We start from the raw sequence: 144,179 nt of genomic DNA on the forward strand, positions 1-144,179 counted from the left end.
TATGCCACAGCATGGATTCGAACACGCGACCAACCGCATCCAGGGGCGAGCGTTTTTTTTTTTTTTTTTTTTATTATCAAAATGTTTTCACACAGATTAAACAAACACTCACATTGCATAACCAATCCCCCAAAAAGAAGAGGACCCCAATGCATTTAATACAAAGTATACATCACAGTCCTATCTTGTCTTTCACTTCCCCGACATTCCTAATACACCATTCTTTTACATTTATTCCCCTTTCACAGGTCATCATTCCTTATTTTTCAAAATTATACTTAAGCTTTCCATCATTCACTTCTATCAGTGTACAACCATCAACATGCTCTTTCATGAACATCTCATTATCTTTGTACACATATAACATTCCAACAACCCTCATTATATTCCTCTTCATAATTCCCCACACTCCATCAACTCTCCCCTCATAGTGTGCTACATTCCTTCTTATTTTCACCGCATATCTTGCCTGGCTTAAACATAGATTTAACATATCAACATTGCACCCATCCCTTCTCCCACACAACCCAAACAACCACAATTCTTTCCACTCTAGACATTTTAACACCCCTTCATCCCAGCACCTGCATATCAATTATTTTATTTTCCCAAAGAACCCCCTTAATTCCCCACACTCAAAAAACTCATGCATACAATTCTCCACTCCCACCTTACACACATCACATTCTCTCTTAACCTCTTTGTCAAACATACTTATTATTAAATTGTTGAACACCCTGTTGTGCCTTAAACAGAAATCAAAGTGCTCGCCCTTCACACTATTCCCTTTCACTCTCAGATTCACCCACATCTTTTTCACATCCATTCCCCCCATCACCTTTTCCCATACCTTTTCTGATGCTGGTCTCCTTGCATCCCCCTTCCCAAGGATTTTGTATATCCTTTTCGTGCTAAGGTCTCCCAGCTTCACCCCTTCACCCACATATAGCGCTACCTCACTTTCGCCCCCTCCCACCTTCTTGCTCTCCACCATCCTCCTCCATTCCACCGGCATCCCCTCTTTGATGCTCTCCATCATGCCTTCCGCTGTCCTTCCCCCCATTAACAGATCCTTTTCCCTTGTCCCATCAACAATAACTTGAGCCCTCATGAACCCCGGAACATACTCATAGACTAGGTCTCTTATTACCCTAAATCCAGCCCTCCACATTGGTAAATTAAATAATACTTCCCCCTCTTTCATTATCCTATAGTTTTGGAATATGGGTTGTTTCCATACCTGCTGCGCATTCTCACATTCATACTTCACATTCCCCAAGAACTCTCCCCACGCATTCATCACCTCCCTTTGAAAATCATTCATTCCATTCATCCACCCTTTCTTAAAGCGCATAAATATCCCACTGTCCCCACACCCCCCTCCTTTATTTATACTGTCTCTCAAAAATTCTTTCCACACATGCTTATTTCCCTTATTTAGATATTTTATCATCGTTTTAACCCTCATTGCTTTCATCTTCCTTTCCACATTTATTAGTTTTAGCCCCCCATCTTTATAGTCATTCTCTAGAACCTCCCTAGCTATCCTCACTCCCTTCCCCTCCCACATGAACTCACTCACTATTTTATTTACCTCTTTTATTACTCTGTCTGGCACCTCCATTACACTCATTACATAAACTAGCTTGCTCATGATGAGACCATTTACTACTATAACTTTCCCCCTCAGTTTTAATCTCCTCAGTTTCCAGAAGCTTAGGGTCTTTTTTAAACTACTCACCACTCCCTCATATTGCACATCCCTCCCCTCTCTGTCCTTTAAACCCACATTAATACCCAGTACCCTAATATATTCCTTATTCTCTTTTAAACCTAACTCCTCTCTCCCTACATCACCCTTTCCCAGCACCATGTACTCTGACTTTTCCATATTAATTGTAGCCCCTGAAGCTCTTCCATATATCTCCACACTCTCTAAGACCCCTCTTACACTTTCCATGTCTCTTACGGTGATTGTAGTATCATCCGCATATTGGAATACTACACTTATCCCTCCCCCCGGCACCATCACCCCCTTTACCCTCTCATTCTGTTGTAGCAAAGCCGCAAGGGGCTCCGCTGATAATGCATAGAGCATCGCCGATAGAGGGCATCCCTGCCGGACGGATCTCCCTAACTTAAATACATTTGTGATGATCCCATTAACCTTAATGCAACTCATGGCTTTCCTATATATTCTCCTTATCCACCCAACAAACCCCCTCCCAAACCCTGCTTTTACCAAAACCCTGAATAAATAAACGTGATTAACCCTATCGAACGCCTTGTTCAGATCTAAGCTTACCAACACCCCTCCTTCTCCACCCTTCATATGATTTACCGTGTCCCTAATACTACAAACTGTGTCACATATATCCCTTCCAGGAATACTATATGCCTGGGTGCTCCCCACCACCGCACCAATAACCCTCTTCATTCTATTGGATAACACCCGTGCTATAATCTTATAATCCCCATTCAACATACTTAACGGCCTATAGTTCCCTAATTTATCCCTACTACCCTTTTTGTACAATATGCTAATCACCCCTGTTGATAATCCGTCCGGCAGTTCATCCTTCTCTTCGAAGCTCTTAAACAACTCCTTCAACATTGGGACTAGCACAGCCTTAAATTCCATGTAGAACTCTGCAGTTAGGCCATCTAGTCCCGGGCTTTTATGTTTGCCCATGCCATCTATTGCTGCCTCTATTTCCTCTTTTCCTATCTCCCCTTCGCACAACTCTCTTCCTTCTTCTGTCAACACCGCCCTCATGCTCCCCAGAGTCTTTTCCAGGCTCTCTTTTTCATTAACTTCCTCCTGGAAGAGCTCTCTATAAAACTCTTCCACCCTCTTAACTATCCCTACTAAGTCTTTAATAATCTCACCCCCCTTACCCTCTATCTGCCTAATCTGATTGTTCCCCTGCTTCCTATTCTCCATCCCTAAGAAAAAACCTGTACATTTTTCCCCTTCAACTAAATATCTTGCCCTACTCCTGACTATTGCCCCCATACACCTCTCTCTTTCCACTATCCCTAACTCATCCCTAAGACTATTGTAGACCCCTAAATCTCTCCCTACCTCTCCCTCTATCTTCTCTGCTTCTTTATTTAGTTCCTCTTTTAACCTCTCCTCCCTCTCTCTCCCTCTTTTATTTCTTCCACAACTGAACTTTATGCTCATTTTTTTTATTTCTCTTTTTAGGCCCTCCCACCAGTCTCCTTCATCCTCACCATCCATTTTCTCTTGCTTCCTTAACCATTCATTCATCATTTTTTTGTATTTCTCATCCTTAAGCAGAGCAGTGTTTAGGCACCACACCCCTCCCCCTCTTCCCTTACATCCATCATCCAGCTTAAAGCCAAGGATAACATGATCACTCAAGCTTGTCGTTGTATGTTTAAATGTCCCCACCTTCCCACCTATCCTTCCCTTGCACAGCACCAAGTCTATCCTACTCTGCTTCAACACACCCCCCACCACCTGTTTTCTAGTATATACCCTCTCATCCAAATTCCTTTCTCTCCACACATCTCTTAAGCCATTCTCCCTCATCAGTTTCTCCAATGCACCTCGTGAGGAGTCATTTCTATAACTCATCCCACCCGCCACATCAATCCTTCCACACCTCACATTGAAATCACCCACCACCACACAATTTCCCCCACACTTCCCATCCAGACCCTCAAAAAAACTCTTTCTTTCTTTCTCCTCATTAGGCGCATGAATATTCATCAGTCTATACATTTCCCCCATATAACCAAACTCTGCAATAATCATCATTCCTTTTCCATCATCCTCCACCTTTTTCACACTTTCCACTTTTCCCATTCTAAACAATATTGCCACCCCTCTTGCATTCAAACCACCATTATTGAAAAATACCCTCCCCATTCATCCCATTATCACATCACCCACACTTTCATTGTCCCAGTGTGTCTCCTGTAGTCATATGACATCAGCTGTACATAGCAGTAAAGCCCTGTCCCTTCTGTCCTTTGTTTTTAGCCCCCGGCCATTAAATGTACATATCGTCACCATTGCATGTAAAGTTTGAAAAAAAATGTCTGTTCCCACTTGTCCTTCTTTTTCAGGCCACAGCCGTTGAAAGAAACAATCTTCACCATTGTTATTTAAAGGGGATTAGCGTTGGAGTATTCCAAAAGTTCTCCTTCAGCTCACCTTTCGCTGTCCAGTTCATCTCCACCGACTCCTTTCACATTCTTCTCCACTTGTGAACGCGTTTTCACTTTCCCTCTCACGGGTATTCCTGATGGTTTTGAGTCACCTCCTCCGACCCTCGATCCCTCTCTCCCAGGCGTCATCGGACTCCTACTCCGTCCCCTGGTTCTCGGAACCTCGACCCGCTCCTCGATCTCCTGCTCTCCCACCGTCACCTCTACGATTTCGTCATCATCCTCCAGGAGCAACGTAATCTCATCTTCCACTCTCTGCTCCCCCACCTTCTCCGCTTCTTCTCTCTCCTCCACCACCATCACCGCTTCTTCTCTCTCCACCACCGCCGTCACCCCCTCCTTCTCCACACCTTCGCCGTTCGGACTTTTCTTTCTCTCCGTCTTTGTTTTCTTCTTTTTCCCCTTCTCTTTCCCCACTGTCTGTGTCCCCTCATTTCCCTCCTCCGCTACCCCCCCATGTTGTCTTTTCTTCCCTCCTTCCTTCTGTTCCCCCCCTATTCCTTTCTGCCCCACCGCCACCACCACTACCTTCTCTCCCTCTATCACCTCCTCAGCCCCCTCATCCTCCCCCCCCCCCCTCTTCTTTATCCACCTCTTCCACCTCCTGCTCCGCTTCCTCCTCCACATCGTGCCTCTCTCTCTCCCCCTCCTTTTCAGGCCTGGCCTGTTCTCTCCTTCCCACCCTCTCTTCCCCAGCACAATCCCTCGCAAAATGCCCAACACCCCCACACCTGTAACATTTTATCTCCGGACACTCCCTAAAAATGTGCCCCGCCCTTAGAAAGTTTCTGCACACCGCCACCTGTCTGTCATGTATGACCCTTACGTATTCTGCCCCCCCCTCCACTCTAAATTGTGTCGAGTACGGCAGCGATGTTACCTTCTCATTAAGAGAAACTTTGAGGAAGCGTGTCCCGTCCGCTATCCTCATCCCCTCCCTGGTGTTCTTTACATATCTTCTTTTGATGAGCGAAACCGCCTTAACCCCCCACTCAAACAGCCTCCTCAGGATCTGGTCATCCTCGATATATATCGGCATGTACATAAAGGACACCATGACCTCCATAGCTGTTAACTCCTCTGCCTTTATGACCACCCCCTTCACCCTCAGCCCCTCCAGCAATCTCTTCTTTCCCTCCACATATCTCATTGTCACCTCATACCTCTCCCCCTTCAGCCTGCATCCCAACACTTCCCCACACTCATCCTGTATTTCACACAGCATGTCCAACATTGTAATCTTTCCCAGGCCCCCCTCCACCGTCACCGCCAGTGTCAGATCCGCCCGGTAACTAATGTCCTCATTCCCTTCTCCCACCCTTTCCCCCCTCTCTTTTACTTGGCTACTGCCCTGTTTCAAACTGTTTCTCTCTTTTTCTCCGTCCGTTTTCTTTCTTTGTCCAGGCCCCTCCTCTTTCCTTCCGTCGTCTCCATTCACGAACTTTTGTCCTTCTCCCGTGTTCTCCCGGCTTTCATCCTCTTCTGTTCTTCTCTGCGCACTCTCCTGTGCATTTTCTGACCCTCCGCTTGTCTTTAGAGCCTCGCCGCTCTTCCCTGCGCGTTCCTTAATACCTCCGCTGCTATTCCTCGCGCCCTCTTCCGGGTTCTGTTCTGCTCCGCAATGTCCTCCTCCCAGTCTCTTTGAAGCCGTTGTTGTGCTTGTTCCGGATTGAGACGCACCCGTCTCCTCTTCTCTCTCCATAATTCCCTTCTTTCCAGCCTTTCCTTTCATTAGTCCGGCTTTTTCCGCCTCTCTTTCCTCCCGGCTCCTCTCATCCAGCTTCCTCTCCAGCAGCAGCTTCGCTTTCTCCTCTTCATTCCTTATATTTCCCATCATGCAGGCCGCCTCTCTTACATCCTTTCCTTGTGTAGAGCCCTCAGTATCCGTCTGCATTGTCGGTTTTCCTCCCGTTTCTCCAGCATGTTCCGCTGCATTCAGCTCGGCTTCTTCCGCTTTCTTCGCCGCCCCCCGCATTCCAGACATTCCAGACATTCCAGGATTCACGTCCTTATTCTCCGTTCTTTTCTCCATTTTCTCCACAACGCACCTTCAATGTTTGTCCCCCCAGACAGCTGAGCTGTTTGGGGGGGGTTTTGCCGGAAAAGATCGCGATTAAAACGCTTGTTTTAATCACTTTGTCCCGTTTCCTCAGCAAACAATTGACCTGCTTCCTCCAGCACTCTCGCTGCGTTCGCGCTGTTGCTCCTCGTATTTTCTCCTCTGATGTTCACAAAACACGGTTTGAAAGTATCCCCCCCGACAGCAGAGCTGTTTGGGGGGCTGTTTGTCCAAAAATAAAGTGCACAAACCGTCTTATTTGCTCCACTTTGTCCAAATTCGTCCCAAACTTTTGCGTCCACACATACACTGCTCACTCTCAATGCGCTCCTAGCGGGCGTGATCAGAGCGTTAACGCAGTGAGCCACTGAACCTGAGTACTCAAACATGCCTGCTTGTGCAGCTTAGACACTCTGAATTCACTAAATGTACAACTTTTTCTCCATCAAAATGAACAAATGAGACATGAAATAACATCTACAGATCAAGAGGAAGCGAATGAAAGTGGTCCCAGCCTCGTAGCTGTGAACAGCTGTGATCGCAGGAAAATGCTGTTTCAAAGATTTCTCAGTAGCCTATATCTCCGGGACATTTCCCTAGCTTTACCACCGTCACAATTGACAAACAAGACATGAAATAACATCAACAGATCAAGACGAAGCGAATGGAAGTACCCCCGGAGTCATAGCATGTGTAAATCGAGACGAAAGATCTCTCTCTCCCCCGCCTGCTTGCGAGGGGGAGGGGCAGTTTACACACACACGCAGCTGCTGCATGCAGCAACGCACACACAGGGAGGAGATGGCAGAGAGAACGCACTCCCCTGAAAACTCCCCTTGAATTCCTCCAGACTCAGAAAATGTAAAAGTTCACTTTTTGGAGATCCATAGAAAAAGGGTGAAAAGGAATTTTGTTTTGCCACAGCATGGATTCGAACACGCGACCAACCGCATCCAGGGGAGAGCGTTAACGCAGTGAGCCACTGGACCTGAGTACTCAAACTTGCCTACTTGTGCAGCTTAGACACTCTGAATTCACTAAATGTACAACTTTTTCTCCATCAAAATGAACAAATGAGACATGAAATAACATCTACAGATCAAGAGGAAGCGAATGAAAGTGGTCCCAGCCTCGTAGCTGTGAACAGCTGTGATCGCAGGAAAATGCTGTTTCAAAGATTTCTCAGTAGCCTATATCTCCGGGACATTTCCCTGGCTTTACCACCGTCACAATGGACAAACGAGACATGAAATAACATAAACAGATCAAGACGAAGCAAATGGAAGTACCCCCGGAGTCATAGCATGTGTAAATCGAGACGAAAGATCTCTCTCTCCCCCGCCTGCTTGCGAGGGGGAGGGGCAGTTTACACACACACGCAGCTGCTGCATGCAGCAACGCACACACAGGGAGGAGATGGCAGAGAGAACGCACTCCCCTGAAAACTCCCCTTGAATTCCTCCAGACTCAGAAAATGTAAAAGTTCACTTTTTGGAGATCCATAGAAAAAGGGTGAAAATGAAAAAAAGTATGCCACAGCATGGATTCGAACACGAGACCAACCGCATCCAGGGGCGAGCGTTAACGCAGTGAGCCACTGGACCTGAGTACTCAAACATGCCTGCTTGTGCATCTTAGACACTCTGAATTCACTAAATGTACAACTTTTTCTCAATCAAAATGAACAAATGAGACATGAAATAACATCTACAGATCAAGACGAAGCGAATGGAAGCGGTCCCAGCCTCGTAGCTGTGAACAGCTGTGATTGCAGGAAAATGCTGTTACAAAGATTTCTCAGTATATCTCCGGGACTTTTCCCTGGCTTTACCACCGTCACAATGGACAAACGAGACATGAAATAACATCAACAGATCAAGACGAAGCGAATGGAAGTACCCCCGGAGTCATAGCATGTGTAAATCGAGACGACAGATCTCTCTCTCCCCCGCCTGCTTGCGAGGGGGAGGGGCAGTTTACACACACACGCAGCTGCTGCATGCAGCAACGCACACACAGGGAGGAGATGGCAGAGAGAACGCACTCCCCTGAAAACTCCCCTTGAATTCCTCCAGACTCAGAACATGTAAAAGTTCACTTTTTGGAGATCCATAGAAAAAGGGTGAAAATGAAAAAAAGTATGCCACAGCATGGATTTGAACATGCGACCAACCGCATCCAGGGGCGAGCGTTAACGCAGTGAGCCACTGGACCTGAGTACTCAAACATGCCTGCTTGTGCAGCTTAGACACTCTGAATTCACTAAATGTACAACTTTTTCTCCATCACAATGAACAAATGAGACATGAAATAACATCTACAGATCAAGACGAAGCGAATGGAAGCGGTCCCAGCCTCGTAGCTGTGAACAGCTGTGATCGCAGGAAAATGCTGTTATAAAGATTTATCAGTATATCTCCGGGATATTTCCCTGGCTTTACCACCGTCCAAATGGACAAACGAGACATGAAATAACATCAACAGATCAAGACGAAGCGAATGGAAATACCCCCGGAGTCATAGCATGTGTAAATCGAGACGAAAGATCTCTCTCTCCCCCGCCTGCTTGCGAAGGGGAGGGGCAGTTTACACACACACGCAGCTGCTGCATGCAGCAACGCACACACAGGGAGGAGATGGCAGAGAGAACGCACTCCCCTGAAAACTCCCCTTGAATTCCTCCAGACTCAGAAAATGTAAAAGTTCACTTTTTGGAGATCCATAGAAAAAGGGTGAAAATGAAAAAAAGTATGCCACAGCATGAATTCGAACACGAGACCAACCGCATCCAGGGGCGAGCGTTAACGCAGTGAGCCACTGGACCTGAGTACTCAAACATGCCTGCTTGTGCAGCTTAGACACTCTGAATTCACTAAATGTACAACTTTTTCTCCATCAAAATGAACAAATTAGACATGAAATAACATCTACAGATCAAGACGAAGCGAATGGAAGTGGTCCCAGCCTCGTAGCTGTGAACAGCTGTGATCGCAGGAAAATTCTGTTTCAAAGATTTCTCAGTAGCCTATATCTCCGGGACATTTCCCTGACTTTACCACCGTCACAATGGACAAACGAGACATGAAATAACATCAACAGATCAAGACGAAGCGAATGGAAGTACCCCCGGAGTCATAGCATTTGTAAATCGAGACGAAAGATCTCTCTCTCCCCCGCCTGCTTGCGAGGGGGAGGGGCAGTTTACACACACACGCAGCTGCTGCATGCAGCAACGCACACACAGGGAGGAGATGGCAGAGGGAACGCACTTCCCTGAAAACTCCCCTTGAATTCCTCCAGACTCAGAAAATGTAAAAGTTCACTATTTGGAGATCCATAGAAAAAAGGGTGAAAATGATTTTTTTTTTCCCACAGCATGGATTCGAACACGCGACCAACCGCATCCAGGGGCGAGCGTTAACGCAGTGAGCCACTGGACCTGAGTACTGTAACATGCCTGCTTGTTCAGCTTAGACACTCTGAATTCACTAAATGTACAACTTTTTCTCCATCAAAATGAACAAATGAGACATGAAATAACATCTACAGATCAAGACGAAGTGAATGGAAGCGGTCCCAGCCTCGTAGCTGTGAACAGCTGTGATCGCAGGAAAATGCTGTTACAAAGATTTCTCAGTATATCTCCGGGACATTTCCCTGGCTTTACCACCGTCACAATGGTCAAACGAGACATGAAATAACATCAACAGATCAAGACGAAGCGAATGGAAGTACCCCCGGAGTCATAGCATGTGTAAATCGAGACGAAAGATCTCTCTCTCCCCCGCCTGCTTGCGAGGGGGAGGGGCAGTTTACACACACACGCAGCTGCTGCATGCAGCAACGCACACACAGGGAGGAGATGGCAGAGAGAACGCACTCCCCTGAAAACTCCCCTTGAATTCCTCCAGACTCAGAAAATGTAAAAGTTCACTTTTTGGAGATCCATAGAAAAAGGGTGAAAATGAAAAAAAGTATGCCACAGCATGGATTCGAACACGCGACCAACCGCATCCAGGGGCCAGCGTTAACGCAGTGAGCCACTGGATCTGAGTACTCAAACATGACTGCTTATGCAGCTTAGACACTCTGAATTCACTAAATGTACAACTTTTTCTCCATCAAAATGAACAAATGAGATATGAAATAACATCTACAGATCAAGACGAAGCGAATGGAAGCGGTCCCAGCCTCGTAGCTGTGAACAGCTGTGATCGCAGGAAAATGCTGTTACAAAGATTTCTCAGTATATCTCCGGGATATTTCCCTGGCTTTACCACCGTCCAAATGGACAAACGAGACATTAAATAACATCAACAGATCAAGACGAAGCGAATGGAAGTACCCCCGGAGTCATAGCATGTGTAAATCGAGACGAAAGATCTCTCTCTCCCCCGCCTGCTTGCGAGGGGGAGGGGCAGTTTACACACACACGCAGCTGCTGCATGCAGCAACGCACACACAGGGAGGAGATGGCAGAGAGAACGCACTCCCCTGAAAACTCCCCTTGAATTCCTCCAGACTCAGAAAATGTAAAAGTTCACTTTTTGGAGAGCCATAGAAAAAGGGTGAAAATGATTTTTTTTTTGCCACAGCATGGATTTGAACACGCGACCAACCGCATCCAGGGGCGAGCGTTAACGCAGTGAGCCACTGGACCTGAGTACTCAAACATGCCTACTTGTGCAGCTTAGAAACTCTGAATTCACTAAATGTACAACTTTTTCTCCATCAAAATGAACAAATGAGACATGAAATAACATCTACAGATCAAGACGAAGCGAATGGAAGTTGTCCCAGCCTCGTAGCTGTGAACAGCTGTGATCGCAGGAAAATGCTGTTTCAAAGATTTCTCAGTAGCCTATATCTCCGGGACTTTTCCCTGGCTTTACCACCGTCACAATGGACAAACGAGACATGAAATAAAATCAACAGATCAAGACGAAGCGAATGGAAGTACCCCCGGAGTCATAGCATGTGTAAATCGAGACGAAAGATCTCTCTCTCCCCCGCCTGCTTGCGAGGGGGAGGGGCAGTTTAAACACACACGCAGCTGCTGCATGCAGCAACGCACACACAGGGAGGAGATGGCAGAGAGAACGCACTCCCCTGAAAACTCCCCTTGAATTCCTCCAGACTCAGAAAATGTAAAAGTTCACTTGTTGGAGATCCATAGAAAAAGGGTGAAAATATTATTTTTTCGCCACAGCATGGATTCGAACACGCGACCAACCGCATCCAGGGGCGAGCGTTAACGCAGTGAGCCACTGGACCTGAGTACTCAAACATGTGTGCTTGTGCAGCTTAGACACTCTGAATTCACTAAATGTACAACTTTTTCTCCATCAAAATGAACAAATGAGACATGAAATAACATCTACAGATCAAGACGAAGCGAATGGAAGCGGTCCCAGCCTCGTAGCTGTGAACAGCTGTGATCGCAGGAAAATGCTGTTACAAAGATTTCTCAGTATATCTCCGGGACTTTTCCCTGGCTTTACCACCGTCACAATGGACAAACGAGACATGAAATAACATCAACAGATCAAGACGAAGCGAATGGAAGTACCCCCGGAGTCATAGCATGTGTAAATCGAGACGAAAGATCTCTCTCTCCCCCGCCTGCTTGCGAGGGGGAGGGGCAGTTTACACACACACGCAGCTGCTGCATGCAGCAACGCACACACAGGGAGGAGATGGCAGAGAGAACGCACTCCCCTGAAAACTTCCCTTGAATTCCTCCAGACTCAGAACATGTAAAAGTTCACTTTTTGGAGATCCATAGAAAAAGGGTGAAAATGAAAAAAAGTATGCCACAGCATGGATTTGAACATGCGACCAACCGCATCCAGGGGCGAGCGTTAACGCAGTGAGCCACTGGACCTGAGTACTCAAACATGCCTGCTTGTGCAGCTTAGACACTCTGAATTCACTAAATGTACAACTTTTTCTCCATCACAATGAACAAATGAGACATGAAATAACATCTACAGATCAAGACGAAGCGAATGGAAGCGGTCCCAGCCTCGTAGCTGTGAACAGCTGTGATCGCAGGAAAATGCTGTTATAAAGATTTATCAGTATATCTCCGGGATATTTCCCTGGCTTTACCACCGTCCAAATGGACAAACGAGACATGAAATAACATCAACAGATCAAGACGAAGCGAATGGAAATACCCCCGGAGTCATAGCATGTGTAAATCGAGACGAAAGATCTCTCTCTCCCCCGCCTGCTTGCGAAGGGGAGGGGCAGTTTACACACACACGCAGCTGCTGCATGCAGCAACGCACACACAGGGAGGAGATGGCAGAGAGAACGCACTCCCCTGAAAACTCCCCTTGAATTCCTCCAGACTCAGAAAATGTAAAAGTTCACTTTTTGGAGATCCATAGAAAAAGGGTGAAAATGAAAAAAAGTATGCCACAGCATGAATTCGAACACGAGACCAACCGCATCCAGGGGCGAGCGTTAACGCAGTGAGCCACTGGACCTGAGTACTCAAACATGCCTGCTTGTGCAGCTTAGACACTCTGAATTCACTAAATGTACAACTTTTTCTCCATCAAAATGAACAAATGAGACATGAAATAACATCTACAGATCAAGACGAAGCGAATGGAAGTGGTCCCAGCCTCGTAGCTGTGAACAGCTGTGATCGCAGGAAAATTCTGTTTCAAAGATTTCTCAGTAGCCTATATCTCCGGGACATTTCCCTGACTTTACCACCGTCACAATGGACAAACGAGACATGAAATAACATCAACAGATCAAGACGAAGCGAATGGAAGTACCCCCGGAGTCATAGCATTTGTAAATCGAGACGAAAGATCTCTCTCTCCCCCGCCTGCTTGCGAGGGGGAGGGGCAGTTTACACACACACGCAGCTGCTGCATGCAGCAACGCACACACAGGGAGGAGATGGCAGAGGGAACGCACTTCCCTGAAAACTCCCCTTGAATTCCTCCAGACTCAGAAAATGTAAAAGTTCACTATTTGGAGATCCATAGAAAAAAGGGTGAAAATGATTTTTTTTTTCCCACAGCATGGATTCGAACACGCGACCAACCGCATCCAGGGGCGAGCGTTAACGCAGTGAGCCACTGGACCTGAGTACTGTAACATGCCTGCTTGTTCAGCTTAGACACTCTGAATTCACTAAATGTACAACTTTTTCTCCATCAAAATGAACAAATGAGACATGAAATAACATCTACAGATCAAGACGAAGCGAATAGAAGCGGTCCCAGCCTCGTAGCTGTGAACAGCTGTGATCGCAGGACAATGCTGTTACAAAGATTTATCAGTATATCTCCGGGACATTTCCCTGGCTTTACCACCGTCACAATGGACAAACGAGACATGAAATAACATCAACAGATCAAGACGAAGCGAATGGAAGTACCCACGGAGTCATAGCATGTGTAAATCGAGACGAAAGATCTCTCTCTCCCCCGCCTGCTTGCGAGGGGGAGGGGCAGTTTACACACACACGCAGCTGCTGCATGCAGCAACGCACACACAGGGAGGAGATGGCAGAGAGAACGCACTCCCCTGAAAACTCCCCTTGAATTCCTCCAGACTCAGAAAATGTAAAAGTTCACTTTTTGGAGATCCATAGAAAAAGGGTAAAAATGAAAAAAAGTATGCCACAGCATGGATTCGAACACGCGACCAACCGCATCCAGGGGCGAGCGTTAACGCAGTGAGCCACTGGACCTGAGTACTCAAACATGCCTGCTTGTGCAGCTTAGACACTCTGAATTCACTAAATGTACAACTTTTTCTCCATCAAAATGAACAAATGAGACATGAAATAACATCTACAGATCAAGACGAAGCGAATGGAAGCGGTCCCAGCCTCGTAGCTGTGAACAGCTGTGATCGCAGGAAAATGCTGTTATAAAGATTTATCAGTATATCTCCGGGATATTTCCCTGGCTTTACCACCGTCCAAATGGACAAACGAGACATGAAATAACATCAACAGATCAAGACGAAGCGAATGGAAATACCCCCGGAGTCATAGCATGTGTAAATCGAGACGAAAGATCTCTCTCTCCCCCGCCTGCTTGCGAAGGGGAGGGGCAGTTTACACACACACGCAGCTGCTGCATGCAGCAACGCACACACAGGGAGGAGATGGCAGAGAGAACGCACTCCCCTGAAAACTCCCCTTGAATTCCTCCAGACTCAGAAAATGTAAAAGTTCACTTTTTGGAGATCCATAGAAAAAGGGTGAAAATGAAAAAAAGTATGCCACAGCATGAATTCGAACACGAGACCAACCGCATCCAGGGGCGAGCGTTAACGCAGTGAGCCACTGGACCTGAGTACTCAAACATGCCTGCTTGTGCAGCTTAGACACTCTGAATTCACTAAATGTACAACTTTTTCTCCATCAAAATGAACAAATGAGACATGAAATAACATCTACAGATCAAGACGAAGCGAATGGAAGTGGTCCCAGCCTCGTAGCTGTGAACAGCTGTGATCGCAGGAAAATTCTGTTTCAAAGATTTCTCAGTAGCCTATATCTCCGGGACATTTCCCTGACTTTACCACCGTCACAATGGACAAACGAGACATGAAATAACATCAACAGATCAAGACGAAGCGAATGGAAGTACCCCCGGAGTCATAGCATGTGTAAATCGAGACGAAAGATCTCTCTCTCCCCCGCCTGCTTGCGAGGGGGAGGGGCAGTTTACACACACACGCAGCTGCTGCATGCAGCAACGCACACACAGGGAGGAGATGGCAGAGAGAACGCACTCCCCTGAAAACTCCCCTTGAATTCCTCCAGACTCAGAAAATGTAAAAGTTCACTTTTTGGAGATCCATAGAAAAAGGGTGAAAATGATTTTTTTTTTGCCACAGCATGGATTCGAACACGCGACCAACCGCATCCGGGGGCGAGCGTTAACGCAGTGAGCCACTGGACCTGAGTACTCAAACATGCCTGCTTGTGCAGCTTAGACACTCTGAATTCACTAAATGTACAACTTTTTCTCCATCAAAATGAACAAATGAGACATGAAATAACATCTACAGATCAAGACGAAGCGAATGGAAGCGGTCCCAGCCTCGTAGCTGTGAACAGCTGTGATCGCAGGAAAATGCTGTTACAAAGATTTATCAGTATATCTCCGGGATATTTCCCTGGCTTTACCACCGTCACAATGGACAAACGAGACATGAAATAACATAAACAGATCAAGACGAAGCGAATGGAAGTACCCCCGGAGTCATAGCATGTGTAAATCGAGACGAAAGATCTCTCTCTCCCCCGCCTGCTTGCGAGGGGGAGGGGCAGTTTACACACACACGCAGCTGCTGCATGCAGCAACGCACACACAGGGAGGAGATGGCAGAGAGAACGCACTCCCCTGAAAACTCCCCTTGAATTCCTCCAGACTCAGAAAATGTAAAAGTTCACTTTTTGGAGATCCATAGAAAAAGGGTAAAAATGAAAAAAAGTATGCCACAGCATGGATTCGAACACGCGACCAACCGCATCCAGGGGCGAGCGTTAACGCAGTGAGCCACTGGACCTGAGTACTCAAACATGCCTGCTTGTGCAGCTTAGACACTCTGAATTCACTAAATGTACAACTTTTTCTCCATCAAAATGAACAAATGAGACATGAAATAACATCTACAGATCAAGACGAAGCGAATGGAAGCGGTCCCAGCCTCGTAGCTGTGAACAGCTGTGATCGCAGGAAAATGCTGTTATAAAGATTTATCAGTATATCTCCGGGATATTTCCCTGGCTTTACCACCGTCCAAATGGACAAACGAGACATAAAATAACATCAACAGATCAAGACGAAGCGAATGGAAATACCCCCGGAGTCATAGCATATGTAAATCGAGACGAAAGATCTCTCTCTCCCCCGCCTGCTTGCGAGGGGGAGGGGCAGTTTACACACACACGCAGCTGCTGCATGCAGCAACGCACACACAGGGAGGAGATGGCAGAGAGAACGCACTCCCCTGAAAACTCCCCTTGAATTCCTCCAGACTCAGAAAATGTAAAAGTTCACTTTTTGGAGATCCATAGAAAAAGGGTGAAAATGAAAAAAAGTATGCCACAGCATGGATTCGAACACGAGACCAACCGCATCCAGGGGCGAGCGTTAACGCAGTGAGCCACTGGACCTGAGTACTCAAACATGCCTGCTTGTGCAGCTTAGACACTCTGAATTCACTAAATGTACAACTTTTTCTCCATCAAAATGAACAAATGAGACATGAAATAACATCTACAGATCCAGACGAAGCGAATGGAAGCGGTCCCAGCCTCGTAGCTGTGAACAGCTGTGATTGCAGGAAAATGCTGTTACAAAGATTTCTCAGTATATCTCCGGGACTTTTCCCTGGCTTTACCACCGTCACAATGGACAAACGAGACATGAAATAACATCAACAGATCAAGACGAAGCGAATGGTAGTACCCCCGGAGTCATAGCATGTGTAAATCGAGACGAAATATCTCTCTCTCCCCCGCCTGCTTGCGAGGGGGAGGGGCAGTTTACACACACACGCAGCTGCTCCATGCAGCAACGCACACACAGGGAGGAGATGGCAGAGAGAACGCACTCCCCTGAAAACTCCCCTTGAATTCCTCCAGACTCAGAAAATGTAAAAGTTCACTTTTTGGAGATCCATAGAAAAAGGGTGAACATTAATTTTGTTTTGCCACAGCATGGATTCGAACACACGACCAACCGCATACAGGGGCGAGCGTTAACGCAGTGAGCCACTGGACCTGAGTACTCAAACATGCCTGCTTGTGCATCTTAGACACTCTGAATTCACTAAATGTACAACTTTTTCTCAATCAAAATGAACAAATGAGACATGAAATAACATCTACAGATCCAGACGAAGCGAATGGAAGCGGTCCCAGCCTCGTAGCTGTGAACAGCTGTGATCGCAGGAAAATGCTGTTTCAAAGATTTCTCAGTAGCCTATATCTCCGGGACTTTTCCCTGGCTTTACCACCGTCACAATGGACAAACGAGACATGAAATAAAATCAACAGATCAAGACGAAGCGAATGGAAGTACCCCCGGAGTCATAGCATGTGTAAATCGAGACGAAAGATCTCTCTCTCCCCCGCCTGCTTGCGAGGGGGAGGGGCAGTTTAAACACACACGCAGCTGCTGCATGCAGCAACGCACACACAGGGAGGAGAAGGCAGAGAGAACGCACTCCCCTGAAAACTCCCCTTGAATTCCTCCAGACTCAGAAAATGTAAAAGTTCACTTGTTGGAGATCCATAGAAAAAGGGTGAAAATATAATTTTTTCGCCACAGCATGGATTCGAACACGCGACCAACCGCATCCAGGGGCGAGCGTTAACGCAGTGAGCCACTGGACCCGAGTACTCAAACATGTCTGCTTGTGCAGCTTAGACACTCTGAATTCACTAAATGTACAACTTTTTCTCCATCAAAATGAACAAATGAGACATGAAATAACATCTACAGATCAAGACGAAGCGAATGGAAGCGGTCCCAGCCTCGTAGCTGTGAACAGCTGTGATCGCAGGAAAATGCTGTTACAAAGATTTCTCAGTATATCTCCGGGACTTTTCCCTGGCTTTACCACCGTCACAATGGACAAACGAGACATGAAATAACATCAACAGATCAAGACGAAGCGAATGGAAGTACCCCCGGAGTCATAGCATGTGTAAATCGAGACGAAAGATCTCTCTCTCCCCCGCCTGCTTGCGAGGGGGAGGGGCAGTTTACACACACACGCAGCTGCTGCATGCAGCAACGCACACACAGGGAGGAGATGGCAGAGAGAACGCACTCCCCTGAAAACTTCCCTTGAATTCCTCCAGACTCAGAACATGTAAAAGTTCACTTTTTGGAGATCCATAGAAAAAGGGTGAAAATGAAAAAAAGAATGCCACAGCATGGATTTGAACATGCGACCAACCGCATCCAGGGGCGAGCGTTAACGCAGTGAGCCACTGGACCTGAGTACTCAAACATGCCTGCTTGTGCAGCTTAGACACTCTGAATTCACTAAATGTACAACTTTTTCTCCATCAAAATGAACAAATGAGACATGAAATAACATCTACAGATCAAGACGAAGCGAATAGAAGTGGTCCCAGCCTCGTAGCTGTGAACAGCTGTGATCGCAGGAAAATGCTGTTCCAAAGATTTCTCAGTATATCTCCGGGACATTTCCCTGGCTTAACCACCGTCACAATGGACAAACGAGACATGAAATAACATCAACAGATCAAGACGAAGCGAATGGAAGTACCCCCGGAGTCATAGCATGTGTAAATCGAGACGAAAGATCTCTCTCTCCCCCGCCTGCTTGCGAGGGGGAGGGGCAGTTTACACACACACGCAGCTGCTGCATGCAGCAACGCACACACAGGGAGGAGATGGCAGAGAGAACGCACTCCCCTGAAAACTCCCCTTGAATTCCTCCAGACTCAGAAAATGTAAAAGTTCACTTTTTGGAGATCCATAGAAAAAGGGTGAAAATGATTTTTTTTTTGCCACAGCATGGATTCGAACACGCGACCAACCGCATCCAGGGGCGAGCGTTAACGCAGTGAGCCACTGGACCTGAGTACTCAAACATGCCTGCTTGTGCAGCTTAGACACTCTGAATTCACTAAATGTACAACTTTTTCTCCATCAAAATGAACAAATGAGACATGAAATAACATCTACAGATCAAGACGAAGTGAATGGAAGCGGTCCCAGCCTCGTAGCTGTGAACAGCTGTGATCGCAGGAAAATGCTGTTACAAAGATTTATCAGTATATCTCCGGGATATTTCCCTGGCTTTACCACTGTCACAATGGACAAACGAGACATGAAATAACATAAACAGATCAAGACGAAGCGAATGGAAGTACCCCCGGAGTCATAGCATGTGTAAATCGAGACGAAAGATCTCTCTCTCCCCCGCCTGCTTGCGAGGGGGAGGGGCAGTTTACACACACACGCAGCTGCTGCATGCAGCAACGCACACACAGGGAGGAGATGGCAGAGAGAACGCACTCCCCTGAAAACTCCCCTTGAATTCCTCCAGACTCAGAAAATGTAAAAGTTCACTTTTTGGAGATCCATAGAAAAAGGGTGAAAATGATTTTTTTTTTTTTGCCACAGCATGGATTCGAACACGAGACCAACCGCATCCAGGGGAGAGCGTTAACGCAGTGAGCCACTGGACCTGAGTACTCAAACATGCCTACTTGTGCAGCTTAGACACTCTGAATTCACTAAATGTACAACTTTTTCTCCATCAAAATGAACAAATGAGACATGAATTAACATCTACAGATCAAGACGAAGCGAATAGAAGTGGTCCCAGCCTCGTAGCTGTGAACAGCTGTGATCGCAGGAAAATGCTGTTCCAAAGATTTCTCAGTATATCTCCGGGACATTTCCCTGGCTTAACCACCGTCACAATGGACAAACGAGACATGAAATAACATCAACAGATCAAGACGAAGCGAATGGAAGTACCCCCGGAGTCATAGCATGTGTAAATCGAGACGAAAGATCTCTCTCTCCCCCGCCTGCTTGCGAGGGGGAGGGGCAGTTTACACACACACGCAGCTGCTGCATGCAGCAACGCACACACAGGGAGGAGATGGCAGAGAGAACGCACTCCCCTGAAAACTCCCCTTGAATTCCTCCAGACTCAGAAAATGTAAAAGTTCACTTTTTGGAGATCCATAGAAAAAGGGTGAAAATGAAAAAAAGCATGCCACAGCATGGATTCGAACACGCGACCAACCGCATCCAGGGGCGAGCGTTAACGCAGTGAGCCACTGGACCTGAGTACTCAAACATGCCTGCTTGTGCAGCTTAGACACTCTGAATTCACTAAATGTACAACTTTTTCTCCATCAAAATGAACAAATGAGACATGAAATAACATCTACAGATCAAGACGAAGCGAATAGAAGCGGTCCCAGCCTCGTAGCTGTGAACAGCTGTGATCGCAGGAAAATGCTGTTCCAAAGATTTCTCAGTATATCTCCGGGACATTTCCCTGGCTTTACCACCGTCACAATGGACAAACGAGACATGAAATAACATCAACAGATCAAGACGAAGCGAATGGAAGTACCCCCGGAGTCATAGCATGTGTAAATCGAGACGACAGATCTCTCTCTCCCCCGCCTGCTTGCGAGGGGGAGGGGCAGTTTACACACACACGCAGCTGCTGCATGCAGCAACGCACACACAGGGAGGAGATGGCAGAGAGAACGCACTCCCCTGAAAACTCCCCTTGAATTCCTCCAGACTCAGAAAATGTAAAAGTTCACTTTTTGGAGATCCATAGAAAAAGGGTAAAAATGAAAAAAAGTATGCCACAGCATGGATTCGAACACGCGACCAACCGCATCCAGGGGCGAGCGTTAACGCAGTGAGCCACTGGACCTGAGTACTCAAACATGCCTGCTTGTGCAGCTTAGACACTCTGAATTCACTAAATGTACAACTTTTTCTCCATCAAAATGAACAAATGAGACATGAAATAACATCTACAGATCAAGACGAAGCGAATGGAAGCGGTCCCAGCCTCGTAGCTGTGAACAGCTGTGATCGCAGGAAAATGCTGTTATAAAGATTTATCAGTATATCTCCGGGATATTTCCCTGGCTTTACCACCGTCCAAATGGACAAACGAGACATGAAATAACATCAACAGATCAAGACGAAGCGAATGGAAGTACCCCCGGAGTCATAGCATGTGTAAATCGAGACGAAAGATCTCTCTCTCCCCCGCCTGCTTGCGAGGGGGAGGGGCAGTTTACACACACACGCAGCTGCTGCATGCAGCAACGCACACACAGGGAGGAGATGGCAGAGAGAACGCACTCCCCTGAAAACTCCCCTTGAATTCCTCCAGACTCAGAAAATGTAAAAGTTCACTTTTTGGAGATCCATAGAAAAAGGGTGAAAATGAATTTTTGTTTGCCACAGTATGGATTCGAACACGCGACCAACCGCATCCAGGGGCGAGCGTTAACGCAGTGAGCCACTGGACCTGAGTACTCAAACATGCCTGCTTGTGCAGATTAGACACTCTGAATTCACTAAATGTACAACTTTTTCTCCATCAACATGAACAAATGAGACATGAAATAACATCTACAGATCAAGACGAAGCGAATGGAAGTGGTCCCAGCCTCGTAGCTGTGAACAGCTGTGATCGCAGGAAAATTATGTTTCAAAGATTTCTCAGTAGTCTATATCTCCGGGACATTTCCCTGACTTTACCACCGTCACAATGGACAAACGAGACATGAAATGACATCAACAGATCAAGACGAAGCGAATGGAAGTACCCCCGGAGTCATAGCATGTGTAAATCGAGACGAAAGATCTCTCTCTCCCCCGCCTGCTTGCGAGGGGGAGGGGCAGTTTACACACACACGCAGCTGCTGCATGCAGCAACGCACACACAGGGAGGAGATGGCAGAGAGAACGCACTCCCCTGAAAACTCCCCTTGAATTCCTCCAGACTCAGAAAATGTAAAAGTTCACTTTTTGGAGATCCATAGAAAAAGGGTGAAAATGATTTTTTTTTTTGCCACAGCATGGATTCGAACACGCGACCAACCGCATCCAGGGGCGAGCGTTAACGCAGTGAGCCACTGGACCTGAGTACTCAAACATGCCTGCTTGTGCAGCTTAGACACTCTGAATTCACTAAATGTACAACTTTTTCTCCATCAAAATGAACAAATGAGACATGAAATAACATCTACAGATCAAGACGAAGCGAATGGAAGTGGTCCCAGCCTCGTAGCTGTGAACAGCTGTGATCGCAGGAAAATGCTGTTACAAAGATTTATCAGTATATCTCCGGGATATTTCCCTGGCTTTACCACCGTCACAATGGACAAACGAGACATGAAATAACATAAACAGATCAAGACGAAGCGAATGGAAGTACCCCCGGAGTCATAGCATGTGTAAATCGAGACGAAAGATCTCTCTCTCCCCCGCCTGCTTGCGAGGGGGAGGGGCAGTTTACACACACACGCAGCTGCTGCATGCAGCAACGCACACACAGGGAGGAGATGGCAGAGAGAACGCACTCCCCTGAAAACTCCCCTTGAATTCCTCCAGACTCAGAAAATGTAAAAGTTCACTTTTTGGAGATCCATAGAAAAAGGGTAAAAATGAAAAAAAGTATGCCACAGCATGGATTCGAACACGCGACCAACCGCATCCAGGGGCGAGCGTTAACGCAGTGAGCCACTGGACCTGAGTACTCAAACATGCCTGCTTGTGCAGCTTAGACACTCTGAATTCACTAAATGTACAACTTTTTCTCCATCAAAATGAACAAATGAGACATGAAATAACATCTACAGATCAAGACGAAGCGAATGGAAGCGGTCCCAGCCTCGTAGCTGTGAACAGCTGTGATCGCAGGAAAATGCTGTTATAAAGATTTATCAGTATATCTCCGGGATATTTCCCTGGCTTTACCACCGTCCAAATGGACAAACGAGACATAAAATAACATCAACAGATCAAGACGAAGCGAATGGAAATACCCCCGGAGTCATAGCATATGTAAATCGAGACGAAAGATCTCTCTCTCCCCCGCCTGCTTGCGAGGGGGAGGGGCAGTTTACACACACACGCAGCTGCTGCATGCAGCAACGCACACACAGGGAGGAGATGGCAGAGAGAACGCACTCCCCTGAAAACTCCCCTTGAATTCCTCCAGACTCAGAAAATGTAAAAGTTCACTTTTTGGAGATCCATAGAAAAAGGGTGAACATTAATTTTGTTTTGCCACAGCATGGATTCGAACACACGACCAACCGCATACAGGGGCGAGCGTTAACGCAGTGAGCCACTGGACCTGAGTACTCAAACATGCCTGCTTGTGCATCTTAGACACTCTGAATTCACTAAATGTACAACTTTTTCTCAATCAAAATGAACAAATGAGACATGAAATAACATCTACAGATCCAGACGAAGCGAATGGAAGCGGTCCCAGCCTCGTAGCTGTGAACAGCTGTGATTGCAGGAAAATGCTGTTACAAAGATTTCTCAGTATATCTCCGGGACTTTTCCCTGGCTTTACCACCGTCACAATGGACAAACGAGACATGAAATAACATCAACAGATCAAGACGAAGCGAATGGAAGTACCCCCGGAGTCATAGCATGTGTAAATCGAGACGAAAGATCTCTCTCTCCCCCGCCTGCTTGCGAGGGGGGGGGGGGGGCAGTTTACACACACACGCAGCTGCTGCATGCAGCAACGCACACACAGGGAGGAGATGGCAGAGAGAACGCACTCCCCTGAAAACTCCCCTTGAATTCCTCCAGACTCAGAAAATGTAAAAGTTCACTTTTTGGAGATCCATAGAAAAAGGGTGAAAATGATTTTTTTTTTGCCACAGCATGGATTCGAACACGCGACCAACCGCATCCAGGGGCGAGCGTTAGCGCAGTGAGCCACTGGACCTGAGTACTCAAACATGCCTGCTTGTGCATCTTAGACACTCTGAATTCACTAAATGTACAACTTTTTCTCCATCAAAATGAACAAATGAGACATGAAATAACATCTACAGATCAAGACGAAGCGAATGGAAGCGGTCCCAGCCTCGTAGCTGTGAACAGCTGTGATCGCAGGAAAATGCTGTTATAAAGATTTATCAGTATATCTCCGGGATATTTCCCTGGCTTTACCACCGTCCAAATGGACAAACGAGACATGAAATAACATCAACAGATCAAGACGAAGCGAATGGAAGTACCCCCGGAGTCATAGCATGTGTAAATCGAGACGAAAGATCTCTCTCTCCCCCGCCTGCTTGCGAGGGGGAGGGGCAGTTTACACACACACGCAGCTGCTGCATGCAGCAACGCACACACAGGGAGGAGATCGCAGAGAGAACGCACTCCCCTGAAAACTCCCCTTGAATTCCTCCAGACTCAGAAAATGTAAAAGTTCACTTTTTGGAGATCCATAGAAAAAGGGTGAAAATGAAAAAAAGTATGCCACAGCATGGATTCGAACACGAGACCAACCGCATCCAGGGGCGAGCGTTAACGCAGTGAGCCACTGGACCTGAGTACTCAAACATGCCTGCTTGTGCAGCTTAGACACTCTGAATTCACTAAATGTACAACTTTTTCTCCATCAAAATGAACAAATGAGACATGAAATAACATCTACAGATCAAGACGAAGCGAATGGAAGCGGTCCCAGCCTCGTAGCTGTGAACAGCTGTGATTGCAGGAAAATGCTGTTACAAAGATTTCTCAGTATATCTCCGGGACGTTTCCCTGGCTTTACCACCGTCACAATGGACAAACGAGACATGAAATAACATCAACAGATCAAGACGAAGCGAATGGAAGTACCCCGGGAGTCATAGCATGTGTAAATCGAGACGAAAGATCTCTCTCTCCCCCGCCTGCTTGCGAGGGGGAGGGGCAGTTTACACACACACGCAGCTGCTGCATGCAGCAACGCACACACAGGGAGGAGATGGCAGAGAGAACGCACTCCCCTGAAAACTCCCCTTGAATTCCTCCAGACTCAGAAAATGTAAAAGTTCACTTTTTGGAGATCCATAGAAAAAGGGTGAAAATGAAAAAAAGTATGCCACAGCATGGATTCGAACACGCGACCAACGGCATCCAGGGGCGAGCGTTAACGCAGTGAGCCACTGGACCTGAGTACTCAAACATGCCTACTTGTGCAGCTTAGACACTCTGAATTCACTAAATGTACAACTTTCTCTCCATCAAAATGAACAAATGAGACATGAAATAACATCTACAGATCAAGACGAAGTGAATGGAAGCGGTCCCAGCCTCGTAGCTGTGAACAGCTGTGATCGCAGGAAAATGCTGTTCCAAAGATTTCTCAGTATATCTCCGGGACTTTTCCCTGGCTTTACCACCGTCACAATGGACAAACGAGACATGAAATAACATCAACAGATCAAGACGAAGCGAATGGAAGTACCCCCGGAGTCATAGCATGTGTACATCGAGACGACAGATCTCTCTCTCCCCCGCCTGCTTGCGAGGGGGAGAGGCAGTTTACACACACACGCAGCTGCTGCATGCAGCAACGCACACACAGGGAGGAGATGGCAGAGAGAACACACTCCCCTGAAAACTCCCCTTGAATTCCTCCAGACTCAGAAAATGTAAAAGTTCACTTTTTGGAGATCCATAGAAAAAGGGTGAAAATGATTTTTTTTTTGCCACAGCATGGATTCGAACACGAGACCAACCGCATCCAGGGGCGAGCGTTAACGCAGTGAGCCACTGGACCTGAGTACTCAAACATGCCTGCTTGTGCAGCTTAGACACTCTGAATTCACTAAATGTACAACTTTTTCTCCATCAAAATGAACAAATGAGACATGAAATAACATCTACAGATCAAGACGAAGCGAATGGAAGCGGTCCCAGCCTCGTAGTTGTGAACAGCTGTGATCGCAGGAAAATGCTGTTACAAAGATTTCTCAGTATATCTCCGGGACTTTTCCCTGGCTTTACCACCATCACAAGTCCAAATGGACAAACGAGACATGAAATAACATCAACAGATCAAGACGAAGCGAATGGAAGTACCCCCGGAGTCATAGCATGTGTAAATCGAGACGACAGATCTCTCTCTCCCCGCCTGCTTGCGAGGGGGAGGGGCAGTTTACACACACACGCAGCTGCTGCATGCAGCAACGCACACACAGGGAGGAGATGGCAGAGAGAACGCACTCCCCTGAAAACTCCCCTTGAATTCCTCCAGACTCAGAAAATGTAAAAGTTCACTTTTTGGAGATCCATAGAAAAAGGGTGAAAATGAAAAAAAGTATGCCACAGCATGGATTTGAACACGCAACCAACCGCATCCAGGGGCGAGCGTTAACGCAGTGAGCCACTGGACCTGAGTACTCAAACATGCCTGCTTGTGCATCTTAGACACTCTGAATTCACTAAATGTACAACTTTTTCTCAATCAAAATGAACAAATGAGACATGAAATAAAATCTACAGATCAAGACGAAGCGAATGGAAGCGGTCCCAGCCTCGTAGCTGTGAACAGCTGTGATTGCAGGAAAATGCTGTTACAAAGATTTCTCAGTATATCTCCGGGACGTTTCCCTGGCTTTACCACCGTCACAATGGACAAACGAGACATGAAATAACATCAACAGATCAAGACGAAGCGAATGGAAGTACCCCCGGAGTCATAGCATGTGTAAATCGAGACGACAGATCTCTCTCTCCCCCGCCTGCTTGCGAGGGGGAGGGGCAGTTTACACACACACGCAGCTGCTGCATGCAGCAACGCACACACAGGGAGGAGATGGCAGAGAGAACGCACTCCCCTGAAAACTCCCCTTGAATTCCTCCAGACTCAGAAAATGTAAAAGTTCACTTTTTGGAGATCCATAGAAAAAGGGTGAAAATGATTTTTTTTTTGCCACAGCATGGATTCGAACACGAGACCAACCGCATCCAGGGGCGAGCGTTAACGCAGTGAGCCACTGGACCTGAGTACTCAAACATGCCTGCTTGTGCAGCTTAGACACTCTGAATTCACTAAATGTACAACTTTTTCTCCATCAAAATGAACAAATGAGACATGAAATAACATCTACAGATCAAGACGAAGCGAATGGAAGCGGTCCCAGCCTCGTAGTTGTGAACAGCTGTGATCGCAGGAAAATGCTGTTATAAAGATTTATCAGTCTATCTCCGGGATATTTCCCTGGCTTTACCACCGTCCAAATGGACAAACGAGACATGAAATAACATCAACAGATCAAGACGAAGCGAATGGAAGTACCCCCGGAGTCATAGCATGTGTAAATCGAGACGAAAGATCTCTCTCTCCCCCGCCTGCTTGTGAGGGGGAGGGGCAGTTTACACACACACGCAGCTGCTGCATGCAGCAACGCACACACAGGGAGGAGATGGCAGAGAGAACGCACTCCCCTGAAAACTCCCCTTGAATTCCTCCAGACTCAGAAAATGTAAAAGTTCACTTTTTGGAGATCCATAGAAAAAGGGTGAAAATGAAAAAAAGTATGCCACAGCATGGATTCGAACACGCGACCAACCGCATCCAGGGGCGAGCGTTAACGCAGTGAGCCACTGGACCTGAGTACTCTAACATGCCTGCTTTTGCAGCTTAGACACTCTGAATTCACTAAATGTACAACTTTTTCTCAATCAAAATGAACAAATGAGACATGAAATAACATCTACAGATCAAGACGAAGCGAATGGAAGCGTTCCCAGCCTCGTAGCTGTGAACAGCTGTGATTGCAGGAAAATGCTGTTACAAAGATTTCTCAGTATATCTCCGGGACGTTTCCCTGGCTTTACCACCGTCACAATGGACAAACGAGACATGAAATAACATCAACAGATCAAGACGAAGCGAATGGAAGTACCCCCGGAGTCATAGCATGTGTAAATCGAGACGAAAGATCTCTCTCTCCCCTGCCTGCTTGCGAGGGGGAGGGGCAGTTTACACACACACGCAGCTGCTGCATGCAGCAACGCACACACAGGGAGGAGATGGCAGAGAGAACGCACTCCCCTGAAAACTCCCCTTGAATTCCTCCAGACTCAGAAAATGTAAAAGTTCACTTTTTGGAGATCCATAGAAAAAGGGTGAAAATGAAAAAAAGTATGCCTCAGCATGGATTCGAACACGAGACCAACCGCATCCAGGGGCGAGCGTTAACGCAGTGAGCCACTGGACCTGAGTACTCAAACATGCCTGCTTGTGCATCTTAGACACTCTGAATTCACTAAATGTACAACTTTTTCTCAATCAAAATGAACAAATGAGACATGAAATAACATATACAGATCAAGACGAAGCGAATGGAAGCGGTCCCAGCCTCGTAGCTGTGAACAGCTGTGATTGCGCGAAAATGCTGTTACAAAGATTTCTCAGTATATCTCCGGGACTTTTCACTGGCTTTACCACCGTCACAATGGACAAACGAGACATGAAATAACATCAACAGATCAAGACGAAGCGAATGGAAGTACCCCCGGAGTCATAGCATGTGTAAATCGAGACGACAGATCTCTCTCTCCCCCGCCCGCTTGCGAGGGGGAGGGGCAGTTTACACACACACGCAGCTGCTGCATGCAGCAACGCACACACAGGGAGGAGATGGCAGAGAGAACGCACTCCCCTGAAAACTCCCCTTGAATTCCTCCAGACTCAGCAAATGTAAAAGTTCACTTTTTGGAGATCCATAGAAAAAGGGTGAAAATTATTTTTTTTTTGCCACAGCATGGATTCGAACACGCGACCAACCGCATCCAGGGGCGAGCGTTAACGCAGTGAGCCACTGGACCTGAGTACTCAAACATGCCTGCTTGTGCAGCTTAGACACTCTGAATTCACTAAATGTACAACTTTTTCTCCATCAAAATGAACAAATGAGACATGAAATAACATCTACAGATCAAGACGAAGCGAATGGAAGCGGTCCCAGCCTCGTAGCTGTGAACAGCTGTGATCGCAGGAAAATGCTGTTCCAAAGATTTCTCAGTATATCTCCGGGACATTTCCCTGGCTTTACCACTGTCACAATGGACAAACGAGACATTAAATAACATCAACAGATCAAGACGAAGCGAATGGAAGTACCCCCGGAGTCATAGCATGTGTAAATCGAGACGAAAGATCTCTCTCTCCCCCGCCTGCTTGCGAGGGGGAGGGGCAGTTTACACACACACGCAGCTGCTGCATGCAGCAACGCACACACAGGGAGGAGATGGCAGAGAAAACGCACTCCCCTGAAAACTCCCCTTGAATTCCTCCAGACTCAGAAAATGTAAAAGTTCACTTTTTGGAGATCCATAGAAAAAGGGTGAAAATGAAAAAAAGTATGCTACAGCATGGATTCAAACACGAGACCAACCGCATCCAGGGGCGAGCGTTAACGCAGTGAGCCACTGGACCTGAGTACTCAAACATGCCTGCTTGTGCATCTTAGACACTCTGAATTCACTAAATGTACAACTTTTTCTCCATCAAAATGAACAAATTATACATGAAATAACATCTACAGATCAAGACGAAGCGAATGGAAGCGGTCCCAGCCTCGTAGCTGTGAACAGCTGTGATCGCAGAAAAATGCTGTTTCAAAGATTTCTCAGTATATCTCCGGGACATTTCCCTGGCTTTACCACCGTCACAATGGACAAACGAGACATGAAATAACATCAACAGATCAAGACGAAGCGAATGGAAGTACCCCCGGAGTCATAGCATGTGTAAATCGAGACGAAAGATCTCTCTCTCCCCCGCCTGCTTGCGAGGGGGAGGGGCAGTTTACACACACACGCAGCTGCTGCATGCAGCAACGCACACACAGGGAGGAGATGGCAGAGAGAACGCACTCCCCTGAAAACTCCCCTTGAATTCCTCCAGACTCAGAAAATGTAAAAGTTCACTTTTTGGAGATCCATAGAAAAAGGGTGAAAATGAAAAAAAGTATGCCACAGCATGGATTCGAACACGAGACCAACCGCATCCAGGGGCGAGCGTTAACGCAGTGAGCCACTGGACCTGAGTACTCAAACATGCCTGCTTGTGCATCTTAGACACTCTGAATTCACTAAATGTACAACTTTTTCTCAATCAAAATGAACAAATGAGACATGAAATAACATATACAGATCAAGACGAAGCGAATGGAAGCGGTCCCAGCCTCGTAGCTGTGAACAGCTGTGATTGCAGGAAAATGCTGTTACAAAGATTTCTCAGTATATCTCCGGGACTTTTCCCTGGCTTTACCACCGTCACAATGGACAAACGAGACATGAAATAACATCAACAGATCAAGACGAAGCGAATGGAAGTACCCCCGGAGTCATAGCATGTGTAAATCGAGACGACAGATCTCTCTCTCCCCCGCCCGCTTGCGAGGGGGAGGGGCAGTTTACACACACACGCAGCTGCTGCATGCAGCAACGCACACACAGGGAGGAGATGGCAGAGAGAACGCACTCCCCTGAAAACTCCCCTTGAATTCCTCCAGACTCAGCAAATGTAAAAGTTCACTTTTTGGAGATCCATAGAAAAAGGGTGAAAATTATTTTTTTTTTGCCACAGCATGGATTCGAACACGCGACCAACCGCATCCAGGGGCGAGCGTTAACGCAGTGAGCCACTGGACCTGAGTACTCAAACATGCCTGCTTGTGCAGCTTAGACACTCTGAATTCACTAAATGTACAACTTTTTCTCCATCAAAATGAACAAATGAGACATGAAATAACATCTACAGATCAAGACGAAGCGAATGGAAGCGGTCCCAGCCTCGTAGCTGTGAACAGCTGTGATCGCAGGAAAATGCTGTTCCAAAGATTTCTCAGTATATCTCCGGGACATTTCCCTGGCTTTACCACTGTCACAATGGACAAACGAGACATTAAATAACATCAACAGATCAAGACGAAGCGAATGGAAGTACCCCCGGAGTCATAGCATGTGTAAATCGAGACGAAAGATCTCTCTCTCCCCCGCCTGCTTGCGAGGGGGAGGGGCAGTTTACACACACACGCAGCTGCTGCATGCAGCAACGCACACACAGGGAGGAGATGGCAGAGAAAACGCACTCCCCTGAAAACTCCCCTTGAATTCCTCCAGACTCAGAAAATGTAAAAGTTCACTTTTTGGAGATCCATAGAAAAAGGGTGAAAATGAAAAAAAGTATGCTACAGCATGGATTCAAACACGAGACCAACCGCATCCAGGGGCGAGCGTTAACGCAGTGAGCCACTGGACCTGAGTACTCAAACATGCCTGCTTGTGCATCTTAGACACTCTGAATTCACTAAATGTACAACTTTTTCTCCATCAAAATGAACAAATTATACATGAAATAACATCTACAGATCAAGACGAAGCGAATGGAAGCGGTCCCAGCCTCGTAGCTGTGAACAGCTGTGATCGCAGAAAAATGCTGTTTCAAAGATTTCTCAGTATATCTCCGGGACATTTCCCTGGCTTTACCACCGTCACAATGGACAAACGAGACATGAAATAACATCAACAGATCAAGACGAAGCGAATGGAAGTACCCCCGGAGTCATAGCATGTGTAAATCGAGACGAAAGATCTCTCTCTCCCCCGCCTGCTTGCGAGGGGGAGGGGCAGTTTACACACACACGCAGCTGCTGCATGCAGCAACGCACACACAGGGAGGAGATGGCAGAGAGAACGCACTCCCCTGAAAACTCCCCTTGAATTCCTCCAGACTCAGAAAATGTAAAAGTTCACTTTTTGGAGATCCATAGAAAAAGGGTGAAAATGAAAAAAAGTATGCCACAGCATGGATTCGAACACGAGACCAACCGCATCCAGGGGCGAGCGTTAACGCAGTGAGCCACTGGACCTGAGTACTCAAACATGCCTGCTTGTGCATCTTAGACACTCTGAATTCACTAAATGTACAACTTTTTCTCAATCAAAATGAACAAATGAGACATGAAATAACATATACAGATCAAGACGAAGCGAATGGAAGCGGTCCCAGCCTCGTAGCTGTGAACAGCTGTGATTGCAGGAAAATGCTGTTACAAAGATTTCTCAGTATATCTCCGGGACTTTTCCCTGGCTTTACCACCGTCACAATGGACAAACGAGACATGAAATAACATCAACAGATCAAGACGAAGCGAATGGAAGTACCCCCGGAGTCATAGCATGTGTAAATCGAGACGACAGATCTCTCTCTCCCCCGCCCGCTTGCGAGGGGGAGGGGCAGTTTACACACACACGCAGCTGCTGCATGCAGCAACGCACACACAGGGAGGAGATGGCAGAGAGAACGCACTCCCCTGAAAACTCCCCTTGAATTCCTCCAGACTCAGCAAATGTAAAAGTTCACTTTTTGGAGATCCATAGAAAAAGGGTGAAAATTATTTTTTTTTTGCCACAGCATGGATTCGAACACGCGACCAACCGCATCCAGGGGCGAGCGTTAACGCAGTGAGCCACTGGACCTGAGTACTCAAACATGCCTGCTTGTGCAGCTTAGACACTCTGAATTCACTAAATGTACAACTTTTTCTCCATCAAAATGAACAAATGAGACATGAAATAACATCTACAGATCAAGACGAAGCGAATGGAAGCGGTCCCAGCCTCGTAGCTGTGAACAGCTGTGATCGCAGGAAAATGCTGTTCCAAAGATTTCTCAGTATATCTCCGGGACATTTCCCTGGCTTTACCACTGTCACAATGGACAAACGAGACATTAAATAACATCAACAGATCAAGACGAAGCGAATGGAAGTACCCCCGGAGTCATAGCATGTGTAAATCGAGACGAAAGATCTCTCTCTCCCCCGCCTGCTTGCGAGGGGGAGGGGCAGTTTACACACACACGCAGCTGCTGCATGCAGCAACGCACACACAGGGAGGAGATGGCAGAGAAAACGCACTCCCCTGAAAACTCCCCTTGAATTCCTCCAGACTCAGAAAATGTAAAAGTTCACTTTTTGGAGATCCATAGAAAAAGGGTGAAAATGAAAAAAAGTATGCTACAGCATGGATTCAAACACGAGACCAACCGCATCCAGGGGCGAGCGTTAACGCAGTGAGCCACTGGACCTGAGTACTCAAACATGCCTGCTTGTGCATCTTAGACACTCTGAATTCACTAAATGTACAACTTTTTCTCCATCAAAATGAACAAATTATACATGAAATAACATCTACAGATCAAGACGAAGCGAATGGAAGCGGTCCCAGCCTCGTAGCTGTGAACAGCTGTGATCGCAGAAAAATGCTGTTTCAAAGATTTCTCAGTATATCTCCGGGACATTTCCCTGGCTTTACCACCGTCACAATGGACAAACGAGACATGAAATAACATCAACAGATCAAGACGAAGCGAATGGAAGTACCCCCGGAGTCATAGCATGTGTAAATCGAGACGAAAGATCTCTCTCTCCCCCGCCTGCTTGCGAGGGGGAGGGGCAGTTTACACACACACGCAGCTGCTGCATGCAGCAACGCACACACAGGGAGGAGATGGCAGAGAGAACGCACTCCCCTGAAAACTCCCCTTGAATTCCTCCAGACTCAGAAAATGTAAAAGTTCACTTTTTGGAGATCCATAGAAAAAGGGTGAAAATGAAAAAAAGTATGCCACAGCATGGATTCGAACACGAGACCAACCGCATCCAGGGGCGAGCGTTAACGCAGTGAGCCACTGGACCTGAGTACTCAAACATGCCTGCTTGTGCATCTTAGACACTCTGAATTCACTAAATGTACAACTTTTTCTCAATCAAAATGAACAAATGAGACATGAAATAACATATACAGATCAAGACGAAGCGAATGGAAGCGGTCCCAGCCTCGTAGCTGTGAACAGCTGTGATTGCAGGAAAATGCTGTTACAAAGATTTCTCAGTATATCTCCGGGACTTTTCCCTGGCTTTACCACCGTCACAATGGACAAACGAGACATGAAATAACATCAACAGATCAAGACGAAGCGAATGGAAGTACCCCCGGAGTCATAGCATGTGTAAATCGAGACGACAGATCTCTCTCTCCCCCGCCTGCTTGCGAGGGGGAGGGGCAGTTTACACACACACGCAGCTGCTGCATGCAGCAACGCACACACAGGGAGGAGATGGCAGAGAGATCGCACTCCCCTGAAAACGCCCCTTGAATTCCTCCAGACTCAGAAAATGTAAAAGTTCACTTTTTGGAGATCCATAGAAAAAGGGTGAACATTTTTTTTTTTTTGCCACAGCATGGATTCGAACACACGACCAACCGCATCCAGGGGCGAGCATTAACGCAGTGAGCCACTGGACCTGAGTACTCAAACATGCCTGCTTGTGCAGCTTAGACACTCTGAATTCACTAAATGTACAACTTTTTCTCCATCAAAATGAACAAATGAGACATGAAATAACATCTACAGATCAAGACGAAGCGAATGGAAGTGGTCCCAGCCTCGTAGCTGTGAACAGCTGTGATCGCAGGAAAATGCTGTTATAAAGATTTATCAGTATATCTCCGGGATATTTCCCTGGCTTTACCACCGTCCAAATGGACAAACGAGACATGAAATAACATCAACAGATCAAGACGAAGCGAATGGAAGTACCCCCGGAGTCATAGCATGTGTAAATCGAGACGAAAGATCTCTCTCTCCCCCGCCTGCTTGCGAGGGGGAGGGGCAGTTTACACACACACGCAGCTGCTGCATGCAGCAACGCACACACAGGGAGGAGATGGCAGAGAGAACGCACTCCCCTGAAAACTCCCCTTGAATTCCTCCAGACTCAGAAAATGTAAAAGTTCACTTTTTGGAGATCCATAGAAAAAAGGGTGAAAATGATTTTTGTTTTGCCACAGCATGGATTCGAACACGCGACCAACCGCATCCAGGGGCGAGCGTTAACGCAGTGAGCCACTGGACCTGAGTACTCAAACATGCCTGCTTGTGCATCTTAGACACTCTGAATTCACTAAATGTACAACTTTTTCTCAATCAAAATGAACAAATGAGACATGAAATAACATCTACAGATCAAGACGAAGCGAATGGAAGCGGTCCCAGCCTCGTAGCTGTGAACAGCTGTGATCGCAGGAAAATGCTGTTATAAAGATTTATCAGTATATCTCCGGGATATTTCCCTGGCTTTACCACCGTCCAAATGGACAAACGAGACATGAAATAACATCAACAGATCAAGACGAAGCGAATGGAAGTACCCCCGGAGTCATAGCATGTGTAAATCGAGACGAAAGATCTCTCTCTCCCCCGCCTGCTTGCGAGGGGGAGGGGCAGTTTACACACACACGCAGCTGCTGCATGCAGCAACGCACACACAGGGAGGAGATGGCAGAGAGAACGCACTCCCCTGAAAACTCCCCTTGAATTCCTCCAGACTCAGAAAATGTAAAAGTTCACTTTTTGGAGATCCATAGAAAAAGGGTAAAAATGAAAAAAAGTATGCCACAGCATGGATTCGAACACGCGACCAACCGCATCCAGGGGCGAGCGTTAACGCAGTGAGCCACTGGACCTGAGTACTCAAACATGCCTGCTTGTGCAGCTTAGACACTCTGAATTCACTAAATGTACAACTTTTTCTCCATCAAAATGAACAAATGAGACATGAAATAACATCTACAGATCAAGACGAAGCGAATGGAAGTACCCCCGGAGTCATAGCATGTGTAAATCGAGACGACAGATCTCTCTCTCCCCCGCCTGCTTGCGAGGGGGAGGGGCAGTTTACACACACACGCAGCTGCTGCATGCAGCAACGCACACACAGGGAGGAGATGGCAGAGAGAACGCACTCCCCTGAAAACTCCCCTTGAATTCCTCCAGACTCAGAAAATGTAAAAGTTCACTTTTTGGAGATCCATAGAAAAAGGGTGAAAATGAAAAAAAGTATGCCACAGCATGGATTCGAACACGCGACCAACCGCATCCAGGGGCGAGCATTAACGCAGTGAGCCACTGGACCTGAGTACTCAAACATGTCTGCTTGTGCAGCTTAGACACTCTGAATTCACTAAATGTACAACTTTTTCTGCATCAAAATGAACAAATGAGACATGACATAACATCTACAGATCAAGACGAAGCGAATAGAAGCAGTCCCAGCCTCGTAGCTGTGAACAGCTGTGATCGCAGGAAAATGCTGTTACAAAGATTTCTCAGTATATCTCCGGGACATTTCCCTGGCTTTACCACCGTCACAATGGACAAACGAGACATGAAATAACATCAACAGATCAAGACGAAGCGAATGGAAGTACCCCCGGAGTCATAGCATGTGTACATCGAGACGAAAGATCTCTCTCTCCCCCGCCTGCTTGCGAGGGGGAGGGGCAGTTTACACACACACGCAGCTGCTGCATGCAGCAACGCACACACAGGGAGGAGATGGCAGAGAGAACGCACTCCCCTGAAAACTCCCCTTGAATTCCTCCAGACTCAGAAAATGTAAAAGTTCACTTTTTGGAGATCCATAGAAAAAGCGTGAAAATGAAAAAAAGTATGCCACAGCATGGATTCGAACACGCGACCAACCGCATCCAGGGGCGAGCGTTAACGCAGTGAGCCACTGGACCTGAGTACTCAAACATGCCTGCTTGTGCATCTTAGACACTCTGAATTCACTAAATGTACAACTTTTTCTCAATCAAAATGAACAAATGAGACATGAAATAACATCAACAGATCAAGACGAAGCGAATGGAAGTACCCCCGGAGTCATAGCATGTGTAAATCGAGACGAAAGATCTCTCTCTCCCCCGCCTGCTTGCGAGGGGGAGGGGCAGTTTACACACACACGCAGCTGCTGCATGCAGCAACGCACACACAGGGAGGAGATGGCAGAGAGAACGCACTCCCCTGAAAACTCCCCTTGAATTCCTCCAGACTCAGAAAATGTAAAAGTTCACTTTTTGGAGATCCATAGAAAAAAGGGTGAAAATGATTTTTGTTTTGCCACAGCATGGATTCGAACACGCGACCAACCGCATCCAGGGGCGAGCGTTAACGCAGTGAGCCACTGGACCTGAGTACTCAAACATGCCTGCTTGTGCAGCTTAGACACTCTGAATTCACTAAATGTACAACTTTTTCTCCATCAAAATGAACAAATGAGACATGAAATAACATCTACAGATCAAGACGAAGCGAATGGAAGTGGTCCCAGCCTCGTAGCTGTGAACAGCTGTGATCGCAGGAAAATGCTGTTATAAAGATTTATCAGTATATCTCCGGGATATTTCCCTGGCTTTACCACCGTCCAAATGGACAAACGAGACATGAAATAACATCAACAGATCAAGACGAAGCGAATGGAAGTACCCCCGGAGTCATAGCATGTGTAAATCGAGACGAAAGATCTCTCTCTCCCCCGCCTGCTTGCGAGGGGGAGGGGCAGTTTACACACACACGCAGCTGCTGCATGCAGCAACGCACACACAGGGAGGAGATGGCAGAGAGAACGCACTCCCCTGAAAACTCCCCTTGAATTCCTCCAGACTCAGAAAATGTAAAAGTTCACTTTTTGGAGATCCATAGAAAAAGCGTGAAAATGAAAAAAAGTATGCCACAGCATGGATTCGAACACGCGACCAACCGCATCCAGGGGCGAGCGTTAACGCAGTGAGCCACTGGACCTGAGTACTCAAACATGCCTGCTTGTGCATCTTAGACACTCTGAATTCACTAAATGTACAACTTTTTCTCAATCAAAATGAACAAATGAGACATGAAATAACATCAACAGATCAAGACGAAGCGAATGGAAGTACCCCCGGAGTCATAGCATGTGTAAATCGAGACGAAAGATCTCTCTCTCCCCCGCCTGCTTGCGAGGGGGAGGGGCAGTTTACACACACACGCAGCTGCTGCATGCAGCAACGCACACACAGGGAGGAGATGGCAGAGAGAACGCACTCCCCTGAAAACTCCCCTTGAATTCCTCCAGACTCAGAAAATGTAAAAGTTCACTTTTTGGAGATCCATAGAAAAAAGGGTGAAAATGATTTTTGTTTTGCCACAGCATGGATTCGAACACGCGACCAACCGCATCCAGGGGCGAGCGTTAACGCAGTGAGCCACTGGACCTGAGTACTCAAACATGCCTGCTTGTGCATCTTAGACACTCTGAATTCACTAAATGTACAACTTTTTCTCAATCAAAATGAACAAATGAGACATGAAATAACATCTACAGATCAAGACGAAGCGAATGGAAGCGGTCCCAGCCTCGTAGCTGTGAACAGCTGTGATCGCAGGAAAATGCTGTTATAAAGATTTATCAGTATATCTCCGGGATATTTCCCTGGCTTTACCACCGTCCAAATGGACAAACGAGACATGAAATAACATCAACAGATCAAGACGAAGCGAATGGAAGTACCCCCGGAGTCATAGCATGTGTAAATCGAGACGAAAGATCTCTCTCTCCCCCGCCTGCTTGCGAGGGGGAGGGGCAGTTTACACACACACGCAGCTGCTGCATGCAGCAACGCACACACAGGGAGGAGATGGCAGAGAGAACGCACTCCCCTGAAAACTCCCCTTGAATTCCTCCAGACTCAGAAAATGTAAAAGTTCACTTTTTGGAGATCCATAGAAAAAGGGTGAAAATGAATTTTGTTTTGCCACAGCATGGATTCGAACACGCGACCAACCGCATCCAGGGGAGAGCGTTAACGCAGTGAGCCACTGGACCTGAGTACTCAAACATGCCTACTTGTGTAGCTTAGACACTCTGAATTCACTAAATGTACAACTTTTTCTCCATCAAAATGAACAAATGAGACATGAAATAACATCTACAGATCAAGACGAAGCGAATGGAAGTGGTCCCAGCCTCGTAGCTGTGAACAGCTGTGATCGCAGGAAAATGCTGTTACAAAGATTTATCAGTATATCTCCGGGATATTTCCCTGGCTTTACCACCGTCACAATGGACAAACGAAACATGAAATAACATAAACAGATCAAGACGAAGCGAATGGAAGTACCCCCGGAGTCATAGCATGTGTAAATCGAGACGAAAGATCTCTCTCTCCCCCGCCTGCTTGCGAGGGGTAGGGGCAGTTTACACACACACGCAGCTGCTGCATGCAGCAACGCACACACAGGGAGGAGATGGCAGAGAGAACGCACTCCCCTGAAAACTCCCCTTGAATTCCTCCAGACTCAGAAAATGTAAAAGTTCACTTTTTGGAGATCCATAGAAAAAGGGTAAAAATGAAAAAAAGTATGCCACAGCATGGATTCGAACACGCGACCAACCGCATCCAGGGGCGAGCGTTAACGCAGTGAGCCACTGGACCTGAGTACTCAAACATGCCTGCTTGTGCAGCTTAGACACTCTGAATTCACTAAATGTACAACTTTTTCTCCATCAAAATGAACAAATGAGACATGAAATAACATCTACAGATCAAGACGAAGCGAATGGAAGTACCCCCGGAGTCATAGCATGTGTAAATCGAGACGACAGATCTCTCTCTCCCCCGCCTGCTTGCGAGGGGGAGGGGCAGTTTACACACACACGCAGCTGCTGCATGCAGCAACGCACACACAGGGAGGAGATGGCAGAGAGAACGCACTCCCCTGAAAACTCCCCTTGAATTCCTCCAGACTCAGAAAATGTAAAAGTTCACTTTTTGGAGATCCATAGAAAAAGGGTGAAAATGAAAAAAAGTATGCCACAGCATGGATTCGAACACGCGACCAACCGCATCCAGGGGCGAGCATTAACGCAGTGAGCCACTGGACCTGAGTACTCAAACATGTCTGCTTGTGCAGCTTAGACACTCTGAATTCACTAAATGTACAACTTTTTCTGCATCAAAATGAACAAATGAGACATGACATAACATCTACAGATCAAGACGAAGCGAATAGAAGCAGTCCCAGCCTCGTAGCTGTGAACAGCTGTGATCGCAGGAAAATGCTGTTACAAAGATTTCTCAGTATATCTCCGGGACATTTCCCTGGCTTTACCACCGTCACAATGGACAAACGAGACATGAAATAACATCAACAGATCAAGACGAAGCGAATGGAAGTACCCCCGGAGTCATAGCATGTGTAAATCGAGACGAAAGATCTCTCTCTCCCCCGCCTGCTTGCGAGGGGGAGGGGCAGTTTACACACAAACGCAGCTGCTGCATGCAGCAACGCACACACAGGGAGGAGATGGCAGAGAGAACGCACTCCCCTGAAAACTCCCCTTGAATTCCTCCAGACTCAGAAAATGTAAAAGTTCACTTTTTGGAGATCCATAGAAAAAGCGTGAAAATGAAAAAAAGTATGCCACAGCATGGATTCGAACACGCGACCAACCGCATCCAGGGGCGAGCGTTAACGCAGTGAGCCACTGGACCTGAGTACTCAAACATGCCTGCTTGTGCATCTTAGACACTCTGAATTCACTAAATGTACAACTTTTTCTCAATCAAAATGAACAAATGAGACATGAAATAACATCAACAGATCAAGACGAAGCGAATGGAAGTACCCCCGGAGTCATAGCATGTGTAAATCGAGACGAAAGATCTCTCTCTCCCCCGCCTGCTTGCGAGGGGGAGGGGCAGTTTACACACACACGCAGCTGCTGCATGCAGCAACGCACACACAGGGAGGAGATGGCAGAGAGAACGCACTCCCCTGAAAACTCCCCTTGAATTCCTCCAGACTCAGAAAATGTAAAAGTTCACTTTTTGGAGATCCATAGAAAAAAGGGTGAAAATGATTTTTGTTTTGCCACAGCATGGATTCGAACACGCGACCAACCGCATCCAGGGGCGAGCGTTAACGCAGTGAGCCACTGGACCTGAGTACTCAAACATGCCTGCTTGTGCATCTTAGACACTCTGAATTCACTAAATGTACAACTTTTTCTCAATCAAAATGAACAAATGAGACATGAAATAACATCTACAGATCAAGACGAAGCGAATGGAAGCGGTCCCAGCCTCGTAGCTGTGAACAGCTGTGATCGCAGGAAAATGCTGTTATAAAGATTTATCAGTATATCTCCGGGATATTTCCCTGGCTTTACCACCGTCCAAATGGACAAACGAGACATGAAATAACATCAACAGATCAAGACGAAGCGAATGGAAGTACCCCCGGAGTCATAGCATGTGTAAATCGAGACGAAAGATCTCTCTCTCCCCCGCCTGCTTGCGAGGGGGAGGGGCAGTTTACACACACACGCAGCTGCTGCATGCAGCAACGCACACACAGGGAGGAGATGGCAGAGAGAACGCACTCCCCTGAAAACTCCCCTTGAATTCCTCCAGACTCAGAAAATGTAAAAGTTCACTTTTTGGAGATCCATAGAAAAAGGGTGAAAATGAATTTTGTTTTGCCACAGCATGGATTCGAACACGCGACCAACCGCATCCAGGGGAGAGCGTTAACGCAGTGAGCCACTGGACCTGAGTACTCAAACATGCCTACTTGTGTAGCTTAGACACTCTGAATTCACTAAATGTACAACTTTTTCTCCATCAAAATGAACAAATGAGACATGAAATAACATCTACAGATCAAGACGAAGCGAATGGAAGTGGTCCCAGCCTCGTAGCTGTGAACAGCTGTGATCGCAGGAAAATGCTGTTACAAAGATTTATCAGTATATCTCCGGGATATTTCCCTGGCTTTACCACCGTCACAATGGACAAACGAGACATGAAATAACATAAACAGATCAAGACGAAGCGAATGGAAGTACCCCCGGAGTCATAGCATGTGTAAATCGAGACGAAAGATCTCTCTCTCCCCCGCCTGCTTGCGAGGGGTAGGGGCAGTTTACACACACACGCAGCTGCTGCATGCAGCAACGCACACACAGGGAGGAGATGGCAGAGAGAACGCACTCCCCTGAAAACTCCCCTTGAATTCCTCCAGACTCAGAAAATGTAAAAGTTCACTTTTTGGAGATCCATAGAAAAAGGGTAAAAATGAAAAAAAGTATGCCACAGCATGGATTCGAACACGCGACCAACCGCATCCAGGGGCGAGCGTTAACGCAGTGAGCCACTGGACCTGAGTACTCAAACATGCCTGCTTGTGCAGCTTAGACACTCTGAATTCACTAAATGTACAACTTTTTCTCCATCAAAATGAACAAATGAGACATGAAATAACATCTACAGATCAAGACGAAGCGAATGGAAGTGGTCCCAGCCTCGTAGCTGTGAACAGCTGTGATCGCAGGAAAATGCTGTTATAAAGATTTATCAGTATATCTCCGGGATATTTCCCTGGCTTTACCACCGTCCAAATGGACAAACGAGACATGAAATAACATCAACAGATCAAGACGAAGCGAATGGAAATACCCCCGGAGTCATAGCATGTGTAAATCGAGACGAAAGATCTCTCTCTCCCCCGCCTGCTTGCGAGGGGGAGGGGCAGTTTACACACACACGCAGCTGCTGCATGCAGCAACGCACACACAGGGAGGAGATGGCAGAGAGAACGCACTCCCCTGTAAACTCCCCTTGAATTCCTCCAGACTCAGAAAATGTAAAAGTTCACTTTTTGGAGATCCATAGAAAAAGGGTGAAAATGATTTTTTTTTTGCCACAGCATGGATTCGAACACGCGACCAACCGCATCCAGGGGCGAGCGTTAACGCAGTGAGCCACTGGACCTGAGTACTCAAACATGCCTGCTTGTGCAGCTTAGACACTCTGAATTCACTAAATGTGCAACTTTTTCTCCATCAAAATGAACAAATGAGACATGAAATAACATCTACAGATCAAGACGAAGCGAATGGAAGTGGTCCCAGCCTCGTAGCTGTGAACAGCTGTGATCGCAGGAAAATGCTGTGACAAAGATTTATCAGTATATCTCCGGGATATTTCCCTGGCTTTACCACCGTCACAATGGACAAACGAGACATGAAATAACATAAACAGATCAAGACGAAGCGAATGGAAGTACCCCCGGAGTCATAGCATGTGTAAATCGAGACGAAAGATCTCTCTCTCCCCCGCCTGCTTGCGAGGGGGAGGGGCAGTTTACACACACACGCAGCTGCTGCATGCAGCAACGCACACACAGGGAGGAGATGGCAGAGAGAACGCACTTCCCTGAAAACTCCCCTTGAATTCCTCCAGACTCAGAAAATGTAAAAGTTCACTTTTTGGAGATCCATAGAAAAAGGGTGAAAATGATTTTTTTTTTGCCACAGCATGGATTCGAACACGCGACCAACCGCATCCAGGGGCGAGCGTTAACGCAGTGAGCCACTGGACCTGAGTACTCAAACATGCCTGCTTGTGCAGCTTAGACACTCTGAATTCACTAAATGTACAACTTTTTCTCCATCAAAATGAACAAATGAGACATGAAATAACATCTACAGATCAAGACGAAGCGAATGGAAGCGGTCCCAGCCTCGTAGCTGTGAACAGCTGTGATCGCAGGAAAATGCTGTTACAAAGATTTATCAGTATATCTCCCGGATATTTCCCTGGCTTTACCACCGTCACAATGGACAAACGAGACATGAAATAACATAAACAGATCAAGACGAAGCGAATGGAAGTACCCCCGGAGTCATAGCATGTGTAAATCGAGACGAAAGATCTCTCTCTCCCCCGCCTGCTTGCGAGGGGTAGGGGCAGTTTACACACACACGCAGCTGCTGCATGCAGCAACGCACACACAGGGAGGAGATGGCAGAGAGAACGCACTCCCCTGAAAACTCCCCTTGAATTCCTCCAGACTCAGAAAATGTAAAAGTTCACTTTTTGGAGATCCATAGAAAAAGGGTAAAAATGAAAAAAAGTATGCCACAGCATGGATTCGAACACGAGACCAACCGCATCCAGGGGCGAGCGTTAACGCAGTGAGCCACTGGACCTGAGTACTCAAACATGCCTGCTTGTGCAGCTTAGACACTCTGAATTCACTAAATGTACAACTTTTTCTCCATCAAAATGAACAAATGAGACATGAAATAACATCTACAGATCAAGACGAAGCGAATGGAAGCGGTCCCAGCCTCGTAGCTGTGAACAGCTGTGATCGCAGGAAAATGCTGTTATAAAGATTTAACAGTATATCTCCGGGATATTTCCCTGGCTTTACCACCGTCCAAATGGACAAACGAGACATGAAATAACATCAACAGATCAAGACGAAGCGAATGGAAGTACCCCCGGAGTCATAGCATGTGTAAATCGAGACGAAAGATCTCTCTCTCCCCCGCCTGCTTGCGAGGGGGAGGGGCAGTTTACACACACACGCAGCTGCTGCATGCAGCAACGCACACACAGGGAGGAGATGGCAGAGAGAACGCACTCCCCTGAAAACTCCCCTTGAATTCCTCAAGACTCAGAAAATGTAAAAGTTCACTTTTTGGAGATCCATAGAAAAAGGGTGAAAATGAAAAAAAGTATGCCACAGCATGGATTCGAACACGCGACCAACCGCATCCAGGGGCGAGCGTTAACGCAGTGAGCCACTGGACCTGAGTACTCAAACATGCCTGCTTGTGCAGCTTAGACACTCTGAATTCACTAAATGTACAACTTTTTCTCCATCAAAATGAACAAATGAGACATGAAATAACATCTACAGATCAAGACGAAGCGAATAGAAGCAGTCCCAGCCTCGTAGCTGTGAACAGCTATGATCGCAGGAAAATGCTGTTACAAAGATTTCTCAGTATATCTCCGGGACATTTCCCTGGCTTTACCACCGTCACAATGGACAAACGAGACATGAAATAACATCAACAGATCAAGACGAAGCGAATGGAATTACCCCCGGAGTCATAGCATGTGTAAATCGAGACGAAAGATCTCTCACTCCCCCGCCTGCTTGCGAGGGGGAGGGGCAGTTTACACACACACGCAGCTGCTGCATGCAGCAACGCACACACAGGGAGGAGATGGCAGAGAGAACGCACTCCCCTGAAAACTCCCCTTGAATTCCTCAAGACTCAGAAAATGTAAAAGTTCACTTTTTGGAGATCCATAGAAAAAGGGTGAAAATGAAAAAAAGTATGCCACAGCATGGATTCGAACACGCGACCAACCGCATCCAGGGGCGAGCGTTAACGCAGTGAGCCACTGGACCTGAGTACTCAAACATGCCTGCTTGTGCACCTTAGACACTCTGAATTCACTAAATGTACAACTTTTTCTCCATCAAAATGAACAAATGAGACATGAAATAACATCTACAGATCAAGACGAAGCGAATGGAAGCAGTCCCAGCCTCGTAGCTGTGAACAGCTGTGATTGCAGGAAAATGCTGTTACAAAGATTTCTCAGTATATCTCCGGGACTTTTCCCTGGCTTTACCACCGTCGCAATGGACAAACGAGACATGAAATAACATCAACAGATCAAGACAAAGCGAATGGAAGTACCCCCGGAGTCATAGCATGTGTAAATCGAGACGACAGATCTCTCTCTCCCCCGCCTGCTTGCGAGGGGGAGGGGCCGTTTACACACACACGCAGCTGCTGCATGCAGCAACGCACACACAGGGAGGAGATGGCAGAGAGAACGCACTCCCCTCAAAACTCCCCTTGAATTCCTCCAGACTCAGAAAATGTAAAAGTTCACTTTTTGGAGATCCATAGAAAAAGGGTGAAAATGATTTTTTTTTTGCCACAGCATGGATTCGAACACGCGACCAACCGCATCCAGGGGCGAGCGTTAACGCAGTGAGCCACTGGACCTGAGTACTCAAACATGCCTGATTGTGCAGCTTAGACACTCTGAATTCACTAAATGTACAACTTTTTCTCAATCAAAATGAACAAATGAGACATGAAATAACATCTACAGATCAAGACGAAGCGAATGGAAGCGGTCCCAGCCTCGTAGCTGTGAACAGCTGTGATTGCAGGAAAATGCTGTTACAAAGATTTCTCAGTATATCTCCGGGACGTTTCCCTGGCTTTACCACCGTCACAATGGACAAACGAGACATGAAATAACATCAACAGATCAAGACGAAGCGAATGGAAGTACCCCCGGAGTCATAGCATGTGTAAATCGAGACGAAAGATCTCTCTCTCCCCCGCCTGCTTGCGAGGGGGAGGGGCAGTTTACACACACACGCAGCTGCTGCATGCAGCAACGCACACACAGGGAGGAGATGGCAGAGAGAACGCACTCCCCTGAAAACTCCCCTTGAATTCCTCCAGACTCAGAAAATGTAAAAGTTCACTTTTTGGAGATCCATAGAAAAAGGGTGAAAATGAAAAAAAGTATGCCACAGCATGGATTCGAACACGCGACCAACGGCATCCAGGGGCGAGCGTTAACGCAGTGAGCCACTGGACCTGAGTACTCAAACATGCCTACTTGTGCAGCTTAGACACTCTGAATTCACTAAATGTACAACTTTCTCTCCATCAAAATGAACAAATGAGACATGAAATAACATCTACAGATCAAGACGAAGTGAATGGAAGCGGTCCCAGCCTCGTAGCTGTGAACAGCTGTGATCGCAGGAAAATGCTGTTCCAAAGATTTCTCAGTATATCTCCGGGACTTTTCCCTGGCTTTACCACCGTCACAATGGACAAACGAGACATGAAATAACATCAACAGATCAAGACGAAGCGAATGGAAGTACCCCCGGAGTCATAGCATGTGTACATCGAGACGACAGATCTCTCTCTCCCCCGCCTGCTTGCGAGGGGGAGAGGCAGTTTACACACACACGCAGCTGCTGCATGCAGCAACGCACACACAGTGAGGAGATGGCAGAGAGAACGCACTCCCCTGAAAACTCCCCTTGAATTCCTCCAGACTCAGAAAATGTAAAAGTTCACTTTTTGGAGATCCATAGAAAAAGGGTGAAAATGAAAAAAAGTATGCCACAGCATGGATTCGAACACGCGACCAACCGCATCCAGGGGCGAGCGTTAACGCAGTGAGCCACTGGACCTGAGTACTCAAACATGCCTGCTTGTGCATCTTAGACACTCTGAATTCACTAAATGTACAACTTTTTCTCCATCAAAATGAACAAATTATACATGAAATAACATCTACAGATCAAGACGAAGCGAATGGAAGCGGTCCCAGCCTCGTAGCTGTGAACAGCTGTGATCGCAGAAAAATGCTGTTTCAAAGATTTCTCAGTATATCTCCGGGACATTTCCCTGGCTTTACCACCTTCACAATGGACAAACGAGACATGAAATAACATCAACAGATCAAGACGAAGCGAATGGAAGTACCCCCGGAGTCATAGCATGTGTAAATCGAGACGAAAGATCTCTCTCTCCCCCGCCTGCTTGCGAGGGGGAGGGGCAGTTTACACACACACGCAGCTGCTGCATGCAGCAACGCACACACAGGGAGGAGATGGCAGAGAGAACGCACTCCCCTGAAAACTCCCCTTGAATTCCTCCAGACTCAGAAAATGTAAAAGTTCACTTTTTGGAGATCCATAGAAAAAGGGTGAAAATGAAAAAAAGTATGCCACAGCATGGATTCGAACACGAGACCAACCGCATCCAGGGGGCGAGCGTTAACGCAGTGAGCCACTGGACCTGAGTACTCAAACATGCCTGCTTGTGCATCTTAGACACTCTGAATTCACTAAATGTACAACTTTTTCTCAATCAAAATGAACAAATGAGACATGAAATAACATCTACAGATCAAGACGAAGCGAATGGAAGCGGTCCCAGCCTCGTAGCTGTGAACAGCTGTGATTGCAGGAAAATGCTGTTACAAAGATTTCTCAGTATATCTCCGGGACTTTTCCCTGGCTTTACCACCGTCACAATGGACACACGAGACATGAAATAACATCAACAGATCAAGACGAAGCGAATGGAAGTACCCCCGGAGTCATAGCATGTGTAAATCGAGACGACAGATCTCTCTCTCCCCCGCCTGCTTGCGAGGGGGAGGGGCAGTTTACACACACACGCAGCTGCTGCATGCAGCAACCCACACACAGGGAGGAGATGGCAGAGAGAACGCACTCCCCTGAAAACTCCCCTTGAATTCCTCCAGACTCAGAAAATGTAAAAGTTCACTTTTTGGAGATCCATAGAAAAAGGGTGAAAATGAAAAAAAGTATGCCACAGCATGGATTTGAACACGCGACCAACCGCATCCAGGGGCGAGCGTTAACGCAGTGAGCCACTGGACCTGAGTACTCAAACATGCCTGCTTGTGCATCTTAGACACTCTGAATTCACTAAATGTACAACTTTTTCTCAATCAAAATGAACAAATGAGACATGAAATAACATCTACAGATCAAGACGAAGCGAATGGAAGCGGTCCCAGCCTCGTAGCTGTGAACAGCTGTGATTGCAGGAAAATGCTGTTACAAAGATTTCTCAGTATATCTCCGGGACTTTTCCCTGGCTTTACCACCATCACAATGGACACACGAGACATGAAATAACATCAACAGATCAAGACGAAGCGAATGGAAGTACCCCCGGAGTCATAGCATGTGTAAATCGAGACGAAAGATCTCTCTCTCCCCGCCTGCTTGCGAGGGGGAGGGGCAGTTTACACACACACGCAGCTGCTGCATGCAGCAACGCACACACAGGGAGGAGATGGCAGAGAGAACGCACTCCCCTGAAAACTCCCCTTGAATTCCTCCAGACTCAGAAAATGTAAAAGTTCACTTTTTGGAGATCCATAGAAAAAGGGTGAAAATGAAAAAAAGTATGCCACAGCATGGATTTGAACACGCAACCAACCGCATCCAGGGGCGAGCGTTAACGCAGTGAGCCACTGGACCTGAGTACTCAAACATGCCTGCTTGTGCATCTTAGACACTCTGAATTCACTAAATGTACAACTTTTTCTCAATCAAAATGAACAAATGAGACATGAAATAACATCTACAGATCAAGACGAAGCGGTCCCAGCCTCGTAGCTGTGAACAGCTGTGATTGCAGGAAAATGCTGTTACAAAGATTTCTCAGTATATCTCCGGGACTTTTCCCTGGCTTTACCACCGTCGCAATGGACAAACGAGACATGAAATAACATCAACAGATCAAGACAAAGCGAATGGAAGTACCCCCGGAGTCATAGCATGTGTAAATCGAGACGACAGATCTCTCTCTCCCCCGCCTGCTTGCGAGGGGGAGGGGCCGTTTACACACACACGCAGCTGCTGCATGCAGCAACGCACACACAGGGAGGAGATGGCAGAGAGAACGCACTCCCCTGAAAACTCCCCTTGAATTCCTCCAGACTCAGAAAATGTAAAAGTTCACTTTTTGGAGATCCATAGAAAAAGGGTGAAAATGAATTTTGTTTTGCCACAGCATGGATTCGAACACGCGACCAACCGCATCCAGGGGAGAGCGTTAATGCAGTGAGCCACTGGACCTGAGTACTCAAACATGCCTACTTGTGTAGCTTAGACACTCTGAATTCACTAAATGTACAACTTTTTCTCCATCAAAATGAACAAATGAGACATGAAATAACATCTACAGATCAAGACGAAGCGAATGGAAGTGGTCCCAGCCTCGTAGCTGTGAACAGCTGTGATCGCAGGAAAATTCTGTTTCAAAGATTTCTCAGTAGCCTATATCTCCGGGACATTTCCCTGACTTTACCACCGTCAAAATGGACAAACGAGACATGAAATAACATCAACAGATCAAGACGAAGCGAATGGAAGTACCCCCGGAGTCATAGCATGTGTAAATCGAGACGAAAGATCTCTCTCTCCCCCGCCTGCTTGCGAGGGGGAGGGGCAGTTTACACACACACGCAGCTGCTGCATGCAGCAACGCACACACAGGGAGGAGATGGCAGAGAGAACGCACTCCCCTGAAAACTCCCCTTGAATTCCTCCAGACTCAGAAAATGTAAAAGTTCACTTTTTGGAGATCCATAGAAAAAGGGTGAAAATGATTTTTTTTTTGCCACAGCATGGATTCGAACACGCGACCAACCGCATCCAGGGGCGAGCGTTAACGCAGTGAGCCACTGGACCTGAGTACTCAAACATGCCTGCTTGTGCAGCTTAGACACTCTGAATTCACTAAATGTACAACTTTTTCTCCATCAAAATGAACAAATGAGACATGAAATAACATCTACAGATCAAGACGAAGCGAATGGAAGTGGTCCCAGCCTCGTAGCTGTGAACAGCTGTGATCGCAGGAAAATTCTGTTTCAAAGATTTCTCAGTAGCCTATATCTCCGGGACATTTCCCTGACTTTACCACCGTCACAATGGACAAACGAGACATGAAATAACATCTACAGATCAAGACGAAGCGGTCCCAGCCTCGTAGCTGTGAACAGCTGTGATTGCAGGAAAATGCTGTTACAAAGATTTCTCACTATATCTCCGGGACTTTTCCCTGGCTTTACCACCGTCACAATGGACAAACGAGACATGAAATAACATCAACAGATCAAGACGAAGCGAATGGAAGTACCCCCGGAGTCATAGCATGTTTAAATCGAGACGAAAGATCTCTCTCTCCCCCGCCTGCTTGCGAGGGGGAGGGGCAGTTTACACACACACGCAGCTGCTGCATGCAGCAACGCACACACAGGGAGGAGATGGCAGAGAGAACGCACTCCCCTGAAAACTCCCCTTGAATTCCTCCAGACTCAGAAAATGTAAAAGTTCACTTTTTGGAGATCCATAGAAAAAGGGTGAACATGAATTTTGTTTTGCCACAGCATGGATTCAAACACGCGACCAACCGCATCCAGGGGCGAGCGTTAACGCAGTGAGCCACTGGACCTGAGTACTCAAACATGCCTGCTTGTGCATCTTAGACACTCTGAATTCACTAAATGTACAACTTTTTCTCAATCAAAATGAACAAATCAGACATGAAATAACATCTATAGATCAAGACGAAGCGAATAGAAGCAGTCCCAGCCTCGTAGCTGTGAACAGCTGTGATTGCAGGACAATGCTGTTACAAAGATTTCTCAGTATATCTCCGGGACTTTTCCCTGGCTTTACCACCGTCACAATGGACAAACGAGACATGAAATAACATCAACAGATCAAGACGAAGCGAATGGAAGTACCTTCGGAGTCATAGCATGTGTAAATCGAGACGAAAGATCTCTCTCTCCCCCGCCTGCTTGCGAGGGGGAGGGGCAGTTTACACACACACGCAGCTGTTGCATGCAGCAACGCACACACAGGGAGGAGATGGCAGAGAGAACGCACTCCCCTGAAAACTCCCCTTGAATTCCTCCAGACTCAGAAAATGTAAAAGTTCACTTTTTGGAGATCCATAGAAAAAGGGTGAAAATGAAAAAAAGTATGCCACAGCATGGATTCGAACACGCGACCAACCGCATCCAGGGGCGAGCGTTAACGCAGTGAGCCACTGGACCTGAGTACTCAAACATGCCTGCTTGTGCAGCTTAGACACTCTGAATTCACTAAATGTACAACTTTTTCTGCATCAAAATGAACAAATGAGACATGAAATAACATCTACAGATCAAGACGAAGCGAATAGAAGCAGTCCCAGCCTCGTAGCTGTGAACAGCTGTGATCGCAGGAAAATGCTGTTACAAAGATTTCTCAGTATATCTCCGGGACATTTCCCTGGCTTTACCACCGTCACAATGGACAAACGAGACATGAAATAACATCAACAGATCAAGACGAAGCGAATGGAAGTACCCCCGGAGTCATAGCATGTGTAAATCGAGACGAAAGATCTCTCTCTCCCCCGCCTGCTTGCGAGGGGGAGGGGCAGTTTACACACACACGCAGCTGCTGCATGCAGCAACGCACACACAGGGAGGAGATGGCAGAGAGAACGCACTCCCCTGAAAACTCCCCTTGAATTCCTCCAGACTCAGAAAATGTAAAAGTTCACTTTTTGGAGATCCATAGAAAAAGGGTGAAAATGAAAAAAAGTATGCCACAGCATGGATTCGAACACGCGACCAACCGCATCCAGGGGCGAGCGTTAACGCAGTGAGCCACTGGACCTGAGTACTCAAACATGCCTGCTTGTGCATCTTAGACACTCTGAATTCACTAAATGTACAACTTTTTCTCCATCAAAATGAACAAATGAGACATGAAATAACATCAACAGATCAAGACGAAGCGAATGGAAGTACCCCCGGAGTCATAGCATGTGTAAATCGAGACGAAAGATCTCTCTCTCCCCCGCCTGCTTGCGTGGGGGAGGGGCAGTTTACACACACACGCAGCTGCTGCATGCAGCAACGCACACACAGGGAGGAGATGGCAGAGAGAACGCACTCCCCTGAAAACTCCACTTGAATTCCTCCAGACTCAGAAAATGTAAAAGTTCACTTTTTGGAGATCAATAGAAAAAGGGTGAAAATGATTTTCTTTTTGCCACAGCATGGATTCGAACACGCGACCATCCGCATCATGGGGAGAGCTTTAACGCAGGGAGCCACTGGACCTGAGTACTCAAACATGCCTGCTTGTGCAGCTTAGACACTCTGAATTCACTAAATGTACAACTTTTTCTCCATCAAAATGAACAAATGAGACATGAAATAACATCTACAGATCAAGACGAAGCGGTCCCAGCCTCGTAGCTGTGAACAGCTGTGATTGCAGGAAAATGCTGTTACAAAGATTTCTCAGTATATCTCCGGGACTTTTCCCTGGCTTTACCACCGTCACAATGGACAAACGAGACATGAAATAACATCAACAGATCAAGACGAAGCGAATGGAAGTACCCCCGGAGTCATAGCATGTGTAAATCGAGACGACAGATCTCTCTCTCCCCCGCCTGCTTGCGAGGGGGAGGGGCAGTTTACACACACACGCAGCTGCTGCATGCAGCAACGCACACACAGGGAGGAGATGGCAGAGAGAATGCACTCCCCTGAAAACTCCCCTTGAATTCCTCCAGACTCAGAAAATGTAAAAGTTCACTTTTTGGAGATCAATAGAAAAAGGGTGAAAATGATTTTTTTTTTGCCAAAGCATGGATTCGAACACGCGACCATCCGCATCATGGGGAGAGCTTTAACGCAGTGAGCCACTGGACCTGAGTACTCAAACATGCCTGCTTGTGCAGCTTAGACACTCTGAATTCACTAAATGTACAACTTTTTCTCCATCAAAATGAACAAATGAGACATGAAATAACATCTAGAGATCAAGACGAAGCGAATGGAAGCGGTCCCAGCCTCGTAGCTGTGAACAGCTGTGATCGCAGGAAAATGCTGTTAAAAAGATTTATCAGTATATCTCCGGGATATTTCCCTGGCTTTACCACCGTCCAAATGGACAAACGAGACATGAAATAACATCAACATATCAAGACGAAGCGAATGAAAGCGGTCCCAGCCTCGTAGCTGTGAACAGCTGTGATTGCAGGAAAATGCTGTTACAAAGATTTCTCAGAATATCTCCGGGACTTTTCCCTGGCTTTACCACCGTCACAATGGACAAACGAGACATGAAATAACATCAACAGATCAAGACGAAGCGAATGGAAGTACCCCCGGAGTCATAGCATGTGTAAATCGAGACGACAGATCTCTCTCTCCCCCGCCTGCTTGCGAGGGGGAGGGGCAGTTTACACACACACGCAGCTGCTGCATGCAGCAACGCACACACAGGGAGGAGATGGCAGAGAGAACGCACTCCCCTGAAAACTCCCCTTGAATTCCTCCAGACTCAGAAAATGTAAAAGTTCACTTTTTGGAGATCCATAGAAAAAGGGTGAAAATGAAAAAAAGTATGCCACAGCATGGATTCGAACACGCGACCAACCGCATCCAGGGGCGAGCGTTAACGCAGTGAGCCACTGGACCTGAGTACTCAAACATGCCTGCTTGTGCAGCTTAGACACTCTGAATTCACTAAATGTACAACTTTTTCTCCATCAAAAAGAACAAATGAGACATGAAATAACATCTACAGATCAAGACGAAGTGAATGGAAGCGGTCCCAGCCTCGTAGCTGTGAACAGCTGTGATCGCAGGAAAATGCTGTTCCAAAGATTTCTCAGTATATCTCCGGGACTTTTCCCTGGCTTTACCACCGTCACAATGGACAAACGAGACATGAAATAACATCAACAGATCAAGACGAAGCGAATGGAAGTACCCCCGGAGTCATAGCATGTGTAAATCGAGACGACAGATCTCTCTCTCCCCCGCCTGCTTGCGAGGGGGAGGGGCAGTTTACACATACACGCAGCTGCTGCATGCAGCAACGCACACACAGGGAGGAGATGGCAGAGAGAACGCACTCCCCTGAAAACTCCCCTTGAATTCCTCCAGACTCAGAAAATGTAAAAGTTCACTTTTTGGAGATCCATAGAAAAAGGGTGAAAATGAAAAAAAGTATGCCACAGCATGGATTTGAACACGCGACCAACCGCTTCCAGGGGCAAGCGTTAACGCAGTGAGCCACTGGACCTGAGTACTCAAACATGCCCACTTGTGCAGCTTAGACACTCTGAAATCACTAAATGTACAACTTTTTCTCCATCAAAATGAACAAATTATACATGAAATAACATCTACAGATCAAGACGAAGCGAATGGAAGCGGTCCCAGCCTCGTAGCTGTGAACAGCTGTGATCACAGGAAAATGCTGTTTCAAAGATTTCTCAGTATATCTCCGGGACATTTCCCTGGCTTTACCACCGTCACAATGGACAAACGAGACATGAAATAACATCAACAGATCAAGACGAAGCGAATGGAAGTACCCCCGGAGTCATAGCATGTGTAAATCGAGACGAACGATCTCTCTCTCCCCCGCCTGCTTGCGAGGGGGAGGGGCAGTTTACACACACACGCAGCTGCTGCATGCAGCAACGCACACTCAGGGAGGAGATGGCAGAGAGAACGCACTCCTCTGAAAACTCCCCTTGAATTCCTCCAGACTCAGAAAATGTAAAAGTTCACTTTTTGGAGATCCATAGAAAAAGGGTGAAAATGAAAAAAAGTATGCCACAGCATGGATTCGAACACGCGACCAACCGCATCCAGGGGCGAGCGTTAACGCAGTGAGCCACTGGACCTGAGTACTCAAACATGCCTGCTTGTACAGCTTAGACACTCTGAATTCACTAAATGTACAACTTTTTCTCCATCAAAATGAACAAATGAGACATGAAATAACATCTACAGATCAAGACGAAGCGGTCCCAGCCTCGTAGCTGTGAACAGCTGTGATTGCAGGAAAATGCTGTTACAAAGATTTCTCACTATATCTCCGGGACTTTTCCCTGGCTTTACCACCGTCACAATGGACAAACGAGACATGAAATAACATCAACAGATCAAGACGAAGCGAATGGAAGTACCCCCGGAGTCATAGCATGTTTAAATCGAGACGAAAGATCTCTCTCTCCCCCGCCTGCTTGCGAGGGGGAGGGGCAGTTTACACACACACGCAGCTGCTGCATGCAGCAACGCACACACAGGGAGGAGATGGCAGAGAGAACGCACTCCCCTGAAAACTCCCCTTGAATTCCTCCAGACTCAGAAAATGTAAAAGTTCACTTTTTGGAGATCCATAGAAAAAGGGTGAACATGAATTTTGTTTTGCCACAGCATGGATTCAAACACGCGACCAACCGCATCCAGGGGCGAGCGTTAACGCAGTGAGCCACTGGACCTGAGTACTCAAACATGCCTGCTTGTGCATCTTAGACACTCTGAATTCACTAAATGTACAACTTTTTCTCAATCAAAATGAACAAATCAGACATGAAATAACATCTACAGATCAAGACGAAGCGAATAGAAGCAGTCCCAGCCTCGTAGCTGTGAACAGCTGTGATTGCAGGAAAATGCTGTTACAAAGATTTCTCAGTATATCTCCGGGACTTTTCCCTGGCTTTACCACCGTCACAATGGACAAACGAGACATGAAATAACATCAACAGATCAAGACGAAGCGAATGGAAGTACCTTCGGAGTCATAGCATGTGTAAATCGAGACCAAAGATCTCTCTCTCCCCCGCCTGCTTGCGAGGGGGAGGGGCAGTTTACACACACACGCAGCTGTTGCATGCAGCAACGCACACACAGGGAGGAGATGGCAGAGAGAACGCACTCCCCTGAAAACTCCCCTTGAATTCCTCCAGACTCAGAAAATGTAAAAGTTCACTTTTTGGAGATCCATAGAAAAAGGGTGAAAATGAAAAAAAGTATGCCACAGCATGGATTCGAACACGCGACCAACCGCATCCAGGGGCGAGCGTTAACGCAGTGAGTCACTGGACCTGAGTACTCAAACATGCCTGCTTGTGCAGCTTAGACACTCTGAATTCACTAAATGTACAACTTTTTCTGCATCAAAATGAACAAATGAGACATGAAATAACATCTACAGATCAAGACGAAGCGAATAGAAGCAGTCCCAGCCTCGTAGCTGTGAACAGCTGTGATCGCAGGAAAATGCTGTTACAAAGATTTCTCAGTATATCTCCGGGACATTTCCCTGGCTTTACCACCGTCACAATGGACAAACGAGACATGAAATAACATCAACAGATCAAGACGAAGCGAATGGAAGTACCCCCGGAGTCATAGCATGTGTAAATCGAGACGAAAGATCTCTCTCTCCCCCGCCTGCTTGCGAGGGGGAGGGGCAGTTTACACACACACGCAGCTGCTGCATGCAGCAACGCACACACAGGGAGGAGATGGCAGAGAGAACGCACTCCCCTGAAAACTCCCCTTGAATTCCTCCAGACTCAGAAAATGTAAAAGTTCACTTTTTGGAGATCCATAGAAAAAGGGTGAAAATGAAAAAAAGTATGCCACAGCATGGATTCGAACACGCGACCAACCGCATCCAGGGGCGAGCGTTAACGCAGTGAGCCACTGGACCTGAGTACTCAAACATGCCTGCTTGTGCATCTTAGACACTCTGAATTCACTAAATGTACAACTTTTTCTCCATCAAAATGAACAAATGAGACATGAAATAACATCAACAGATCAAGACGAAGCGAATGGAAGTACCCCCGGAGTCATAGCATGTGTAAATCGAGACGAAAGATCTCTCTCTCCCCCGCCTGCTTGCGTGGGGGAGGGGCAGTTTACACACACACGCAGCTGCTGCATGCAGCAACGCACACACAGGGAGGAGATGGCAGAGAGAACGCACTCCCCTGAAAACTCCCCTTGAATTCCTCCAGACTCAGAAAATGTAAAAGTTCACTTTTTGGAGATCAATAGAAAAAGGGTGAAAATGATTTTTTTTTTGCCACAGCATGGATTCGAACACGCGACCATCCGCATCATGGGGAGAGCTTTAACGCAGGGAGCCACTGGACCTGAGTACTCAAACATGCCTGCTTGTGCAGCTTAGACACTCTGAATTCACTAAATGTACAACTTTTTCTCCATCAAAATGAACAAATGAGACATGAAATAACATCTACAGATCAAGACGAAGCGGTCCCAGCCTCGTAGCTGTGAACAGCTGTGATTGCAGGAAAATGCTGTTACAAAGATTTCTCAGTATATCTCCGGGACTTTTCCCTGGCTTTACCACCGTCACAATGGACAAACGAGACATGAAATAACATCAACAGATCAAGACGAAGCGAATGGAAGTACCCCCGGAGTCATAGCATGTGTAAATCGAGACGACAGATCTCTCTCTCCCCCGCCTGCTTGCGAGGGGGAGGGGCAGTTTACACACACACGCAGCTGCTGCATGCAGCAACGCACACACAGGGAGGAGATGGCAGAGAGAACGCACTCCCCTGAAAACTCCCCTTGAATTCCTCCAGACTCAGAAAATGTAAAAGTTCACTTTTTGGAGATCCATAGAAAAAGGGTGAACATGAATTTTGTTTTGCCACAGCATGGATTCAAACACGCGACCAACCGCATCCAGGGGCGAGCGTTAACGCAGTGAGCCACTGGACCTGAGTACTCAAACATGCCTGCTTGTGCAGCTTAGACACTCTGAATTCACTAAATGTACAACTTTTTCTCCATCAAAATGAACAAATGAGACATGAAATAACATCTACAGATCAAGACGAAGCGAATGGAAGCGGTCCCAGCCTCGTAGCTGTGAACAGCTGTGATCGCAGGAAAATGCTGTTATAAAGATTTATCAGTATATCTCCGGGATATTTCCCTGGCTTTACCACCGTCCAAATGGACAAACGAGACATGAAATAACATCAACAGATCAAGACGAAGCGAATGGAAGTACCCCCGGAGTCATAGCATGTGTAAATCGAGACGAAAGATATCTCTCTCTCCCCCGCCTGCTTGCGAGGGGGAGGGGCAGTTTACACACACACGCAGCTGCTGCATGCAGCAACGCACACACAGGGAGGAGATGGCAGAGAGAATGCACTCCCCTGAAAACTCCCCTTGAATTCCTCCAGACTCAGAAAATGTAAAAGTTCACTTTTTGGAGATCAATAGAAAAAGGGTGAAAATGATTTTTTTTTTGCCAAAGCATGGATTCGAACACGCGACCATCCGCATCATGGGGAGAGCTTTAACGCAGTGAGCCACTGGACCTGAGTACTCAAACATGCCTGCTTGTGCAGCTTAGACACTCTGAATTCACTAAATGTACAACTTTTTCTCCATCAAAATGAACAAATGAGACATGAAATAACATCTACAGATCAAGACGAAGCAAATGGAAGCGGTCCCAGCCTCGTAGCTATGAACAGCTGTGATCGCAGGAAAATGCTGTTAAAAAGATTTATCAGTATATCTCCGGGATATTTCCCTGGCTTTACCACCGTCCAAATGGACAAACGAGACATGAAATAACATCAACAGATCAAGAAGAAGCGAATGGAAGCGGTCCCAGCCTCGTAGCTGTGAACAGCTGTGATTGCAGGAAAATGCTGTTACAAAGATTTCTCAGAATATCTCCGGGACTTTTCCCTGGCTTTACCACCGTCACAATGGACAAACGAGACATGAAATAACATCAACAGATCAAGACGAAGCGAATGGAAGTACCCCCGGAGTCATAGCATGTGTAAATCGAGACGACAGATCTCTCTCTCCCCCGCCTGCTTGCGAGGGGGAGGGGCAGTTTACACACACACGCAGCTGCTGCATGCAGCAACGCACACACAGGGAGGAGATGGCAGAGAGAACGCACTCCCCTGAAAACTCCCCTTGAATTCCTCCAGACTCAGAAAATGTAAAAGTTCACTTTTTGGAGATCCATAGAAAAAGGGTGAAAATGAAAAAAAGTATGCCACAGCATGGATTCGAACACGCGACCAACCGCATCCAGGGGCGAGCGTTAACGCAGTGAGCCACTGGACCTGAGTACTCAAACATGCCTGCTTGTGCAGCTTAGACACTCTGAATTCACTAAATGTACAACTTTTTCTCCATCAAAAAGAACAAATGAGACATGAAATAACATCTACAGATCAAGACGAAGTGAATGGAAGCGGTCCCAGCCTCGTAGCTGTGAACAGCTGTGATCGCAGGAAAATGCTGTTCCAAAGATTTCTCAGTATATCTCCGGGACTTTTCCCTGGCTTTACCACCGTCACAATGGACAAACGAGACATGAAATAACATCAACAGATCAAGACGAAGCGAATGGAAGTACCCCCGGAGTCATAGCATGTGTAAATCGAGACGACAGTTCTCTCTCTCCCCCGCCTGCTTGCGAGGGGGAGGGGCAGTTTACACATACACGCAGCTGCTGCATGCAGCAACGCACACACAGGGAGGAGATGGCAGAGAGAACGCACTCCCCTGAAAACTCCCCTTGAATTCCTCCAGACTCAGAAAATGTAAAAGTTCACTTTTTGGAGATCCATAGAAAAAGGGTGAAAATGAAAAAAAGTATGCCACAGCATGGATTTGAACACGCGACCAACCGCTTCCAGGGGCAAGCGTTAACGCAGTGAGCCACTGGACCTGAGTACTCAAACATGCCCACTTGTGCAGCTTAGACACTCTGAAATCACTAAATGTACAACTTTTTCTCCATCAAAATGAACAAATTATACATGAAATAACATCTACAGATCAAGACGAAGCGAATGGAAGCGGTCCCAGCCTCGTAGCTGTGAACAGCTGTGATCACAGGAAAATGCTGTTTCAAAGATTTCTCAGTATATCTCCGGGACATTTCCCTGGCTTTACCACCGTCACAATGGACAAACGAGACATGAAATAACATCAACAGATCAAGACGAAGCGAATGGAAGTACCCCCGGAGTCATAGCATGTGTAAATCGAGACGAACGATCTCTCTCTCCCCCGCCTGCTTGCGAGGGGGAGGGGCAGTTTACACACACACGCAGCTGCTGCATGCAGCAACGCACACACAGGGAGGAGATGGCAGAGAGAACGCACTCCCCTGAAAACTGCCCTTGAATTCCTCCAGACTCAGAAAATGTAAAAGTTCACTTTTTGGAGATCCATAGAAAAAGGGTGAAAATGAAAAAAAGTATGCCACAGCATGGATTCGAACACGCGACCAACCGCATCCAGGGGCGAGCGTTAACGCAGTGAGCCACTGGACCTGAGTACTCAAACATGCCTGCTTGTACAGCTTAGACACTCTGAATTCACTAAATGTACAACTTTTTCTCCATCAAAATGAACAAATGAGACATGAAATAACATCTACAGATCAAGACGAAGCGGTCCCAGCCTCGTAGCTGTGAACAGCTGTGATTGCAGGAAAATGCTGTTACAAAGATTTCTCAGTATATCTCCGGGACTTTTCCCTGGCTTTACCACCGTCACAATGGACAAACGAGACATGAAATAACATCAACAGATCAAGACGAAGCGAATGGAAGTACCTTCGGAGTCATAGCATGTGTAAATCGAGACGAAAGATCTCTCTCTCCCCCGCCTGCTTGCGAGGGGGAGGGGCAGTTTACACACACACGCAGCTGTTGCATGCAGCAACGCACACACAGGGAGGAGATGGCAGAGAGAACGCACTCCCCTGAAAACTCCCCTTGAATTCCTCCAGACTCAGAAAATGTAAAAGTTCACTTTTTGGAGATCCATAGAAAAAGGGTGAAAATGAAAAAAAGTATGCCACAGCATGGATTCGAACACGCGACCAACCGCATCCAGGGGCGAGCGTTAACGCAGTGAGCCACTGGACCTGAGTACTCAAACATGCCTGCTTGTGCAGCTTAGACACTCTGAATTCACTAAATGTACAACTTTTTCTCCATCAAAATGAACAAATTATACATGAAATAACATCTACAGATCAAGACGAAGCGAATGGAAGCGGTCCCAGCCTCGTAGCTTTGAACAGCTGTGATCGCAGGAAAATGCTGTTTCAAAGATTTCTCAGTATATCTCTGGGACATTTCCCTGGCTTTACCACCGTCACAATGGACAAACGAGACATGAAATAACATCAACAGATCAAGACGAAGCGAATGGAAGTACCCCCGGAGTCATAGCATGTGTAAATCGAGACGAAAGATCTCTCTCTCCCCCGCCTGCTTGCGAGGGGGAGGGGCAGTTTACACACACACGCAGCTGCTGCATGCAGCAACGCACACACAGGGAGGAGATGGCAGAGAGAACGCACTCCCCTGAAAACTCCCCTTGAATTCATCCAGACTCAGAAAATGTAAAAGTTCACTGTTTGGAGATCCATAGAAAAAGGGTGAAAATGATTTTTTTTTGCCACAGCATGGATTCAAACACGCGACCAACCGCATCCAGGGGCGAGCGTTAACGCAGTGAGCCACTGGACCTGAGTACTCAAACATGCCTGCTTGTGCAGCTTACACACTCAATTCACTAAATGTACAACTTTTTCTCCATCAAAATGAACAAATGAGACATGAAATAACATCTACAGATCAAGACGAAGCGAATGGAAGCGGTCCCAGCCTCGTAGCTGTGAACAGCTGTGATCGCAGGAAAATGCTGTTATAAAGATTTATCAGTATATCTCCGGGATATTTCCCTGGCTTTACCACCGTCCAAATGGACAAACGAGACATGAAATAACATCAACAGATCAAGACGAAGCGAATGGAAGTACCCCCGGAGTCATAGCATGTGTAAATCGAGACGAAAGATCTCTCTCTCCCCCGCCTGCTTGCGAGGGGGAGGGGCAGTTTACACACACACGCAGCTGCTGCATGCAGCAACGCACACACAGGGAGGAGATGGCAGAGAGAACGCACTCCCCTGAAAACTCCCCTTGAATTCCTCCAGACTCAGAAAATGTAAAAGTTCACTTTTTGGAGATCCATAGAAAAAGGGTGAAAATGAAAAAAAGTATGCCACAGCATGGATTCGAACACGCGACCAACCGCATCCAGGGGCGAGCGTTAACGCAGTGAGCCACTGGACCTGAGTACTCAAACATGCCTGCTTGTGCAGCTTAGACACTCTGAATTCACTAAATGTACAACTTTTTCTCCATCAAAATGAACAAATGAGACATGAAATAACATCTACAGATCAAGACGAAGCGAATGGAAGCGGTCCCAGCCTCGTAGCTGTGAACAGCTGTGATTGCAGGAAAATGCTGTTACAAAGATTTCTCAGTATATCTCCGGGACTTTTCCCTGGCTTTACCACCGTCGCAATGGACAAACGAGACATGAAATAACATCAACAGATCAAGACAAAGCGAATGGAAGTACCCCCGGAGTCATAGCATGTGTAAATCGAGACGACAGATCTCTCTCTCCCCCGCCTGCTTGAGAGGGGGAGGGGCCGTTTACACACACACGCAGCTGCTGCATGCAGCAACGCACACACAGGGAGGAGATGGCAGAGAGAACGCACTTCCCTCAAAACTCCCCTTGAATTCCTCCAGACTCAGAAAATGTAAAAGTTCACTTTTTGGAGATCCATAGAAAAAGGGTGAAAATGAATTTTTTTTTGCCACAGCATGGATTCGAACACGCGACCAACCGCATCCAGGGGCGAGCGTTAACGCAGTGAGCCACTGGACCTGAGTACTCAAACATGCCTGCTTGTACAGCTTAGACACTCTGAATTCACTAAATGTACAACTTTTTCTCCATCAAAATGAACAAATGAGACATGAAATAACATCTACAGATCAAGACGAAGCGGTCCCAGCCTCGTAGCTGTGAACAGCTGTGATTGCAGGAAAATGCTGTTACAAAGATTTCTCAGTATATCTCCGGGACTTTTCCCTGGCTTTACCACCGTCACAATGGACAAACGAGACATGAAATAACATCAACAGATCAAGACGAAGCGAATGGAAGTACCCCCGGAGTCATAGCATGTGTAAATCGAGACGAAAGATCTCTCTCTCCCCCGCCTGCTTGCGAGGGGGAGGGGCAGTTTACACACACACGCAGCTGCTGCATGCAGCAACGCACACACAGGGAGGAGATGGCAGAGATAACGCACTCCCCTGAAAACTCCCCTTGAATTCCTCCAGACTCAGAAAATGTAAAAGTTCACTTTTTGGAGATCCATAGAAAAAGGGTGAACATGAATTTTGTTTTGCCACAGCATGGATTCGAACACGCGACCAACCGCATCCAGGGGCGAGCGTTAACGCAGTGAGCCACTGGACCTGAGTACTCAAACATGCCTGCTTGTGCAGCTTAGACACTCTGAATTCACTAAATGTACAACTTTTTCTCCATCAAAAAGAACAAATGAGACATGAAATAACATCTACAGATCAAGACGAAGTGAATGGAAGCGGTCCCAGCCTCGTAGCTGTGAACAGCTGTGATCGCAGGAAAATGCTGTTCCAAAGATTTCTCAGTATATCTCCGGGACTTTTCCCTGGCTTTACCACCGTCACAATGGACAAACGAGACATGAAATAACATCAACAGATCAAGACGAAGCGAATGGAAGTACCCCCGGAGTCATAGCATGTGTAAATCGAGACGACAGTTCTCTCTCTCCCCCGCCTGCTTGCGAGGGGGAGGGGCAGTTTACACATACACGCAGCTGCTGCATGCAGCAACGCACACACAGGGAGGAGATGGCAGAGAGAACGCACTCCCCTGAAAACTCCCCTTGAATTCCTCCAGACTCAGAAAATGTAAAAGTTCACTTTTTGGAGATCCATAGAAAAAGGGTGAAAATGAAAAAAAGTATGCCACAGCATGGATTTGAACACGCGACCAACCGCTTCCAGGGGCAAGCGTTAACGCAGTGAGCCACTGGACCTGAGTACTCAAACATGCCCACTTGTGCAGCTTAGACACTCTGAAATCACTAAATGTACAACTTTTTCTCCATCAAAATGAACAAATTATACATGAAATAACATCTACAGATCAAGACGAAGCGAATGGAAGCGGTCCCAGCCTCGTAGCTGTGAACAGCTGTGATCACAGGAAAATGCTGTTTCAAAGATTTCTCAGTATATCTCCGGGACATTTCCCTGGCTTTACCACCGTCACAATGGACAAACGAGACATGAAATAACATCAACAGATCAAGACGAAGCGAATGGAAGTACCCCCGGAGTCATAGCATGTGTAAATCGAGACGAACGATCTCTCTCTCCCCCGCCTGCTTGCGAGGGGGAGGGGCAGTTTACACACACACGCAGCTGCTGCATGCAGCAACGCACACACAGGGAGGAGATGGCAGAGAGAACGCACTCCCCTGAAAACTGCCCTTGAATTCCTCCAGACTCAGAAAATGTAAAAGTTCACTTTTTGGAGATCCATAGAAAAAGGGTGAAAATGAAAAAAAGTATGCCACAGCATGGATTCGAACACGCGACCAACCGCATCCAGGGGCGAGCGTTAACGCAGTGAGCCACTGGACCTGAGTACTCAAACATGCCTGCTTGTACAGCTTAGACACTCTGAATTCACTAAATGTACAACTTTTTCTCCATCAAAATGAACAAATGAGACATGAAATAACATCTACAGATCAAGACGAAGCGGTCCCAGCCTCGTAGCTGTGAACAGCTGTGATTGCAGGAAAATGCTGTTACAAAGATTTCTCAGTATATCTCCGGGACTTTTCCCTGGCTTTACCACCGTCGCAATGGACAAACGAGACATGAAATAACATCAACAGATCAAGACAAAGCGAATGGAAGTACCCCCGGAGTCATAGCATGTGTAAATCGAGACGACAGATCTCTCTCTCCCCCGCCTGCTTGAGAGGGGGAGGGGCCGTTTACACACACACGCAGCTGCTGCATGCAGCAACGCACACACAGGGAGGAGATGGCAGAGAGAACGCACTCCCCTCAAAACTCCCCTTGAATTCCTCCAGACTCAGAAAATGTAAAAGTTCACTTTTTGGAGATCCATAGAAAAAGGGTGAAAATGAATTTTTTTTTGCCACAGCATGGATTCGAACACGCGACCAACCGCATCCAGGGGCGAGCGTTAACGCAGTGAGCCACTGGACCTGAGTACTCAAACATGCCTGCTTGTACAGCTTAGACACTCTGAATTCACTAAATGTACAACTTTTTCTCCATCAAAATGAACAAATGAGACATGAAATAACATCTACAGATCAAGACGAAGCGGTCCCAGCCTCGTAGCTGTGAACAGCTGTGATTGCAGGAAAATGCTGTTACAAAGATTTCTCAGTATATCTCCGGGACTTTTCCCTGGCTTTACCACCGTCACAATGGACAAACGAGACATGAAATAACATCAACAGATCAAGACGAAGCGAATGGAAGTACCCCCGGAGTCATAGCATGTGTAAATCGAGACGAAAGATCTCTCTCTCCCCCGCCTGCTTGCGAGGGGGAGGGGCAGTTTACACACACACGCAGCTGCTGCATGCAGCAACGCACACACAGGGAGGAGATGGCAGAGATAACGCACTCCCCTGAAAACTCCCCTTGAATTCCTCCAGACTCAGAAAATGTAAAAGTTCACTTTTTGGAGATCCATAGAAAAAGGGTGAACATGAATTTTGTTTTGCCACAGCATGGATTCGAACACGCGACCAACCGCATCCAGGGGCGAGCGTTAACGCAGTGAGCCACTGGACCTGAGTACTCAAACATGCCTGCTTGTGCAGCTTAGACACTCTGAATTCACTAAATGTACAACTTTTTCTCCATCAAAATGAACAAATGAGACATGAAATAACATCTACAGATCAAGACAAAGCGAATGGAAGCGGTCCCAGCCTCGTAGCTGTGAACAGCTGTGATCGCAGGAAAATGCTGTTCCAAAGATTTCTCAGTATATCTCCGGGACTTTTCCCTGGCTTTACCACCGTCACAATGGACAAACGAGACATGAAATAACATCAACAGATCAAGACGAAGCGAATGGAAGTACCCCCGGAGTCATAGCATGTGTAAATCGAGACGACAGATCTCTCTCTCCCCCGCCTGCTTGCGAGGGGGAGGGGCAGTTTACACACACACGCAGCTGCTGCATGCAGCAACGCACACACAGGGAGGAGATGGCAGAGAGAACGCACTCCCCTGAAAACTCCCCTTGAATTCCTCCAGACTCAGAAAATGTAAAAGTTCACTTTTTGGAGATCCATAGAAAAAGGGTGAAAATGAAAAAAAGTATGCCACAGCATGGATTTGAACACGCGAGCAACCGCATCCAGGGGCGAGCGTTAACGCAGTGAGCCACTGGACCTGAGTACTCAAACATGCCTACTTGTGCAGCTTAGACACTCTGAATTCACTAAATGTACAACTTTTTCTCCATCAAAATGAACAAATTATACATGAAATAACATCTACAGATGAAGACGAAGCGAATGGAAGCGGTCCCAGCCTCGTAGCTGTGAACAGCTGTGATCGCAGGAAAATGCTGTTTCAAAGATTTCTCAGTATATCTCCGGGACATTTCCCTGGCTTTACCACCGTCACAATGGACAAACGAGACATGAAATAACATCAACAGATCAAGACGAAGCGAATGGAAGTACCCCCGGAGTCATAGCATGTGTAAATCGAGACGAAAGATCTCTCTCTCCCCCGCCTGCTTGCGAGGGGGAGGGGCAGTTTACACACACACGCAGCTGCTGCATGCAGCAACGCACACACAGGGAGGAGATGGCAGAGAGAACGCACTCCCCTGAAAACTCCCCTTGAATTCCTCCAGACTCAGAAAATGTAAAAGTTCACTTTTTGGAGATCCATAGAAAAAGGGTGAACATGAATTTTGTTTTGCCACAGCATGGATTCGAACACGCGACCAACCGCATCCAGGGGCGAGCGTTAACGCAGTGAGCCACTGGACCTGAGTACTCAAACATGCCTGCTTGTGCATCTTAGACACTCTGAATTCACTAAATGTACAACTTTTTCTCAATCAAAATGAACAAATGAGACATGAAATAACATCTACAGATCAAGACGAAGCGGTCCCAGCCTCGTAGCTGTGAACAGCTGTGATTGCAGGAAAATGCTGTTACAAAGATTTCTCAGTATATCTCCGGGACTTTTCCCTGGCTTTACCACCGTCACAATGGACAAACGAGACATGAAATAACATCAACAGATCAAGACGAAGCGAATGGAAGTACCCCCGGAGTCATAGCATGTGTAAATCGAGACGAAAGATCTCTCTCTCCCCCGCCTGCTTGCGAGGGGGAGGGGCAGTTTACACACACACACGCAGCTGCTGCATGCAGCAACGCACACACAGGGAGGAGATGGCAGAGATAACGCACTCCCCTGAAAACTCCCCTTGAATTCCTCCAGACTCAGAAAATGTAAAAGTTCACTTTTTGGAGATCCATAGAAAAAGGGTGAACATGAATTTTGTTTTGCCACAGCATGGATTTGAACACGCGACCAACCGCATCCAGGGGCGAGCGTTAACGCAGTGAGCCACTGGACCTGAGTACTCAAACATGCCTGCTTGTGCAGCTTAGACACTCTGAATTCACTAAATGTACAACTTTTTCTCCATCAAAATGAACAAATGAGACATGAAATAACATCTACAGATCAAGACAAAGCGAATGGAAGCGGTCCCAGCCTCGTAGCTGTGAACAGCTGTGATCGCAGGAAAATGCTGTTCCAAAGATTTCTCAGTATATCTCCGGGACTTTTCCCTGGCTTTACCACCGTTACAATGGACAAACGAGACATGAAATAACATCAACAGATCAAGACGAAGCGAATGGAAGTACCCCCGGAGTCATAGCATGTGTAAATCGAGACGACAGATCTCTCTCTCCCCCGCCTGCTTGCGAGGGGGAGGGGCAGTTTACACAGACACGCAGCTGCTGCATGCAGCAACGCACACACAGGGAGGAGATGGCAGAGAGAACGCACTCCCCTGAAAACTCCCCTTGAATTCCTCCAGACTCAGAAAATGTAAAAGTTCACTTTTTGGAGATCCATAGAAAAAGGGTGAAAATGAAAAAAAGTATGCCACAGCATGGATTTGAACACGCGACCAACCGCATCCAGGGGCGAGCGTTAACGCAGTGAGCCACTGGACCTGAGTACTCAAACATGCCTACTTGTGCAGCTTAGACACTCTGAATTCACTAAATGTACAACTTTTTCTGCATCAAAATGAACAAATTATACATGAAATAACATCTACAGATCAAGACGAAGCGAATGGAAGCGGTCCCAGCCTCGTAGCTTTGAACAGCTGTGATCGCAGGAAAATGCTGTTTCAAAGATTTCTCAGTATATCTCTGGGACATTTCCCTGGCTTTACCACCGTCACAATGGACAAACGAGACATGAAATAACATCAACAGATCAAGACGAAGCGAATGGAAGTACCCCCGGAGTCATAGCATGTGTAAATCGAGACGAAAGATCTCTCTCTCCCCCGCCTGCTTGCGAGGGGGAGGGGCAGTTTACACACACACGCAGCTGCTGCATGCAGCAACGCACACACAGGGAGGAGATGGCAGAGAGAACGCACTCCCCTGAAAACTCCCCTTGAATTCCTCCAGACTCAGAAAATGTAAAAGTTCACTTTTTGGAGATCCATAGAAAAAGGGTGAAAATGAAAAAAAGTATGCCACAGCATGGATTCGAACACGCGACCAACCGCATCCAGGGGCGAGCGTTAACGCAGTGAGCCACTGGACCTGAGTACTCAAACATGCCTGCTTGTGCAGCTTAGACACTCTGAATTCACTAAATGTACAACTTTTTCTCCATCAAAATGAACAAATGAGACATGAAATAACATCTACAGATCAAGACGAAGCGAATGGAAGCGGTCCCAGCCTCGTAGCTGTGAACAGCTGTGATTGCAGGAAAATGCTGTTACAAAGATTTCTCAGTATATCTCCGGGACTTTTCCCTGGCTTTATCACCGTCGCAATGGACAAACGAGACATGAAATAACATCAACAGATCAAGACAAAGCGAATGGAAGTACCCCCGGAGTCATAGCATGTGTAAATCGAGACGACAGATCTCTCTCTCCCCCGCCTGCTTGCGAGGGGGAGGGGACGTTTACACACACACGCAGCTGCTGCATGCAGCAACGCACACACAGGGAGGAGATGGCAGAGAGAACGCACTCCCCTCAAAACTCCCCTTGAATTCCTCCAGACTCAGAAAATATAAAAGTTCACTTTTTGGAGATCCATAGAAAAAGGGTGAAAATGAATTTTTTTTTGCCACAGCATGGATTCGAACACGCGACCAACCGCATCCAGGGGCGAGCGTTAACGCAGTGAGCCACTGGACCTGAGTACTCAAACATGCCTACTTGTGCAGCTTAGACACTCTGAATTCACTAAATGTACAACTTTTTCTCCATCAAAATGAACAAATGAGACATGAAATAAGATCTACAGATCAAGACGAAGCGAATGGAAGCGGTCCCAGCCTCGTAGCTGTGAACAGCTGTGATCGCAGGAAAATGCTGTTATAAAGATTTATCAGTATATCTCCGGGATATTTCCCTGGCTTTACCACCATCCAAATGGACAAACGAGACATGAAATAACATCAACAGATCAAGACGAACCGAATGGAAGTACCCCCGGAGTCATAGCATGTGTAAATCGAGACGAAAGATCTCTCTCTCCCCCGCCTGCTTGCGAGGGGGAGGGGCAGTTTACACACACACGCAGCTGCTGCATGCAGCAACGCACACACAGGGAGGAGATGGCAGAGAGAACGCACTCCCCTGAAAACTCCCCTTGAATTCCTCCAGACTCAGAAAATGTAAAAGTTCACTTTTTGGAGATCCATAGAAAAAGGGTGAAAATGAAAAAAAGTATGCCACAGCATGGATTCGAACACGCGACCAACCACATCCAGGGGCGAGCGTTAACGCAGTGAGCCACTGGACCTGAGTACTCAAACATGCCTGCTTGTGCAGTTTAGACACTCTGAATTCACTAAATGTACAACTTGTTCTCCATCAAAATGAACAAATGAGACATGAAATAACATCTACAGATCAAGACGAAGCGAATAGAAGCGGTCCCAGCCTCGTAGCTGTGAACAGCTGTGATCGCAGGAAAATGCTGTTACAAAGATTTCTCAGTATATCTCCGGGACATTTCCCTGGCTTTACCACCGTCACAATGGACAAACGAGACATGAAATAACATCAACAGATCAAGACGAAGCGAATGGAAGTACCCCCGGAGTCATAGCATGTGTAAATCGAGACGAAAGATCTCTCTCTCCCCCGCCTGCTTGCGAGGGGGAGGGGCAGTTTACACACACACGCAGCTGCTGCATGCAGCAACGCACACACAGGGAGGAGATGGCAGAGAGAACGCACTCCCCTGAAAACTCCCCTTGAATTCCTCCAGACTCAGAAAATGTAAAAGTTCACTTTTTGGAGATCCATAGAAAAAGGGTGAAAATGAAAAAAAGTATGCCACAGCATGGATTCGAACACGCGACCAACCGCATCCAGGGGCGAGCGTTAACGCAGTGAGCCACTGGACCTGAGTACTCAAACATGCCTGCTTTTGCATCTTAGACACTCTGAATTCACTAAATGTACAACTTTTTCTCAATCAAAATGAACAAATGAGACATGAAATAACATCTACAGATCAAGACGAAGCGAATAGAAGCAGTCCCAGCCTCGTAGCTGTGAACAGCTGTGATTGCAGGAAAATGCTGTTACAAAGATTTCTCAGTATATCTCCGGGACTTTTCCCTGGCTTTACCACCGTCACAATGGACAAACGAGACACGAAATAACATCAACAGATCAAGACGAAGCGAATGGAAGTACCCTCGGAGTCATAGCATGTGTAAATCGAGACGAAAGATCTCTCTCTCCCCCGCCTGCTTGCGAGGGGGAGGGGCAGTTTACACACACACGCAGCTGTTGCATGCAGCAACGCACACACAGGGAGGAGATGGCAGAGAGAACGCACTCCCCTGAAAACTCCCCTTGAATTCCTCCAGACTCAGAAAAGGTAAAAGTTCACTTTTTGGAGATCCATAGAAAAAGGGTGAAAATGAAAAAAAGTATGCCACAGCATGGATTCGAACACGCGACCAACCGCATCCAGGGGCGAGCGTTAACGCAGTGAGCCACTGGACCTGAGTACTCAAACATGCCTGCTTGTACATCTTAGACACTCTGAATTCACTAAATGTACAACTTTTTCTCCATCAAAATGAACAAATGAGACATGAAATAACATCTACAGATCAAGACGAAGCGAATGGAAGCGGTCCCAGCCTCGTAGCTGTGAACAGCTGTGATCGCAGGAAAATGCTGTTATAAAGATTTATCAGTATATCTCCGGGATATTTCCCTGGCTTTACCACCGTCCAAATGGACAAACGAGACATGAAATAACATCAACAGATCAAGACGAAGCGAATGGAAGTACCCCCGGAGTCATAGCATGTGTAAATCGAGACGAAAGATCTCTCTCTCCCCCGCCTGCTTGCGAGGGGGAGGGGCAGTTTACACACACACGCAGCTGCTGCATGCAGCAACGCACACACAGGGAGGAGATGGCAGAGAGAACGCACTCCCCTGAAAACTCCCCTTGAATTCCTCCAGACTCAGAAAATGTAAAAGTTCACTTTTTGGAGATCCATAGAAAAAGGTTGAAAATGAATTTTGTTTTGCCACAGCATGGATTCGAACACGCGACCAACAGCATCCAGGGGAGAGCGTTAACGCAGTGAGCCACTGGACCTGAGTACTCAAACATGCCTACTTGTGTAGCTTAGACACTCTGAATTCACTAAATGTACAACTTTTTCTCCATCAAAATGAACAAATGAGACATGAAATTACATCTACAGATCAAGACGAAGCGAATGGAAGCGGTCCCAGCCTCGTAGCTGTGAACAGCTGTGATCGCAGGAAAATGCTGTTACAAAGATTTATCAGTATATCTCCGGGATATTTCCCTGGCTTTACCACCGTCACAATGGACAAACGAGACATGAAATAACATCAACAGATCAAGACGAAGCGAATGGAAGTACCCCCGGAGTCATAGCATGTGTAAATCGAGACGAAAGATCTCTCTCTCCCCCGCCTGCTTGCGAGGGGGAGGGGCAGTTTACACACACACGCAGCTGCTGCATGCAGCAACGCACACACAGGGAGGAGATGGCAGAGAGAACGCACTCCCCTGAAAACTCCCCTTGAATTCCTCCAGACTCAGAAAATGTAAAAGTTCACTTTTTGGAGATCCATAGAAAAAGGGTGAAAATGAAAAAAAGTATGCCACAGCATGGATTCGAACACGAGACCAACCGCATCCAGGGGCGAGCGTTAACGCAGTGAGCCACTGGACCTGAGTACTCAAACATGCCTGCTTGTGCAGCTTAGACACTCTGAATTCACTAAATGTACAACTTTTTCTCCATCAAAATGAACAAATGAGACATGAAATAACATCTACAGATCAAGACGAAGCGAATGGAAGCGGTCCCAGCCTCGTAGCTGTGAACAGCTGTGATCGCAGGAAAATGCTGTTATAAAGATTTATCAGTATATCTCCGGGATATTTCCCTGGCTTTACCACCGTCCAAATGGACAAACGAGACATGAAATAACATCAACAGATCAAGACGAAGCGAATGGAAGTACCCCCGGAGTCATAGCATGTGTAAATCGAGACGAAAGATCTCTCTCTCCCCCGCCTGCTTGCGAGGGGGAGGGGCAGTTTACACACACACGCAGCTGTTGCATGCAGCAACGCACACACAGGGAGGAGATGGCAGAGAGAACGCACTCCCCTGAAAACTCCCCTTGAATTCCTCCAGACTCAGAAAATGTAAAAGTTCACTTTTTGGAGATCCATAGAAAAAGGGTGAAAATGAAAAAAAGTATGCCACAGCATGGATTCGAACACGCGACCAACCGCATCCAGGGGCGAGCGTTAACGCAGTGAGCCACTGGACCTGAGTACTCAAACATGCCTGCTTGTACATCTTAGACACTCTGAATTCACTAAATGTACAACTTTTTCTCCATCAAAATGAACAAATGAGACATGAAATAACATCTACAGATCAAGACGAAGCGAATGGAAGCGGTCCCAGCCTCGTAGCTGTGAACAGCTGTGATCGCAGGAAAATGCTGTTATAAAGATTTATCAGTATATCTCCGGGATATTTCCCTGGCTTTACCACCGTCCAAATGGACAAACGAGACATGAAATAACATCAACAGATCAAGACGAAGCGAATGGAAGTACCCCCGGAGTCATAGCATGTGTAAATCGAGACGAAAGATCTCTCTCTCCCCCGCCTGCTTGCGAGGGGGAGGGGCAGTTTACACACACACGCAGCTGCTGCATGCAGCAACGCACACACAGGGAGGAGATGGCAGAGAGAACGCACTCCCCTGAAAACTCCCCTTGAATTCCTCCAGACTCAGAAAATGTAAAAGTTCACTTTTTGGAGATCCATAGAAAAAGGTTGAAAATGAATTTTGTTTTGCCACAGCATGGATTCGAACACGCGACCAACAGCATCCAGGGGAGAGCGTTAACGCAGTGAGCCACTGGACCTGAGTACTCAAACATGCCTACTTGTGTAGCTTAGACACTCTGAATTCACTAAATGTACAACTTTTTCTCCATCAAAATGAACAAATGAGACATGAAATTACATCTACAGATCAAGACGAAGCGAATGGAAGCGGTCCCAGCCTCGTAGCTGTGAACAGCTGTGATCGCAGGAAAATGCTGTTACAAAGATTTATCAGTATATCTCCGGGATATTTCCCTGGCTTTACCACCGTCACAATGGACAAACGAGACATGAAATAACATCAACAGATCAAGACGAAGCGAATGGAAGTACCCCCGGAGTCATAGCATGTGTAAATCGAGACGAAAGATCTCTCTCTCCCCCGCCTGCTTGCGAGGGGGAGGGGCAGTTTACACACACACGCAGCTGCTGCATGCAGCAACGCACACACAGGGAGGAGATGGCAGAGAGAACGCACTCCCCTGAAAACTCCCCTTGAATTCCTCCAGACTCAGAAAATGTAAAAGTTCACTTTTTGGAGATCCATAGAAAAAGGGTGAAAATGAAAAAAAGTATGCCACAGCATGGATTCGAACACGAGACCAACCGCATCCAGGGGCGAGCGTTAACGCAGTGAGCCACTGGACCTGAGTACTCAAACATGCCTGCTTGTGCAGCTTAGACACTCTGAATTCACTAAATGTACAACTTTTTCTCCATCAAAATGAACAAATGAGACATGAAATAACATCTACAGATCAAGACGAAGCGAATGGAAGCGGTCCCAGCCTCGTAGCTGTGAACAGCTGTGATCGCAGGAAAATGCTGTTATAAAGATTTATCAGTATATCTCCGGGATATTTCCCTGGCTTTACCACCGTCCAAATGGACAAACGAGACATGAAATAACATCAACAGATCAAGACGAAGCGAATGGAAGTACCCCCGGAGTCATAGCATGTGTAAATCGAGACGAAAGATCTCTCTCTCCCCCGCCTGCTTGCGAGGGGGAGGGGCAGTTTACACACACACGCAGCTGCTGCATGCAGCAACGCACACACAGGGAGGAGATGGCAGAGAGAACGCACTCCCCTGAAAACTCCCCTTGAATTCCTCCAGACTCAGAAAATGTAAAAGTTCACTTTTTGGAGATCCATAGAAAAAGGGTGAAAATGAAAAAAAGTATGCCACGGCATGGATTCGAACACGCAACCAACCGCATCCAGGGGCGAGCGTTAACGCAGTGAGCCACTGGACCTGAGTACTCAAACATGCCTGCTTGTGCAGCTTAGACACTCTGAATTCACTAAATGTACAACTTTTTCTCCATCAAAATGAACAAATGAGACATGAAATAACATCTACAGATCAAGACGAAGCGAATAGAAGCAGTCCCAGCCTCGTAGCTGTGAACAGCTGTAATCGCAGGAAAATGCTGTTCCAAAGATTTCTCAGTATATCTCCGGGACATTTCCCTGGCTTTACCACCGTCACAATGGACAAACGAGACATGAAATAACATCAACAGATCAAGACGAAGCGAATGGAAGTACCCCCGGAGTCATAGCATGTGTAAATCGAGACGACAGATCTCTCTCTCCCCCGCCTGCTTGCGAGGGGGAGGGGCAGTTTACACACACACGCAGCTGCTGCATGCAGCAACGCACACACAGGGAGGAGATGGCAGAGAGAACGCACTCCCCTGAAAACTCCCCTTGAATTCCTCCAGACTCAGAAAATGTAAAAGTTCACTTTTTGGAGATCCATAGAAAAAGGGTGAAAATGAATTTTGTTTTGCCACAGCATGGATTCGAACACGCGACCAACCGCATCCAGGGGAGAGCGTTAACGCAGTGAGCCACTGGACCTGAGTACTCAAACATGCCTACTTGTGTAGCTTAGACACTCTGAATTCACTAAATGTACAACTTTTTCTCCATCAAAATGAACAAATGAGACAAGAAATAACATCTACAGATCAAGACGAAGCGAATGGAAGTGGTCCCAGCCTCGTAGCTGTGAACAGCTGTGATCGCAGGAAAATTCTGTTTCAAAGATTTCTCAGTAGCCTATATCTCCGGGACATTTCCCTGACTTTACCACCGTCACAATGGACAAACGAGACATGAAATAACATCAACAGATCAAGACGAAGCGAATGGAAGTACCCCCGGAGTCATAGCATGTGTAAATCGAGACAAAAGATCTCTCTCTCCCCCGCCTGCTTGCGAGGGGGAGGGGCAGTTTACACACACACGCAGCTGCTGCATGCAGCAACGCACACACAGGGAGGAGATGGCAGAGAGAACGCACTCCCCTGAAAACTCCCCTTGAATTCCTCCAGACTCAGAAAATGTAAAAGTTCACTTTTTGGAGATCCATAGAAAAAGGGTGAAAATGAATTTTGTTTTGCCACAGCATGGATTCGAACACGCGACCAACCGCATCCAGGGGAGAGCGTTAACGCAGTGAGCCACTGGACCTGAGTACTCAAACATGCCTACTTGTGTAGCTTAGACACTCTGAATTCACTAAATGTACAACTTTTTCTCCATCAAAATGAACAAATGAGACATGAAATTACATCTACAGATCAAGACGAAGCGAATGGAAGTGGTCCCAGCCTCGTAGCTGTGAACAGCTGTGATCGCAGGAAAATTCTGTTTCAAAGATTTCTCAGTAGCCTATATCTCCGGGACATTTCCCTGACTTTACCACCGTCACAATGGACAAACGAGAAATGAAATAACATCAACAGATCAAGACGAAGCGAATGGAAGTACCCCCGGAGTCATAGCATGTGTAAATCGAGACGAAAGATCTCTCTCTCCCCCGCCTGCTTGCGAGGGGGAGGGGCAGTTTACACACACACGCAGCTGCTGCATGCAGCAACGCAAACACAGGGAGGAGATGGCAGAGAGAACGCACTCCCCTGAAAACTCCCCTTGAATTCCTCCAGACTCAGAAAATGTAAAAGTTCACTTTTTGGAGATCCATAGAAAAAGGGTGAAAATGAATTTTTGTTTGCCACAGTATGGATTCGAACACGCGACCAACCGCATCCAGGGGCGAGCGTTAACGCAGTGAGCCACTGGACCTGAGTACTCAAACATGCCTGCTTGTGCAGCTTAGACACTCTGAATTCACTAAATGTACAACTTTTTCTCCATCAAAATGAACAAATGAGACATGAAATAACATCTACAGATCAAGACGAAGCGAATGGAAGTGGTCCCAGCCTCGTAGCTGTGAACAGCTGTGATCGCAGGAAAATTCTGTTTCAAAGATTTCTCAGTAGCCTATATCTCCGGGACATTTCCCTGACTTTAGCACCGTCACAATGGACAAACGAGACATGAAATAACATCAACAGATCAAGACGAAGCGAATGGAAGTACCCCCGGAGTCATAGCATGTGTAAATCGAGACGAAAGATCTCTCTCTCCCCCGCCTGCTTGCGAGGGGGAGGGGCAGTTTACACACACACGCAGCTGCTGCATGCAGCAACGCACACACAGGGAGGAGATGGCAGAGAGAACGCACTCCCCTGAAAACTCCCCTTGAATTCCTCCAGACTCAGAAAATGTAAAAGTTCACTTTTTGGAGATCCATAGAAAAAGGGTGAAAATGATTTTTTTTTTGCCACAGCATGGATTCGAACACGCGACCAACCGCATCCAGGGGCGAGCGTTAACGCAGTGAGCCACTGGACCTGAGTACTCAAACATGCCTGCTTGTGCAGCTTAGACACTCTGAATTCACTAAATGTACAACTTTTTCTCCATCAAAATGAACAAATGAGACATGAAATAACATCTACAGATCAAGACGAAGCGAATGGAAGCGGTCCCAGCCTCGTAGCTGTGAACAGCTGTGATCGCAGGAAAATGCTGTTACAAAGATTTATCAGTATATCTCCGGGATATTTCCCTGGCTTTACCACCATCACAATGGACAAACGAGACATGAAATAACATCAACAGATCAAGACGAAGCGAATGGAAGTACCCCCGGAGTCATAGCATGTGTAAATCGAGACGAAAGATCTCTCTCTCCCCCGCCTGCTTGCGAGGGGGAGGGGCAGTTTACACACACACGCAGCTGCTGCATGCAGCAACGCACACACAGGGAGGAGATGGCAGAGAGAACGCACTCCCCTGAAAACTCCCCTTGAATTCCTCCAGACTCAGAAAATGTAAAAGTTCACTTTTTGGAGATCCATAGAAAAAGGGTGAAAATGAAAAAAAGTATGCCACGGCATGGATTCGAACACGCAACCAACCGCATCCAGGGGCGAGCGTTAACGCAGTGAGCCACTGGACCTGAGTACTCAAACATGCCTGCTTGTGCAGCTTAGACACTCTGAATTCACTAAATGTACAACTTTTTCTCCATCAAAATGAACAAATGAGACATGAAATAACATCTACAGATCAAGACGAAGCGAATAGAAGCAGTCCCAGCCTCGTAGCTGTGAACAGCTGTAATCGCAGGAAAATGCTGTTCCAAAGATTTCTCAGTATATCTCCGGGACATTTCCCTGGCTTTACCACCGTCACAATGGACAAACGAGACATGAAATAACATCAACAGATCAAGACGAAGCGAATGGAAGTACCCCCGGAGTCATAGCATGTGTAAATCGAGACGACAGATCTCTCTCTCCCCCGCCTGCTTGCGAGGGGGAGGGGCAGTTTACACACACACGCAGCTGCTGCATGCAGCAACGCACACACAGGGAGGAGATGGCAGAGAGAACGCACTCCCCTGAAAACTCCCCTTGAATTCCTCCAGACTCAGAAAATGTAAAAGTTCACTTTTTGGAGATCCATAGAAAAAGGGTGAAAATGAATTTTGTTTTGCCACAGCATGGATTCGAACACGCGACCAACCGCATCCAGGGGAGAGCGTTAACGCAGTGAGCCACTGGACCTGAGTACTCAAACATGCCTACTTGTGTAGCTTAGACACTCTGAATTCACTAAATGTACAACTTTTTCTCCATCAAAATGAACAAATGAGACAAGAAATAACATCTACAGATCAAGACGAAGCGAATGGAAGTGGTCCCAGCCTCGTAGCTGTGAACAGCTGTGATCGCAGGAAAATTCTGTTTCAAAGATTTCTCAGTAGCCTATATCTCCGGGACATTTCCCTGACTTTACCACCGTCACAATGGACAAACGAGACATGAAATAACATCAACAGATCAAGACGAAGCGAATGGAAGTACCCCCGGAGTCATAGCATGTGTAAATCGAGACAAAAGATCTCTCTCTCCCCCGCCTGCTTGCGAGGGGGAGGGGCAGTTTACACACACACGCAGCTGCTGCATGCAGCAACGCACACACAGGGAGGAGATGGCAGAGAGAACGCACTCCCCTGAAAACTCCCCTTGAATTCCTCCAGACTCAGAAAATGTAAAAGTTCACTTTTTGGAGATCCATAGAAAAAGGGTGAAAATGAATTTTGTTTTGCCACAGCATGGATTCGAACACGCGACCAACCGCATCCAGGGGAGAGCGTTAACGCAGTGAGCCACTGGACCTGAGTACTCAAACATGCCTACTTGTGTAGCTTAGACACTCTGAATTCACTAAATGTACAACTTTTTCTCCATCAAAATGAACAAATGAGACATGAAATTACATCTACAGATCAAGACGAAGCGAATGGAAGTGGTCCCAGCCTCGTAGCTGTGAACAGCTGTGATCGCAGGAAAATTCTGTTTCAAAGATTTCTCAGTAGCCTATATCTCCGGGACATTTCCCTGACTTTACCACCGTCACAATGGACAAACGAGAAATGAAATAACATCAACAGATCAAGACGAAGCGAATGGAAGTACCCCCGGAGTCATAGCATGTGTAAATCGAGACGAAAGATCTCTCTCTCCCCCGCCTGCTTGCGAGGGGGAGGGGCAGTTTACACACACACGCAGCTGCTGCATGCAGCAACGCACACACAGGGAGGAGATGGCAGAGAGAACGCACTCCCCTGAAAACTCCCCTTGAATTCCTCCAGACTCAGAAAATGTAAAAGTTCACTTTTTGGAGATCCATAGAAAAAGGGTGAAAATGAATTTTTGTTTGCCACAGTATGGATTCGAACACGCGACCAACCGCATCCAGGGGCGAGCGTTAACGCAGTGAGCCACTGGACCTGAGTACTCAAACATGCCTGCTTGTGCAGCTTAGACACTCTGAATTCACTAAATGTACAACTTTTTCTCCATCAAAATGAACAAATGAGACATGAAATAACATCTACAGATCAAGACGAAGCGAATGGAAGTGGTCCCAGCCTCGTAGCTGTGAACAGCTGTGATCGCAGGAAAATTCTGTTTCAAAGATTTCTCAGTAGCCTATATCTCCGGGACATTTCCCTGACTTTAGCACCGTCACAATGGACAAACGAGACATGAAATAACATCAACAGATCAAGACGAAGCGAATGGAAGTACCCCCGGAGTCATAGCATGTGTAAATCGAGACGAAAGATCTCTCTCTCCCCCGCCTGCTTGCGAGGGGGAGGGGCAGTTTACACACACACGCAGCTGCTGCATGCAGCAACGCACACACAGGGAGGAGATGGCAGAGAGAACGCACTCCCCTGAAAACTCCCCTTGAATTCCTCCAGACTCAGAAAATGTAAAAGTTCACTTTTTGGAGATCCATAGAAAAAGGGTGAAAATGATTTTTTTTTTGCCACAGCATGGATTCGAACACGCGACCAACCGCATCCAGGGGCGAGCGTTAACGCAGTGAGCCACTGGACCTGAGTACTCAAACATGCCTGCTTGTGCAGCTTAGACACTCTGAATTCACTAAATGTACAACTTTTTCTCCATCAAAATGAACAAATGAGACATGAAATAACATCTACAGATCAAGACGAAGCGAATGGAAGCGGTCCCAGCCTCGTAGCTGTGAACAGCTGTGATCGCAGGAAAATGCTGTTACAAAGATTTATCAGTATATCTCCGGGATATTTCCCTGGCTTTACCACCATCACAATGGACAAACGAGACATGAAATAACATCAACAGATCAAGACGAAGCGAATGGAAGTACCCCCGGAGTCATAGCATGTGTAAATCGAGACGAAAGATCTCTCTCTCCCCCGCCTGCTTGCGAGGGGGAGGGGCAGTTTACACACACACGCAGCTGCTGCATGCAGCAACGCACACACAGGGAGGAGATGGCAGAGAGAACGCACTCCCCTGAAAACTCCCCTTGAATTCCTCCAGACTCAGAAAATGTAAAAGTTCACTTTTTGGAGATCCATAGAAAAAGGGTAAAAATGAAAAAAAGTATGCCACAGCATGGATTCGAACACGCGACCAACCGCATCCAGGGGCGAGCGTTAACGCAGTGAGCCACTGGACCTGAGTACTCAAACATGCCTGCTTGTGCAGCTTAGACACTCTGAATTCACTAAATGTACAACTTTTTCTCCATCAAAATGAACAAATGAGACATGAAATAACATCTACAGATCAAGACGAAGCGAATGGAAGCGGTCCCAGCCTCGTAGCTGTGAACAGCTGTGATCGCAGGAAAATGCTGTTATAAAGATTTATCAGTATATCTCCGGGATATTTCCCTGGCTTTACCACCGTCCAAATGGACAAACGAGACATGAAATAACATCAACAGATCAAGACGAAGCGAATGGAAGTACCCCCGGAGTCATAGCATGTGTAAATCGAGACGAAAGATCTCTCTCTCCCCCGCCTGCTTGCGAGGGGAAGGGGCAGTTTACACACACACGCAGCTGCTGCATGCAGCAACGCACACACAGGGAGGAGATGGCAGAGAGAACGCACTCCCCTGAAAACTCCCCTTGAATTCCTCCAGACTCAGAAAATGTAAAAGTTCACTTTTTGGAGATCCATAGAAAAAGGGTGAAAATGAAAAAAAGTATGCCACAGCATGGATTCGAACACGCAACCGACCGCATCCAGGGGCGAGCGTTAACGCAGTGAGCCACTGGACCTGAGTACTCAAACATGCCTGCTTGTGCAGCTTAGACACTCTGAATTCACTAAATGTACAACTTTTTCTACATCAAAATGAACAAATGAGACATGAAATAACATCTACAGATCAAGACGAAGCGAATAGAAGCGGTCCCAGCCTCGTAGCTGTGAACAGCTGTGATCGCAGGAAAATGCTGTTCCAAAGATTTCTCAGTATATCTCCGGGACATTTCCCTGGCTTTACCACCGTCACAATGGACAAACGAGACATGAAATAACATCAACAGATCAAGACGAAGCGAATGGGAGTACCCCCGGAGTCATAGCATGTGTAAATCGAGACGACAGATCTCTCTCTCCCCCGCCTGCTTGCGAGGGGGAGGGGCAGTTTACACACACACGCAGCTGCTGCATGCAGCAACGCACACACAGGGAGGAGATGGCAGAGAGAACGCACTCCCCTGAAAACTCCCCTTGAATTCCTCCAGACTCAGAAAATGTAAAAGTTCACTTTTTGGAGATCCATAGAAAAAGGGTGAAAATGAATTTTGTTTTGCCACAGCATGGATTCGAACACGCGACCAACCGCATCCAGGGGAGAGCGTTAACGCAGTGAGCCACTGGACCTGAGTACTCAAACATGCCTACTTGTGTAGCTTAGACACTCTGAATTCACTAAATGTACAACTTTTTCTCCATCAAAATGAACAAATGAGACATGAAATAACATCTACAGATCAAGACGAAGCGAATGGAAGTGGTCCCAGCCTCGTAGCTGTGAACAGCTGTGATCGCAGGAAAATTCTGTTTCAAAGATTTCTCAGTAGCCTATATCTCCGGGACATTTCCCTGACTTTACCACCGTCACAATGGACAAACGAGACATGAAATAACATCAACAGATCAAGACGAAGCGAATGGAAGTACCCCCGGAGTCATAGCATGTGTAAATCGAGACGAAAGATCTCTCTCTCCCCCGCCTGCTTGCGAGGGGGAGGGGCAGTTTACACACACACGCAGCTGCTGCATGCAGCAACGCACACACAGGGAGGAGATGGCAGAGAGAACGCACTCCCCTGAAAACTCCCCTTGAATTCCTCCAGACTCAGAAAATGTAAAAGTTCACTTTTTGGAGATCCATAGAAAAAGGGTGAAAATGAATTTTTGTTTGCCACAGCATGGATTCGAACACGCGACCAACCGCATCCAGGGGCGAGCGTTAACGCAGTGAGCCACTGGACCTGAGTACTCAAACATGCCTGCTTGTGCAGCTTAGACACTCTGAATTCACTAAATGTACAACTTTTTCTCCATCAAAATGAACAAATGAGACATGAAATAACATCTACAGATCAAGACGAAGCGAATGGAAGCGGTCCCAGCCTCGTAGCTGTGAACAGCTGTGATCGCAGGAAAATGCTGTTATAAAGATTTATCAGTATATCTCCGGGATATTTCCCTGGCTTTACCACCGTCCAAATGGACAAACGAGACATGAAATAACATCAACAGATCAAGACGAAGCGAATGGAAGTACCCCCGGAGTCATAGCATGTGTAAATCGAGACGAAAGATCTCTCTCTCCCCCGCCTGCTTGCGAGGGGAAGGGGCAGTTTACACACACACGCAGCTGCTGCATGCAGCAACGCACACACAGGGAGGAGATGGCAGAGAGAACGCACTCCCCTGAAAACTCCCCTTGAATTCCTCCAGACTCAGAAAATGTAAAAGTTCACTTTTTGGAGATCCATAGAAAAAGGGTGAAAATGAAAAAAAGTATGCCACAGCATGGATTCGAACACGCAACCGACCGCATCCAGGGGCGAGCGTTAACGCAGTGAGCCACTGGACCTGAGTACTCAAACATGCCTGCTTGTGCAGCTTAGACACTCTGAATTCACTAAATGTACAACTTTTTCTCCATCAAAATGAACAAATGAGACATGAAATAACATCTACAGATCAAGACGAAGCGAATAGAAGCGGTCCCAGCCTCGTAGCTGTGAACAGCTGTGATCGCAGGAAAATGCTGTTCCAAAGATTTCTCAGTATATCTCCGGGACATTTCCCTGGCTTTACCACCGTCACAATGGACAAACGAGACATGAAATAACATCAACAGATCAAGACGAAGCGAATGGGAGTACCCCCGGAGTCATAGCATGTGTAAATCGAGACGACAGATCTCTCTCTCCCCCGCCTGCTTGCGAGGGGGAGGGGCAGTTTACACACACACGCAGCTGCTGCATGCAGCAACGCACACACAGGGAGGAGATGGCAGAGAGAACGCACTCCCCTGAAAACTCCCCTTGAATTCCTCCAGACTCAGAAAATGTAAAAGTTCACTTTTTGGAGATCCATAGAAAAAGGGTGAAAATGAATTTTGTTTTGCCACAGCATGGATTCGAACACGCGACCAACCGCATCCAGGGGAGAGCGTTAACGCAGTGAGCCACTGGACCTGAGTACTCAAACATGCCTACTTGTGTAGCTTAGACACTCTGAATTCACTAAATGTACAACTTTTTCTCCATCAAAATGAACAAATGAGACATGAAATAACATCTACAGATCAAGACGAAGCGAATGGAAGTGGTCCCAGCCTCGTAGCTGTGAACAGCTGTGATCGCAGGAAAATTCTGTTTCAAAGATTTCTCAGTAGCCTATATCTCCGGGACATTTCCCTGACTTTACCACCGTCACAATGGACAAACGAGACATGAAATAACATCAACAGATCAAGACGAAGCGAATGGAAGTACCCCCGGAGTCATAGCATGTGTAAATCGAGACGAAAGATCTCTCTCTCCCCCGCCTGCTTGCGAGGGGGAGGGGCAGTTTACACACACACGCAGCTGCTGCATGCAGCAACGCACACACAGGGAGGAGATGGCAGAGAGAACGCACTCCCCTGAAAACTCCCCTTGAATTCCTCCAGACTCAGAAAATGTAAAAGTTCACTTTTTGGAGATCCATAGAAAAAGGGTGAAAATGAATTTTTGTTTGCCACAGCATGGATTCGAACACGCGACCAACCGCATCCAGGGGCGAGCGTTAACGCAGTGAGCCACTGGACCTGAGTACTCAAACATGCCTGCTTGTGCAGCTTAGACACTCTGAATTCACTAAATGTACAACTTTTTCTCCATCAAAATGAACAAATGAGACATGAAATAACATCTACAGATCAAGACGAAGCGAATGGAAGCGGTCCCAGCCTCGTAGCTGTGAACAGCTGTGATCGCAGGAAAATGCTGTTATAAAGATTTATCAGTATATCTCCGGGATATTTCCCTGGCTTTACCACCGTCCAAATGGACAAACGAGACATGAAATAACATCAACAGATCAAGACGAAGCGAATGGAAGTACCCCCGGAGTCATAGCATGTGTAAATCGAGACGAAAGATCTCTCTCTCCCCCGCCTGCTTGCGAGGGGAAGGGGCAGTTTACACACACACGCAGCTGCTGCATGCAGCAACGCACACACAGGGAGGAGATGGCAGAGAGAACGCACTCCCCTGAAAACTCCCCTTGAATTCCTCCAGACTCAGAAAATGTAAAAGTTCACTTTTTGGAGATCCATAGAAAAAGGGTGAAAATGAAAAAAAGTATGCCACAGCATGGATTCGAACACGCAACCGACCGCATCCAGGGGCGAGCGTTAACGCAGTGAGCCACTGGACCTGAGTACTCAAACATGCCTGCTTGTGCAGCTTAGACACTCTGAATTCACTAAATGTACAACTTTTTCTCCATCAAAATGAACAAATGAGACATGAAATAACATCTACAGATCAAGACGAAGCGAATAGAAGCGGTCCCAGCCTCGTAGCTGTGAACAGCTGTGATCGCAGGAAAATGCTGTTCCAAAGATTTCTCAGTATATCTCCGGGACATTTCCCTGGCTTTACCACCGTCACAATGGACAAACGAGACATGAAATAACATCAACAGATCAAGACGAAGCGAATGGGAGTACCCCCGGAGTCATAGCATGTGTAAATCGAGACGACAGATCTCTCTCTCCCCCGCCTGCTTGCGAGGGGGAGGGGCAGTTTACACACACACGCAGCTGCTGCATGCAGCAACGCACACACAGGGAGGAGATGGCAGAGAGAACGCACTCCCCTGAAAACTCCCCTTGAATTCCTCCAGACTCAGAAAATGTAAAAGTTCACTTTTTGGAGATCCATAGAAAAAGGGTGAAAATGAATTTTGTTTTGCCACAGCATGGATTCGAACACGCGACCAACCGCATCCAGGGGAGAGCGTTAACGCAGTGAGCCAATGGACCTGAGTACTCAAACATGCCTACTTGTGTAGCTTAGACACTCTGAATTCACTAAATGTACAACTTTTTCTCCATCAAAATGAACAAATGAGACATGAAATAACATCTACAGATCAAGACGAAGCGAATGGAAGTGGTCCCAGCCTCGTAGCTGTGAACAGCTGTGATCGCAGGAAAATTCTGTTTCAAAGATTTCTCAGTAGCCTATATCTCCGGGACATTTCCCTGACTTTACCACCGTCACAATGGACAAACGAGACATGAAATAACATCAACAGATCAAGACGAAGCGAATGGAAGTACCCCCGGAGTCATAGCATGTGTAAATCGAGACGAAAGATCTCTCTCTCCCCCGCCTGCTTGCGAGGGGGAGGGGCAGTTTACACACACACGCAGCTGCTGCATGCAGCAACGCACACACAGGGAGGAGATGGCAGAGAGAACGCACTCCCCTGAAAACTCCCCTTGAATTCCTCCAGACTCAGAAAATGTAAAAGTTCACTTTTTGGAGATCCATAGAAAAAGGGTGAAAATGAATTTTTGTTTGCCACAGCATGGATTCGAACACGCGACCAACCGCATCCAGGGGCGAGCGTTAACGCAGTGAGCCACTGGACCTGAGTACTCAAACATGCCTGCTTGTGCAGCTTAGACACTCTGAATTCACTAAATGTACAACTTTTTCTCCATCAAAATGAACAAATGAGACATGAAATAACATCTACAGATCAAGACGAAGCGAATGGAAGTGGTCCCAGCCTCGTAGCTGTGAACAGCTGTGATCGCAGGAAAATTCTGTTTCAAAGATTTCTCAGTAGCCTATATCTCCGGGACATTTCCCTGACTTTAGCACCGTCACAATGGACAAACGAGACATGAAATAACATCAACAGATCAAGACGAAGCGAATGGAAGTACCCCCGGAGTCATAGCATGTGTAAATCGAGACGAAAGATCTCTCTCTCCCCCGCCTGCTTGCGAGGGGGAGGGGCAGTTTACACACACACGCAGCTGCTGCATGCAGCAACGCACACACAGGGAGGAGATGGCAGAGAGAACGCACTCCCCTGAAAACTCCCCTTGAATTCCTCCAGACTCAGAAAATGTAAAAGTTCACTTTTTGGAGATCCATAGAAAAAGGGTAAAAATGAAAAAAAGTATGCCACAGCATGGATTCGAACACGCGACCAACCGCATCCAGGGGCGAGCGTTAACGCAGTGAGCCACTGGACCTGAGTACTCAAACATGCCTGCTTGTGCAGCTTAGACACTCTGAATTCACTAAATGTACAACTTTTTCTCCATCAAAATGAACAAATGAGACATGAAATAACATCTACAGATCAAGACGAAGCGAATGGAAGCGGTCCCAGCCTCGTAGCTGTGAACAGCTGTGATCGCAGGAAAATGCTGTTATAAAGATTTATCAGTATATCTCCGGGATATTTCCCTGGCTTTACCACCGTCCAAATGGACAAACGAGACATGAAATAACATCAACAGATCAAGACGAAGCGAATGGAAGTACCCCCGGAGTCATAGCATGTGTAAATCGAGACGAAAGATCTCTCTCTCCCCCGCCTGCTTGCGAGGGGAAGGGGCAGTTTACACACACACGCAGCTGCTGCATGCAGCAACGCACACACAGGGAGGAGATGGCAGAGAGAACGCACTCCCCTGAAAACTCCCCTTGAATTCCTCCAGACTCAGAAAATGTAAAAGTTCACTTTTTGGAGATCCATAGAAAAAGGGTGAAAATGAAAAAAAGTATGCCACAGCATGGATTCGAACACGCAACCGACCGCATCCAGGGGCGAGCGTTAACGCAGTGAGCCACTGGACCTGAGTACTCAAACATGCCTGCTTGTGCAGCTTAGACACTCTGAATTCACTAAATGTACAACTTTTTCTCCATCAAAATGAACAAATGAGACATGAAATAACATCTACAGATCAAGACGAAGCGAATAGAAGCGGTCCCAGCCTCGTAGCTGTGAACAGCTGTGATCGCAGGAAAATGCTGTTCCAAAGATTTCTCAGTATATCTCCGGGACATTTCCCTGGCTTTACCACCGTCACAATGGACAAACGAGACATGAAATAACATCAACAGATCAAGACGAAGCGAATGGGAGTACCCCCGGAGTCATAGCATGTGTAAATCGAGACGACAGATCTCTCTCTCCCCCGCCTGCTTGCGAGGGGGAGGGGCAGTTTACACACACACGCAGCTGCTGCATGCAGCAACGCACACACAGGGAGGAGATGGCAGAGAGAACGCACTCCCCTGAAAACTCCCCTTGAATTCCTCCAGACTCAGAAAATGTAAAAGTTCACTTTTTGGAGATCCATAGAAAAAGGGTGAAAATGATTTTTTTTTTGCCACAGCATGGATTCGAACACGCGACCAACCGCATCCAGGGGCGAGCGTTAACGCAGTGAGCCACTGGACCTGAGTACTCAAACATGCCTGCTTGTGCAGCTTAGACACTCTGAATTCACTAAATGTACAACTTTTTCTCCATCAAAATGAACAAATGAGACATGAAATAACATCTACAGATCAAGACGAAGCGAATGGAAGCGGTCCCAGCCTCGTAGCTGTGAACAGCTGTGATCGCAGGAAAATGCTGTTACAAAGATTTATCAGTATATCTCCGGGATATTTCCCTGGCTTTACCACCATCACAATGGACAAACGAGACATGAAATAACATCAACAGATCAAGACGAAGCGAATGGAAGTACCCCCGGAGTCATAGCATGTGTAAATCGAGACGAAAGATCTCTCTCTCCCCCGCCTGCTTGCGAGGGGGAGGGGCAGTTTACACACACACGCAGCTGCTGCATGCAGCAACGCACACACAGGGAGGAGATGGCAGAGAGAACGCACTCCCCTGAAAACTCCCCTTGAATTCCTCCAGACTCAGAAAATGTAAAAGTTCACTTTTTGGAGATCCATAGAAAAAGGGTAAAAATGAAAAAAAGTATGCCACAGCATGGATTCGAACACGCGACCAACCGCATCCAGGGGCGAGCGTTAACGCAGTGAGCCACTGGACCTGAGTACTCAAACATGCCTGCTTGTGCAGCTTAGACACTCTGAATTCACTAAATGTACAACTTTTTCTCCATCAAAATGAACAAATGAGACATGAAATAACATCTACAGATCAAGACGAAGCGAATGGAAGCGGTCCCAGCCTCGTAGCTGTGAACAGCTGTGATCGCAGGAAAATGCTGTTATAAAGATTTATCAGTATATCTCCGGGATATTTCCCTGGCTTTACCACCGTCCAAATGGACAAACGAGACATGAAATAACATCAACAGATCAAGACGAAGCGAATGGAAGTACCCCCGGAGTCATAGCATGTGTAAATCGAGACGAAAGATCTCTCTCTCCCCCGCCTGCTTGCGAGGGGAAGGGGCAGTTTACACACACACGCAGCTGCTGCATGCAGCAACGCACACACAGGGAGGAGATGGCAGAGAGAACGCACTCCCCTGAAAACTCCCCTTGAATTCCTCCAGACTCAGAAAATGTAAAAGTTCACTTTTTGGAGATCCATAGAAAAAGGGTGAAAATGAAAAAAAGTATGCCACAGCATGGATTCGAACACGAGACCAACCGCATCCAGGGGCGAGCGTTAACGCAGTGAGCCACTGGACCTGAGTACTCAAACATGCCTGCTTGTGCAGCTTAGACACTCTGAATTCACTAAATGTACAACTTGTTCTCCATCAAAATGAACAAATGAGACATGAAATAACATCTACAGATCAAGACGAAGCGAATGGAAGCGGTCCCAGCCTCGTAGCTGTGAACAGCTGTGATCGCAGGAAAATGCTGTTATAAAGATTTATCAGTATATCTCCGGGATATTTCCCTGGCTTTACCACCGTCCAAATGGACAAACGAGACATGAAATAACATCAACAGATCAAGACGAAGCGAATGGAAGTACCCCCGGAGTCATAGCATGTGTAAATCGAGACGACAGATCTCTCTCTCCCCCGCCTGCTTGCGAGGGGGAGGGGCAGTTTACACACACACGCAGCTGCTGCATGCAGCAACGCACACACAGGGAGGAGATGGCAGAGAGAACGCACTCCCCTGAAAACTCCCCTTGAATTCCTCCAGACTCAGAAAATGTAAAAGTTCACTTTTTGGAGATCCATAGAAAAAGGGTGAAAATGAATTTTGTTTTGCCACAGCATGGATTCGAACACGCGACCAACCGCATCCAGGGGAGAGCGTTAACGCAGTGAGCCACTGGACCTGAGTACTCAAACATGCCTACTTGTGTAGCTTAGACACTCTGAATTCACTAAATGTACAACTTTTTCTCCATCAAAATGAACAAATGAGACATGAAATAACATCTACAGATCAAGACGAAGCGAATGGAAGTGGTCCCAGCCTCGTAGCTGTGAACAGCTGTGATCGCAGGAAAATTCTGTTTCAAAGATTTCTCAGTAGCCTATATCTCCGGGACATTTCCCTGACTTTACCACCGTCACAATGGACAAACGAGACATGAAATAACATCAACAGATCAAGACGAAGCGAATGGAAGTACCCCCGGAGTCATAGCATGTGTAAATCGAGACGAAAGATCTCTCTCTCCCCCGCCTGCTTGCGAGGGGGAGGGGCAGTTTACACACACACGCAGCTGCTGCATGCAGCAACGCACACACAGGGAGGAGATGGCAGAGAGAACGCACTCCCCTGAAAACTCCCCTTGAATTCCTCCAGACTCAGAAAATGTAAAAGTTCACTTTTTGGAGATCCATAGAAAAAGGGTGAAAATGAATTTTTGTTTGCCACAGCATGGATTCGAACACGCGACCAACCGCATCCAGGGGCGAGCGTTAACGCAGTGAGCCACTGGACCTGAGTACTCAAACATGCCTGCTTGTGCAGCTTAGACACTCTGAATTCACTAAATGTACAACTTTTTCTCCATCAAAATGAACAAATGAGACATGAAATAACATCTACAGATCAAGACGAAGCGAATGGAAGTGGTCCCAGCCTCGTAGCTGTGAACAGCTGTGATCGCAGGAAAATTCTGTTTCAAAGATTTCTCAGTAGCCTATATCTCCGGGACATTTCCCTGACTTTACCACCGTCACAATGGACAAACGAGACATGAAATAACATCAACAGATCAAGACGAAGCGAATGGAAGTACCCCCGGAGTCATAGCATGTGTAAATCGAGACGAAAGATCTCTCTCTCCCCCGCCTGCTTGCGAGGGGGAGGGGCAGTTTACACACACACGCAGCTGCTGCATGCAGCAACGCACACACAGGGAGGAGATGGCAGAGAGAACGCACTCCCCTGAAAACTCCCCTTGAATTCCTCCAGACTCAGAAAATGTAAAAGTTCACTTTTTGGAGATCCATAGAAAAAGGGTGAAAATGATTTTTTTTTTGCCACAGCATGGATTCGAACACGCGACCAACCGCATCCAGGGGCGAGCGTTAACGCAGTGAGCCACTGGACCTGAGTACTCAAACATGCCTGCTTGTGCAGCTTAGACACTCTGAATTCACTAAATGTACAACTTTTTCTCCATCAAAATGAACAAATGAGACATGAAATAACATCTACAGATCAAGACGAAGCGAATGGAAGCGGTCCCAGCCTCGTAGCTGTGAACAGCTGTGATCGCAGGAAAATGCTGTTATAAAGATTTATCAGTATATCTCCGGGATATTTCCCTGGCTTTACCACCGTCCAAATGGACACACGAGACATGAAATAACATCAACAGATCAAGACGAAGCGAATGGAAATACCCCCGGAGTCATAGCATATGTAAATCGAGACGAAAGATCTCTCTCTCCCCCGCCTGCTTGCGAGGGGGAGGGGCAGTTTACACACACACGCAGCTGCTGCATGCAGCAACGCACACACAGGGAGGAGATGGCAGAGAGAACGCACTCCCCTGAAAACTCCCCTTGAATTCCTCCAGACTCAGAAAATGTAAAAGTTCACTTTTTGGAGATCCATAGAAAAAGGGTGAACATTAATTTTGTTTTGCTACAGCATGGATTCGAACACACGACCAACCGCATACAGGGGCGAGCGTTAACGCAGTGAGCCACTGGACCTGAGTACTCAAACATGCCTGCTTGTGCATCTTAGACACTCTGAATTCACTAAATGTACAACTTTTTCTCCATCAAAATGAACAAATGAGACATGAAATAACATCTACAGATCAAGACGAAGCGAATGGAAGTGGTCCCAGCCTCGTAGCTGTGAACAGCTGTGATCGCAGGAAAATTCTGTTTCAAAGATTTCTCAGTAGCCTATATCTCCGGGACATTTCCCTGACTTTACCACCGTCACAATGGACAAACGAGACATGAAATAACATCAACAGATCAAGACGAAGCGAATGGAAGTACCCCCGGAGTCATAGCATGTGTAAATCGAGACGAAAGATCTCTCTCTCCCCCGCCTGCTTGCGAGGGGGAGGGGCAGTTTACACACACACGCAGCTGCTGCATGCAGCAACGCACACACAGGGAGGAGATGGCAGAGAGAACGCACTCCCCTGAAAACTCCCCTTGAATTCCTCCAGACTCAGAAAATGTAAAAGTTCACTTTTTGGAGATCCATAGAAAAAGGGTGAAAATGATTTTTTTTTTGCCACAGCATGGATTCGAACACGCGACCAACCGCATCCAGGGGCGAGCGTTAACGCAGTGAGCCACTGGACCTGAGTACTCAAACATGCCTGCTTGTGCAGCTTAGACACTCTGAATTCACTAAATGTACAACTTTTTCTCCATCAAAATGAACAAATGAGACATGAAATAACATCTACAGATCAAGACGAAGCGAATGGAAGCGGTCCCAGCCTCGTAGCTGTGAACAGCTGTGATCGCAGGAAAATGCTGTTATAAAGATAGTATATCTCCGGGACATTTCCCTGGCTTTACCACCGTCACAATGGACAAACGAGACATGAAATAACATCAACAGATCAAGACGAAGCGAATGGAAGTACCCCCGGAGTCATAGCATGTGTAAATCGAGACGAAAGATCTCTCTCTCCCCCGCCTGCTTGCGAGGGGGAGGGGCAGTTTACACACACACGCAGCTGCTGCATGCAGCAACGCACACACAGGGAGGAGATGGCAGAGAGAACGCACTCCCCTGAAAACTCCCCTTGAATTCCTCCAGACTCAGAAAATGTAAAAGTTCACTTTTTGGAGATCCATAGAAAAAGGGTGAAAATGAATTTTGTTTTGCAACAGCATGGATTCGAACACGCGACCAACAGCATCCAGGGGAGAGCGTTAACGCAGTGAGCCACTGGACCTGAGTACTCAAACATGCCTACTTGTGTAGCTTAGACACTCTGAATTCACTAAATGTACAACTTTTTCTCCATCAAAATGAACAAATGAGACATGAAATAACATCTACAGATCAAGACGAAGCGAATGGAAGCGGTCCCAGCCTCGTAGCTGTGAACAGCTGTGATCGCAGGAAAATGCTGTTACAAAGATTTATCAGTATATCTCCGGGATATTTACCTGGCTTTACCACCGTCACAATGGACAAATGAGACATGAAATAACATCAACAGATCAAGATGAAGCGAATGGAAGTACCCCCGGAGTCATAGCATGTGTAAATCGAGACGAAAGATCTCTCTCTCCCCCGCCTGCTTGCGAGGGGGAGGGGCAGTTTACACACACACGCAGCTGCTGCATGCAGCAACGCACACACAGGGAGGAGATGGCAGAGAGAACGCACTCCCCTGAAAACTCCCCTTGAATTCCTCCAGACTCAGAAAATGTAAAAGTTCACTTTTTGGAGATCCATAGAAAAAGGGTGAAAATGAATGTTGTTTTGCCACAGCATGGATTCGAACACGCGACCAACCGCATCCAGGGGAGAGCGTTAACGCAGTGAGCCACTGGACCTGAGTACTCAAACATGCCTACTTGTGTAGCTTAGACACTCTGAATTCACTAAATGTACAACTTTTTCTCCATCAAAATGAACAAATGAGACATGAAATTACAACTACAGATCAAGACGAAGCGAATGGAAGTGGTCCCAGCCTCGTAGCTGTGAACAGCTGTGATCGCAGGAAAACTCTGTTTCAAAGATTTCTCAGTAGCCTATATCTCCGGGACATTTCCCTGACTTTACCACCGTCACAATGGACAAACGAGAAATGAAATAACATCAACAGATCAAGACGAAGCGAATGGAAGTACCCCCGGAGTCATAGCATGTGTAAATCGAGACGAAAGATCTCTCTCTCCCCCGCCTGATTGCGAGGGGGAGGGGCAGTTTACACACACACGCAGCTGCTGCATGCAGCAACGCACACACAGGGAGGAGATGGCAGAGAGAACGCACTCCCCTGAAAACTCCCCTTGAATTCCTCCAGACTCAGAAAATGTAAAAGTTCACTTTTTGGAGATCCATAGAAAAAGGGTGAAAATGAATTTTTGTTTGCCACAGCATGGATTCGAACACGCGACCAACCGCATCCAGGGGCGAGCGTTAACGCAGTGAGCCACTGGACCTAGGTACATGCCTGCTTGTGCAGCTTAGACACTCTGAATTCACTAAATGTACAACTTTTTCTCCATCAAAATGAACAAATGAGACATGAAATAACATCTACAGATCAAGACGAAGCGAATGGAAGTGGTCCCAGCCTCGTAGCTGTGAACAGCTGTGATCGCAGGAAAATTCTGTTTCAAAGATTTCTCAGTAGCCTATATCTCCGGGACATTTCCCTGACTTTACCACCGTCACAATGGACAAACGAGACATGAAATAACATCAACAGATCAAGACGAAGCGAATGGAAGTACCCCCGGAGTCATAGCATGTGTAAATCGAGACGAAAGATCTCTCTCTCCCCCGCCTGCTTGCGAGGGGGAGGGGCAGTTTACACACACACGCAGCTGCTGCATGCAGCAACGCACACACAGGGAGGAGATGGCAGAGAGAACGCACTCCCCTGAAAACTCCCCTTGAATTCCTCCAGACTCAGAAAATGTAAAAGTTCACTTTTTGGAGATCCATAGAAAAAGGGTGAAAATGATTTTTTTTTTGCCACAGCATGGATTCGAACACGCGACCAACCGCATCCAGGGGCGAGCGTTAACGCAGTGAGCCACTGGACCTGAGTACTCAAACATGCCTGCTTGTGCAGCTTAGACACTCTGAATTCACTAAATGTACAACTTTTTCTCCATCAAAATGAACAAATGAGACATGAAATAACATCTACAGATCAAGACGAAGCGAATGGAAGCGGTCCCAGCCTCGTAGCTGTGAACAGCTGTGATCGCAGGAAAATGCTGTTACAAAGATTTATCAGTATATCTCCGGGATATTTCCCTGGCTTTACCACCGTCACAATGGACAAACGAGACATTAAATAACATAAACAGATCAAGACGAAGCGAATGGAAGTACCCCCGGAGTCATAGCATGTGTAAATCGAGACGAAAGATCTCTCTCTCCCCCGCCTGCTTGCGAGGGGGAGGGGCAGTTTACACACACACGCAGCTGCTGCATGCAGCAACGCACACACAGGGAGGAGATGGCAGAGAGAACGCACTCCCCTGAAAACTCCCCTTGAATTCCTCCAGACTCAGAAAATGTAAAAGTTCACTTTTTGGAGATCCATAGAAAAAGGGTAAAAATGAAAAAAAGTATGCCACAGCATGGATTCGAACACGCGACCAACCGCATCCAGGGGCGAGCGTTAACGCAGTGAGCCACTGGACCTGAGTACTCAAACATGCCTGCTTGTGCAGCTTAGACACTCTGAATTCACTAAATGTACAACTTTTTCTCCATCAAAATGAACAAATGAGACATGAAATAACATCTACAGCTCAAGACGAAGCGAATGGAAGCGGTCCCAGCCTCGTAGCTGTGAACAGCTGTGATCGCAGGAAAATGCTGTTATAAAGATTTATCAGTATATCTCCGGGATATTTCCCTGGCTTTACCACCGTCCAAATGGACAAACGAGACATGAAATAACATCAACAGATCAAGACGAAGCGAATGGAAATACCCCCGGAGTCATAGCATGTGTAAATCGAGACGAAAGATCTATCTCTCCCCCGCCTGCTTGCGAGGGGGAGGGGCAGTTTACACACACACGCAGCTGCTGCATGCAGCAACGCACACACAGGGAGGAGATGGCAGAGAGAACGCACTCCCCTGAAAACTCCCCTTGAATTCCTCCAGACTCAGAAAATGTAAAAGTTCACTTTTTGGAGATCCATAGAAAAAGGGTAAAAATGAAAAAAAGTATGCCACAGCATGGATTCGAACACGCGACCAACCGCATCCAGGGGCGAGCGTTAACGCAGTGAGCCACTGGACCTGAGTACTCAAACATGCCTGCTTGTGCAGCTTAGACACTCTGAATTCACTAAATGTACAACTTTTTCTCCATCAAAATGAACAAATGAGACATGAAATAACATCTACAGATCAAGACGAAGCGAATGGAAGCGGTCCCAGCCTCGTAGCTGTGAACAGCTGTGATCGCAGGAAAATGCTGTTATAAAGATTTATCAGTATATCTCCGGGATATTTCCCTGGCTTTACCACCGTCCAAATGGACAAACGAGACATGAAATAACATCAACAGATCAAGACGAAGCGAATGGAAGTACCCCCGGAGTCATAGCATGTGTAAATCGAGACGAAAGATCTCTCTCTCCCCCGCCTGCTTGCGAGGGGAAGGGGCAGTTTACACACACACGCAGCTGCTGCATGCAGCAACGCACACACAGGGAGGAGATGGCAGAGAGAACGCACTCCCCTGAAAACTCCCCTTGAATTCCTCCAGACTCAGAAAATGTAAAAGTTCACTTTTTGGAGATCCATAGAAAAAGGGTGAAAATGAAAAAAAGTATGCCACAGCATGGATTCGAACACGCAACCGACCGCATCCAGGGGCGAGCGTTAACGCAGTGAGCCACTGGACCTGAGTACTCAAACATGCCTGCTTGTGCAGCTTAGACACTCTGAATTCACTAAATGTACAACTTTTTCTCCATCAAAATGAACAAATGAGACATGAAATAACATCTACAGATCAAGACGAAGCGAATAGAAGCGGTCCCAGCCTCGTAGCTGTGAACAGCTGTGATCGCAGGAAAATGCTGTTCCAAAGATTTCTCAGTATATCTCCGGGACATTTCCCTGGCTTTACCACCGTCACAATGGACAAACGAGACATGAAATAACATCAACAGATCAAGACGAAGCGAATGGGAGTACCCCCGGAGTCATAGCATGTGTAAATCGAGACGACAGATCTCTCTCTCCCCCGCCTGCTTGCGAGGGGGAGGGGCAGTTTACACACACACGCAGCTGCTGCATGCAGCAACGCACACACAGGGAGGAGATGGCAGAGAGAACGCACTCCCCTGAAAACTCCCCTTGAATTCCTCCAGACTCAGAAAATGTAAAAGTTCACTTTTTGGAGATCCATAGAAAAAGGGTGAAAATGAATTTTGTTTTGCCACAGCATGGATTCGAACACGCGACCAACCGCATCCAGGGGAGAGCGTTAACGCAGTGAGCCACTGGACCTGAGTACTCAAACATGCCTACTTGTGTAGCTTAGACACTCTGAATTCACTAAATGTACAACTTTTTCTCCATCAAAATGAACAAATGAGACATGAAATAACATCTACAGATCAAGACGAAGCGAATGGAAGTGGTCCCAGCCTCGTAGCTGTGAACAGCTGTGATCGCAGGAAAATTCTGTTTCAAAGATTTCTCAGTAGCCTATATCTCCGGGACATTTCCCTGACTTTACCACCGTCACAATGGACAAACGAGACATGAAATAACATCAACAGATCAAGACGAAGCGAATGGAAGTACCCCCGGAGTCATAGCATGTGTAAATCGAGACGAAAGATCTCTCTCTCCCCCGCCTGCTTGCGAGGGGGAGGGGCAGTTTACACACACACGCAGCTGCTGCATGCAGCAACGCACACACAGGGAGGAGATGGCAGAGAGAACGCACTCCCCTGAAAACTCCCCTTGAATTCCTCCAGACTCAGAAAATGTAAAAGTTCACTTTTTGGAGATCCATAGAAAAAGGGTAAAAATGAAAAAAAGTATGCCACAGCATGGATTCGAACACGCGACCAACCGCATCCAGGGGCGAGCGTTAACGCAGTGAGCCACTGGACCTGAGTACTCAAACATGCCTGCTTGTGCAGCTTAGACACTCTGAATTCACTAAATGTACAACTTTTTTTCCATCAAAATGAACAAATGAGACATGAAATAACATCTACAGATCCAGACGAAGCGAATGGAAGCGGTCCCAGCCTCGTAGCTGTGAACAGCTGTGATTGCAGGAAAATGCTGTTACAAAGATTTCTCAGTATATCTCCGGGACTTTTCCCTGGCTTTACCACCGTCACAATGGACAAACGAGACATGAAATAACATCAACAGATCAAGACGAAGCGAATGGAAGTACCCCCGGAGTCATAGCATGTGTAAATCGAGACGAAAGATCTCTCTCTCCCCCGCATGCTTGCGAGGGGGGGGGGGCAGTTTACACACACACGCAGCTGCTGCATGCAGCAACGCACACACAGGGAGGAGATGGCAGAGAGAACGCACTCCCCTGAAAACTCCCCTTGAATTCCTCCAGACTCAGAAAATGTAAAAGTTCACTTTTTGGAGATCCATAGAAAAAGGGTAAAAATGAAAAAAAGTATGCCACAGCATGGATTCGAACACGCGACCAACCGCATCCAGGGGCGAGCGTTAACGCAGTGAGCCACTGGACCTGAGTACTCAAACATGCCTGCTTGTGCAGCTTAGACACTCTGAATTCACTAAATGTACAACTTTTTCTCCATCAAAATGAACAAATGAGACATGAAATAACATCTACAGATCAAGACGAAGCGAATGGAAGCGGTCCCAGCCTCGTAGCTGTGAACAGCTGTGATCGCAGGAAAATGCTGTTATAAAGATTTATCAGTATATCTCCGGGATATTTCCCTGGCTTTACCACCGTCCAAATGGACAAACGAGACATGAAATAACATCAACAGATCAAGACGAAGCGAATGGAAGTACCCCCGGAGTCATAGCATGTGTAAATCGAGACGAAAGATCTCTCTCTCCCCCGCCTGCTTGCGAGGGGAAGGGGCAGTTTACACACACACGCAGCTGCTGCATGCAGCAACGCACACACAGGGAGGAGATGGCAGAGAGAACGCACTCCCCTGAAAACTCCCCTTGAATTCCTCCAGACTCAGAAAATGTAAAAGTTCACTTTTTGGAGATCCATAGAAAAAGGGTGAAAATGAAAAAAAGTATGCCACAGCATGGATTCGAACACGCAACCGACCGCATCCAGGGGCGAGCGTTAACGCAGTGAGCCACTGGACCTGAGTACTCAAACATGCCTGCTTGTGCAGCTTAGACACTCTGAATTCACTAAATGTACAACTTTTTCTCCATCAAAATGAACAAATGAGACATGAAATAACATCTACAGATCAAGACGAAGCGAATAGAAGCGGTCCCAGCCTCGTAGCTGTGAACAGCTGTGATCGCAGGAAAATGCTGTTCCAAAGATTTCTCAGTATATCTCCGGGACATTTCCCTGGCTTTACCACCGTCACAATGGACAAACGAGACATGAAATAACATCAACAGATCAAGACGAAGCGAATGGGAGTACCCCCGGAGTCATAGCATGTGTAAATCGAGACGACAGATCTCTCTCTCCCCCGCCTGCTTGCGAGGGGGAGGGGCAGTTTACACACACACGCAGCTGCTGCATGCAGCAACGCACACACAGGGAGGAGATGGCAGAGAGAACGCACTCCCCTGAAAACTCCCCTTGAATTCCTCCAGACTCAGAAAATGTAAAAGTTCACTTTTTGGAGATCCATAGAAAAAGGGTGAAAATGAATTTTGTTTTGCCACAGCATGGATTCGAACACGCGACCAACCGCATCCAGGGGAGAGCGTTAACGCAGTGAGCCACTGGACCTGAGTACTCAAACATGCCTACTTGTGTAGCTTAGACACTCTGAATTCACTAAATGTACAACTTTTTCTCCATCAAAATGAACAAATGAGACATGAAATAACATCTACAGATCAAGACGAAGCGAATGGAAGTGGTCCCAGCCTCGTAGCTGTGAACAGCTGTGATCGCAGGAAAATTCTGTTTCAAAGATTTCTCAGTAGCCTATATCTCCGGGACATTTCCCTGACTTTACCACCGTCACAATGGACAAACGAGACATGAAATAACATCAACAGATCAAGACGAAGCGAATGGAAGTACCCCCGGAGTCATAGCATGTGTAAATCGAGACGAAAGATCTCTCTCTCCCCCGCCTGCTTGCGAGGGGGAGGGGCAGTTTACACACACACGCAGCTGCTGCATGCAGCAACGCACACACAGGGAGGAGATGGCAGAGAGAACGCACTCCCCTGAAAACTCCCCTTGAATTCCTCCAGACTCAGAAAATGTAAAAGTTCACTTTTTGGAGATCCATAGAAAAAGGGTAAAAATGAAAAAAAGTATGCCACAGCATGGATTCGAACACGCGACCAACCGCATCCAGGGGCGAGCGTTAACGCAGTGAGCCACTGGACCTGAGTACTCAAACATGCCTGCTTGTGCAGCTTAGACACTCTGAATTCACTAAATGTACAACTTTTTTTCCATCAAAATGAACAAATGAGACATGAAATAACATCTACAGATCCAGACGAAGCGAATGGAAGCGGTCCCAGCCTCGTAGCTGTGAACAGCTGTGATTGCAGGAAAATGCTGTTACAAAGATTTCTCAGTATATCTCCGGGACTTTTCCCTGGCTTTACCACCGTCACAATGGACAAACGAGACATGAAATAACATCAACAGATCAAGACGAAGCGAATGGAAGTACCCCCGGAGTCATAGCATGTGTAAATCGAGACGAAAGATCTCTCTCTCCCCCGCCTGCTTGCGAGGGGGAGGGGCAGTTTACACACACACGCAGCTGCTGCATGCAGCAACGCACACACAGGGAGGAGATGGCAGAGAGAACGCACTCCCCTGAAAACTCCCCTTGAATTCCTCCAGACTCAGAAAATGTAAAAGTTCACTTTTTGGAGATCCATAGAAAAAGGGTGAAAATGATTATTTTTTTGCCACAGCATGGATTCGAACACGCGACCAGGGGCGAGCGTTAACGCAGTGAGCCACTGGACCTGAGTACTCAAACATGCCTGCTTGTGCAGCTTAGACACTCTGAATTCACTAAATGTACAACTTTTTCTCCATCAAAAAGAACAAATGAGACATGAAATAACATCTACAGATCAAGACGAAGTGAATGGAAGCGGTCCCAGCCTCGTAGCTGTGAACAGCTGTGATCGCAGGAAAATGCTGTTCCAAAGATTTCTCAGTATATCTCCGGGACTTTTCCCTGGCTTTACCACCGTCACAATGGACAAACGAGACATGAAATAACATCAACAGATCAAGACGAAGCGAATAGAAGTACCCCCGGAGTCATAGCATGTGTAAATCGAGACGAAAGATCTCTCTCTCCCCCGCCTGCTTGCGAGGGGGAGGGGCAGTTTACACACACACGCAGCTGCTGCATGCAGCAACGCACACACAGGGAGGAGATGGCAGAGAGAACGCACTCCCCTGAAAACTCCCCTTGAATTCATCCAGACTCAGAAAATGTAAAAGTTCACTTTTTGGAGATCCATAGAAAAAGGGTGAAAATGAAAAAAAGTATGCCACAGCATGGATTCGAACACGAGACCAACCGCATCCAGGGGCGAGCGTTAACGCAGTGAGCCACTCGACCTGAGTACTCAAACATGCCTGCTTGTGCATCTTAGACACTCTGAATTCACTAAATGTACAACTTTTTCTCAATCAAAATGAACAAATGAGACATGAAATAACATCTACAGATCAAGACGAAGCGAATGGAAGCGGTCCCAGCCTCGTAGCTGTGAACAGCTGTGATTGCAGGAAAATGCTGTTACAAAGATTTCTCAGTATATCTCCGGGACTTTTCCCTGGCTTTACCACCGTCACAATGGACAAACGAGACATGAAATAACATCAACAGATCAAGACGAAGCGAATGGAAGTACCGCCGGAGTCATAGCATGTGTAAATCGAGACGACAGATCTCTCTCTCCCCCGCCTGCTTGCGAGGGGGAGGGGCAGTTTACACACACACGCAGCTGCTGCATGCAGCAACGCACACACAGGGAGGAGATGGCAGAGAGAACGCACTCCCCTGAAAACTCCCCTTGAATTCCTCCAGACTCAGAAAATGTAAAAGTTCACTTTTTGGAGATCCATAGAAAAAGGGTGAAAATGAAAAAAAGTATGCCACAGCATGGATTCGAACACGCGACCAACCGCATCCAGGGGCGAGCGTTAACGCAGTGAGCCACTGGACCTGAGTACTCAAACATGCCTGCTTGTGCAGCTTAGACACTCTGAATTCACTAAATGTACAACTTTTTCTCCATCAAAAAGAACAAATGAGACATGAAATAACATCTACAGATCAAGACGAAGTGAATGGAAGCGGTCCCAGCCTCGTAGCTGTGAACAGCTGTGATCGCAGGAAAATGCTGTTCCAAAGATTTCTCAGTATATCTCCGGGACTTTTCCCTGGCTTTACCACCGTCACAATGGACAAACGAGACATGAAATAACATCAACAGATCAAGACGAAGCGAATGGAAGTACCCCCGGAGTCATAGCATGTGTAAATCGAGACGAAAGATCTCTCTCTCCCCCGCCTGCTTGCGAGGGGGAGGGGCAGTTTACACACACACGCAGCTGCTGCATGCAGCAACGCACACACAGGGAGGAGATGGCAGAGAGAACGCACTCCCCTGAAAACTCCCCTTGAATTCCTCCAGACTCAGAAAATGTAAAAGTTCACTTTTTGGAGATCCATAGAAAAAGGGTGAAAATGAAAAAAAGTATGCCACAGCATGGATTCGAACACACGACCAACCGCATCCAGGGGCGAGCGTTAATCCAGTGAGCCACTGGACCTGAGTACTCAAACATGCCTGCTTGTGCAGCTTAGACACTCTGAATTCACTAAATGTACAACTTTTTCTCCATCAAAATGAACAAATGAGACATGAAATAACATCTACAGATCAAGACGAAGCGAATGGAAGCGGTCCCAGCCTCGTAGCTGTGAACAGCTGTGATCGCAGGAAAATGCTGTTACAAAGATTTCTCAGTATATCTCCGGGACTTTTTCCTGGCTTTACCACCGTCACAATGGACAAACGAGACATGAAATAACATCAACAGATCAAGACGAAGCGAATGGAAGTACCCCCGGAGTCATAGCATGTGTAAATCGAGACGACAGATCTCTCTCTCCCCCGCCTGCTTGCGAGGGGGAGGGGCAGTTTACACACACACGCAGCTGCTGCATGCAGCAACGCACACACAGGGAGGAGATGGCAGAGAGAACGCACTCCCCTGAAAACTCCCCTTGAATTCCTCCAGACTCAGAAAATGTAAAAGTTCACTTTTTGGAGATCCATAGAAAAAGGGTGAAAATGAAAAAAAGTATGCCACAGCATGGATTCGAACACGCGACCAACCGCATCCAGGGGCGAGCGTTAACGCAGTGAGCCACTGGACCTGAGTACTCAAACATGCCTGCTTGTGCAGCTTAGACACTCTGAATTCACTAAATGTAGGCCTACAACTTGTTCTGCATCAAAATGAACAAATGAGACATGAAATAACATCTACAGATCAAGACGAAGCGAATAGAAGCAGTCCCAGCCTCGTAGCTGTGAACAGCTGTGATCGCAGGAAAATGCTGTTACAAAGATTTCTCAGTATATCTCCGGGACATTTCCCTGGCTTTACCACCGTCACAATGGACAAACGAGACATGAAATAACATCAACAGATCAAGACGAAGCGAATGGAAGTACCCCCGGAGTCATAGCATGTGTAAATCGAGACGAAAGATCTCTCTCTCCCCCGCCTGCTTGCGAGGGGGAGGGGCAGTTTACACACACACGCAGCTGCTGCATGCAGCAACGCACACACAGGGAGGAGATGGCAGAGAGAACGCACTCCCCTGAAAACTCCCCTTGAATTCCTCCAGACTCAGAAAATGTAAAAGTTCACTTTTTGGAGATCCATAGAAAAAGGGTGAAAATGAAAAAAAGTATGCCACAGCATGGATTCGAACACGCGACCAACCGCATCCAGGGGCGAGCGTTAACGCAGTGAGCCACTGGACCTGAGTACTCAAACATGCCTGCTTGTGCATCTTAGACACTCTGAATTCACTAAATGTACAACTTTTTCTCCATCAAAATGAACAAATGAGACATGAAATAACATCAACAGATCAAGACGAAGCGAATGGAAGTACCCCCGGAGTCATAGCATGTGTAAATCGAGACGAAAGATCTCTCTCTCCCCCGCCTGCTTGCGTGGGGGAGGGGCAGTTTACACACACACGCAGCTGCTGCATGCAGCAACGCACACACAGGGAGGAGATGGCAGAGAGAACGCACTCCCCTGAAAACTCCCCTTGAATTCCTCCAGACTCAGAAAATATAAAAGTTCACTTTTTGGAGATCCATAGAAAAAGGGTGAAAATGAATTTTTTTTTGCCACAGCATGGATTCGAACACGCGACCAACCGCATCCAGGGGCGAGCGTTAACGCAGTGAGCCACTGGACCTGAGTACTCAAACATGCCTACTTGTGCAGCTTAGACACTCTGAATTCACTAAATGTACAACTTTTTCTCCATCAAAATGAACAAATGAGACATGAAATAACATCTACAGATCAAGACGAAGCGAATGGAAGCGGTCCCAGCCTCGTAGCTGTGAACAGCTGTGATCGCAGGAAAATGCTGTTTTAAAGATTTATCAGTATATCTCCGGGATATTTCCCTGGCTTTACCACCGTCCAAATGGACAAACGAGACATGAAATAACATCAACAGATCAAGACGAAGCGAATAGAAGTACCCCCGGAGTCATAGCATGTGTAAATCGAGACGACAGATCTCTCTCTCCCCCGCCTGCTTGCGAGGGGGAGGGGCAGTTTACACACACACGCAGCTGCTGCATGCAGCAACGCACACACAGGGAGGAGATGGCAGAGAGAACGCACTCCCCTGAAAACTCCCCTTGAATTCCTCCAGACTCAGAAAATGTAAAAGTTCACTTTTTGGAGATCCATAGAAAAAGGGTGAAAATGAAAAAAAGTATGCCACAGCATGGATTCGAACACGCGACCAACCGCATCCAGGGGCGAGCGTTAACGCAGTGAGCCACTGGACCTGAGTACTCAAACATGCCTGCTTGTGCATCTTAGACACTCTGAATTCACTAAATGTACAACTTTTTCTCAATCAAAATGAACAAATGAGACATGAAATAACATCTACAGATCAAGACGAAGCGGTCCCAGCCTCGTAGCTGTGAACAGCTGTGATTGCAGGAAAATGCTGTTACAAAGATTTCTCAGTATATCTCCGGGACTTTTCCCTGGCTTTACCACCGTCACAATGGACAAACGAGACATGAAATAACATCAACAGATCAAGACGAAGCGAATGGAAGTACCCCCGGAGTCATAGCATGTGTAAATCGAGACGAAAGATCTCTCTCTCCCCCGCCTGCTTGCGAGGGGGAGGGGCAGTTTACACACACACGCAGCTGCTGCATGCAGCAACGCACACACAGGGAGGAGATGGCAGAGATAACGCACTCCCCTGAAAACTCCCCTTGAATTCCTCCAGACTCAGAAAATGTAAAAGTTCACTTTTTGGAGATCCATAGAAAAAGGGTGAACATGAATTTTGTTTTGCCACAGCATGGATTTGAACACGCGACCAACCGCATCCAGGGGCGATCGTTAACGCAGTGAGCCACTGGACCTGAGTACTCAAACATGCCTGCTTGTGCAGCTTAGACACTCTGAATTCACTAAATGTACAACTTTTTCTCCATCAAAATGAACAAATGAGACATGAAATAACATCTACAGATCAAGACGAAGCGAATGGAAGTGGTCCCAGCCTCGTAGCTGTGAACAGCTGTGATCGCAGGAAAATGCTGTTACAAAGATTTCTCAGTATATCTCCGGGACTTTTTCCTGGCTTTACCACCGTCACAATGGACAAACGAGACATGAAATAACATCAACAGATCAAGACGAAGCGAATGGAAGTACCCCCGGAGTCATAGCATGTGTAAATCGAGACGACAGATCTCTCTCTCCCCCGCCTGCTTGCGAGGGGGAGGGGCAGTTTACACACACACGCAGCTGCTGCATGCAGCAACGCACACACAGGGAGGAGATGGCAGAGAGAACGCACTCCCCTGAAAACTCCCCTTGAATTCCTCCAGACTCAGAAAATGTAAAAGTTCACTTTTTGGAGATCCATAGAAAAAGGGTGAAAATGAAAAAAAGTATGCCACAGCATGGATTCGAACACGCGACCAACCGCATCCAGGGGCGAGCGTTAACGCAGTGAGCCACTGGACCTGAGTACTCAAACATGCCTGCTTGTGCATCTTAGACACTCTGAATTCACTAAATGTACAACTTTTTCTCCATCAAAATGAACAAATGAGACATGAAATAACATCAACAGATCAAGACGAAGCGAATGGAAGTACCCCCGGAGTCATAGCATGTGTAAATCGAGACGAAAGATCTCTCTCTCCCCCGCCTGCTTGCGTGGGGGAGGGGCAGTTTACACACACACGCAGCTGCTGCATGCAGCAACGCACACACAGGGAGGAGATGGCAGAGAGAACGCACTCCCCTGAAAACTCCCCTTGAATTCCTCCAGACTCAGAAAATATAAAAGTTCACTTTTTGGAGATCCATAGAAAAAGGGTGAAAATGAATTTTTTTTTGCCACAGCATGGATTCGAACACGCGACCAACCGCATCCAGGGGCGAGCGTTAACGCAGTGAGCCACTGGACCTGAGTACTCAAACATGCCTACTTGTGCAGCTTAGACACTCTGAATTCACTAAATGTACAACTTTTTCTCCATCAAAATGAACAAATTATACATGAAATAACATCTACAGATGAAGACGAAGCGAATGGAAGCGGTCCCAGCCTCGTAGCTGTGAACAGCTGTGATCGCAGGAAAATGCTGTTTCAAAGATTTCTCAGTATATCTCCGGGACATTTCCCTGGCTTTACCACGGTCACAATGGACAAACGAGACATGAAATAACATCAACAGATCAAGACGAAGCGAATGGAAGTACCCCCGGAGTCATAGCATGTGTAAATCGAGACGAAAGATCTCTCTCTCCCCCGCCTGCTTGCGAGGGGGAGGGGCAGTTTACACACACACGCAGCTGCTGCATGCAGCAACGCACACACAGGGAGGAGATGGCAGAGAGAACGCACTCCCCTGAAAACTCCCCTTGAATTCCTCCAGACTCAGAAAATGTAAAAGTTCACTTTTTGGAGATCCATAGAAAAAGGGTGAACATGAATTTTGTTTTGCCACAGCATGGATTCGAACACGCGACCAACCGCATCCAGGGGCGAGCGTTAACGCAGTGAGCCACTGGACCTGAGTACTCAAACATGCCTGCTTGTGCAGCTTAGACACTCTGAATTCACTAAATGTACAACTTTTTCTCCATCAAAATGAACAAATGAGACATGAAATAACATCTACAGATCAAGACAAAGCGAATGGAAGCGGTCCCAGCCTCGTAGCTGTGAACAGCTGTGATCGCAGGAAAATGCTGTTCCAAAGATTTCTCAGTATATCTCCGGGACTTTTCCCTGGCTTTACCACCGTCACAATGGACAAACGAGACATGAAATAACATCAACAGATCAAGACGAAGCGAATGGAAGTACCCCCGGAGTCATAGCATGTGTAAATCGAGACGACAGATCTCTCTCTCCCCCGCCTGCTTGCGAGGGGGAGGGGCAGTTTACACACACACGCAGCTGCTGCATGCAGCAACGCACACACAGGGAGGAGATGGCAGAGAGAACGCACTCCCCTGAAAACTCCCCTTGAATTCCTCCAGACTCAGAAAATGTAAAAGTTCACTTTTTGGAGATCCATAGAAAAAGGGTGAAAATGAAAAAAAGTATGCCACAGCATGGATTTGAACACGCGACCAACCGCATCCAGGGGAGAGCGTTAACGCAGTGAGCCACTGGACCTGAGTACTCAAACATGCCTACTTGTGCAGCTTAGACACTCTGAATTCACTAAATGTACAACTTGTTCTCCATCAAAATGAACAAATGAGACATGAAATAACATCTACAGATCAAGACGAAGCGAATGGAAGCGGTCCCAGCCTCGTAGCTGTGAACAGTTGTGATCGCAGGAAAATGCTGTTTTAAAGATTTATCAGTATATCTCCGGGATATTTCCCTGGCTTTACCACCGTCCAAATGGACAAACGAGACATGAAATAACATCAACAGATCAAGACGAAGCGAATAGAAGTACCCCCGGAGTCATAGCATGTGTAAATCGAGACGACAGATCTCTCTCTCCCCCGCCTGCTTGCGAGGGGGAGGGGCAGTTTACACACACACGCAGCTGCTGCATGCAGCAACGCACACACAGGGAGGAGATGGCAGAGAGAACGCACTCCCCTGAAAACTCCCCTTGAATTCCTCCAGACTCAGAAAATGTAAAAGTTCACTTTTTGGAGATCCATAGAAAAAGGGTGAACATTAATTTTGTTTTGCCACAGCATGGATTCGAACACACGACCAACCGCATACAGGGGCGAGCGTTAACGCAGTGAGCCACTGGACCTGAGTACTCAAACATGCCTGCTTGTGCATCTTAGACACTCTGAATTCACTAAATGTACAACTTTTTTTCTCAATCAAAATGAACAAATGAGACATGAAATAACATCTACAGATCCAGACGAAGCGAATGGAAGCGGTCCCAGCCTCGTAGCTGTGAACAGCTGTGATTGCAGGAAAATGCTGTTACAAAGATTTCTCAGTATATCTCCGGGACTTTTCCCTGGCTTTACCACCGTCACAATGGACATACGAGACATGAAATAACATCAACAGATCAAGACGAGGCGAATGGAAGTACCCCCGGAGTCATAGCATGTGTAAATCGAGACGAAAGATCTCTCTCTCCCCCGCCTGCTTGCGAGGGGGGGGGGGGCAGTTTACACACACACGCAGCTGCTGCATGCAGCAACGCACACACAGGGAGGAGATGGCAGAGAGAACGCACTCCCCTGAAAACTCCCCTTGAATTCCTCCAGACTCAGAAAATGTAAAAGTTCACATTTTGGAGATCCATAGAAAAAGGGTGAAAATGATTTTTTTTTTGCCACAGCATGGATTCGAACACGCGACCAACCGCATCCAGGGGCGAGCGTTAGCGCAGTGAGCCACTGGACCTGAGTACTCAAACATGCCTGCTTGTGCATCTTAGACACTCTGAATTCACTAAATGTACAACTTTTTCTCCATCAAAATGAACAAATGAGACATGAAATAACATCTACAGATCAAGACGAAGCGAATGGAAGCGGTCCCAGCCTCGTAGCTGTGAACAGCTGTGATCGCAGGAAAATGCTGTTATAAAGATTTCTCAGTATATCTCCGGGACTTTTCCCTGGCTTTACCACCGTTACAATGGACAAACGAGACATGAAATAACATCAACAGATCAAGACGAAGCGAATGGAAGTACCCCCGGAGTCATAGCATGTGTAAATCGAGACGAAAGATCTCTCTCTCCCCCGCCTGCTTGCGAGGAGGAGGGGCAGTTTACACACACACGCAGCTGCTGCATGCAGCAACGCACACTAAGGGAGGAGATGGCAGAGAGAACGCACTCCCCTGAAAACTCCCCTTGAATTCCTCCAGACTCAGAAAATGTAAAAGTTCACTTTTTGGAGATCCATAGAAAAAGGGTAAAAATGAAAAAAAGTATGCCACAGCATGGATTCGAACACGCGACCAACCGCATCCAGGGGCGAGCGTTAACGCAGTGAGCCACTGGACCTGAGTACTCAAACATGCCTGCTTGTGCATCTTAGACACTCTGAATTCACTAAATGTACAACTTTTTCTCAATCAAAATGAACAAATGAGACATGAAATAAAATCTACAGATCAAGACGAAGCGAATGGAAGCGGTCCCAGCCTCGTAGCTGTGAACAGCTGTGATTGCAGGAAAATGCTGTTACAAAGATTTCTCAGTATATCTCCGGGACTTTTCCCTGGATTTACCACCGTTACAATGGACAAACGAGACATGAAATAACATCAACAGATCAAGACAAAGCGAATGGAAGTACCCCCGGAGTCATAGCATGTGTAAATCGAGACGAAAGATCTCTCTCTCCCCCGCCTGCTTGCGAGGGGGAGGGGCAGTTTACACACACACGCAGCTGCTGCATGCAGCAACGCACACACAGGGAGGAGATGGCAGAGAGAACGCACTCCCCTGAAAACTCCCCTTGAATTCCTCCAGACTCAGAAAATGTAAAAGTTCACTTTTTGGAGATCCATAGAAAAAGGGTAAAAATGAAAAAAAGTATGCCACAGCATGGATTCGAACACGCGACAAACCGCATCCAGGGGCGAGCGTTAACGCAGTGAGCCACTGGACCTGAGTACTCAAACATGCCTGATTGTGCAGCTTAGACACTCTGAATTCACTAAATGTACAACTTTTTCTCCATCAAAATGAACAAATGAGACATGAAATAACATCTACAGATCAAGACGAAGCGAATGGAAGCGGTCCCAGCCTCGTAGCTGTGAACAGCTGTGATCGCAGGAAAATGCTGTTATAAAGATTTATCAGTATATCTCCGGGATATTTCCCTGGCTTTACCACCATCCAAATGGACAAACGAGACATGAAATAACATCAACAGATCAAGACGAACCGAATGGAAGTACCCCCGGAGTCATAGCATGTGTAAATCGAGACGAAAGATCTCTCTCTCCCCCGCCTGCTTGCGAGGGGGAGGGGCAGTTTACACACACACGCAGCTGCTGCATGCAGCAACGCACACACAGGGAGGAGATGGCAGAGAGAACGCACTCCCCTGAAAACTCCCCTTGAATTCCTCCAGACTCAGAAAATGTAAAAGTTCACTTTTTGGAGATCCATAGAAAAAGGGTGAAAATGAAAAAAAGTATGCCACAGCATGGATTCGAACACGCGACCAACCGCATCCAGGGGCGAGCGTTAACGCAGTGAGCCACTGGACCTGAGTACTCAAACATGCCTGCTTGTGCAGTTTAGACACTCTGAATTCACTAAATGTACAACTTGTTCTCCATCAAAATGAACAAATGAGACATGAAATAACATCTACAGATCAAGACGAAGCGAATAGAAGCGGTCCCAGCCTCGTAGCTGTGAACAGCTGTGATCGCAGGAAAATGCTGTTACAAAGATTTCTCAGTATATCTCCGGGACATTTCCCTGGCTTTACCACCGTCACAATGGACAAACGAGACATGAAATAACATCAACAGATCAAGACGAAGCAAATGGAAGTACCCCCGGAGTCATAGCATGTGTAAATCGAGACGAAAGATCTCTCTCTCCCCCGCCTGCTTGCGAGGGGGAGGGGCAGTTTACACACACACGCAGCTGCTGCATGCAGCAACGCACACACAGGGAGGAGATGGCAGAGAGAACGCACTCCCCTGAAAACTCCCCTTGAATTCCTCCAGACTCAGAAAATGTAAAAGTTCACTTTTTGGAGATCCATAGAAAAAGGGTGAAAATGAAAAAAAGTATGCCACAGCATGGATTCGAACACGCGACCAACCGCATCCAGGGGCGAGCGTTAACGCAGTGAGCCACTGGACCTGAGTACTCAAACATGCCTGCTTTTGCATCTTAGACACTCTGAATTCACTAAATGTACAACTTTTTCTCAATCAAAATGAACAAATGAGACATGAAATAACATCTACAGATCAAGACGAAGCGAATAGAAGCAGTCCCAGCCTCGTAGCTGTGAACAGCTGTGATTGCAGGAAAATGCTGTTACAAAGATTTCTCAGTATATCTCCGGGACTTTTCCCTGGCTTTACCACCGTCACAATGGACAAACGAGACACGAAATAACATCAACAGATCAAGACGAAGCGAATGGAAGTACCCTCGGAGTCATAGCATGTGTAAATCGAGACGAAAGATCTCTCTCTCCCCCGCCTGCTTGCGAGGGGGAGGGGCAGTTTACACACACACGCAGCTGTTGCATGCAGCAACGCACACACAGGGAGGAGATGGCAGAGAGAACGCACTCCCCTGAAAACTCCCCTTGAATTCCTCCAGACTCAGAAAATGTAAAAGTTCACTTTTTGGAGATCCATAGAAAAAGGGTGAAAATGAAAAAAAGTATGCCACAGCATGGATTCGAACACGCGACCAACCGCATCCAGGGGCGAGCGTTAACGCAGTGAGCCACTGGACCTGAGTACTCAAACATGCCTGCTTGTACAGCTTAGACACTCTGAATTCACTAAATGTACAACTTTTTCTCCATCAAAATGAACAAATGAGACATGAAATAACATCTACAGATCAAGACGAAGCGAATGGAAGCGGTCCCAGCCTCGTAGCTGTGAACAGCTGTGATCGCAGGAAAATGCTGTTATAAAGATTTATCAGTATATCTCCGGGATATTTCCCTGGCTTTACCACCGTCCAAATGGACAAACGAGACATGAAATAACATCAACAGATCAAGACGAACCGAATGGAAGTACCCCCGGAGTCATAGCATGTGTAAATCGAGACGAAAGATCTCTCTCTCCCCCGCCTGCTTGCGAGGGGGAGGGGCAGTTTACACACACACGCAGCTGCTGCATGCAGCAACGCACACACAGGGAGGAGATGGCAGAGAGAACGCACTCCCCTGAAAACTCCCCTTGAATTCCTCCAGACTCAGAAAATGTAAAAGTTCACTTTTTGGAGATCCATAGAAAAAGGGTGAAAATGAAAAAAAGTATGCCACAGCATGGATTCGAACACGAGACCAACCGCATCCAGGGGCGAGCGTTAACGCAGTGAGCCACTGGACCTGAGTACTCAAACATGCCTGCTTGTGCAGCTTAGACACTCTGAATTCACTAAATGTACAACTTTTTCTCCATCAAAATGAACAAATGAGACATGAAATAACATCTACAGATCCAGACGAAGCGAATGGAAGCGGTCCCAGCCTCGTAGCTGTGAACAGCTGTGATTGCAGGAAAATGCTGTTACAAAGATTTCTCAGTATATCTCCGGGACTTTTCCCTGGCTTTACCACCGTCACAATGGACAAACGAGACATGAAATAACATCAACAGATCAAGACGAAGCGAATGGTAGTACCCCCGGAGTCATAGCATGTGTAAATCGAGACGAAAGATCTCTCTCTCCCCCGCCTGCTTGCGAGGGGGAGGGGCAGTTTACACACACACGCAGCTGCTCCATGCAGCAACGCACACACAGGGAGGAGATGGCAGAGAGAACGCACTCCCCTGAAAACTCCCCTTGAATTCCTCCAGACTCAGAAAATGTAAAAGTTCACTTTTTGGAGATCCATAGAAAAAGGGTGAAAATGAAAAAAAGTATGCCACAGCATGGATTCGAACACGCGACCAACGGCATCCAGGGGCGAGCGTTAACGCAGTGAGCCACTGGACCTGAGTACTCAAACATGCCTACTTGTGCAGCTTAGACACTCTGAATTCACTAAATGTACAACTTTCTCTCCATCAAAATGAACAAATGAGACATGAAATAACATCTACAGATCAAGACGAAGTGAATGGAAGCGGTCCCAGCCTCGTAGCTGTGAACAGCTGTGATCGCAGGAAAATGCTGTTCCAAAGATTTCTCAGTATATCTCCGGGACATTTCCCTGGCTTTACCACCGTCACAATGGACAAACGAGACATGAAATAACATCAACAGATCAAGACGAAGCGAATGGAAGTACCCCCGGAGTCATAGCATGTGTAAATCGAGACGAAAGATCTCTCTCTCCCCCGCCTGCTTGCGAGGGGGAGGGGCAGTTTACACACACACGCAGCTGCTGCAAGCAGCAACGCACACACAGGGAGGAGATGGCAGAGAGAACCCACTCCCCTGAAAACTCCCCTTGAATTCCTCCAGACTCAGAAAATGTAAAAGTTCACTTTTTGGAGATCCATAGAAAAAGGGTGAAAATGATTTTTTTGCCACAGAATGGATTCGAACACGCGACCAACCGCATCCAGGGGCGAGCGTTAACGCAGTGAGCCACTGGACCTGAGTACTCAAACATGCCTGCTTGTGCAGCTTAGACACTCTGAATTCACTAAATGTACAACTTTTTCTCCATCAAAATGAACAAATGAGACATGAAATAAAATCTACAGATCAAGACGAAGCGAATGGAAGCGGTCCCAGCCTCGTAGCTGTGAACAGCTGTGATCGCAGGAAAATGCTGTTATAAAGATTTCTCAGTATATCTCCGGGACTTTTCCCTGGCTTTACCACCGTCACAATGGACAAACGAGACATGAAATAACATAAACAGATCAAGACGAAGCGAATGGAAGTACCCCCGGAGTCATAGCATGTGTAAATCGAGACGACAGATCTCTCTCTCCCCCGTCTGTTTGCGAGGGGAGGGGCAGTTTACACACACACGCAGCTGCTGCATGCAGCAACGCACACACAGGGAGGAGATGGCAGAGAGAACGCACTCCCCTGAAAACTCCCCTTGAATTCCTCCAGACTCAGAAAATGTAAAAGTTCACTTTTTGGAGATCCATAGAAAAAGGGTGAAAATGAAAAAAAGTATGCCACAGCATGGATTCGAACACGCGACCAACGGCATCCAGGGGCGAGCGTTAACGCAGTGAGCCACTGGACCTGAGTACTCAAACATGCCTACTTGTGCAGCTTAGACACTCTGAATTCACTAAATGTACAACTTTCTCTCCATCAAAATGAACAAATGAGACATGAAATAACATCTACAGATCAAGACGAAGTGAATGGAAGCGGTCCCAGCCTCGTAGCTGTGAACAGCTGTGATCGCAGGAAAATGCTGTTCCAAAGATTTCTCAGTATATCTCCGGGACTTTTCCCTGGCTTTACCACCGTCACAATGGACAAACGAGACATGAAATAACATCAACAGATCAAGACGAAGCGAATGGAAGTACCCCCGGAGTCATAGCATGTGTAAATCGAGACGAAAGATCTCTCTCTCCCCCGCCTGCTTGCGAGGGGGAGGGGCAGTTTACACACACACGCAGCTGCTGCATGCAGCAACGCACACACAGGGAGGAGATGGCAGAGAGAACGCACTCCCCTGAAAACTCCCCTTGAATTCCTCCAGACTCAGAAAATGTAAAACTTCACTTTTTGGAGATCAATAGAAAAAGGGTGAAAATGATTTTTTTTTTGCCACAGCATGGATTCGAACACACGACCATCCGCATCAAGGGGAGAGCGTTAACGCAGTGAGCCACTGGACCTGAGTACTCAAACATGCCTACTTGTGCAGCTTAGACACTCTGAATTCACTAAATGTACAACTTTTTCTCCATCAAAATGAACAAATTATACATGAAATAACATCTACAGATCAAGACGAAGCGAATGGAAGCGGTCCCAGCCTCGTAGCTGTGAACAGCTGTGATTGCAGGAAAATGCTGTTACAAAGATTTCTCAGTATATCTCCGGGACTTTTCCCTGGCTTTACCACCGTCCCAATGGACAAACGAGACATGAAATAACATCAACAGATCAAGACGAAGCGAATGGAAGTACCCCCGGAGTCATAGCATGTGTAAATCGAGACGAAAGATCTCTCTCTCCCCCGCCTGCTTGCGAGGGGGAGGGGCAGTTTACACACACACGCAGCTGCTGCATGCAGCAACGCACACACAGGGAGGAGATGGCAGAGAGAACGCACTCCCCTGAAAACTCCCCTTGAATTCCTCCAGACTCAGAAAATGTAAAAGTTCACTTTTTGGAGATCCATAGAAAAAGGGTGAACATGAATTTTGTTTTGCCACAGCATGGATTCGAACACGCGACCAACCGCATCCAGGGGCGAGCGTTAACGCAGTGAGCCACTGGACCTGAGTACTCAAACATGCCTACTTGTGCAGCTTAGACACTCTGAATTCACTAAATGTACAACTTTCTCTCCATCAAAATGAACAAATGAGACATGAAATAACATCTACAGATCAAGACGAAGTGAATGGAAGCGATCCCAGCCTCGTAGCTGTGAACAGCTGTGATCGCAGGAAAATGCTGTTCCAAAGATTTCTCAGTATATCTCCGGGACTTTTCCCTGGCTTTCCCACCGTCACAATGGACAAACGAGACATGAAATAACATCAACAGATCAAGACGAAGCGAATGGAAGTACCCCCGGAGTCATAGCATGTGTAAATCGAGACGACAGATCTCTCTCTCCCCCGCCTGCTTGCGAGGGGGAGGGGCAGTTTACACACACACGCAGCTGCTGCATGCAGCAACGCACACACAGTGAGGAGATGGCAGAGAGAACGCACTCCCCTGAAAACTCCCCTTGAATTCCTCCAGACTCAGAAAATGTAAAAGTTCACTTTTTGGAGATCCATAGAAAAAGGGTGGAAATGAAAAGAAGTATGCCACAGCATAGACTCGAACACTTGACCAACCGCATCCAGGGGCGAGCGTTAACGCAGTGAGCCACTGGACCTGAGTACTCTAACATGCCTGCTTGTGCAGCTTAGACACTCTGAATTCACTAAATGTACAACTTTTTCTCCATCAAAATGAACAAATGAGACATGAAATAACATCTACAGATCAAGACGAAGCGAATAGAAGCGGTCCCAGCCTCGTAGCTGTGAACAGCTGTGATCGCAGGAAAATGCTGTTACAAAGATTTCTCAGTATATCTCCGGGACATTTCCCTGGCTTTACCACCGTCACAATGGACAAACGAGACATGAAATAACATCAACAGATCAAGACGAAGCGAATGGAAGTACCCCCGGAGTCATAGCATGTGTAAATCGAGACGACAGATCTCTCTCTCCCCCGCCTGCTTGCGAGGGGGAGGGGCAGTTTACACACACACGCAGCTGCTGCATGCAGCAACGCACACACAGGGAGGAGATGGCAGAGAGAACGCACTCCCCTGAAAACTCCCCTTGAATTCCTCCAGACTCAGAAAATGTAAAAGTTCACTTTTTGGAGATCCATAGAAAAAGGGTGAAAATGAAAAAAAGTATGCCACAGCGTGGATTTGAACACGCGACCAACCGCATCCAGGGGCGAGCGTTAACGCAGTGAGCCACTGGACCTGAGTACTCAAACATGCCTGCTTGTGCAGCTTAGAAACTCTGAATTCACTAAATGTACAACTTTTTCTCCATCAAAATGAACAAATTATACATGAAATAACATCTACAGATCAAGACGAAGCGAATGGAAGCGGTCCCAGCCTCGTAGCTGTGAACAGCTGTGATCGCAGGAAAATGCTGTTTCAAAGATTTCTCAGTATATCTCCGGGACATTTCCCTGGCTTTACCACCGTCACAATGGACAAACGAGACATGAAATAACATCAACAGATCAAGACGAAGCGAATGGAAGTACCCCCGGAGTCATAGCATGTGTAAATCGAGACGAAAGATCTCTCTCTCCCCCGCCTGCTTGCGAGGGGGAGGGGCAGTTTACACACACACGCAGCTGCTGCATGCAGCAACGCACACACAGGGAGGAGATGGCAGAGAGAACGCACTCCCCTGAAAACTCCCCTTGAATTCCTCCAGACTCAGAAAATGTAAAACTTCACTTTTTGGAGATCAATAGAAAAAGGGTGAAAATGATTTTTTTTTTGCCACAGCATGGATTCGAACACACGACCATCCGCATCAAGGGGAGAGCGTTAACGCAGTGAGCCACTGGACCTGAGAATTCAAACATGCCTACTTGTGCAGCTTAGAAACTCTGAATTCACTAAATGTACAACTTTTTTTCCATCAAAATGAACAAATGAGACATGAAATAACATCTACAGATCAAGACGAAGCGAATGGAAGTGGTCCCAGCCTCGTAGCTGTGAACAGCTGTGATCGCAGGAAAATGCTGTTACAAAGATTTCTCAGTATATCTCCGGGACATTTCCCTGGCTTTACCACCGTCACAATGGACAAACGAGACATGAAATAACATAAACAGATCAAGACGAAGCGAATGGAAGTACCCCCGGAGTCATAGCATGTGTAAATCGAGACGAAAGATCTCTCTCTCCCCCGCCTGCTTGTGAGGGGGAGGGGCAGTTTACACACACACACAGCTGCTGCATGCAGCAACGCACACACAGGGAGGAGATGGCAGAGAGAACGCACTCCCCTGAAAACTCCCCTTGAATTCCTCCAGACTCAGAAAATGTAAAAGTTCACTTTTTGGAGATCCATAGAAAAAGGGTGAAAATGAAAAAAAGTATGCCACAGCATGGATTCGAACACGCGACCAACGGCATCCAGGGGCGAGCGTTAACGCAGTGAGCCACTGGACCTGAGTACTCAAACATGCCTACTTGTGCAGCTTAGACACTCTGAATTCACTAAATGTACAACTTTCTCTCCATCAAAATGAACAAATGAGACATGAAATAACATCTACAGATCAAGACGAAGTGAATGGAAGCGATCCCAGCCTCGTAGCTGTGAACAGCTGTGATCGCAGGAAAATGCTGTTCCAAAGATTTCTCAGTATATCTCCGGGACTTTTCCCTGGCTTTACCACCGTCACAATGGACAAACGAGACATGAAATAACATCAACAGATCAAGACGAAGCGAATGGAAGTACCCCCGGAGTCATAGCATGTGTAAATCGAGACGACATATCTCTCTCTCCCCCGCCTGCTTGCGAGGGGGAGGGGCAGTTTACACACACACGCAGCTGCTGCATGCAGCAACGCACACACAGTGAGGAGATGGCAGAGAGAACGCACTCCCCTGAAAACTCCCCTTGAATTCCTCCAGACTCAGAAAATGTAAAAGTTCACTTTTTGGAGATCCATAGAAAAAGGGTGGAAATGAAAAGAAGTATGCCACAGCATGGACTCGAACACTTGACCAACCGCATCCAGGGGCAAGCGTTAACGCAGTGAGCCACTGGACCTGAGTAGTACTCTAACATGCCTGCTTGTGCAGCTTAGACACTCTGAATTCACTAAATGTACAACTTTTTCTCCATCAAAATGAACAAATGAGACATGAAATAACATCTACAGATCAAGACGAAGCGAATAGAAGCGGTCCCAGCCTCGTAGCTGTGAACAGCTGTGATCGCAGGAAAATGCTGTTACAAAGATTTCTCAGTATATCTCCGGGACATTTCCCTGGCTTTACCACCGTCACAATGGACAAACGAGACATGAAATAACATCAACAGATCAAGACGAAGCGAATGGAAGTACCCCCGGAGTCATAGCATGTGTAAATCGAGACGAAAGATCTCTCTCTCCCCCGCCTGCTTGCGAGGGGGAGGGGCAGTTTACACACACACGCAGCTGCTGCATGCAGCAACGCACACACAGGGAGGAGATGGCAGAGAGAACGCACTCCCCTGAAAACTCCCCTTGAATTCCTCCAGACTCAGAAAATGTAAAAGTTCACTTTTTGGAGATCCATAGAAAAAGGGTGAAAATGAAAAAAAGTATGCCACAGCATGGATTTGAACACGCGACCAACCGCATCCAGGGGCGAGCGTTAACGCAGTGAGCCACTGGACCTGAGTACTCAAACATGACTACTTGTGCAGCTTAGACACTCTGAATTCACTAAATGTACAACTATTTCTCCATCAAAATGAACAAATTATACATGAAATAACATCTACAGATCAAGACGAAGCGAATGAAAGCGGTCCCAGCCTCGTAGCTGTGAACAGCTGTGATCGCAGGAAAATGCTGTTTCAAAGATTTCTCAGTATATCTCCGGGACATTTTCCTGGCTTTACCACAGTCACAATGGACAAACGAGACATGAAATAACATCAACAGATCAAGACGAAGCGAATGGAAGTACCCCCGGAGTCATAGCATGTGTAAATCGAGACGAAAGATCTCTCTCTCCCCCGCCTGCTTGCGAGGGGGAGGGGCAGTTTACACACACACGCAGCTGCTGCATGCAGCAACGCACACACAGGGAGGAGATGGCAGAGAGAACGCACTCCCCTGAAAACTCCCCTTGAATTCCTCCAGACTCAGAAAATGTAAAAGTTCACTTTTTGGAGATCCATAGAAAAAGGGTGAAAATGATTTTTTTTTTGCCACAGCATGGATTCGAACACGCGACCAACCGCATCCAGGGGCGAGTGTTAACGCAGTGAGCCACTGGACCTGAGTACTCAAACATGCCTACTTGTGCAGCTTAGAAACTCTGAATTCACTAAATGTACAACTTTTTTTCCATCAAAATGAACAAATGAGACATGAAATAACATCTACAGATCAAGACGAAGTGAATGGAAGCGATCCCAGCCTCGTAGCTGTGAACAGCTGTGATCGCAGGAAAATGCTGTTCCAAAGATTTCTCAGTATATCTCCGGGACTTTTCCCTGGCTTTACCACCGTCACAATGGACAAACGAGACATGAAATAACATCAACAGATCAAGACGAAGCGAATGGAAGTACCCCCGGAGTCATAGCATGTGTAAATCGAGACGTCATATCTCTCTCTCCCCCGCCTGCTTGCGAGGGGGAGGGGCAGTTTACACACACACGCAGCTGCTGCATGCAGCAACGCACACACAGTGAGGAGATGGCAGAGAGAACGCACTCCCCTGAAAACTCCCCTTGAATTCCTCCAGACTCAGAAAATGTAAAAGTTCACTTTTTGGAGATCCATAGAAAAAGGGTGGAAATGAAAAGAAGTATGCCACAGCATGGACTCGAACACTTGACCAACCGCATCCAGGGGCAAGCGTTAACGCAGTGAGCCACTGGACCTGAGTAGTACTCTAACATGCCTGCTTGTGCAGCTTAGACACTCTGAATTCACTAAATGTACAACTTTTTCTCCATCAAAATGAACAAATGAGACATGAAATAACATCTACAGATCAAGACGAAGCGAATAGAAGCGGTCCCAGCCTCGTAGCTGTGAACAGCTGTGATCGCAGGAAAATGCTGTTACAAAGATTTCTCAGTATATCTCCGGGACATTTCCCTGGCTTTACCACCGTCACAATGGACAAACGAGACATGAAATAACATCAACAGATCAAGACGAAGCGAATGGAAGTACCCCCGGAGTCATAGCATGTGTAAATCGAGACGAAAGATATCTCTCTCCCCCGCCTGCTTGCGAGGGGGAGGGGCAGTTTACACACACACGCAGCTGCTGCATGCAGCAACGCACACACAGGGAGGAGATGGCAGAGAGAACGCACTCCCCTGAAAACTCCCCTTGAATTCCTCCAGACTCAGAAAATGTAAAAGTTCACTTTTTGGAGATCCATAGAAAAAGGGTGAAAATGAAAAAAAGTATGCCACAGCATGGATTTGAACACGCGACCAACCGCATCCAGGGGCGAGCGTTAACGCAGTGAGCCACTGGACCTGAGTACTCAAACATGCCTACTTGTGCAGCTTAGACACTCTGAATTCACTAAATGTACAACTTTTTCTCCATCAAAATGAACAAATTATACATGAAATAACATCTACAGATCAAGACGAAGCGAATGAAAGCGGTCCCAGCCTCGTAGCTGTGAACAGCTGTGATCGCAGGAAAATGCTGTTTCAAAGATTTCTCAGTATATCTCCGGGACATTTTCCTGGCTTTACCACAGTCACAATGGACAAACGAGACATGAAATAACATCAACAGATCAAGACGAAGCGAATGGAAGTACCCCCGGAGTCATAGCATGTGTAAATCGAGACGAAAGATCTCTCTCTCCCCCGCCTGCTTGCGAGGGGGAGGGGCAGTTTAAACACACACGCAGCTGCTGCATGCAGCAACGCACACACAGGGAGGAGATGACAGAGAGAACGCACTCCCCTGAAAACTCCCCTTGAATTCCTCCAGACTCAGAAAATGTAAAACTTCACTTTTTGGAGATCAATAGAAAAAGGGTGAAAATGATTTTTTTTTTGCCACAGCATGGATTCGAACACACGACCATCCGCATCAAGAGGAGAGCGTTAACGCAGTGAGCCACTGGACCTGAGTACTCAAACATGCCTACTTGTGCAGCTTAGACACTCTGAATTCACTAAATGTACAACTTTCTCTCCATCAAAATGAACAAATGAGACATGAAATAACATCTACAGATCAAGACGAAGTGAATGGAAGCGATCCCAGCCTCGTAGCTGTGAACAGCTGTGATCGCAGGAAAATGCTGTTCCAAAGATTTCTCAGTATATCTCCGGGACTTTTCCCTGGCTTTACCACCGTCACAATGGACAAACGAGACATGAAATAACATCAACAGATCAAGACGAAGCGAATGGAAGTACCCCCGGAGTCATAGCATGTGTAAATCGAGACGAAAGATCTCTCTCTCCCCCGCCTACTTGCGAGGGGGAGGGGCAGTTTACACACACACGCAGCTGCTGCATGCAGCAACGCACACACAGTGAGGAGATGGCAGAGAGAACGCACTCCCCTGAAAACTCCCCTTGAATTCCTCCAGACTCAGAAAATGTAAAAGTTCACTTTTTGGAGATCCATAGAAAAAGGGTGGAAATGAAAAGAAGTATGCCACAGCATGGACTTGAACACTTGACCAACCGCATCCAGGGGCGAGCGTTAACGCAGTGAGCCACTGGACCTGAGTACTCTAACATGCCTGCTTGTGCAGCTTAGACACTCTGAATTCACTAAATGTACAACTTTTTCTCCATCAAAATGAACAAATGAGACATGAAATAACATCTACAGATCAAGACGAAGCGAATAGAAGCGGTCCCAGCCTCGTAGCTGTGAACAGCTGTGATCGCAGGAAAATGCTGTTACAAAGATTTCTCAGTATATCTCCGGGACATTTCCCTGGCTTTACCACCGTCACAATGGACAAACGAGACATGAAATAACATCAACAGATCAAGACGAAGCGAATGAAAGTACCCCCGGAGTCATAGCATGTGTAAATCGAGACGAAAGATCTCTCTCTCCCCCGCCTACTTGCGAGGGGTAGGGGCAGTTTACACACACACGCAGCTGCTGCATGCAGCAACGCACACACAGGGAGGAGATGGCAGAGAGAACGCACTCCCCTGAAAACTCCCCTTGAATTCCTCCAGACTCAGAAAAGGTAAAAGTTCACTTTTTGGAGATCCATAGAAAAAGGGTGAACATGAATTTTGTTTTGCCACAGCATGGATTCGAACACGCGACCAACCGCATCCAGGGGCGAGCGTTATTGCAGTGAGCCACTGGACCTGAGTACTCAAACATGCCTGCTTGTGCATCTTAGACACTCTGAATTCACTAAATGTACAACTTTTTCTCAATCAAAATGAACAAATGAGACATGAAATAACATCTACAGATCCAGACGAAGCGAATGGAAGCGGTCCCAGCCTCGTAGCTGTGAACAGCTGTGATTGCAGGAAAATGCTGTTACAAAGATTTCTCAGTATATCTCCGGGACTTTTCCCTGGCTTTACCACCGTCACAATGGACAAACGAGACATGAAATAACATCAACAGATCAAGACGAAGCGAATGGAAGTACCCCCGGAGTCATAGCATGTGTAAATCGAGACGACAGATCTCTCTCTCCCCCGCCTGCTTGCGAGGGGGAGGGGCAGTTTACACACACACGCAGCTGCTGCATGCAGCAACGCACACACAGGGAGGAGATGGCAGAGAGAACGCACTCCCCTGAAAACTCCCCTTGAATTCCTCCAGACTCAGAAAATGTAAAAGTTCACTTTTTGGAGATCCATAGAAAAAGGGTGAAAATGATTTTTTTTTTGCCACAGCATGGATTCGAACACGCGACCAACCGCATCCAGGGGCGAGCGTTAACGCAGTGAGCCACTGGACCTGAGTACTCAAACATGCCTGCTTGTGCAGCTTAGACACTCTGAATTCACTAAATGTACAACTTTTTCTCCATCAAAATGAACAAATGAGACATGAAATAACATCTACAGATCAAGACGAAGCGAATGGAAGCGGTCCCAGCCTCGTAGCTAAGAACAGCTGTGATCGCAGGAAAATGCTGTTCCAAAGATTTCTCAGTATATCTCCGGGACATTTCCCTGGCTTTACCACCGTCACAATGGACAAACGAGACATGAAATAACATCAACAGATCAAGACGAAGCGAATGGAAGTACCCCCGGAGTCATAGCATGTGTAAATCGAGACGACAGATCTCTCTCTCCCCCGCCTGCTTGCGAGGGGGAGGGGCAGTTTACACACACACGCAGCTGCTGCATGCAGCAACGCACACACAGGGAGGAGATGGCAGAGAGAACCCACTCCCCTGAAAACTCCCCTTGAATTCCTCCAGACTCAGAAAATGTAAAAGTTCACTTTTTGGAGATCCATAGAAAAAGGGTGAACATGAATTTTGTTTTGTCACAGCATGGATTCGAACACGCGACCAACCGCATCCAGGGGCGAGCGTTAACGCAGTGAGCCACTGGACCTGAGTACTCAAACATGCCTGCTTGTGCACCTTAGACACTCTGAATTCACTAAATGTACAACTTTTTCTCCATCAAAATGAACAAATGAGACATGAAATAACATCTACAGATCAAGACGAAGCGAATGGAAGCAGTCCCAGCCTCGTAGCTGTGAACAGCTGTGATTGCAGGAAAATGCTGTTACAAAGATTTCTCAGTATATCTCCGGGACTTTTCCCTGGCTTTACCACCGTCGCAATGGACAAACGAGACATGAAATAACATCAACAGATCAAGACAAAGCGAATGGAAGTACCCCCGGAGTCATAGCATGTGTAAATCGAGACGACAGATCTCTCTCTCCCCCGCCTGCTTGCGAGGGGGAGGGGCCGTTTACACACACACGCAGCTGCTGCATGCAGCAACGCACACACAGGGAGGAGATGGCAGAGAGAACGCACTCCCCTCAAAACTCCCCTTGAATTCCTCCAGACTCAGAAAATGTAAAAGTTCACTTTTTGGAGATCCATAGAAAAAGGGTGAAAATGAATTTTTTTTTGCCACAGCATGGATTCGAACACGCGACCAACCGCATCCAGGGGAGAGCGTTAACACAGTGAGCCACTGGACCTGAGTACTCAAACATGCCTACTTGTGTAGCTTAGACACTCTGAATTCACTAAATGTACAACTTTTTCTCCATCAAAATGAACAAATGAGACATGAAATAACATCTACAGATCAAGACGAAGCGAATGGAAGTGGTCACAGCCTCGTAGCTGTGAACAGCTGTGATCGCAGGAAAATTCTGTTTCAAAGATTTCTCAGTAGCCTATATCTCCGGGACATTTCCCTGACTTTACCACCGTCACAATGGACAAACGAGACATGAAATAACATCAACAGATCAAGACGAAGCGAATGGAAGTACCCCCGGAGTCATAGCATGTGTAAATCGAGACGAAAGATCTCTCTCTCCCCCGCCTGCTTGCGAGGGGGAGGGGCAGTTTACACACACACGCAGCTGCTGCATGCAGCAACGCACACACAGGGAGGAGATGGCAGAGAGAACGCACTCCCCTGAAAACTCCCCTTGAATTCCTCCAGACTCAGAAAATGTAAAAGTTCACTTTTTGGAGATCCATAGAAAAAGGGTGAAAATGAAAAAAAGTATGCCACAGCATGGATTCGAACACGCGACCAACCGCATCCAGGGGCGAGCGTTAACGCAGTGAGCCACTGGACCTGAGTACTCAAACATGCCTGCTTGTGCAGCTTAGACACTCTGAATTCACTAAATCTACAACCTTTTCTCCATCAAAAAGAACAAATGAGACATGAAATAACATCTACAGATCAAGACGAAGTGAATGGAAGCGGTCCCAGCCTCGTAGCTGTGAACAGCTGTGATCGCAGGAAAATGCTGTTCCAAAGATTTCTCAGTATATCTCCGGGACTTTTCCCTGGCTTTACCACCGTCACAATGGACAAACGAGACATGAAATAACATCAACAGATCAAGACGAAGCGAATGGAAGTACCCCCGGAGTCATAGCATGTGTAAATCGAGACGAAAGATCTCTCTCTCCCCCGCCTGCTTGCGAGGGTGAGGGGCAGTTTACACACACACGCAGCTGCTGCATGCAGCAACGCACACACAGGGAGGAGATGGCAGAGAGAACGCACTCCCCTGAAAACTCCCCTTGAATTCATCCAGACTCAGAAAATGTAAAAGTTCACTTTTTGGAGATCCATAGAAAAAGGGTGAAAATGAAAAAAAGTATGCCACAGCATGGATTCGAACACGAGACCAACCGCATCCAGGGGCGAGCGTTAACGCAGTGAGCCACTGGACCTGAGTACTCAAACATGCCTGCTTGTGCATCTTAGACACTCTGAATTCACTAAATGTACAACTTTTTCTCCATCAAAATGAACAAATTATACATGAAATAACATCTACAGATCAAGACGAAGCGAATGGAAGCGGTCCCAGCCTCGTAGCTGTGAACAGCTGTGATCGCAGGAAAATGCTGTTTCAAAGATTTCTCAGTTTATCTCCGGGACATTTCCCTGGCTTTACCACCGTCACAATGGACAAACGAGACATGAAATAACATCAACAGATCAAGACGAAGCGAATGGAAGTACCCCCGGAGTCATAGCATGTGTAAATCGAGACGAAAGATCTCTCTCTCCCCCGCCTGCTTGCGAGGGAGAGGGGCAGTTTACACACACACGCAGCTGCTGCATGCAGCAACGCACACACAGGGAGGAGATGGCAGAGAGAACGCACTCCCCTGAAAACTCCCCTTGAATTCCTCCAGACTCAGAAAATGTAAAAGTTCACTTTTTGGAGATCCATAGAAAAAGGGTGAAAATGAAAAAAAGTATGCCACAGCATGGATTCGAACACGCGACCAACCGCATCCAGGGGCGAGCGTTAATCCAGTGAGCCACTGGACCTGAGTACTCAAACATGCCTGCTTGTGCAGCTTAGACACTCTGAATTCACTAAATGTACAACTTTTTCTCCATCAAAATGAACAAATGAGACATAAAATAACATCTACAGATCAAGACGAAGCGAATAGAAGCAGTCCCAGCCTCGTAGCTGTGAACAGCTGTGATCGCAGGAAAATGCTGTTACAAAGATTTCTCAGTATATCTCCGGGACATTTCCCTGGCTTTACCACCGTCACAATGGACAAACGAGACATGAAATAACATCAACAGATCAAGACGAAGCGAATGGAAGTACCCCCGGAGTCATAGCATGTGTAAATCGAGACTAAAGATCTCTCTCTCCCCCGCCTGCTTGTGAGGGGGAGGGGCAGTTTACACACACACGCAGCTGCTGCATGCAGCAACGCACACACAGGGAGGAGATGGCAGAGAGAACGCACTCCCCTGAAAACTCCCCTTGAATTCCTCCAGACTCAGAAAATGTAAAAGTTCACTTTTTGGAGATCCATAGAAAAAGCGTGAAAATGAAAAAAAGTATGCCACAGCATGGATTCGAACACGCGACCAACCGCATCCAGGGGCGAGCGTTAACGCAGTGAGCCACTGGACCTGAGTACTCAAACATGCCTGCTTGTGCATCTTAGACACTCTGAATTCACTAAATGTACAACTTTTTCTCAATCAAAATGAACAAATGAGACATGAAATAACATCAACAGATCAAGACGAAGCGAATGGAAGTACCCCCGGAGTCATAGCATGTGTAAATCGAGACAACAGATCTCTCTCTCCCCCGCCTGCTTGCGAGGGGGAGGGGCAGTTTACACACACACGCAGCTGCTGCATGCAGCAACGCACACACAGGGAGGAGATGGCAGAGAGAACGCACTCCCCTGAAAACTCCCCTTGAATTCCTCCAGACTCAGAAAATGTAAAAGTTCACTTTTTGGAGATCCATAGAAAAAGGGTGAAAATGAATTTTTTTTTGCCACAGCATGGATTCGAACACGCGACCAACCGCATCCAGGGGAGAGCGTTAACACAGTGAGCCACTGGACCTGAGTACTCAAACATGCCTACTTGTGTAGCTTAGACACTCTGAATTCACTAAATGTACAACTTTTTCTCCATCAAAATGAACAAATGAGACATGAAATAACATCTACAGATCAAGACGAAGCGAATGGAAGTGGTCACAGCCTCGTAGCTGTGAACAGCTGTGATCGCAGGAAAATTCTGTTTCAAAGATTTCTCAGTAGCCTATATCTCCGGGACTTTTCCCTGGCTTTACCACCGTCACAATGGACAAACGAGACATGAAATAACATCAACAGATCAAGACGAAGCGAATGGAAGTACCCCCGGAGTCATAGCATGTGTAAATCGAGACGAAAGATCTCTCTCTCCCCCGCCTGCTTGCGAGGGGGAGGGGCAGTTTACACACACACGCAGCTGCTGCATGCAACAACGCACACACAGGGAGGAGATGGCAGAGAGAACGCACTCCCCTGAAAACTCCCCTTGAATTCCTCCAGACTCAGAAAATGTAAAAGTTCACTTTTTGGAGATCCATAGAAAAAGGGTGAAAATGAAAAAAAGTATGCCACAGCATGGATTCGAACACGCGACCAACCGCATCCAGGGGCGAGCGTTAACGCAGTGAGCCACTGGACCTGAGTACTCAAACATGCCTGCTTGTGCAGCTTAGACACTCTGAATTCACTAAATCTACAACCTTTTCTCCATCAAAAAGAACAAATGAGACATGAAATAACATCTACAGATCAAGACGAAGTGAATGGAAGCGGTCCCAGCCTCGTAGCTGTGAACAGCTGTGATCGCAGGAAAATGCTGTTCCAAAGATTTCTCAGTATATCTCCGGGACTTTTCCCTGGCTTTACCACCGTCACAATGGACAAACGAGACATGAAATAACATCAACAGATCAAGACGAAGCGAATGGAAGTACCCCCGGAGTCATAGCATGTGTAAATCGAGACGAAAGATCTCTCTCTCCCCCGCCTGCTTGCGAGGGTGAGGGGCAGTTTACACACACACGCAGCTGCTGCATGCAGCAACGCACACACAGGGAGGAGATGGCAGAGAGAACGCACTCCCCTGAAAACTCCCCTTGAATTCATCCAGACTCAGAAAATGTAAAAGTTCACTTTTTGGAGATCCATAGAAAAAGGGTGAAAATGAAAAAAAGTATGCCACAGCATGGATTCGAACACGAGACCAACCGCATCCAGGGGCGAGCGTTAACGCAGTGAGCCACTGGACCTGAGTACTCAAACATGCCTACTTGTGCAGCTTAGACACTCTGAATTCACTAAATGTACAACTTTTTCTCCATCAAAATGAACAAATTATACATGAAATAACATCTACAGATCAAGACGAAGCGAATGGAAGCGGTCCCAGCCTCGTAGCTGTGAACAGCTGTGATCGCAGGAAAATGCTGTTTCAAAGATTTCTCAGTTTATCTCCGGGACATTTCCCTGGCTTTACCACCGTCACAATGGACAAACGAGACATGAAATAACATCAACAGATCAAGACGAAGCGAATGGAAGTACCCCCGGAGTCATAGCATGTGTAAATCGAGACGAAAGATCTCTCTCTCCCCCGCCTGCTTGCGAGGGAGAGGGGCAGTTTACACACACACGCAGCTGCTGCATGCAGCAACGCACACACAGGGAGGAGATGGCTGAGAGAACCCACTCCCCTGAAAACTCCCCTTGAATTCCTCCAGACTCAGAAAATGTAAAAGTTCACTTTTTGGAGATCCATAGAAAAAGGGTGAACATGAATTTTGTTTTGTCACAGCATGGATTCGAACACGCGACCAACCGCATCCAGGGGCGAGCGTTAACGCAGTGAGCCACTGGACCTGAGTACTCAAACATGCCTGCTTGTGCATCTTAGACACTCTGAATTCACTAAATGTACAACTTTTTCTCAATCAAAATGAACAAATGAGACATGAAATAACATCTACAGATCCAGACGAAGCGAATGGAAGCGGTCCCAGCCTCGTAGCTGTGAACAGCTGTGATTGCAGGAAAATGCTGTTACAAAGATTTCTCAGTATATCTCCGGGACTTTTCCCTGGCTTTACCACCGTCCAAATGGACAAACGAGACATGAAATAACATCAACAGATCAAGACGAAGCGAATGGAAGTACCCCCGGAGTCAAAGCATGTGTAAATCGAGACGAAAGATCTCTCTCTCCCCCGCCTGCTTGAGAGGGGGAGGGGCAGTTTACACACACACGCAGCTGCTGCATGCAGCAACGCACACACAGGGAGGAGATGGCAGAGAGAACGCACTCCCCTGAAAACTCCCCTTGAATTCCTCCAGACTCAGAAAATGTAAAAGTTCACTTTTTGGAGATCCATAGAAAAAGGGTGAAAATGAAAAAAAGTATGCCACAGCATGGATTCGAACACGCGACCAACCGCATCCAGGGGCGAGCGTTAATCCAGTGAGCCACTGGACCTGAGTACTCAAACATGCCTGCTTGTGCAGCTTAGACACTCTGAATTCACTAAATGTACAACTTTTTCTCCATCAAAATGAACAAATGAGACATAAAATAACATCTACAGATCAAGACGAAGCGAATAGAAGCAGTCCCAGCCTCGTAGCTGTGAACAGCTGTGATCGCAGGAAAATGCTGTTACAAAGATTTCTCAGTATATCTCCGGGACATTTCCCTGGCTTTACCACCGTCACAATGGACAAACGAGACATGAAATAACATCAACAGATCAAGACGAAGCGAATGGAAGTACCCCCGGAGTCATAGCATGTGTAAATCGAGACTAAAGATCTCTCTCTCCCCCGCCTGCTTGCGAGGGGGAGGGGCAGTTTACACACACACGCAGCTGCTGCATGCAGCAACGCACACACAGGGAGGAGATGGCAGAGAGAACGCACTCCCCTGAAAACTCCCCTTGAATTCCTCCAGACACAGAAAATGTAAAAGTTCACTTTTTGGAGATCCATAGAAAAAGGGTGAAAATGAAAAAAAGTATGCCACAGCATGGATTCGAACACGAGACCAACCGCATCCAGGGGCGAGCGTTAACGCAGTGAGCCACTGGACCTGAGTACTCAAACATGCCTACTTGTGTAGCTTAGACACTCTGAATTCACTAAATGTACAACTTTTTCTCCATCAAAATGAACAAATGAGACATGAAATAACATCTACAGATCAAGACGAAGCGAATGGAAGTGGTCCCAGCCTCGTAGCTGTGAACAGCTGTGATCGCAGGAAAATTCTGTTTCAAAGATTTCTCAGTAGCCTATATCTCCGGGACATTTCCCTGACTTTACCACCGTCACAATGGACAAACGAGACATGAAATAACATCAACAGATCAAGACGAAGCGAATGGAAGTACCCCCGGAGTCATAGCATGTGTAAATCGAGACGAAAGATCTCTCTCTCCCCCGCCTGCTTGCGAGGGGGAGGGGCAGTTTACACACACACGCAGCTGCTGCATGCAGCAACGCACACACAGGGAGGAGATGGCAGAGAGAACGCACTCCCCTGAAAACTCCCCTTGAATTCCTCCAGACTCAGAAAATGTAAAAGTTCACTTTTTGGAGATCCATAGAAAAAGGGAGAACATGAATTTTGTTTTGCCACAGCATGGATTCGAACACACGACCAACCGCATCCAGGGGCGAGCGTTAACGCAGTGAGCCACTGGACCTGAGTACTCAAACATGCCTGCTTGTGCAGCTTAGACACTCTGAATTCACTAAATGTACAACTTTTTCTCCATCAAAATGAACAAATGAGACATGAAATAACATCTACAGATCAAGACGAAGCGAATGGAGGCGGTCCCAGCCTCGTAGCTGTGAACAGCTGTGATCGCAGGAAAATGCTGTTATAAAGATTTATCAGTATATCTCCGGGATATTTCCCTGGCTTTACCACCGTCCAAATGGACAAACGAGACATGAAATAACATCAACAGATCAAGACGAAGCGAATGGAAGTACCCCCGGAGTCATAGCATGTGTAAATCGAGACGAAAGATCTCTCTCTCCCCCGCCTGCTTGCGAGGGGGAGGGGCAGTTTACACACACACGCAGCTGCTGCATGCAGCAACGCACACACAGGGAGGAGATGGCAGAGAGAACGCACTCCCCTGAAAACTCCCCTTGAATTCCTCCAGACTCAGAAAATGTAAAAGTTCACTTTTTGGAGATCCATAGAAAAAGGGTGAAAATGAAAAAAAGTATGCCACAGCATGGATTCGAACACGCGACCAACCGCATCCAGGGGCGAGCGTTAACGCAGTGAGCCACTGGACCTGAGTACTCAAACATGCCTGCTTGTGCATCTTAGACACTCTGAATTCACTAAATGTACAACTTTTTCTCAATCAAAATGAACAAATGAGACATGAAATAACATCTACAGATCAAGACGAAGCGGTCCCAGCCTCGTAGCTGTGAACAGCTGTGATTGCAGGAAAATGCTGTTACAAAGATTTCTCAGTATATCTCCGGGACTTTTCCCTGGCTTTACCACCGTCGCAATGGACAAACGAGACATGAAATAACATCAACAGATCAAGACAAAGCGAATGGAAGTACCCCCGGAGTCATAGCATGTGTAAATCGAGACGACAGATCTCTCTCTCCCCTGCCTGCTTGCGAGGGGGAGGGGCCGTTTACACACACACGCAGCTGCTGCATGCAGCAACGCACACACAGGGAGGAGATGGCAGAGAGAACGCACTCCCCTGAAAACTCCCCTTGAATTCCTCCAGACTCAGAAAATGTAAAAGTTCACTTTTTGGAGATCCATAGAAAAAGGGTGAAAATGAATTTTGTTTTGCCACAGCATGGATTCGAACACGCGACCAACCGCATCCAGTGGAGAGCGTTAACGCAGTGAGCCACTGGACCTGAGTACTCAAACATGCCTACTTGTGTAGCTTAGACACTCTGAATTCACTAAATGTACAACTTTTTCTCCATCAAAATGAACAAATGAGACATGAAATAACATCTACAGATCAAGACGAAGCGAATGGAAGTGGTCACAGCCTCGTAGCTGTGAACAGCTGTGATCGCAGGAAAATTCTGTTTCAAAGATTTCTCAGTAGCCTATATCTCCGGGACATTTCCCTGACTTTACCACCGTCACAATGGACAAACGAGACATGAAATAACATCAACAGATCAAGACGAAGCGAATGGAAGTACCCCCGGAGTCATAGCACGTGTAAATCGAGACGAAAGATCTCTCTCTCCCCCGCCTGCTTGCGAGGGGTTAGGGAATGTTCCGGTATTTGGACAACATTAACATGGGATCACTCCGGTCAATGTACGTACTTCGTCTCACTGGAATATTAATGGCCAGATTGAATACAAAATCGACCCAAATTCTCCGGTCAATGACAGGAGAGTTTTGAAAGTGACAAAACACTGTTCCACACATTTAAAAACACTTAATCAATGTTTACCCAGGATCCATGCACCTTTCCTGGCTTGTAAAATGTGGTGATGCGCCCTGGAGGTAGCGGGTAGGCTCTGTGCGTGGTGCTGAACCCCAGCCTGTCTATGTGGAATACAAAAACAAACAAAGACAAACACCTTTAAGGTCACCAGGGTTGTGAGGTTCTGGTTCTGGCGGTGTGCATGGAGGGGTTTAGTCCGAGTGAGGAGTGCTCGAGCGTGGGAGGATGTGTAAGGCAGAGGAGGGGAACAAAAGGTGTGTGCAGGAGCAGGGAGAAAAGAGAAAATAAAAAGACTCAAAGTGTTCCACCTTCCAGCAGCAGCAGCAGCAGCAGCGGGCCCGCGGTGCTGAACACCTGCCTGTCTATGTGGAGTACAAAAACAAACAAAGACAAACACCTTTAAGGTCACCAGGGTCGTGAGGTTCTGGTTCTGGCGGTGTGCATGGAGGGGTTTGACCTGGCTCCCCGACACAATGCACATAGTCTGGAGCAGCGGAGCAGCGGCTGGGCCGTGTTCCCCCTTCTGTCCATTTGCCTTTCAGTTTGTTAACGAAGTGGACAGAGGCTGTTTTTTGCCCCTAAAAGTGACTTTTAATGGTGTTTTTGGCATTTAAATGATGTGTTTTATCTTTCTCCAGGGTCCCCGACGCAATGCACATAGTCTGGAGCTCGCTGGGGTCCCGCAAAATGCTTTAATCACGATTTTGTCCTTTTCCCCATCACTTTGTTAACGAAGTGGACAGAGGCTGTTTTTTGCCCCTAAAAGTGACTTTTAATGGTGTTTTTTGTATTTAAATGATGTGTTTTATCTTTCTCCAGGGTCCCCGACGCAATGCACATAGTCTGGAGCTCGCTGGGGTCCCGCAAAATGCTTTAATCACGATTTTGTCCTTTTCCCCATCACTTTGTTAACGAAGTGGACAGAGGCTGTTTTTTGCCCCTAAAAGTGACTTTTAATGTTGTTTTTTGTATTTAAATGATGTGTTTTATCATTATCCAGGGTCCCCGACACAATGAAACTAGTCTGGAGCTCGCTGGGGTCCCGCAAAATGCTTTAATCACGATTTGGTCCATTTCCCCATCAGTTTGTTAACGAAGTGGACAGAGGCTGTTTTTTGCCCCTAAAAGTGACTTTTAATGGTGTTTTTTGTATTTAAATGATGTGTTTTATCTTTCTCCAGGGTCCCCGACGCAATGCACATAGTCTGGAGCTCGCTGGGGTCCCGCAAAATGCTTTAATCACGATTTTGTCCTTTTCCCCATCACTTTGTTAACGAAGTGGACAGAGGCTGTTTTTTGCCCCTAAAAGTGACTTTTAATGGTGTTTTTGGCATTTAAATGATGTGTTTTATCATTCTCCAGGGTCCCCGACACAATGAAACTAGTCTGGAGCTCGCTGGGGTCCCGCAAAATGCTTTAATCACGATTTGGTCCTTTTCCCCATCACTTTGTTAACGAAGTGGACAGAGGCTGTTTTTTGCCCCTAAAAGTGACTTTTAATGGTGTTTTTTGTATTTAAATGATGTGTTTTATCTTTCTCCAGGGTCCCCGACGCAATGCACATAGTCTGGAGCTCGCTGGGGTCCCGCAAAATGCTTTAATCACGATTTTGTCCTTTTCCCCATCACTTTGTTAACGAAGTGGACAGAGGCTGTTTTTTGCCCCTAAAAGTGACTTTTAATGGTGTTTTTTGTATTTAAATGATGTGTTTTATCATTATCCAGGGTCCCCGACACAATGAAACTAGTCTGGAGCTCGCTGGGGTCCCGCAAAATGCTTTAATCACGATTTGGTCCATTTCCCCATCAGTTTGTTAACGAAGTGGACAGAGGCTGTTTTTTGCCCCTAAAAGTGACTTTTAATGGTGTTTTTTGTATTTAAATGATGTGTTTTATCTTTCTCCAGGGTCCCCGACGCAATGCACATAGTCTGGAGCTCGCTGGGGTCCCGCAAAATGCTTTAATCACGATTTTGTCCTTTTCCCCATCACTTTGTTAACGAAGTGGACAGAGGCTGTTATTTGCCCCTAAAAGTGACTTTTAATGGTGTTTTTGGCATTTAAATGATGTGTTTTATCATTATCCAGGGTCCCCGACACAATGAAACTAGTCTGGAGCTCGCTGGGGTCCCGCAAAATGCTTTAATCACGATTTTGTCCTTTTCCCCATCACTTTGTTAACGAAGTGGACAGAGGCTGTTTTTTGCCCCTAAAAGTGACTTTTAATGGTGTTTTTGGCATTTAAATGATGGGTCTTATCATTATCCAGGGTCCCCGACACAATGAAACTAGTCTGGAGCTCGCTGGGGTCCCGCAAAATGCTTTAATCACGATTTTGTCCTTTTCCCCATCACTTTGTTAACGAAGTGGACAGAGGCTGTTTTTTGCCCCTAAAAGTGACTTTTAATGGTGTTTTTGGCATTTAAATGATGTGTTTTATCATTCTCCAGGGTCCCCGACACAATGAAACTAGTCTGGAGCTCGCTGGGGTCCCGCAAAATGCTTTAATCACGATTTTGTCCTTTTCCCCATCACTTTGTTAACGAAGTGGACAGAGGCTGTTTTTTGCCCCTAAAAGTGACTTTTAATGGTGTTTTTGGCATTTAAATGATGTGTTTTATCATTATCCAGGGTCCCCGACACAATGAAACTAGTCTGGAGCTCGCTGGGGTCCCGCAAAATGCTTTAATCACGATTTTGTCCTTTTCCCCATCACTTTGTTAACGAAGTGGACAGAGGCTGTTTTTTGCCCCTAAAAGTGACTTTTAATGGTGTTTTTGGCATTTAAATGATGTGTTTTATCATTATCCAGGGTCCCCGACACAATGAAACTAGTCTGGAGCTCGCTGGGGTCCCGCAAAATGCTTTAATCACGATTTGGTCCATTTCCCCATCAGTTTGTTAACGAAGTGGACAGAGGCTGTTTTTTGCCCCTAAAAGTGACTTTTAATGGTGTTTTTTGTATTTAAATGATGTGTTTTATCATTATCCAGGGTCCCCGACACAATGCACATAGTCTGGAGCTCGCTGGGGTCCCGCAAATGCTTTAATCAGGCGTTTTAACACTTTTCCCCACGAAAATGATTTTTAATTATTTTTTGGGGGCTATATAAATCAAATTCCGGTTAATGCCGAGCACAATCGTACCTTTTACTATTTTAATGTATTTGCATGATATATCTTTGGGCGATAAAAGCGACATATTTGGATGACTTTGTCAGTTTATGGAGCTTATCCCACAAATCCCGGATGATCCGGGCCAAATTTGGGAGCTCATAGGCAGCCTGCCATAGGCCCCCACCCGTGGAATGAAAAAAAAATGAAAGAAAACGGTCAATTATATGTTAAAATAATCAAAAAATGAACTTTTAAAATTACATGGGAGAGGGGATCTGAAAAATTGGAGAAGGGGAAAAGTGTTCGGCGCTTCGGGACGAAGCGCCGAACACTTTTCCCCTACCCCGTTGCAAGGTACAACGGAGAGGGGAATCCAGACTTCCCCTCCTCCGTTGTAAAAAACCGTTCATGTTTTACAAGCTACCTTCTGCACGAAATCGGAAACCCGGTTTTTGAGAGGACTCAGAAAAAAAACGGCTGTGTAACTTCATGGAGGAATTCATCCGCTGTATGTGCACTTTGGCTCGGATACATTTTGTTGCCTGGAGACCCCCCAGCATGGTTCTTACCAAACTTAAAGTTTTTGAACTGGGCTCTGGAGGAAGGTAAGGGGAGTTGACAGGGGACTCAATCCGCCTCATGAGGCACTATTTTCGGATACATTTCAACACTTTTAGCCCTTTTTGATGGTTCTCCAAAAAATAACTCTGACTTTTTCAGAGTGTGGAGGAAGGTGAGGGGAGTTGACAGGGGACTTTATCCGCCTTATGGGGCACTATTCTCGGATACATTTCAACACTTTTAGCCCTTTTTGATGGTTCTCCAAAAAATAACTCTGACTTTTTCAGAGTGTGGAGGAAGGTAAGGGGAGTTGACAGGGGACTCAATCCGCCTTATGGGGCACTATTCTCGGATACATTTCAACACTTTTAGCCCTTTTTGATGGTTCTCCAAAAAATAACTCTGACTTTTTCAGAGTGTGGAGGAAGGTGAGGGGAGTTGACAGGGGACTTTACCCGCCTTATGGGGCACTATTCTCGGATACATTTTTTCATTTTCACCCATTTTTGATGGTTCTCCAAAAAATAACTCTGACTTTTTCAGAGTGTGGAGGAAGGTGAGGGGAGTTGACAGGGGACTTTACCCGCCTTATGGGGCACTATTCTCGGATACATTTCAACACTTTTAGCCCTTTTTGATGGTTCTCCAAAAAATAACTCTGACTTTTTCAGAGTGTGGAGGAAGGTGAGGGGAGTTGACAGGGGACTTTACCCGCCTTATGGGGCACTATTCTCGGATACATTTTTTCATTTTCACCCATTTTTGATGGTTCTCCAAAAAATAACTCTGACTTTTTCAGAGTGTGGAGGAAGGTGAGGGGAGTTGACAGGGGACTTTACCCGCCTTATGGGGCACTATTCTCGGATACATTTCAACACTTTTAGCCCTTTTTGATGGTTCTCCAAAAAATAACTCTGACTTTTTCAGAGTGTGGAGGAAGGTGAGGGGAGTTGACAGGGGACTTTACCCGCCTTATGGGGCACTATTCTCGGATACATTTCAACACTTTTAGCCCTTTTTGATGGTTCTCCAAAAAATAACTCTGACTTTTTCAGAGTGTGGAGGAAGGTGAGGGGAGTTGACAGGGGACTTTACCCGCCTTATGGGGCACTATTCTCGGATACATTTTTTCATTTTCACCCATTTTTGATGGTTCTCCAAAAAGACAAGTTAGTCTTTTTTCTTCCCCCTTCCTCTTCTGATTTCTCACTGATCGAATGGCAAACGCGACCCGCCATCGGAGGGCCTCCGCCGGCCCGGCCTCGTGCCGGTGCTCTGGCGGTCGGTTCCTCCGAACTGCGGGTTCGACTCTGATGGCCGGGAGGGACGAGGGAAACGTCGGGGGGGTCTGCTGGAGGCTCCTGCTGGAGTCTTGCGTTCACTGGGACCTGGCTCGAAAAACTCGAAACCCTGACTCCAGTGCGGTGTTGCGGCCATGCGCCTCCGGGTACCAGACTCCCCTGCCTCCTCCGTGTTGCGTGGGCTGCGTGGGGGTAACCCTGCGTGTCCGTTACCCTGCGTGTCTCTTACCTCCCAGGCCGACCGATATGAAGCGTTTCCAAGACAAACCGTCTGACTCAGGGGTCCCACCACAGGTTCCGTAGCGGGGTGGAAGTTCCACCTCCCCTCTTTGCCGCGGAATGCAAAACAAACACCTGTTTCTCTCATCCTCCACTGTGGCATAGCGGCCTTAGTCGGCTGTGGCATTCAGCAATTGGCCTTGCTCCGGGCACAGGACCCTACTTCATCAAACTACCTATTTGATCCTGCGTAACAACCACATATATGCTTGTCTGCAAAGACATTGATCGAATGGCAAACGCGACCCGCCATCGGAAGGCCTCCGCCGGCCCGGCCTCGTGCCGGTGCTCTGGCGGTCGGTTCCTCCGAACTGCGGGTTCGACTCTGATGGCCGGGAGGGACGAGGGAAACGTCGGGGGGGTCTGCTGGAGGCTCCTGCTGGAGTCTTGCGTTCACTGGGACCTGGCTCGAAAAACTCGAAACCCTGACTCCAGTGCGGTGTTGCGGCCATGCGCCTCCGGGTACCAGACTCCCCTGCCTCCTCCGTGTTGCGTGGGCTGCGTGGGGGTAACCCTGCGTGTCCGTTACCCTGCGTGTCTCTTACCTCCCAGGCCGACCGATATGAAGCGTTTCCAAGACGAACCGTCTGACTCAGGGGTCCCACCACAGGTTCCGTAGCGGGGTGGAAGTTCCACCTCCCCTCTTTGCCGCGGAATGCAAAACAAACACCTGTTTCTCTCATCCTCCACTGTGGCATAGCGGCCTTAGTCGGCTGTGGCATTCAGCAATTGGCCTTGCTCCGGGCACAGGACCCTACTTCATCAAACTACCTATTTGATCCTGCGTAACAACCACATATATGCTTGTCTGCAAAGACATTGATCGAATGGCAAACGCGACCCGCCATCGGAGGGCCTCCGCCGGCCCGGCCTCGTGCCGGTGCTCTGGCGGTCGGTTCCTCCGAACTGCGGGTTCGACTCTGATGGCCGGGAGGGACGAGGGAAACGTCGGGGGGGTCTGCTGGAGGCTCCGGGCACAGGACCCTACTTCATCAAACTACCTATTTGATCCTGCGTAACAACCACATATATGCTTGTCTGCAAAGACATTGATCGAATGGCAAACGTGACCCGCCATCGGAGGGCCTCCGCCGGCCCGGCCTCGTGCCGGTGCTCTGGCGGTCGGTTCCTCCGAACTGCGGGTTCGACTCTGATGGCCGGGAGGGACGAGGGAAACGTCGGGGGGGTCTGCTGGAGTCTTGCGTTCACTGGGACCAGCTGCGGTATCATCAACTTTGACCCGCCATCGGAGGGCCTCCTCCCCGGGTCCAGCTTCCGGTGCTAGGCGGTCGGTTCCTCCAAACTGTGTGATTGACTCTGCTCCTGGGAGCACATATGCTTGTCTGCAAAGAGGGACATGCCTGGTCCCGCCCAGGTGTTCTTCTACGGCTAGTGTCCAGCCAGCTGCGGTATCATCAACTTTGACCCGCCATCGGAGGGCCTCCTCCCCGGGTCCAGCTTCCGGTGCTAGGCGGTCGGTTCCTCCAAACTGTGTGATTGACTCTGCTCCTGGGAGCACATATGCTTGTCTGCAAAGAGGGACATGCCTGGTCCCGCCCAGGTGTTCTTCTACGGCTAGTGTCCAGCCAGCTGCGGTATCATCAACTTTGACCCGCCATCGGAGGGCCTCCTCCCCGGGTCCAGCTTCCGGTGCTTGGCGGTCGGTTCATCCAAACTACGGGTAATCCTGGAGCGGACATAAACAAAGAATGATATTTTACAGGACATGATGGATATGTGTTTTTTCCAGGCTTTTTGGAAATAAACCAAATGTGATTTTGCAGTGCATGATATAGCTCATTTTACCCATGTGATGTTGTGCAGTACATTACTGAGCTCATTTAACGATATTGGTCTACCAGGTGAAGTGGGATGCTGCCATTTCCCAACTGGTCTCCGGAGGAATATAAGGAGAGTTGACAGGGGACTCTGCCCAGTGCTCATGAACCAAATGAGGGGTGTGTTAGAGGGGAAAGGCTCTGGCTGTTTCTGCAGCCTCTGCATCTACCTTCTCTCCCCACCCCGATACCAGCGCGTGCCTGCTGTAAAAGGCAGGTGCACGGGCTCTCACTTCCACTAACTCTGAGCCTGGCTCCCGAGCAGCACGTTCTCCCCGGCAGTCCGCCAGCAGATGAAAAACACCCACCTCTCCGCCTCTTCCGAGGGACGAGGGAACCGCGCGGGGGGGTCTGCTGGAGGTTCCTGCCGGGTGCTCCGTACTGCGTTTCACCGGGACCTGGCTCGAAAAACTCGGAACTCTGACTCCAGTGCGGTGTGGCGGTCTCGCCCTGGCCGTCCACCGTGCGCCTCCGGGTACCTGACTCCCCTGCCTCCTCCGGGGGCAGGTGCGAGGGGTTCAATGCCTCCTCCCCCCGCTGCGGCGAAAGCCGGAGCGGAACGGAGCGCCCGGAGGTACTGTTACCCCCACGTTTTGTACCCAAAACTGTCTTGTGAGTTCGTGGCAGAACCATGAAACAAAAAACAATCAATGTATCGGACCCATCGCCAGTCGCGTTGGTGCGGAGGTGGGACCATTTTAACCAGGTGGTAACCCAAGTCCTCCCCTTGGTCCGTGTTCCCTGCATTGAAGCATCGGACCCATGGTTGCAATCAGCAGTTGGCTAACGCATATAAACGGAGAAACAGAAAACCATTTAAATATAATTCATTGTGTGTGTTTTTGGAAGGATGTTGACCGAATGCCCGGTGTGCAGCCTCCGCTATCTGGCTTTGAATAAGCACCTTAAGCACAAACATGCAGTGCGGAACCTGGATGAAAGAGGCATCATTCTTAAAATGGCCAGTGGTAGAATAAATGTTCGGACCAAACCCTGTCCCATCACAGGGTGTTCGTATGCTGGGAGGAAACTACACCGTCATGTAACTCGTGACCACCCTGAGTTCTCCCGAGATGAGGCACATCAGGTCATGGCAAGGCTGAAGCATAGTGTGGCCCTGCAGTTGCTCCATGACCTCCGAGAGACTAATCCCATCATTGGAATGGCTACATCATTGGATATAGACAATGAGGAGGAATACCCGGTGCACCCTCCACCCTTCTCCCCACATACCGAGTGTGACGAAGAGGACTGCATGCAGGTGAGGCTGGACAATGTGGCATTGAGGGCTCAGAAGGATGCCCTCATTGATGAGGTGAAGACCCTGCGCTCCAGGCTAAAACAGGGTCTAAAACCCAGGAAGCAGAATGCCACTGCTGCTCTGCTTGAGGAAGACGAAGAATGTATACGATTTAAGGGCGTAGCAATCCCAAGTACCCCCGACATGAACTCAGTAGCCTCCGGCAGCAATACCCCTCTCAAGACCCCGGTGAAGACTGTCATGCGGTCCATAGAAGCCTCTGCGAGTGAGACCCCCCTCAAGTCTGTGATGCGGTCCCCAGAAGCCTCCGGAAGCAAGACCCCGGTGAAGACTGTCATGCGGTCCAACAAAGCCTCCGGTAGAGAGACCCCTCTCAAGTCTGTGATGCGGTCCCCAGAAGCCTCCGGAAGCAAGACCCCAGTGAAGACTGTCATGTGGTCCCCAGAAGCCTCCGGTAGTGAGACCCCAGTGAAGACTGTCATGCGGTCCATAGAAGCCTCTGCGAGTGAGATCCCTCTCAAGTCTGTGATGCGGTCCCCAGAAGCCTCCGGAAGCAAGACCCCGATGCAGACTGTCATGCGGTCCGTAGAAGCCTCCTGTAGTGAGACCCCTGTATGCCAGAAGACCCGTGCGTCTGTCTCCAATAAGCTGAAAGCTAATCTGGCTAAGGACTGGCCCTCTTCCCAAAATCAATGGTGCACTGGGAAGGGACTGCGGAATACCATGCGTGAAATCACGTTGCCTAAAAGCATGGAGACGTACATTCAGACATACAGAGGTCATTGTGAGGGTCTTGCACCGACAGTAAAACGGAAAGAGAATTGTATGTCCAATGTCAGCCGGATAAAGAACTTCATAGTATTCATGGCCCATGGTTTTGACCGGCTGTCAGACTGGCTGTTTCTAAAAGACACAAAGAGGGTCCGTGGCTGGAGCAAGTATATTTCAGAGTCGGGCCGGACAGTCACAACATCGCTGTTGTTCCTGAAGACTGTGAACCATTTCCTGAGGTACTTGTCTGCATCAAAGCTCCGGGGGTGCAGGCTCACCCAGTCTGATATGACCAACATCATCAGAGAGGTGAAAGCCAACATTAACGATTTGAAAAAGTCTGTCACTCTCCACCAGTTTAAGGTGAAGAGGGACAAGCTGGATCGTCTGCCGAGCCAGGCGGAGCTTCTCGCCGCCATGGCGGCCGCTGAGAAGCGCATCCCTGATCTCCTTGACCTGATGGCTAGCAATCCGACCACAATGACCCAGTACCTGCTATATGGCTATCTAACCCTCCATTGGAGCCTCCTGTATGGCCACCGTCTGGGTGTGTATGCAAACATGACCAACACGGAGGTCTTTGAGGCGGACAGAAGGGGCACTGCTGAGGGCTACATCATCCACGTGCAGGATCACAAGACTGCCAAGACATTTGGTGAAGCACAGCTGGTGCTTACAATAAAGGAGTTTAGCTGGGTCATGCGGTGGATGGGGATAAAAGAGGGCTTGTCGGGTCCTCAGAATGAATTCTTCCTTTTCACATCGGGGAAGCAGGCTTCCAAGAACCTGAACGCTCACTTGAAGAGGGCTTGGGCTGATGCTGGGCTAGAAACAGCCGTCACCTTCACCATCTTGCGCACTGCCCTGGCTGACAATATCAAGCATCACCAAGATCCAGAAAGCAGGTCGATTCTGGCTAGGTTTATGTGCCACGACGTAAGCACTGCAGACCGGTTCTACGCGAATACGCCTGGAATAAAGGAGGCATTGAAGATCCGCTCCATGTTCAGGGCGGCGGCAGCAGCTGCAGCAGCATCATCATCAGAAGGAGGTCTACCACCGTCAGCTACCTCCGAAGAGGATTCAGGGGCGGAGAGCAGCGATACCTCTTCTTCAGGACCGATTGGTACTCCTGATGAGGGGAAAGGGGCCGTGGACTCAACCTTTTTTCCCCGGTGCACTGTACAAGTTAGACGGCTAATATGGCCCCAAGGCCCCTGTTAATCATGTTGTTATTATGTTTATTTTGTATACTGTTTTTGTAAAAGTGGTGTGATAATTAAATAAAAAATAAAAATAAAACATTAGTATAACCTTGAAGGTTCCCAGGGGCAAATACAGTGCCTGTCATTTTGCAGGATATAATTTAACATGTAACCTCTCCTGGAAATGGACATACTCTGTGCATTTCCAGGAGAGGTTCCATGTTAAATTATATCCTGCAATATCCTCCAAAGAAGGG

The sequence above is a fragment of the Notothenia rossii genome (assembly GCF_949606895.1).
Source record: "Notothenia rossii genome assembly, chromosome: 9".
NCBI classification, from domain to species: domain Eukaryota; kingdom Metazoa; phylum Chordata; class Actinopteri; order Perciformes; family Nototheniidae; genus Notothenia; species Notothenia rossii.